Here is a 144,179-nt window from a genome sequence, read left to right as displayed (position 1 = left end):
TGTAGCACCAAGTTTCACACAAGGTGGTGATTCAGTCATCATCTGATCTCATATCATATCAGTTTACCACAAGCAGATGTTGATAGTCGTAGGTTCATTCTAATTATAGCCAGAAGACAATATTATATCTAATCTGCATTGCTACTTGAGCATTGCATGAAGAATTCATGATGCATACTTCCGTTTTTCAATGAGGATTCTATTTTTAGCTCAGGAGATAGTTGCCCAATTTGGAAGGATAATCAAAGCCATGATGATATTGGCTAGAAAACATGACATTTTCTTGGATATAAAGTCTTTGCCTTTGAATGGGAGAACCGGCGTTACATTTCATTTGTGCCGAATATATTGGAATGTTTAAAAAATATGCAAAATCAATGAAAGACTCGTATAGTTGGCTGTCTGGCCTGAAATGGTAGCAATTATGCCATAGTTTGCTCTGTTTGCTTCTTTCCAAATTGGTACTTTTTACATCTAACAGAATTTGATGTGTGTGTCTTGTTGAGGCAAATGCATGTCATTAGCACAATGCTGTGGATGGAAAGCTGCATGTCCACAGTACTCATACATTGGCATGGCGAGCTGTGACAGTGCTCTGTAATGACATTTTAATTAAAGCTGTAATGAATACTGATAGTCGGGGCTGACAGTGGATAACCGATACTGCTATCCAGAGACAGATCTTTGTCAAGATTACAGCACCCCCATTCCATTATATCTAATTTTGAGCAATCCGTCAGCCATTTCTAATCCAGACGCTATCTAATAAACTGTAGAAAAAAGATCTGCAGAGGAAAGAAAGAAAGTAATATAAGTGGAGTGAATAGAGGTATAAAATACAACTGGAATGTCATGTATTTCAACAGACGACAAAGTGAGTGTTATCTATGGGTTGACTGTGGTATTCTGTGCACACGTGATTTAGCCTACAGTTGGTCAAAACTTCAAACTCAGGCTAGAGATCTAGATGTTCATTTCCTCTTCAGTTTACTAAAAGGGCAACGCGCACGCTGCTACTATTTGATTTCTGCCAAGCAGACCAAGAAGTAATCTCTCTCCTCCAATTTCTGGAATGGATAGGCTCTGTATAATCACATTTATTGGAAGAAAAATTATAGTCTTGATTATAAGTTCCTGTTACCGGCGTCAACACAGCTGTGGATTAGGTCTGGCTCTGTTGAGTGTGCACACCGTCTGCTGTTCATCTCTCAATAATTGCTCAAGGGGAAACGTGCAGCCACAGACTGTGGTGTTACTGACAAGTTAAGAGGCAGAATGCTTGGTGCTTCATGACCCGTGGTTCTAAACATCTGCCGCCATTGCACCATTGAAATATACATTAAAGAGGCTTTTGTTAAATGCTCTAGTTATTCTACACAAGACTGACCCACCTAGGGATTTTCAGCTCTTAATAATGGATGGTTTCTTCTAATTATAATCTAAATTCAAGAGATATTCTATATCTAGGCCTACATGTTCTCACTTATCATCCTCTGGCAATATGAATCGTGACCATGTAGCTCTGATTGGTGGGTTTCACCTCAGCTTCCTTACTTCCTTCCTTCCTGAGCGAGTGACTGTAGGTTCTTCTGAGTGACTGGAGCTCTTCCAAAGTGAAGTTGCACACTGTACTGTTGGCATGGCAACTGCTAGGCTTGTCAGTGACATGACTAGAATTACCCCTGTGGTTTACTAACATGAGTTTTGGTTTTCCGTTCTAAAGATTATTAAAACCCAAATAGGATAGGATATCTTTGGATATACGATTGTATATCTGGGATATGTTTTGTGTGAGGAACTCACATCAACAAACAATCAACAAACAATCAACAAATACACACGCATATATCTATATAGGCCTACTGATTATGGTTTGCCTCAAAGAACTTGAGATAAATCTGATCATATTCACTAGAATATGAATTTTAAAGCACTGATCACTTTGAAGTGACCTGTCTCATCAGTCCCTAGTCTCAAACCCCATGAAGAACCAGAGTATGATATGGAGTTTGTTGGACCCCTGGCATCGGCAGGGAAATGGCCACTCGGCTAGGATCCTGTTTGGCTCTTCTCAGACAGCTGAGCATAGGCCATCTGGACTGGCGTGGGCTTCAGAGCTAGGCCCATATGGACAGACCATGCCATCCATGCAATATGCCAAGCCCAAAGGCATGTCAGCGATCATAGTCTCTTATGACATTGGTCTTTCAAATTTGACGAAGATCGGGCCATATTTACTTTTCCCTTTGTAAAGTTTTTTTTTATACATAAGCAGTCGCACAGTCCTTTAATATTGCATTATTGTGCTGGTCAAAATAAAATGTCTACCACAGTTATCAAACAACAGCAATACATCTAACTTTCAACAATAAGTGACTAAATGTGAATTATAACTATACCGTTTTGCACATGAAATGTGACCCATTTCAGTCTTGTCTTACAATTATTTCAGACATTGAGGGATGCATACAGAGCTTTATTTACCCTTATAGCGACCGCTATCACTATCTACTTGCATGATGACAACCAACTGCTTTGGTGTAGCAGACCTCAGTGGTCCTCTGCTCAGAACAACTATTTTATTATGGTCACTGGTCAGTGACACGGAACTATACTTGGCACAGGTTGCTTTGTTCTGTAATTATAAATGCATCATCTAACATCCATAGTGTAACATCTAAGTATGGGTCAGAGTATTCATTTTCTGCACTCTGCTGCTCCTCAAGGGCACATGTTGTACATTGTAAAGATTGCAGAGGGTATCATGATGTCGATGTCTTAAAAATGTCAGATGAATATGAGTGATAAGAGGGTCTTCGTTTTTGGTGAGACATGGTGCCACATGGTGGCTCTTTGTCTAGACAAGCTCTTCTTAATTGTTCATATTCTTAGCCCTTGTACCGTCATGGGAAGCTTAGCTGTTAAAAAAGGAACATTCCTTCTTTCTACGGTTACCAAGGAAACTGTTTACGGAGGCTATTTTCTCCTCAAACATTTTTCCATAGAAAAACACAGATTCAGAGTGCAGTAAATCAGCAAACAAAAACACACTGATTGATTAATATTCTTACAAATCCATTTAATCTTGCGACATTATTTTATAATAACAGTAAATTGAAACGTTGTATGATCTTATTTCCCCTCAACCATACACTGAGTTTAGAAAACATTAGGAACACCTGCTCTTTCCATGACATACCAGGTGAATCCAGGTGAAAGCTATTATCCCTTATTGATTTCACTTGACAAATCCACTTCAATCAGTGTAGATGAAGGAGAGGAGACAGGTTAAAAAACCTATTTTTAAGCCTTGAGACAATTGAGACATGGATTGTGTGTGTGCCATTCAGAGGGTGAATGGGCAAGACAAAATATTTTAGTGCCTTTTGAATGGGATATGGTAGTAGGTGCCAGGCGCACCGGTTTGAGTGTGACAAGAACTGTAACACTGCTGGGTTTTTCACGCTCATCAGTTTCCCGTGTGTATCAAGAATGGTCCACCACCCAAAGGACATCCAGCCAACTTGACACAACTGTGGGAAGCATTGGAGTCAACATGGGCCAGCATCCCTGTGGAACACTTTCGACACCATGTAGTCCATGCCCCGACGAATCGAGGCTGTTCTGAGGGCAAAAGGGGGTGCAACTCAATATTAGGAAGTTGTTCCTAATGTTCTGTACATTCAGTTTGTAGTATTATGAGGTTTATTTTTTGTCCCTTTTTGATAATGTTTATAAAAGGTGAACATCAGTGGAAGCAAGAAATACCTATCCATGTTTACCTTAGAAAATAAGACATTATGATATCCTTTTACAGAGTTGTGTATGGTTCTAGCTAGCATGTCACTGAAAAGTGTAGGTGTAACTATGTGTTATTATCGTGAGTTAATTCCTATGGAAGGGCACTACCCTAGGAATGTCACCCTGACAGTAAAGGGTCATATTTAAATGAGGAAATGCCACAGCACGACAGATGGGAAGGGTTTACATCGTCTATGATCAGCGTCCATGTCCAGATTAAAAGATTGAAAAAAATAAAGATTGTTGTTTCTCTGTAATACTACTAGCTACCTAGCAATTTTATGAAGTTGGCTTTTGCTAGCCCAGATAGGTTCCCAACTTCATAACTAACTACAAAGAAGCCATTTCAGGCTATCAATTAAGTTAGAGTAGCTAGCTTGTTTATCTTAGCTGGCATGCCTGCTGGCAAGGTTGGTAGACTTTAGAAAAGCAAGCAATATCTATATGTACTAAATAAGACTCACATTCCTTTAAATCTTTTACCCAGATTTTAGCAGAGATGCAGAAAGCATATTTAGTTTCTTTAAAAAAAGAAACACCATTCAGTAGGATACAGACAGGTCAGGAGGTATCCTTAGATATGCAGAACAATTGACATATTTTCTACATAGAATCAAGCATAATGACTATGGCTCTAAATTGCAGGAAAAAGCTGTTCCCCCTCCCCCAGCCATCCTCACGTACTTTGTGCCCTCTCAGATTTTTGGGATGCATGATAGCCTACTGTTTGGCATAGCACAGAGAATTTTCAATCAACCTTAATTTGGCGATGGATTTCAAAAAATGTATTTATTTTAATAATGGAGCATTTTCTAAATTCAAACGAACCACCTGCAACTGGACACAGACATTTTAGAATATACATGTATGGCCAAATTGAGAACAAAGATAGCACCGCTAACCTAAGTTAAGATTGTGTGGAGAGCGTTCTGCCTCAGAAATGGCATGGCTTTGTGGATATTGATCTGAAGTCAGGACATTCTTTGTGATAGGAAGTCAGGATGTTCTTTATGATTTCAGTCAAAGATACTACTACATCACGAAATAGGTGAAAATGTCACCTTAAAGTTGCATTGTCATAGCTTTTTTTTATCATTATCCAAACTTTGGTAAATCATTCCTCAATGATTTTAGAAATACAATTTCAAATTCCAAAGAGCAATCCTAGAAATTACATCTATTTGTAATGAATTTCAGGAAAATACAACGTTTCATGAACATTTTTGTAAAATGTTCACCCACATGGAGGACATCCAATGAACAAACCCAGACAAAGAGTGGTGATTTGCATGATGGGAAAAATTGGTACTTCTAGAGAATCCCATTGAGCAGCCATCAGGAGTCACTGAGGGTGGCAGCATGGGAGTATGACAATGAGAACCTGTCACTCATGATGAAGCTTGGAGGCTGTCACGTGCTAGGGGTCAGCTTCGTCTCACCAACGTCTCCTACCAAAGGGGAGAGCCAGATGGGTAGTCAGCCACTGAGTGACAGTGTGCATCGGTAATCATATTCATGTCAACACGAGCATCTTCTGAAAGCTGACGAGGAATCCACCAGGATTCTCAATGGAACACACATTAGTCACTGTGGTAAGCTTTATCCGGTTCGAAGGACAGGCTTTTTCAAAAGTCTTAAGGGTGCCACTATGCAGCATTTAATCGCCGAATTCAGGATGGCACTGGCATTAGTACACTTGATAGGGTCTTGTTGGGCTGAGTTTGAGTGCTTTCTATGTGTTGTTTGAAAGAGTCCCTCCCCTTTAAGGTGGTTAAGGGGTGCTATTGAGGAACTGCACCCAATGTCATTAGGCCAGATTGAGGTGGATAGTCAATCAATTTGTAACTCTTCTCTTGACATTGTAGATGTGTAAGTTCATTTTTAGCCTATTCTCTTTCTCCTCATGTACACACACAACGGCAAAACTGAACGCCCGAACAGGTTTACACAGAGTGATGTTTAATCTAGACGGCCAATATTTGAAAGAAATCAGCTAAAAGACTTGCAGTTCCAATCCAATCTTCAGCCCTGCCGTCTGTCTCGCTATCGTTTGCCATCACCAGTGTTGCAGAATCTTGTTGGTAGTTTAACTATACTGAACAAAAATATAAACCCAACATGAAAAGTGTTGGTCCCATGTTTCATGAGCTGAAATAAAAGATCCCAGAAATTGTCCATATTCACAAAAAGCTGTGTGCACACATTTGTTTACATCCCTGTTAGTGAGCATTTCTCCTTTGCCAAGATAATCCATCCACTTGACAGGTGTGGCATATCAAGAAGCTGATTAAACAGCATGATCATTGCACAGGTGCACCTTGTGCTGGGGACAATAAAAGGCCACTCCAAAAGGTGCAGTTTTGTCACACAACACAATGCCACATATGTGCAATTGGCATGCTGACTGCAGGAATGTCCACCACAGCTGTTGCCAGAGAATGTAATGTTAATTTCTCTACCATAAGCTGTCGCCTTTGAGAATTTGGCATTACGTCCAACTGGCCTCACAACCACAGACCACGTGTAACCACGCCAGCCCAGGACCTCCACATCCTGCTTCTTCACCTGCGGAATTGTCTGAGACCAGCCACCTAGACAGCTGATGAAGCTGTGGCTTTGCACAACCAAAGAATTTCTGCACAAACTGTCAGAAACCGTTTTAGGGAAGCTCATATGCATGCTCGTCGTCCTCACCAGGGTCTTGACCAGAAGCCATGGATTACAGGCAACATCCGCACTGAGCTAAAGGGTAGAGCTGCCGCTTTCAAGGAGCGGGACTCTAACCCGGACGCTTAGAAGAAATCCCGCTATGCCCTCTGACGAACCATCAAACAGGCAAAGAGTCAATACAGGACTAAGATTGAATCGTACTACACCGGCTCTGACGCTCGTCGGATGTGGCAGGGCTTGAAAACTAGTACAGACTACAAAGGCAAGCACAGCCGCGAGCTGCCCAGTGATGCAAGCCTACCAGACAAGCTAAACCACTTCTATGCTCGCTTCGAGGCAAGCAACACTGAAGCATGCATGAGAGCACCAGCTGTTCCGGATGACTATGTGATCACACTCTCCATAGCCAATGTGAGTAAGACTTTTAAGCAGGTCATCATTCACAAGGCCGCAGGGCCAGACGGATTACCAGGACGTGTACTCCGAGCATGTGCTGACCAACTGGCAAGTGTCTTCACTGACATTTTCAACATGTCCCTGACTGAGTCTGTAATACCAACATGTTTCAAGCAGACAACCATAGTCCCCGTACCCAAGGACACTAAGATAACCTGCCTTAATGACTACCGACCCGTAGCACTGACGTCTGTAGCCATGAAGTGCTTTGAAAGGCTGGTCATGGCTCACTCCAATTTGCATACCGCCCCAACAGATCCACAGATAATGCAATCTCTATTGCACTCCACACTGCCCTTTCCCACCTGGACAAGAGGAACAGCTACGTGAGAATGCTATTCATTGACTACAGCTCAGTGTTCAACAACATAGTGCCCTCAAAGCTCATCACTAAGCTAAGGATCCTGGGACTAAACACCTCCCTCTGCAACTGGATCCTGGACTTCCTGACGGGCCGCCCCCAGGTGGTAAGGGTAGGTAACGACACATCTGCCACGCTGATCCTCAACACGGGGGCCCCTCAGGGGTGCGTGCTCAGTCCCCTCCTGTACTCCCTGTTCACCCATGACTGCATGGCCAGGCACGACTCCAACACCATCATTAAGTTTGCCGACGACACAACAGTGGTAGGCCTGATCACCGACAATGATGAGACAGCCTATAGGGAGGAGGTCAGAGACCTGGCCGTGTGGTGCCAGGATAACAACCTCTCCCTCAACGTTACCAAGAAAAAGGAGATGATTGTGGACTACAGGGAAAAAAAAGAGGACTGAGCACGCCCCCATTCTCATCGACGGGGCTGTAATAGAACAGGTTGAGAGCTTCAAGTTCCTTGGTGTCCACATCACCAACGAATTATCATTATCCAAACACACCAAGACAGTTGTGAAGAGGGCACGACAAAGCCTATTCCCCCTCAGGAGACTGAAAATATTTGGCATGGGTCCTCAGATCCTCAAAGTTCTACAGCTGCACCATCGAGAGCATCCTGACTGGTTGCATCACCGCCTGGTATGGTAACTGCTCTGCCTCCGACCGCAAGGCACTACAGAGGGTAGTGCGTACGGCCCAGTACATCACTGGGGCCAAGTTTCCTGCCATCCAGGACCTCTATACCAGGCGGTGTCAGAGGAAGGCCCTCAAAATTGTCAAAGACTCCAGCCACCCTAGTCATAGACTGTTCTCTCTGCTACCGCACGGCAAGCGGTACCGGAGCGCCAAGTCTAGGTCCAAAAGGCTTCTCAACAGCTTCTACCCCCAAGCCATAAGACTCCTGAACAGCTAATCATGGCTACCCGGACTATTTGCACTGCCCCCCCCACCCCCACCCCATATTTTTACGCTGCTGCTACTCTGTTGATTATTTATGCATAGTAACTTTAACTCTACCCACATGTACATATTACCTCAACTACCTCAACTACCTCAACTAGCCGGTGCCCCCGCACATTGACTCTGCACTGGTACCCCCCTGTATACAGCCTCCCTACTGTTATTTTATCTTACTTCTGCTCTTTCTTTCTCAACACTTTTTTGTTGTTGTTGTTTTATTTTACTTTTTTATTAAAAAATAAATGCATTGTTTATTAAGGGCTGTAAGTAAGCATTTCACGGTAATGTTTGTATTCGGCGCATGTGGCAAATACAATTTTATTTTATTTTATTTTATTTGATCTGACTGCAGTTCGGTGTCGTAACCGACTTCAGTGGGCAAATGCTCACCTTCGATGGCCACTGGCACACTGGAGAAGTGTGCTCTTCACAGATGAATCCCGGTTTCAACTGTACCGGGCAGATGGCAGACAGCGTGAATGGCATTGTGTGGGCGAGTGGTTTGCGGTGGGGTTATGGTATGGGCAGGCATAAGCTATGGACAATGAACACAATTGCATTTTATTGATGGCATTTTGAATGCACAGAGATACCGTGACGAGATCCTGAGGCCCATTGTCGTGCCATTCATCTGCCTCCATCACCTCATGTTTCAGCATGATAATGCACGGCCCCATGTCGCAAGGATCTGTACAGTATTCCTGGAAACTGAAAATGTTCCAGTTCTTCCAAGGCCTGCATTCTCACCAGACATGTCAACCATTGAGCATGTTTGGGATGCTCTGGATCAACGTTTACGACAGCGTGTTTCAGTTCCCACCAATATCCAGCAACTTTGCACAGCTATTGAAGAGGAGTGGGACAACATTCCACAGGCCACAATCAACAACCTGATCAACTCTATGCAAAGGAGATGTGTCGTGCTGCATGATGCAAATGGTGGTCACATCAGATACTGACTGGTTTTCTGATCCAAGACCCTACCTATTTTTCAAGGTACACTACATGACCAAGAGTATGTGGACACATGCTCGTTGAACATCTCATTCCAAAATCATGGGTATTAATATAGAGTTGGTCCCCCCTTTGCTGCTATAACAGCCTCCACTCTTCTGGGAAGGCTCTCCACTAGATGTTGGAACATTGCTGCGGACACTTTCTTCCATTCAGCCACAAGAGCATTAGTGAGGTCAGGCACTGATGCTGGGCGATTAGGCCTGGCTCGCAGTCAGTTCCAATTCATCCCAAAGGTGTTCGATGGAGTTGAGGTCAGGGCTCTGTGCAGGCCAGTCAAGTTCTTCCACACTGATCTTGACAAACCATTTCTGTATGTACCTCGCTTTGTGCACGGGGGCATTGTCATGCTGAAACAGGAAAGGGCCTTGCCCAAACTGTTGCCACAAAGTTGGAAGCACAGAATCGTCTAGAATGTCATTGTATGCTGTAGCATTACGATTTCCCTTCACTGGAACTAAGGGGCCTAGCTCGAACCATGAAAAACAGCCCCAGTCCATTATTCCTCCTCCACCAAACATTACAGTTGGCACTATGCATTGGGGCAGGTAGTGTTCTCCTGGCATCCGCCAAACCCAGATTCATCCGTCGGACTGCTAGATGGTGAAGCGTGATTCATCACTCCAGAGAACGCGTTTCCACTGCTCCAGAGTCCAATGGTGGCGAGCTTTACACTACTCCAGCCGCCACTTGGCATTGCGCATGGTGATCTTAGGCTTGTGAGGCTCAAACCCATTTTAATGATGCTCCCGACGAACAGTTCTTGTGCTGTCGTTTCTTCCAGAGGCAGTTTGGAACTCGGTAGTGAGTGTTGCAACCGAGGACAGATGATTTTTACTTGCTATGCTTTCCAGCACTCAGCGGTACTGTTCTATGAGCTTGTGTGGCCAACCACTTCACGGCTGAGCCGTTGTTGCTCCTAGATGTTTCCACTTCACAATAACAGCACTTACAGTTGACCGGGGCAGCTCTAGCAGGGCCGAAATCTGACAAACTGACTTGTTGGAAAGGTGGCATCCTATGACGGTGCCACATTGAAAGTCACTGAGGTCTTCAGTAAGGCCATTCTACTGCCACTGTTTGTCTATGGAGATTGCATGGCTGTGAGCTCGATTTTATACCTGTCGGCAACGGGTGAGGCTGAAATATCCGAATCCACTACTTTGGGGGGTTTCCACATACCTTTGTATATATAGTGTATTTGTGACCAACAGATGCATATCTGTATTCCCAGTTATGTCAAATCCATAGTTTAGGGCATAATGAATTAATTTCAATTGACTGATTTCCTTATATGAACTGTAAATGTAATCGTTGAAATTATTGCATGTTGCGTTTATATTTTTGTTCAGTGTAAATTCAAATATTTTTAGTGTTTTCAGTAGTTAACTTTATTTTGTTGACTTATTGCTTTATAGGCAACTACTGGAATTACACACACTTTTTGTGTGAAAAAATTCATATAAAATATGGGTGTAGTAGGCAATACACATTCTGTTAACATATGACACCAAAGTGATCTGTCTTGCAATTTGTAGTCTGACATTTCAGATTTACATATGATAATTTTTCACAAAGTATCGTTGTTTGGGTGTAGTGAACAATTTTTTCAAAGTAACTTTAGTTAAGTAAACTATATTTTTCTTAAGGGTGGCTTTAGTGTAGTTTAACTTCTTCCAGTGTAATTGGTAGCTTGGTAAACTATTTCAGAGTAGCGTCGCCAACACTGCTAATCACCACCATGTAAACTCTAACTAACATCCCCAACAGACCAGGGATAAGGGCCGTATCACATCTTGAACACATTGTTCATGTTTCTGTGTACAGTATATCAATGCATTTAAGTTCATCACAAGGAATGCTTCCATTTGAATATGTCTGCTTGTGTAGCGGTATTGATTTATGTTGCCCAAGACCAAGAAAGTGACCTAAAACTACTAGCAGCAGACAAAGTACCACCTACTTTCTGTTAATTGGTCTGGTCTTACATGACTTGTCCTCAGTCATGCTGTTTGAAAAGACTACTCATAAGTTGCATATTTTCATTTACATATTTTCGCAAACTTCTCAGATGAGAAATAGTGCAATTATCATCAGCAACTGAAGCTTGTCAGCTTAGGAAAATTTGTGGAACCACAATGTATTGGGCTTGTGAAATTGTTAATCACATTTTCATTTGAAAACCTTGGCATTGAAAAGCAAGTATAATATGATGCATTAATTTGTTTGCTTTTTTAATTATCATGCTTGATGGAGCAGGAGCCAGCTCCAAAGACTGTAGATTCCCTCTCTATAGTCTTCCTGATTTAAATTCAGCTAGGACTTCTAATTATGGTTGCAAAATTCTGGGAACTTTCAATGTTTTCCCAAAATCACTTTTGGAGGATTCCCACAATCAGGAGGGAATATGCAAGAAATCCAGAATCCTCCAACCAGGATTTCTTGAAAACCAAGGAATTTATTGAAAGTTCCTGGAATTTTGCAACCCTACCTGTAAAATCTTTGAGTTTGGTATCTTGGCTCAAGTTCACATTACAGCGAAACATATTAGGTTGTTTAATCCAGTACATAACAATTTTAACATGTCACAGGCAATATGTTGAAATATGAGGTTGAGCTGTTGGCTCTCACATTGGTTCCCTATTTATGAAACCGTTTAATAATAATTTCCTGTTCTTCCGAGGGTTATAAAAGCATATGGTACTGCCTACGGAGCCCTTGGGCCACATTGTCTGTCAGCCTATCAGCCCAGTACATAACGTTAGTAATAAATAACACAAAAACAGTCACAAATAACTGTGGGTTAAACACAAAAAAACACAATACATTTCTCGGCAGTCTCCAAAGTTACACTGAACACAAATATAAACGCAACGTGTAAAGTGTTGGTCCCATGTTTCATGAGCTGAAATAAAAGAAACCAGAAATGTTCCACACGCACAAAAAGTTTATTTCTCAAAATGTGTTTACATAATTTCTCCTTTGCCAAGATAATCCATCCACCTGACAGGTGTGGCATATCAAGAAGCTGATTAAACAGCATGATCATTACACAGGTGCACCTTGTTCTGGGGACAATAAAAGGCCACTCTAAAATGTGCAGTTTTGTCTCACAACACAATGCCACAGATGTATCATGTTTTGAAGGAGTGCGCAATTGTCATGCTGACTGCAGGAATTTCCACCAGAGCTGTTGCCAGAGAATTGAATGTTAATTTCTCTATAAGCAGACTCTAATGTCATTTTAGAGAATTTGGCAGTATATCCAACCGGCCTCACAACTGCAGACCAAGTGTATGGCGTTGTGTGGGCAAGCGGTTTACTGATGTCAACGTTGTGAACAGAGTGCCCCAAGGTGGCGGTGGGGTTATGGTATGAGCAGGCATAAGCTATGGACAATGAACACAATAGCATTTTATCGATGGAAATTTGAATGCACAGAAATACCGTGACGAGATCCTGAGGTCCATTATGAGGCCCATTTCTTATAAGGTATCTGTGACCAACAGATGCATATCTGTATTTCCAGTCATGTGAAATCAATAGATTAGGGCCTAATTTATTTATTTCAATTGAATGATTTCTTCATATGAACTGTTACTCAGTAAAATCTTAGAAATTGTTGCATGTTGCGTTTACATTTTGTTGAGTATAATTCATCCATGACATCACGATCAATGGAGAAGCAGTGGAGAGAAATCAAACGACCAAATGTATAATTAATTAATGGAATACTTTATTCAGATATTTTCTGTATTTTTAGTCTGCAGCTATGGAAATAATTACAATTAGAGCTTGTAGAAAATAGGCTGTTTGGGTAGGAATGTCAGGTGGATTTCCATGTGCACCTGCATACTGTATGTTACTAAACAATACCATCATATTAAAATATGTGAAAAAGATCATGGGGGTCAAAATTACTCAAAATTTCCGGACCATTTGAAAAGTATACGTCAATGTACTGTATAACAATAGTTTATGGACAGTTAAGTTGAATACTGAATACTGACAACCCCATTGCATCTTTCACATCACTTTTCAAGTCAAACAATCCAGAGACTGTAGAATGGCAGTTTCAAACTGACTATGGAGGTGAGCAGGGGCGGCCTGTTCAATAGGGCGATATGGGCGACGCACTGCCAAACGGGAAAAGGAAGGAATTTTTTTTCTAATCAATTATATCACGGCAACAGTAGTTATCAGTGTTGTAATCTATACGTCTGATCTGCCACAGTGCCACACTGCCACTAAATGTCGAATCAGGCTAAAGTCGTGCTTCAAATGGCTCCCCCCCCTTTTGGGGCGATTTCAGTCAGGTTGAAAATCGCCCAGAAGTCTGTAATAGACTCCCATGTAAAATCTATTTTTTTCAAATTTCAGAGCCTTCAATACAATCTCAATGGGTGTCTGTGGGCTTGCACTTACGCGCTTTCGTCATACGTTACGTAACCATGAACGTAACTGAGAAAAGAGTGGATTGTTTGAAAGAAGTTCCTTTTTGTCGGCGAACAAATGGAGATAAATTGGCAACGAAACAATTAGGACCTCCCAGACCAAATTTAATAATTCAACAGGTTTCTACTAAAGGCGGAAAGTCCTACACCCGAGGATTTTCCAAAAATTGGTACGAACGAAAAAAGACATTGCCACTCACTCAACTGGATGACGAGGGATACAGGCTAGCTGTCCGCCGCCACAACGATGAGGTTAGTGTTGATAATCACAAGTTTACTGGATGTGGATATGGTGTAATAAAGGCAGTTTATTCAGAGGTAAATATATCTGGAATCGCGTTCACGGACCCGTTCGTCAAACTCTTAGGGAGCTATAAATTAAGCCCCATTACTTACCATATCAGATAAGAGAAATTGCTGCAGCTACATATATTTTACATCCTGGCCCTACATAGTTCACTATTTGCATCACTTACCAAAATATTACATGTGGTCATATATGCTTGGAAAGTGGAGATGCCATAGAACGTCAAAAAAGTAAACATTGCTGGAGACACATTGCCGTTTTGGAGAAGACATCGCATTTGCTAGCGAAGAGATTTGTTGTGGCAAATGAACTTGGGCTGGGAATTGCCAGGAACCTCACGATAAGATATATGCATCAGCATTGCGAGTCTCATGATTCTATACGTATTGCGATTCGATACTGTGATTTTATTGCGCACCATATGTCTGTTGCAGAGGGATCAGAAAGCCATGAGAACGAGTTTTGATCAGTCATGGAAATAAAAGTGCTGAAAACAAATTTGCTCCCAATGTGAAAAGATTGAGAACAAGCTATGAAGGAACAATAATGGTGTTTTGGTGCAGGTACAGCCAACTAGCGCTAAAATATTGCGATATTGTCAATACAGTATATCGTAAAGTATCACTATGTAACTCGATTTCTTTCACCCCAATCCCTCAAATTAACGGTAAATAACTGAATTGTTTGCCCCACATTTAGCTAAGATGATTAGCTAGCCAGCTAAAATGTTTTATTTAGTTAGCAGTCGCATCTACAATAGTTTACTGTCAATAACATGTCTCCAAAAATGACGTGGTGTCTCCAATTGTGTTGACATTTTACAATTGCAATGCGCATCCATGAGTATCCACTTTCTGTAGCTCAGCTGGTAGAGCATGGTGCTTGTAACGCCAAGGTAGTGGGTTCGATCCCTGGGACCACCCATACACAAAAATGTATGCACGCATGACTGTAAGTCGCTTTGGATAAAAGCGTCTGCTAAATGGCATATTATTATTATTATTATTATTATTATTATCTGAAGAGAGCCCCGAAACATTGTGTGCAGACATTTTATGCAATAAATGAAGTAGGTTCAATCTAGTAGTTCTGATCTTCTGATTGGTCCTGATGAGTTGGGCGAGGTCCCCTGCAGGCTACTGTCACTGTTGCATTGGCTCTGAGTCGGGTTCTCTGTCTTCAAATGTTCAGCCTAAGAGAGGGGATTTTTGTGTGTGTGTGTGTGTGTGTGTGTTTAACAGTGATGATGTGTGTGTGTGTGTGTGTGTTTAACAGTGATGATGTGTGTGTGTGTGTGTTTGTGTGTGTGTGTGTCCTCAGAGCAAGAACTCGTGAGTTGGAAGAACTGAGAGGCCTATGGCGTGGGTGTTGTCCTTGGCCACCTGCTGACAAGGCTGACAAGATAGGACCCTTTTGTCCATTGTTATTGGATAGGAACAGAACTTATAACCAGCTCCTGACCTAAATAGATCTTAGCACAACATTTTACTCAACATATCATATTCCATATTCACTATAACAAATATATTTACTACGACATTAGCAAGAACCGCCACATCCTCAGCCGGCTAATCCAGTGTGTGAAGTTTTGCGGAGTGTTTGAGTTAGCTTTGCGAGGCAAAGATGAAACTGAGGGCTCCACCAACCCTGGTAAGCCAACACTTTTGAGATCAGTCAATAAATGCTTCTGGTATTGACTTATATGCTGCCCCTGTCTTCATGTTGTTGCTGGACATATCTTTTTTTAAATGTGTGTAGGTCACCTAAATCATCAGAAAAATTGCCCCTCCTGAGAATTTTTTCAGGAGCCGCCACTGGTGGTGAGAATACTCAAATGAATACATGACTATACAGTCTAAACTACTGTATAATCACATATAAATATGAATCAATTAATTAACATGTTGGTGCTTCTCAGCAGAGTATATTTGCGCCCCCCTGCTATACAACGTCAGACATGCGCATGCACCATCTTCCAAAGCGCAAATACATTCCATATGTACACAATGTTGTGACAATTTCATCAATCGTTTTTATTGCTTTGACATTTCCACAGATAAACCATGATGCGGTGTCCTTATAATAGCTAATATAATCTGAACAGCACATTACTCATTCTATCCCTATATCCAATGTGATGAGTAAGACATTTGGTAAACTGCAACGGTGCCAAGATCCATTATTTTGGCCCTGAAGTCATGTCGCCGTAGCAAACACTGAGCATCGATTCCACACACTCATAGCAGTATTTCTCAAGCAACATGAACTGGTACAGAGGCTCAACTGAGAAGTCTTCTTTTCACCTGTCTGCATGAATTACATTTAATTTGACAGATCACAACATGCAAACGAATAAAATATAATAACAGTAAACTTGGATTCCCATGAGATATCACAGTGGAACATCTGTAATTAGATCGATATGACTCAGACCAAGTTCTCAAATTATATGATATCAATCTTTTAGATTGATATTGGATTAGACTAGAGGTGATGACTGAGAGAGGAGTGCCACATTGTATCACATTTCACATAACACTCTTGCCGAATATCAAACTTTTGAAATAAATATTAACTGCAAGGTGAATAACAAACATACAGTGGGGAGAACAAGTATTTGATACACTGCTGATTTTGCAGGTTTTCCTACTTACAAAGCATGAAGAGGTCTGTAATTTTTATCATAGGTACACTTCAACTGTGAGAGACGGAATCTAAAAATCCAGAAAATCACATTGTATGATTTTTAAGTAATTAATTTGCATTTTATTGCATGACATAAGTATTTGATACATCAGAAAAGCAGAACATAATATTTGGTACAGAAACCTTTGTTTGCAATTACAGAGATCATACGTTTCCTGTAGGTCTTGACCAGGTTTGCACACACTGCAGCAGGGATTTTGGCCCACTCCTCCATACAGACCTTCTCCAGATCCTTCAGGTTTCGGGGCTGTCGCTGGGCAATACGGACTTTCAACTCCCTCCAAAGATTTTCTATTGGGTTCAGGTCTGGAGACTGGCTAGGCCACTCCAGGACTTGAGATGCTTCTTACGGAGCCACTCCTTAGTTGCCCTGGCTGTGTGTTTTGGGTCGTTGTCATGCTGGAAGACCCAGCCACGACCCATCTTCAATGCTCTTACTGAGGGAAGGAGGTTGTTGGCCAAGATCTCGCCATACATGGCCCCATCCATCCTCCCCTCAATACGGTGCAGTCGTCCTGTCCCCTTTGCAGAAAAGCATCCCCAAAGAATGATGTTTCCACCTCCATGCTTCACGGTTGGGATGGTGTTCTTGGGGTTGTACTCATCCTTCTTCTTCCTCCAAACACGGCGAGTGGAGTTTAGACCAAAAAGCTATATTTTTGTCTCATCAGACCACATGACCTTCTCCCATTCCTCCTCTGGATCATCCAGATGGTCATTGGCAAACATCAGACGGGCCAGGACATGCGCTGGCTTGAGCAGGGGGACCTTGCGTGCGCTGCCGGATTTTAATCCATGACAGCGTGGTGTGTACTAATGGTTTTCTTTGAGACTGTGGTCCCAGCTCTCTTCAGGCCATTGACCAGGTCCTGCCGTGTAGTTCTGGGCTGATCCCTCACCTTCCTCATGATCATTGATGCCCCACGAGGTGAGATCTTGCATGGAGCCCCAGACCGAGGGTGATTGACCGTCATCTTGAACTTCTTCAATTTTCTAATAATTGCGCCAACAGTTGTTGCCTTCTCACCAAGCTGCTTGCCTATTGTCCTGTAGCCCATCCCAGCCTTGTGCAGGTCTACAATTTTATCCCTGATGTCCTTACACAGCTCTCTGGTCTTGGCCATTGTGGAGAGGTTGGAGTCTGTTTGATTGAGTGTGTGGACAGGTGTCTTTTATACAGGTAACGAGTTCAAACAGGTGCAGTTAATACAGGTAATGAGTGGAGAACAGGAGGGCTTCTTAAAGAAAGACTAACAGGTCTGTGAGAGCCGGAATTCTTACTGGTTGGTAGGTGATCAAATACTTATGTCATGCAATAAAATGCAAATTAATTACTTAAAAATCATACAATGTGATTTTCTGGATTTTTAGATTCCGTCTCTCACAGTTGAAGTGTACCTATGATAAAAATTACAGACCTCTACATGCTTTGTAAGTAGGAAAACCTGCAAAATCGGCAGTGTATCAAATACTTGTTCTCCCCACTGTATGTAAACATGAAATGTTGCATGTTAACATCTGTAAAGATCTGATGAACACATTCATAGATAGTGCCCTAAGTTTTGCCTGACCATGTGACCATGAAAGACTCCGGGCCCTAAACAGTACATAACCATTGAGACAGATGATGAGCAGATTGGTAGAAATTGTACATTCTTTAACACATAAACTTATGAAACATATACAGTGGCTTGCGAAAGTATTCACCCCCCTTGGAATGTTTCCTATTTTGTTGCCTTACAACCTGGAATTAATATTGATTTTTGGGGAGTTTGTATCATTTGATTTACACAACATGCCTACCACTTTGAAGATGCAAAATATTTTTTCTTGTGAAACAAACAAGAAATAAGACAAAAAAACAGAACTTGAGCGTGCATAACTATTCACCCCCCCCCCAATGTCAATACTTTGTAGAGCCACCTTTTGCAGCAATTACAGCTGCAAGTCTCTTGGGGTATGTCTCTATAAGCTTGGCACATCTAGCCACTGGGATTTTTGCCCATTCTTCAAGGCAAAACTGATCCAGCTCCTTCAAGTTGGATGGGTTCCGCTGGTGTACAGCCATCTTTAAGTCATACGACAGATTCTCAATTGGATTGAGGTCTGGGCTTTGACTAGGCCATTCCAAGACATTTAAATGTTTCCCCTTAAACCACTCGAGTGTTGCTTTAGCAGTATGCTTAGGGTCATTGTCCTGCTGTAAGGTGAACCTCCGTCCCAGTCTCAAATCTCTGGAAGACTGAAACAGGTTTCCCTCAAGAATTTCCCTGTATTTAGCGCCATCCATCATTCCTTCAATTCTAACCAGTTTCCCAGTCCCTGCCGATGGAAAAACATCCCCACAGCATGATGCTGCCACCACTATGCTTCACTGTGGGGATGGTGTTCTCGGGGTGATGAGAGGTGTTGGGTTTTCGCCAGACATAGCGTTTTCCTTGATGGCCAAAAAGCTCAATTTTAGTCTCATCTGATCAGAGTACCTTCTTCCATATGTTTGGGGAGTCTCTTACATGGCTTTTTTCTTTAAGCAATGGCTTTTTTCTGGCCACTCTTCCGTAAAGCCCAGTTCTGTGGAGTGTACGGCTTAAAGCGGTCTTATGGACAGAAACTTCAATCTCCGCTGTGGAGCTTTGCAGCTCCTTCAGGGTTATCTTTGGTCTCTTTGTTGCCTCTGATTAATGCCCTCCTTGCCTGGTCCGTGAGTTTTGGTGGGCGGCCCTCTCTTGGCAGGTTTGTTGCGGTGCCATATTCTTTCAATTTTCTAATAATGGATTTAATGGTGCTCTGTGGGATGTTCAAAGTTTCAGATATTTTTTTATAACCCAACCCTGATCTGTACTCCTCCACAACTTTGTCCCTAACCTGTTTGGAGAGCTCCTTGGTCTTCATGGTGCCACTTGCTTGGTGGTGCCCCTTGCTTAGTGGTGTTGCAGACTCTGGGGCCTTTCAGAACAGGTGTATATATACTGAGATCATGTGACAGATCATGTGACAGTTAGATTGCACACAGGTGGACTTTATTTAACTAATTATGTGACTTCTGAAGGTAATTGGTTGCACCAGATCTTATTTAGGGGCTTCATAGCAAAGAGGGTGAATACGTATGAACGCACCACTTTTCCGTTATTTATTTTTTATACTTTTTTTAAACAAGTTCTTTTTTTTTCATTTCACTTCACCAATTTTGACTATTTTGTGTATGTCCATTACATGAAATCCAAATAAAAATCAATTTCAATTACAGGTTGTAATGCAACAAAATAGGAAAAACACCAAGGGGGATTACTTTAGCAAGGCAGTGCACATTATATAACTTCATATAAAGGTAAACAATTTTAATAATAAAGTGTAGATACTGGTGCAATTTATTTTGATGCACTTGTGGGTGTTTGGTCCATAGGGTCTGTGATCAACACCCAATCACCTGTGAAATATGGCTAAATTGATCTGAGGTTTTAGAACAGGCTAGCACCATTGTAGCAATCAAACAACGCATCCCATTGATGCCACTTCATGCAAAGCCTGTTCAGGTATATGATTTTCATGACAAAATAAGTTACATTCAGTTCTGGGTGCTCAATAATCTTGATCAACAAGGTCAGTGTGACAGTGTACATGACTAACATAGATGTTGAGCGACATTTCTCTCTCTCGCTTGTGAGAGGAAAATGTATATAACCATGATACTGAATGATGGTAGATAAAGTGAATGCTACTCTCATAACAAATAAAAAGAAACTGCAACAAAGGTGTGCCTAAACTATTACTATTCAAAAGATGTCATTTGTAGGGCCATGATTTTCTGCTTTTTTTTTGGCACTTTGCATTTAGCGGTATTTCCATCATTATTCACTAGGTTTCCTGCAGGTAGAACATTCTAGCAAATGTTCTTTAATTGACACAAGCTGTCTCCAATCAATCAATCAGTGTCTGTTTGTGCATGTGTGTTTGGTGGGGGGATCGCCTAAGCCGGGGGAGGCGTAGCTCTGCAAATCTTATCCGGACAAAGCCTATTATATAGAATACTATTTGTAGATCAGTGATTCTAAACCTCACTTTGCTCAAGCTGATCCTCTCCAACGGACTCAAAAGTTGTAGCTAAACATTTGTAAATTAGGGGCAGTTAAAGGGGAGAGTCAATGAAACCAGACATGGAAGTATATTGTAGCCCCGACCGGGACCCAAACCTGGATCCCCCCCCCCCAAACCTGGTAAAAGCACAGTGCCTCAAAAAAAAGCCTAAAAATAATAGCTAATTGTTTTGATAACTCTAGTTAGTGATTTCAATAGCATGTAAATGTGCAACACATTTTAATGCTCTGATACATAATATCCGCCTTCTGATATACATGTATATCGTAAAAGGTAGGTTACAAAATAAACCGCGCAGCAGAGTATCACGCTGCATTGTTTCATGTGGTCTTATTTTCAATAGTGTGCAATTGCAGCCCGCAATTCGGGGTGTTCCTACATGTCGGCATTCCCCCTCGAGCATCCCATTGCATGAACGCCCACCCTCGATCACCCCGTTGGTTCCTGCATGGATGTCCCTCCTCTGCTTGTAGTAACTTTTGAATGTGGGTCAAAAGGGAAATGAAAGTATTATCTGAGCCCCCGCCTACCGGAGTCCTCATTGCTAGCAAGTGGGAGCGACACCGGTAGACAGTGTCCTTCACTCTCGCCTGCTGAACACCTGCCGTCACCATTGTTAACAGAACTGCAGGAAAACAGTGCCAGACAGGCAGGGGCGATGGACAATGTCTACCGGTCGCCCCCACCTCCCGCTATCAAAGCAGCAGACGGGAGGCTAGGGCGAAACACTGTGTGCTAGCTAACAAGCTAGCTTGCTAGTTAGCGACAACATGTGCTATCTAGCACACTGTGTTACTCCCACCTGCTGTTTTCTGGAGAAAACCGTGCCCGACAGGCGGGGGCGAAGGACACTGTCTACTGGTCGTCCCCACCTCCCGCTAGCACAGCAGATGGGAGGCTAGAGTGACACCGTATACTAGCTAGCTTGATATTTAGTGAAACCTTGTGCTAGCTAGCTTGCTAGTTAGCTAGCACACGGTGTCGCCCCGCCTCCCGCCTGCTGTGTACCGGAGTCCTCCTTAGGACTAGCTGGCTAAGCTAGCACACAGTGTCCTTCGCTCCCGCCTGCCGAACACCTGCCCTCGCCGTCGTTAACAGAACTGCGGGAAAACAGTGCCCTTCTTCTGGGGTTTATCAGTGGCTGGCATCCAACGTTATTGTGCGTTAACGCCACCTAATGTAATGGAGCGCACCCACCTGTCCTAACTTAACTTATTGACGAATAGATGCAGATGCAGGAATTCCCTGAATTGCAGGACGCAATTGCACCCTAACATTTTTTTTTTGTTGCACAGTTCAGTGCTGTTTTGCGTGAGGAAAATGGCACCCGCCTTTAATGTAGAATGTACAATTGTCCAAATATGATTTGATCAACTTGAAACATCATTACACAGTGATGAGCAGAACAGAGAGAGGACTGCGATGGCTTGTGGAAGTGAAACAGCAACTACTTCATACAGAAGTGTGGTGAGCTTTCAGCGCCTGACGGCAGCAGTGGCATCACCCATGTGGGTGATGCACAGAAGTATGGAGGACAAGCTAGATACTTAGTCTGAGCCAAGTGGCTATACAGGACGTCTGAGACGGCGAGATGTGTGGCTGAGGCTCCGGACCTGTCCGTGTCTGACTGACTGTCTGACTTCCCTGGCTGCTACCGGGATTCTCCCTCCACTGAGATCATTGATGCTCCCACCCTCCCTCAAACACTTCAATCAACCCCTTCATCCATTCCATTTTAAGGCTTCACAATGGAAATAAGTCAGACCTTTTTGTGATATCCCTGTCATGTTTTTTTTAATGTATGTACTGTGGGTAAATTGTTTTTTTACTGGCAAAAAAATATATATTAATCAATCATTACACAGTATGGTAAAACGGCACACAAAAAAAACATTGTTTGTTTTGCTTATGTTGATATTTTGTTTAACAAAATAATATACTACATTGCAATAAAACAAAAGCATTGACATTTTTTAAAATCTTTTTTTGCATTGGTTTGTATAGCAAAAGATCATTTTATACATAATTGAGAAATCACTGGTCGATGAGAAATATTACATAGTTAGCCCACAAACAAAACACACAAAAGAAAGAATTTCAAAAACTTTTGGACTTAAATAAACTTCTCGAGGTTCTTTTCATAAACTTTTCAAACATGGAGCCATCAATGGTCAATAAAACAGAAGCACAAAAAATGTATGTATTGTTCACTGATTATATCACGAAACACACAAAAGTCATGATTATACATTTATATTTATAAAGGCCAGTTCTTTCCAAAAGCACTGCAGAAAGTGGTGTAGAAAAAACAGGAAAGAGAGGGACACAAAGCAATCCAGGGCTTGGCTGTCTTGTACCAACGAACCAAGAGTTAGCAGATACTAGTCGTATTTGCTAAGTCTTTTAGTCCCGTAATTCGGATATATTACAATGCAGGAGGGAGAGGCCTCTATGTTGAGGGCACCATATCCTTTATATAAGGTTCTCTGTTTAAGTATGTGGCCCAGTAGACTAAGTTGAAGCTGCTAAACAGGACCGGGAACATAATCCTCGAAATCCTATCGATTTTGCTCACACTGTTGAAAGTCTTCTTTGGGCCCACCTTGCCAACCGCCATGTTGGGGTCAGCGGCGCTGCCCTTGGCGATGGTGGACAAACCAGAGTCTTTGGTGATGTTGGGCTCATAGTTGGCCACCGCCACGGCGTACGCGTTGTTCTTCTTCATGGCGGAGGCCTTCTCTTTTTTCTGTGGAAAGAGACAAAGTTAGTAGCTAGCAGTCGTCAGGCGGACCTGTCACTTCCGGCTAGCATGTGCTCCAGACAGTCCTGGATGATGAATGCACCCAGGGGAGGATCTTAATAATAATTAATGGGATCTGGGATATGGTAATGCATCAATCTAAATGCAGAGAAGTGGCAGAATGAAGGCCAGCCGGGTCTCGGATGTGCTGTCATGCACCATACTGTCAACATTTTAGCAGTGAATTACTATGTGACTAGCCTGGTTGCCGTCTCTGTTCAGCTATTACATTCCACTCCTTGCCACTCCTGTAATTTGCCAATAAGACTGGCCTTTCTGCAATCGTAAGATATGAACATTCTATCATTATTGAGCTCGAGGAGATCAGAGGAGTTGATCCTGATTCGATAACCCTCACAGCTGTCATCCAATCACAATGTTTATGCAAATTAGACTGATAGGAAAACGTTCTAACTTAATTAATCAATTTGATTGGAAACCTTCTTACATTGGGCATTCTGATGTTATACATTTCATTGTAAACATAAACATTTGGCGTGGGGAGAACAGACGATTCGCGTTTATTGCATTATTACCACCAGCCAATGTGATCACATCATACCAGAGAAGCTCTCGCCATTCAAACTTCTCCGCCCGTTCATTGTGAACACTGTAGCCTATTTTATATCCAGCAAGCAAGCGCAAGGTGCTTCTTTCCTCTAATACAGTTGAAGTCGGAAGTTTGTATACACTTATGTTGGAGTCATTAAAACTCGTTTTTCAACCACTCCACAAATATCTTGTTAACAAACTACCATTTTGGCAAGTCGGTTAGGACATCTACTTTGTGCATGACACAAGTAATTTTTCCAACAATTGTTTACAGACAGATTATTTCACTTATATCACAATTCCAGTGGGTCAGAAGTTTACATACACTAAGTTGACTGTGCCTTTAAACAGCTTGGAAAATTCCAGAAAATGATGTCATGGCTTTAGAAGCTTCTGATAGGCTAATTGACATCATTTGAATCAATTGGAGGTGTACCTGTGGATGTTTCAAGGTCTACCTTCTTTGCTTGACATCATGGGAAAATCAAAAGAAATCAGCCAAGACCTCAGAAAAAAAATTGTGGAGCTCCACAAGTCTGCTTCATCCTTGGGAGCAATTTTCAAACGCCTGAAGGTACCACGTTCATCTGTACAAACAATAGTACGCAAGTATAAACACCATGGGAACACGCAGCTGTCATACCGCTCAGGAAGGAGACGCATTCTGTCTCCTAGAGATTAACGTACTTTGGTGCGAAAAGTGCAAATCAATCCCAGAACAACAGCAAAGGACCTTGTGAAGATGCTGGAGGAAACAGGTACAAAAGTATCTATATCCACAGTAAAACGAGTCCTATATCGACATAACCTGAAAGTATGCTCAGGAAGGAAGAAGCCACTACTCCAAAACCACCATAAAAAAGCCAGACTACGGTTTGCAACTGCACATGGGGACAAAAATCTTACTTTTTGGAGAAATGTCCTCTGGTTTGATGAAACAAAAATAGAACTGTTTGGCCATAATGACCATCGTTATGTTTGGAGGAAAAAGGGGATATCTTGCAAGCCGAAGAACACCATCGCAACCGTGAAGCACGGGGGAGGCAGCATCATGCTGTGGGGGTGCTTTGCTGCAGGAAGGACTGGTGCACTTCACAAAATAGATGGCATCATGAGGAAGGAAAATTATGTGGATATATTGAAGCAACATCTCAAGACATCAGTCAGGAAGTTAAAGCTTGGTCGCAAATTGGTCTTCCAAATGGACAATGACCCCAAGCATACTTCCAAAGTTGTGGCAAAATGGCTTAAGGACAACAAAGTCAAGGTATTGGAGTGGCCATCACAAACCCCTGACCTCAATCCTATAGAAAATTTGTGGGCAGAACTGAAAAAGCGTGTGCGAGCAAGGAGGCCTACAAACCTGACTCAGTTACACCAGCTCTGTCAGGAGGAATGGGCCAAAATTCTCCCAACTTATTGTGGAAGCTTGTGGAAGGCTACCCAAAACGTTTGACCCAAGTTAAACAATTTAAAGGCAATGCTACCAAATACTAATTGAGTGTATGTAAACTTCTGACCCACTGGGAATGTGATGAAATAAATACAATCTGAAATAAATCATTCTTTCTACTATTATTCCGACATTTCACATTCTTAAAATAAAGTGGTGATCCTAACTGACCTAAGACAGGGAATTTGTACTAGGATTAAATGTCAGGAATTGTGAAAAACTGAGTTTAAATGTATTTGGCATATAAGGTGAATGTAAACTTCCGACTACAACTGTATATGCATCTGTTGGTCACAGATACCTTTAAAAAAAAGGTAGGGGCATGTATCAGAAAACCAGTCAGTATCTGGTGTGTCCACCATTTGACTCATGCAGTGCAACACATCTCCTTCGCATAGAGTTGATCAGGCTGTTGATTGTGGCCTGTGGAATGTTGTCCCACTCCTCTTCAATGGCTGTGGGAAGTTGCTGGATAATGGCGGGAACTGGAACACGCTGTCGTATATCTCGATGCAGAGCATCCCAAACATGCTCAATGGGTGACATGTCTGGTGAGTATGCAGGCCATGGAAGAACTGGGACAGGTTCAGCTTCCAGGAATTGTGTACAGATCCTTGCAACATGGGGCCATGCATTATCATGCTGAAACATGAGGTGATGGTGGCGGATGAATGGCACGACAATGGGCCTCAGGATCACGTCACGGTATCTCTGTGCATTCAAATTGTCATCGATAAAACACAATTGTGTTCGTTGTCAGTAGCTTATGCCTGCCCATAGCATAACGCCACCATGGGGCACTCTGTTCACAACTTTGACATCAGCAAACCGCTCGCCCACACATCGCTGTCTGCCATCTGCCTGGTACAGTTGAAACCAGGATTCATCCATGAAGAGCACACTTCTCCAGCGTGCCAGTGGCCATCACAGGTGAGCATTTGCCCACTGAAGTCGGTTACGACGCCAAACTGCAGTCAGGTCAAGACCCAGGTGAGGACGACGAGCACGCAGATGAGCTTCCCTGAGATGGTTTCTGACAGTTTGTGCAGACATTTTTGGGTTGGCAAACCCACAGTTTCATCAGCTGTCCGGATGGCTGGTCTCAGACGATCCCGCAGGTGAAGAAGCCGAATGTGGAGGTCCTGGGCTGGCGTGGTTACACGTGGTCTGCGGTTGTGAGGCTTCAAATTCTCTAAAACAGCGTTGGACGCGGCTTATGTTAGTGATATTAACATTCAATTCTCTGGCAACAGCTCTGGTGGACATTCCTGCAGTCAGCATGCCAATTGCACGCTCCATCAAAACTTGAGACATCTGTGACATTGTGTTGTGTGACAAAACTGCACATTTTAGAGTGGCCTTGTATTGTCCCCAGCACAAGGTGCACCTGTGCAATGATCATGCTTTTTAATCAGATTCTTGATATGCCACACCTGTCAGGTGGATGGATTATCTTGGCAAATGAGAAATGCTCACTAACAGGGATGTAAACAAATTTGTACACAACATTTGAGAGAAATAAGCTTTTTGTGCATATGTTTCAGGGCTGTCTCCAACAACAACAAAATATTGGTCGACCAAGAGTAGTCCTGTTCTTTCGACCAATGGATTGATGAAAATGTTTAAACTTGTTTCTCCATATATAGACAGACACACACCCTATGTGTTTGAATAAAACCAACTGCATTTGCACTGAGCTTGTCTGATGCTCAAGAAAGAGCCACTCTGTGTTAAAAAAATGACAACAAGTGCCTGTGTGACTGGCACACGTTGTCTCGCTCTCCTCCATACTGCAGCGAAACCGCACCACAGCACAACAAGTGTTTATTGGGCTGTCCGTGCTGGAGCTGCAACATCATTTCAGCCATTTAGTTTCTTACTTGTTTCTGACCAAAAAGTTATGTTACCGAAATCCCTAATTTGTTTAGGAAAAACATTCCCTATTCCCTCAACCCTTGCTCTCTACGTGAAACATGTAAGCGTCACACGCATGTGACCAATAGAGCCTGACCTACAGCCTATCATAATCATATCAATAAATTGGAGGGAAAGTGGAAGTCAGATATGTGGAAGACATTTGACTTAGTTTTGGAAACTACTGGAGATCAAGAAAAATGAGGGTATAGGAGCAAGCGTTGCGCAAGTATTATGTGTGCCAAACAGTTGCTTATAGATTACACTATTATTATTTTTTCTGACCATTTGGACCATTTCACTAAATAATGAAGTGTACTAGACAGTCTGTTCTAACGAAGAAAAAAATGATATATAAAGCCTTTATTACAGCAGACAAAAACAGTTGCATGCATTTGTGAATTGTGTTTTATTTATTGTTTAGGCTAATTATACAAAGCTCCATTTGTTATTTAATTTTAAAACGAAAATGCTTGATGGCATTTCAAAGCATGAATGTCTCGTATGCTGTGTGATGGCATGTACGATTGAATGATTGATTGATACAGTAGCTTATATATTGAAATATAGGCCTAAGTAAGTTACGGTATTAAGTGTAAACAGGACGCGCTCTTAGGCCTACAGCTCGATGGTGGTTATACAAGGCTGCTATACTAAGCCTACTAATGATAACGACATTAGTTATTATTATAATGATAATCATAATAATAATAGTAATAATAACAATAAGAAGGAGATCAAGGAAAATGAGGGTATAGGAGCGAGAGCTGTGTGCATATTATGTGTGACAAACAGGTACTGTTAGATTACAATGTTATTTTTTTGGCTGTTTGGAACAGTGTAAACAACACTAAATAAATAATAAATAATGCTAGTCTGTTCTAATGAAAAAAAGTTCTGAAGCCTTTATTACAGCATAGCAAATCTGTGAAATTGCTTTATCTGACATTTTTCCGTTGCATGAGGTTCGGTGCTCACGGAATCAGTAGGCTATTAAACAAACACTCAAACAGGCAACATAAGCAGGATCTCTCTTCTTTCTGTAGATATACAGTACATGGATGATTTATAAAGCCAGGCCCATTTAACAGTTAGGCTATTGATTATAGACCTAATTATGTTGGGGTTTGCGCTCTCCTCAATTTTCTTAGACAATTAGGCTAAACCCTATTTGCACGGGACTAGTAATACTATAGAACGTTGGTTATGTAATTATTACCCAAGAATGTCTGTTATTCCAGAGGACGATTCGGAAGGGATAATTTTTTTCCAAACTGCCCCCTGTAATTCTTTATTTTTTTTCTCCAATAAATTGACAGTTATGACGGAATCCTGAAGGTTGTTTTCTAGCCGTGAAAATATTTTAAGTCCAGGCGATAACAGGGCTACACTGATAACTAGAGCTTGGTTCCCAAGTTTCTAAACCATACCAAACCATTTTTGGTATAATGTCGCCATAATATTTGAATTGAGGAAGTGTGATCATAATCATTAGGATATTTTAGCGATCCGCAGTAGACTTCCTAAATGTCTCCCAGCCTTCATATGTGAGCTAAACAGTGCACTTGCACTTGAGATGCGTTTTAAGGCTATCGATGCGAAAGGGAAGTTATAATTTCCAAACGTTTAGGTCAGTTGTTTGCTGCTTTGCGATCTATTAACAGCAAGGGTTACATTAAATAGGCGCAATATGTTTTACTGATGCATTTGGCAATATTCAATTCATACCCACAAAACATATGAACACAAACATTCACTGTGGAAGTTAATACATGTGGGCCGCTCATATATAGGCTATGCGCAGCACTTCGTTTAATTTATCGAATCAGTTATTGTTTTCTTGCTCAAACCGTTAGCATCACCTGTCAAACTCAGACATTTCCCTCAAAACGCAGGGATGCCGATTCGCACCGGGACTATATATTATCAGAGGACCTTGGAGTTCGCCAAACAGTAGGTTATTCTGGCTGGAATTGTTAGTCTCCTGCCATGTACAAATTACTGACATGGCAGATTCGGACGGGACTAAAATTACAGATGTGGTGTTTTGTGCTTGTGCACAGAATTACATTACCCGACCACCCCGAGTAAAACTAATCCCGTCCGAATAGGGTTTAAGGCTAGGGCTGTTTCCTCGTCTCTGCTGCTGTTGCCTCAGCCACATTGTGCTCAATCCCAATATGCTGGTTAATTGAGCTATTATGCACATACAGTAGCAACAGAGGGAAAGGCGCCCATTCTACGGCGCCCTGAAGATTATGTTTCAGAACAGCGGACAGCAACCATATCCAACGCGAGATAAAGCGCATTTGTTATAAACTAATATTAGATTTATCAGTGTTGCACCATTATTTTTATGTTTTAGAGTGATGGACTGTGCCATCCCTGTGGCCTCAGCAATGGATTAGTCCACTGAGACAGGCACGAATCAGACAGGTGTCTTGTGCACCATAAAAAACATTTGCGACTGCTCGACGAAAGAAATCTCGGTCAACCAACAGCCTATCAACCAAACAATCGACCAGTGGACTAAATGGGGTCAGCCCTAATTTGTTTCCATCCCTGTTAGTGTGCATTTCTCCTTAGCCAAGATAACCCATCGACCTGACAGGTGTGGCATATCAATAATCTGATTAAACAGCATTATCATTACACAGGTGCACCTTGTGCTGGGAACAATAAAGGCCACTCTAAAATGTGCAGTTTTGTCACACAACACAATGCCACATATGTCTCAAGTTTTGAGGGAGCGCGCAATTGGCATGCTGACTGCAGGAATGTCCACCAGAGCTGTTGCCAGAGAATTTCATGTTCTCTGGCAACAGCGAACAGTGAAAATGTCATGTTCACCCCCATTTTTCCAGTTTTTGTTGAAATTTAAGCTGTTCAAGTCCAGTGAATAACCTGAAATGGTACAGAGGTAAGCGGTAAACTGCCAGAGGTAAAAAAATAAGTTTAGGTTACCAAAAACTGAAAAATAATGTACATTTCAGAGTTATAAAAAAATGCTTTTTTCAGGGAACAAGTAATGGGTTAACAACTTACAGCTGTTCTGCAGCAATGGAAGTAAATTAAGCCTTGAAAGTTGATGCTAACAATTCCTACAGGTGTCCCAACTTTTGTTGATTACTTCCAAACCCTCTGTCTGTATAAAAGCAGTGTTGGAACACACTGTGTTACTACACCCTCTTAAGCATTATTTGGACAGTATTGTACTGCAGGTAGTAGTATATTGCTATCATAATGGTGAGGAAAAGGCAATTAACAAAGGAAGACAGACAGACCATTATAACCCTTAAAAGTGTAGGTCTTTCCTTTAGAGAAATTGCAAAGAAAGCCAAGGTGTCAGTAAGTACAGTTTCCTACACCATCAAAAAGGCACTTGGAAACTCTGACAGGAAGAGGTCTGGCAGACCCAAAGCCACAACAGAATCAGAAGACAAGTTTATGAGCGTCAACAGCTTGCTAGATAGACGGTTCACAGGACAACAGCTTCAAGCACAGCTTAACACTGGTCGAAGTAAGCAAGTCTCAGTTTCAACTGTGAAGAGAAGACTTCGAGCTGCAGTTTTGACAGGTCGAGAGGCAGTAAGAAAGCCATTGCTAAGATGGCAAAATAAGAAAAAGAGGCTTGCCTGGGCCATGAAGCACCGCCAGTGAATACTGGAAGAAGGTCTTATGGGCCGATTAATCAAAATGTGAAATCTTCGGTTCATCACGCAGGGTTTGTGTACGACGTTGAGTAGGTGAAAGGATTGTGCCTCAGTGTTTGACACCAACTGTCAAACATGGAGGAGGAAGTGTGATGGTCTGGGGCTCTTTTTCTGGATTCGGCGACTTGCACAGAGTGAGTGGCACCCTGAACCAAAATGGCACCGCAGCATTTTGGCAGTGCCATGCAATACCATCTAGTGTACGCCTAGTTGGTCAGGGGTTCCTACAGCTGTTATGTCTGCAAAAGGTGGCTACTTTGATGAGTCAAACATGTAGATTACATTTTGTTAAACAAAACGATTCCATGATAAATTTTTTGTCTCCAATTGTTTATTTGTTCTATGCTTTAATTTCAGAGTACATTAAGACAATGTGCATATGAAAACCATAACTGGCAAGCAGATCGGTAGTTCAGTGGAGTAATGGCAGAATCTGCGAAAGCCAGCAGAAGCGGGAGGAGAATAGTTGGGTCAGGTTACGTTTTTTTTCTTCTGGTTATCTAGATCTCTGGCACCCTCTTGAGGCATCAAACTGTACGCTTAAAGCATCAGACAAGCTCAATGCATATAGTTGATTTTATTAAAACACATAGGGTGTGTCTATATATGGAAAAATACACGTTTAAACATTTGCCAAAATAACATTTTTATATTTTTATATTTTCAATATTCATGTTTATCTTCTTCAATATTTGTAAATGAATATAAAACAAAAGTTATTGAAATCAAAATACTACTCATAATTCAGAGCAAGCGGTAAAGCTTAATATGCTTTGTAGCACCTACAGATGAAACACTATGGAGTCTTAAAGCAGGCCTGGGTAAGGCCAAAATGTTATAAATATTCCAAGTTTGATAAATAATTGTTCAATTATGCTTTTAGATACAAATGTCCAATATATGTCAACAATCCGTCCTCTGAAGGACTCTTCTATTGATTACATTTCGTGAAAATCTCAAAATCATGGTCTTTTTTTGTTGTCTAGGTTTTGTGAGGACACACTGGGCACACACTGGTTGAATCAACGTTGTTTTTTCTCAATCAATTCAGCTGTCATACTGTAGGTCAGCGGTAAATGGTTAGTGATTCTCTGATCAAAAGTACTATATTACAGTGGGGAGAACAAGTATTTGATACACTGACGATTTTGCAGGTTTTCCTACTTACAAAGCATGTAGAGGTCTGTAATTTTTATCATAGGTACACTTCAACTGTGAGAGACTGAATCTAAAACAAAAATCCAGAAAATCACATTGTATGATTTTTAAGTAATTAATTTGCATTTTATTGCATGACATAAGTATTTGATCACCTACCGACCAGTAAGAATTCTGGCTCTCACAGACCTGTTAGTTTTTCTTTAAGAAGCCCTCCTGTTCTCCACTCATTACCTGTATAAACTGCACCTGTTTGAACTCGTTACCTGTATAAAAGACACCTGTCCACACACTCAATCAAACAGACTCCAACCTCTCCACAATGGCCAACACCAGAGAGCTGTGTAAGGACATCAGTGATAAAATTGTATGACATAAGTATTTGACCTCACACCTTGAGATGCTTCTTACGGAGCCACTCCTTAGTTGCCCTGGCTGTGTGTTTCGGGTTGTTGTCATGCTGGAAGACCCAGCCACGACCCATCTTCAATGCTCTTACTGAGGGAAGGAGGTTGTTGGCCAAGATCTCGCGATACATGGCCCCATCCATCCTCCCCTCAATACGGTGCAGTTGTCCTGTCCCCTTTGCAGAAAAGCATCCCCAAAGAATGATGTTTCCACCTCCATGCTTCACAGTTGGGATGGTGTTCTTGGGGTTGTACTCATCCTTCTTCTTCCTCCAAACACGGCGAGTGGAGTTTAGACCAAAAAGCTCTATTTTTGTCTCATCAGACCACATGACCTTCTCCCATTCCTCCTCTGGATCATCCAGATTGTCATTGGCAAACTTCAGACGGGCCTGGACATGCGCTGGCTTGAGCAGGGGGACGTTGCGTGCGCTGCAGGATTTTAATCCATGACGGCATAGTGTGTTACTAATGGTTTTCTTTGAGACTGTGGTCCCAGCTCTCTTCAGGTCATTGACCAGGTCCTGCCGTGTAGTTCTGGGCTGATCCCTCACCTTCCTCATGATCATTGATGCCCGACGAGGTGAGATCTTGCATGGAGCCCCAGACCGAGGGTGATTGACCGTCATCTTGAACTTCCATTTTCTAATAATTGCGCCAACAGTTGTTGCCTTCTCACCAAGCTGCTTGCCTATTGTCCTGTAGCCCATCCCAGCCTTGTGCAGGTCTACAATTTTATCCCTGATGTCCTTACACAGCTCTCTGGTCTTGGCCATTGTGGAGAGGTTGGAGTCTGTTTGATTGAGTGTGTGGACAGGTGTCTTTTATACAGGTAACGAGTTCAAGCAGGTGCAGTTAATACAGGTAATGAGTGGAGAACAGGAGGGCTTCTTAAAGAAAAACTAACAGGTCTGTGAGAGCTGGAATTCTTACTGGTTGGTAGGTGATCAAATACTTATGTCATGCAATAAAATGCAAATTAATTACTTAAAAATCATACAATGTGATTTTCTGGATTTTTGTTTTAGATTCAGTCTCTCACAGTTGAAGTGTACCCATGATAAAAATTACAGACCTCTACATGCTTTGTAAGTAGGAAAACCTGCAAAATCGTCAGTGTATCAAATACTTGTTCTCCCCACTGTATATTTATTTTCATTTACTTGTATTACTTTGAATGAGCCCTGAAGTATCCACTATATTTAAATATATATGCTTTTGTAAAGATGAATACGTACATTCTGAGGGATTGATTCAAACTAAGCCCCAACCGTTCCACTTCAGCTTTTATAGTTTTTCTGGGGTGTCTAACTAATGAACTGACGCAAAGTGTGTCACAGCAAATGTTTATTCCCCCCCACAAAGTCTGATTCACTTCAAACTGATCTTCCCACACATATAGTATTTTTCACTGTATGGCTTTTTCACAGTTTCCCTCTCCATATGTTACTTTCTGTAATCTCAACCCATTTATCCTGGCTATGCTTCATGGGGTACCAATTTACTCTCCCTCCCTGAACATATAGTAAAAAATGCTGACCTTTTGTGTTTGTATCGCCACATTGTTTACTCTGATCTGTATGGTTGTAGGCAACTATATGTGTGTTTATACATTCATTACATTTAAATCTATACATATGCACATGGTCTTCCAGCTCCAGTATTGCCTGTGGCAGTCGCACAGGGAACGACCTGAATGCTGATGCAAACACAACACATTCTGATGCCCTCTGGTTGGAAATCATATGGAAATAATGGCCCCATCAAAACAAAAAGATCACTATGGACTCTCTCTGAAAATGCTGCATGTCAGGCAATCGGAGGGGGATATGCTTCCATTACCTTGTCATTCACAATGCTCTTCCCATCCCAGGCCCAGCCGCGCTTGGTGAAGTAGTTGACGGTGGCAAACTCAATGAGGGCGGAGAAGACGAAGGCGTAGCAGACAGCGATGAACCAGTCCATGGCCGTGGCGTAGGCCACCTTGGGGAGGGAGTTACGAGCACTTATACTCAGGGTGGTCATTGTCAGCACAGTGGTTACACCTAGGGGGAACAGAAAACTGTTTCAGTTTCAGCTTGGTCAGTTTCCTTTGATTATAATTCAATCATTTTAAGTACCTTATCTACAGATACCATGTACAGCCAAGTAATTACAGTCTGGTTAGCAAAGAAGCGTAGGTGTATAGTAATAACATGGTATAACGGCGACTTAATATACAGTGTTTCTATTTTATGGAACATAGTTGTACGAAAGGCTATGGAGAAATAGCAGTTATCATAGTACTGTAGAATAGATAGAAGTTCATCATATCAGAGCTGAAGCTCTGCCCACCTGTGAAGTGGGGGATCTCCAGCTCCTGTGTTTTCCTCACTAGTTAGCATTCACTAGTTAGCCAGTGTGCGTCCTGGCTGATATGTAAGTACATATTCTAGGACATATTCAAGTCGCAACAAAATGGAATATAATGTTGCGGATAAAGTTCAGAATGACACAATTTCACATGTACAACATCTAAAGACCTGCATCACTATACTGAGAGCTTTTCCGTTTCTAAAAGGACATACAGTTGAAGTTGTAAGTTTACATACACTTAGGTTGGAGTCAGTAAAACTCGTTTTTCAACCACTCCACAAATGTCTTGTTAACAAACTATAGTTTTGGAAAGTCGGTTAGGACATCTACTTTGTGCATGACACAAGTAATTTTTCCAACAATTGTTTACAGACAGATTATTTCACTTAGAATTCACTGTATCACAATTCCAGTGGGTCAGAAGTTTACATACACTAAGTTGACTGTGCCTTTAAACAGCTTGGAACATTCCAGAAACTGATGTCATGGCTTTAGAAGCTTCTGATAGGCTAATTGACATCATTTGAGTCAATTGGAGGTGTACCTGTGGATGTATTTCAAGGTCTACCTCCTTTGCTTGACATCATGGGAAAATCAAAAGAAATCAGCCAAGACCTCAGAAAAAAAATTGTACACCTCCACAAGTCTGGTTCATCCTTGGGAGCATTTTCCAAATGCCTGAAGGTACCACGTTCATCTGTACAAACAATAGTACGCAAGTATAAACACCATGGGACCACGCAGCCGTCATACCGCTCAGGAAGGAGACACGTTCTGTCTCCTAGAGATGAATGTACTTTGGTGCGAAAAGTGCAAATCAATCCCAGAACAACAGCAAAGGACCTTGTGAAGATGCTGGAGGAAACAGGTACAAAAGCCACTGCTCCAAAACCGCTATAAAAAAGCCAGACTACGGTTTGCAACTGCACATAGGGACAACGATCGTAGTTTTTGCAGAAATGTCCTCTGGTCTGATGAAACAAAAATGGAACTGTTTGGCCATAATGACCATCATTATGTTTGGAGGAAAAAGGGGGTGCTTGCAAGCCGAAGAACACCATCCCAACCATGAAGCACGGGGGTGGCAGCATCATGCTGTGGGGGGTGCTTTGCTGCAGGAGGGACTTGTGCACTTCACAAAATAGATGGCATCATGAGGAAGGAAAATTATGTGGATATATTGAAGCAACATCTCAAGACATCAGTCAGGAAGTTAAAGCTTGGTCGCAAAAGGGTCTTCCAAATGGACAATGCATACTTCCAAAGTTGTGGCAAAATGGCATAAGGACATCAAAGTCAAGGTATTGTAGTGGCCATCACAAAGCCCTGACCTCAATCCTATAGAAAATGTGTGGGCAGAACTGAAAAAGCGTGTGCGAGCAAGGAGTCCTACAAACCTGACTCAGTTACACCTGCTCTGTCAGGAGGAATGGGCCAAAATCCACCCAACTTATTGTGGGAAGCTTTTGGAAGGCTACCTGAAACGTTTGACCCAAGTTAAACAATTTAAAGGCAATGCTACCAAATACTAATTGAGTGTATGTAAACTTCTGACTCACTGGGAATGTGATGAAAGATATATAACCTGAAATAAATTATTCTCTCTACTAATATTCTGACATTTCACATTCTTAAAATAAAGTGGTGATCCTAACTGACCTAAGACAGGGAATCTTTACTAGGATTAAATGTCAGGAATTGTGAAAAACTGAGTTTAAATGTGTTTGGCTAAGGTGTATGTAAACTTCTGACTTCAACTGTATTTGGGCATTTAATGTTCATGCTTTTTCAGAGCCCCAGTACTGCACAATGAGGATGAGGAAGTGAATCGCTGGTTGGGGTAAGTTTCTCAAAAACAAGTGAAAATGTAAAAAAAGTGTCTGGATCCTTCTATAACATGCCATTTACATCAAACAATTTTATTTGGTTGTAAACAAGCAAAATTCTAATTGAACATGTCCCAACGTATGCTTTACTGTAACAAAAAAAGCAAGATGACATTTAGGATACTTCAGATGCGCAACTTGAAGACTCCGTTCAGAACATGGCTTGGTCAAGGAGCTGAACTTTCTCTTTACCATATCCTGCACTTTCCTCAGGCAGTCTTCTTTTAGGTCAAACTCTGTAGTTAGTTTTGGTTGCCCTTTAAAGGTATGTGTTGCAGGAAGTAAACAGGAAAGTCGTAAATAACAAGAATACTAATATCTCCGGGACAGAACCCTGGGGAACACAATATTTAAACTTGGAAGTAATTAGAGGGTTCATCCAGTTGCACAAGCTGGTATCTAACTCAACTGTAAAATTATTGCCTCTAGATCATCAATAATTGACATTGCAACATATGATGCATAGTTTTTTTGTGCGCATAAGTGAAATACCATGTCTGCTACTTGAACTGTACCCTTGTATATCAATGGGGACATTGATTGATGACAGCATATATATCAAAATAAAAAAGCAGACCTTTTTCCCCAAAAATAATTTCATGCCACATTTGCACCTGATGTTTTGATTTGAGGGCTGTGTGAAAACATTGTGACTTCAAGCTCCACTGAAATTCCACTTTTCTCAGATTTCCTGGGAAGTGGGAATTAAAAACATTGTCTGCAAATAAGAGACGAGACTGTATTTACTCAAATTGTTAATTTAGAACTAAGGTAGAGAATTTTACATTTTTAAATTTTTAATCATTTAGCAGACGCTCTTATCCAGAGCGACTTACAGGAGCAATTAGGGTTAAGTGCCTTGCTCAAGGGCACATCGACAGAAAAATAAATGCTTGAATTTCTTTAACCTAGTTTTTTCTTATCTGAAGAAAAAACATTAATTCGCTGCCCACTTCGCCGAGGGTATACTATCTGTGGCACTGAAATATGAGGAGACTTAAAGGGACACAGAGAATTATAAACCAACTAACTCCCTCTTTTCAGATCAAACCCAATCAGATCTAGAAATGTGCTGATCCTTTAAAGCTGGTTACACAACTATGGCCCATTCTACCGTGAACATGTCAGGATGGTTGTTGGCGGTGCTGCATACACACTAACATACACTTTTGAGGGTGTTAGTACTGTATGCCAGGCTAGCACAGCGTCCCTTCTGTATTACCAAACCAATCTACCAGTAAAGCCTGGAACAGAAATTTCACCATAAACTGGATTTAAAAAAGGTAACTTGTGAAAGGTAGTTATTACAAAACCTAAATTATTTGTATGTTTGTATTAAGCAGAAAACATTATTATCATACAGTAACTGCTAAACGGAACCTATTTTTTCACTAGATGGAGTTATGTGGCCTTTAGAGTCATACAGCTCCAGGGTAGATTTTTAACTGCCATCTTAAGTCAAAAGTTGCTTGCTCTGTTTACATGATTCATTCAGAAAGGTTATTCACACCAATAAGAAAAAATAAGTTGCTGACTTTATTGTGTAATGTGCTTATCCTTTATATAATATATTGTGTTTATCATGTGTGAATGGTAATCATCTCTTCAGTGATATGACTGTGCTGTACATGTGTTTTCAAATGACCAAATCAAATCAGTCAATCAATGTCTGCCCATGTGTATGGAGCATATTTTTGCAGTCTATGCAGTCCATGGGGGAATATTAACCCAATGACTCCCACCGTCACGCCGGCGTGATTTAGGACTTCTAACCCCTTTTAAACTTTGTGTTTGAGCTACAGACTTCTGGGTTGCACCATTTGATTTGTCTATTTCTTTTGATTAGCATGGGGCTGAGCTTGAGCAATGTTTGTGAAATGAGGGCGGATCCCAAAGGGGCCAGGTCTTTTTTACAAAATGTCTGTAGAGTCAGAATGGTTTGAGCCACAAACTATTATAAGCTGAGACTCGCACGAACACGCACGTGTAACATGTTTTGCTCTATGATGCTCACAAGCTACACAAGAGTCATTAGAAGGTCAGGGGTTCGTCTACATAGAAGATCATAGGAAATTCCAGGACATGGTGTCTATAATACTGTAATAAGCTCACATAGTTGCTGTCACAAACTCCAAACCACATAGTTGTCACTGACTTGTTGGATATTAATTCCCCACTGAGTAAACAATTTCTGTACTTACAGCATTCATATGCATTCATTTTGATCCGTTTTTGTCTTTGGCTGACCTTATTTTCAATAAAGCTCATAAATGCAACTGTTTATGTCAAATTGTTTTGTGTTCTACTTGCTGCCCTGGTTTCCCTGAAAAGAAACTGGTAAAATACTTCAATTGTGAAGCTAAATATAAGGGGTGGACATGCAGATAAATGAAAGTCACATAAATGAAAACGCCTATTTTTGCTGGGGTCTCGGGACTGGCACTGGCTAACAAATAACCCCCTGCTTTTCGTAAACAGTCCTGATCACACTATTAAGCTCGCCCTCCTCTCTGCCACTAGCGCTAGATTCAATTACCTTGCTATGGCAGAACAAAAACGAACTTGGCTTTTCAGGCAGTCGCACAGGATCACATTGGAACAAGTGTTGCTCATTCATTACACAGTAATACAAACAGCTATACTGCAGAGTGGGTAGGAAAACAGGCAAACGGACACACAGGGCACATCCCCAAGGCTCCTGGCACCACAGAGCAAAACTGAACTGCAGTTAGGCAGTCTGCATGACATGATAACTGGCCACTACTACAGTTGAAGTCGGAAGTTTACATACACTTAGGTTGGAGTCATTACAACTCGTTTTTCAACCACTCCACTAATTTCTTGTTAACAAACTATAACTTTGGCAAGTCAGTTTGACACAAGTAATTTTTCCAACAATTGTTTACAGACAGATTATTTCACTTATAATTCACTGTATCACAATTCCAGTGGGTCAGAAGTTTACATACACTAAGTTGACTGTGCCTTTCAACAGCTTGGAAAATTCCAGAAAATGATGTCATGGCTTTAGAAGCTTCTGATAGGCTAATTGACATCATTTGAGTCAATTGGAGGTGTACCTGTGGATGTATTTCAAGGCCTACCTTCAAACTCAGTGCCTCTTTGCTTGACATCATGGGAAAATCAAAAGAAATCAGCCAAGACCTCAGAAAATAAATGGTAGACCTCCACAAGTCTGGTTCATCCTTGGGAGCAATTTCCAAACGCCTGAAGGTACCACGTTCATCTGTACAAACAATAGTACGCAAGTATAAACACCATGGGACCACGCAGCTGTCATACCGCTCAGGAAGGAGACATGTTCTGTCTCCTAGAGCTGAACGTACTTTGGTGCAAAAAGTGCAAATCAATCCCAGAACAACAGCAAAGGACCTTGTGAAGATGCTGGAGGAAAAGTATCTATATCCACAGTAAAACGAGTCCTATATCGACATTACCTGAAAGGCCGCTCAGGAAGGAAGAAGCCACTGCTCCAAAACCGCCATAAAAAAGCCAGACTACGGTTTGCAACTGCACATGGGGAAAAATATCGTACTTTTTGGAGAAATGTCCTCTGGTCTGATTAAACAAAAATAGAACTTTTTGGCCATAATGACCATCGTTATGTTTGGAGGAAAAAGGGGAGAGCTTGCAAGGTGAAGAATACCATCCCAACCGTGAATCACGGAGTAGGCAGCATCATGCTGTGGGGGTGCTTTGCTGCAGGAGGGACTGGTGCACTTCACAAAATAGATGGCATCATGAGGAAGGAAAATTATGTGGATATATTGAAGCAACATCTCAAGACATCAGTCAGGAAGTTAAAGCTTGGTCGCAAATTGGTCTTCCAAATGGACAATGACCCCAAACATACTTCCAAAGTTGTGGCAAAATGGCTTAAGGACAACAAAGTCAAGGTATTGTAGTGGCCATCACAAAGCCCTGACCTCAATCCTATAGAAAATTTGTGGGCAGAACTGAAAAAGTGTGTGCGAGCAAGCAGGCCTACAAACCTGACTCAGTTACACCAGCTCTGTCAGGAGGAATGGGCCAAAATTCACCCAATTTATTATGGGAAGCTTGTGGAAGGCTACCCGAAACGTTTGACACAAGTTAAACAATTTAAAGAAAATGCTACCAAATACTAATTGAGTGTATGTAAACTTCTGACCCACTGGGAATGTGATGAAAGAAATAAAAGCTGAAATAAATCATTCTCTCTACTATTATTCTGACATTTCACATTCTTAAAATAAAGTGGTGATCCTAACTGACCTAAAACAGGGAATGGGTATTAGGATTAAATGTCAGGAATTGTGAAAACCTGAGTTTAAATGTATTTGACTAAGGTGTATGTAAACTTCCGACTTCAACTGTATGTCACCAATGCAGGACCAAGCCAAAATAAGAAGGGAGGGAGAGAGAAAGAGATATAGTGAGACAGGGTAAGAAGAGGACCAATGCTTGGGTAAGTAAAAACAAAATGGTGGGAGAAAGAAAGTGATACGGATAGAGCAAAAGGGTTACACACAAATAAACTCCAACTTTTGTGCATATCTCCCTTTGACATTAAAGCAGGATAGGTGGCCCCATACTCACCAAACACAGTCCTAGCTGGCACCGACTCTCTGTTCAGCCAGAAGGACACTTGGGAGAGGATGACGGTCATGATGCATGGTAGATAGGTCTGGATCACAAAGTAGCCAATCTTCCGCTTCAAATGGAAATGTGCCGTCATGACAGTGTATTCGCCTGTAGAAATGAAGAGTGCTTTATTAACTTATATTGTCCCAACTACAGTACCACTCTGAATTATAGCCATATTTTTTCAAGTACAATTCTATTAGTTTTTTCAACCAGTTCACATTTATCACTATGCGAATTCATAATAATATGGATGTGGATAGTTTCGGTTTAATATACAATGTAAAAAAAAAGATGCACTTTTCAGAGTTCAAACAAGGCCAATTGAATAAAGCATTGCACATTGTAACTGTATAACTGCGACTCAAAACTAAAGCGCTACCGAGGACATGAAATGATGCCAATGGCGCAACAGCATGCACGACTTGTAATGGGAGAATATCTAAAAAAGAACCCAAGATTAGAGATGAGTAGAGAAAGATGTGTGTTACCCATGGCAACAGAAGAGAGAAATACACTGCTCAAAAAAATTAAGGGAACACTTAAACAACACAATGTAACTCCAAGTCAATCACACTTCTGTGAAATCAAACTGTCCACTTAGGAAGCAACACTGATTGACAATACATTTCACATGCTGTTGTGCAAATGGAATAGACAACAGGTGGAAATTATAGGCAATTAGCAAGACAACCCCAATAAAGGACTGGTTTTGCAGGTGGTGACCACAGACCACTTCTCAGTTCCTATGCTTCCTGGCTGATGTTTTGGTCACTTTTGAATGCTGGCGGTGCTTTCACTCTAGTGGTAGCATGAGACGGAGTCTACAACCCACACAAGTGGCTCAGGTAGTGCAGCTCATCCAGGATGGCACATCAATGCGAGCTGTAGCAAAAAGGTTTGCTGTGTCTGTCAGCGAAGTGTCCAGAGCATGGAGGCGCTACCAGGAGACAGGCCAGTACATCAGGAGACGTGGAGGAGGCTGTAGGAGGGCAACAACCCAGCAGCAGGACTGCTACCTCCGCCTTTGTGCAAGGAGGAGCAGGATGAGCACTGCCAGAGCCCTGCAAAATGACCTCCAGCAGGCCACAAATGTGCATGTGTCTGCTCAAACGGTCAGAAACAGACTCCATGAGGGTGGTATGAGGGCCCGACGTCCACAGGTGGGGGTTGTGCTTACAGCCCAACACCGTGCAGGACGTTTGGCATTTGCCAGAGAACACCAAGATTGGCAAATTCGCCACTGGCACCCTGTGCTCTTCACAGATGAAAGCAGGTTCACACTGAGCATGTGACAGACGTGACAGAGTCTGGAGACGCCGTGGAGAACGTTCTGCTGCCTGCAACATCCTCCAGCATGACCGGTTTGGCGGTGGGTCAGTCATGGTGTGGGGTGGCATTTCTTTGGGGGGCCGCACAGCCCTCCATGTGCTCGCCAGAGGTAGCCTGACTGCCATTAGGTACCGAGATGAGATCCTCAGACCCCTTGTGAGACCATATGCTGGTGCGGTTGGCCCTGGGTTTCTCCTAATGCAAGACAATGCTAGACCTCATGTGGCTGGAGTGTGTCAGCAGTTCCTGCAAGAGGAAGGCATTGATGCTATGGACTGGCCCGCCCGTTCACCAGACCTGAATCCAATTGAGCACATCTGGGACATCATGTCTCGCTCCATCCACCAACGCCACGTTGCACCACAGACTGTCCAGGAGTTGGCGGATGCTTTAGTCCAGGTCTGGGAGGAGATCCCTCAGGAAACCATCCGCCACCTCATCAGGAGCATGCCCAGGTGTTGTAGGCAGGTCATACAGGCACGTGAAGGCCACACACACTACTGAGCCTCATTTTGACTTGTTTTAAGGACATTACATCAAAGTTGGATCAGCCTGTAGTGTGGTTTTCCACTTTAATTTTGAGTGTGACTCCAAATCCAGACCTCCATGGGTTGATAAATTTGATTTCCATTGATCATTTATGTGTGATTTTGTTGTCAGCACATTCAACTATGTAAAGAAAAAAGTATTTAATAAGATTATTGAATTCATTCAGATCTAGGATGTGTTATTTTAGTGTTCCCTTTTTGAGCAGTGTATATCTCATTTGTTTGCGATTCTGAAATGAAGATACTGCCACTTGGCAGAAGGAAACTCCTTTTCAGTAGACTGTAGAGCGGGATTCTTTTCTGGCTAATCCCAAAATATTTTGTATCCCTGTTATTCAAGAGCACTTGCAGTAATGCCTGCTTTCCACCCATTTAGAGGGAGTCTTAATGCTTTCCACAACAGGTGGAAAACGTGGGATCATATGGACACTGAGTGCTTGAGGATCTGGACTATGCAGATTATCTCGCTTTTCTTGCAGGTCGACATCAGGACGTGCAGGCAAAAACTCAGAGGTTGGTAGACCGCACAAATGGCAGGACTCAATATCAACATTCAAAAGACAAAAACCATGAGGATGAACACCGAAACCAACACACCAATCAACATCAACAACACTGCTTTGGAAGAGATGGACGGATGGCAATTCCATGAGCGATGTGACCACCATGTTAAGACCAGTATGGAGAGCTAAGAACATCAGCCTATCACTCAACATCTGCATCTTCAAAAGCAATGTCCTCAAGAGGTAGATGGAGGTATGGACATAACCCTCCTGACTCGGCCAGGGTTGGGAGTGCCAGAGACATGGATCTCACCCTTCACCCCTGGCTGAAGATGAAGACCACAGATTGGGCTGTTGCTCTTGTGTCCAATGGGGGTGGGTGGAGGTGTGTGGACCTAACTACCTGGCCTCAGCTTGGGGAGGCTATACAGAAGCACAGCCGAATGCTAAGATCCTGGGCCACTAAGGATGGGAAATACTGAAGATACTAATCTCTCCCTCCAATCCCGGTGGCGGCCTGGAGATGGTGGTGGTGAGGGACTCGCACTGTTCTAAAGCGGCAGATGGGAGGTGGCTAGCCTGCCCTCCCCTATAGCTTGTTAAGTCAGCCACATTTGATGGTGAATGGAGTAGACCAGGGATGCCTTCCCAGCAGATGAGCAATGCACTCTCATTACAGAATGAGGCAGGAGACATAGGGCAGTGCTGACGTACCCCTCTGTTGGTGTAAATGAAGATGGAGAGCCTGGTTCTAGATAGCTTCAGCCTCCTGTCGGGACTGATGACGCCAGCACACCCTCCCTCATTAATTCATTGAAATTTACAAGTATTAACTTGTAGTTATTTTGTCATTTCCTGCCCTCTCATTTGCTTTGGAAAACACCCCCCTGTCCTATCTGTGAGTCAATGTAAAAATACAACAAAATGAAGTGATTTGCTAAAAGTATTTTGCTGTTATGTTCGTGGCCCGATGCAAGATTTCCCTCGCACTCGAGTACAGCCAGTTTTGCCAAACGACCTAGTTTACTGCACCGGTAGACTACACACTGACACAGTACTAATGAATGATTAATTTAAACACAATCAGCAAATATGTAGGGGATAGTCAAACGAAGGGATTCAGCGAAGGGGGCTCCTCCGTATTTCACTTGGACAACGCTCCTATAATAATATAATATAATATGCCATTTAGCAGACGCTTTTATCCAAAGCGACTTACAGTCATGCGTGCATACATTTTTTTTTTTTGTGTATGGGTGGTCCCGGGGTTAGAACCCACTACCTTAGCGTTACAAGCGCCGTGCTCTACCAGCTGAGCTACAGAGGACCACCTCCTAGTGGCACTTAGTCCCAGGAATTCAATCTTTTAAGCACTGAACTTTCAGACCAGTGGCATATGACTGGATCATTTAGTTGAGATCGGAGGGCTTTCTCCTCAATGAAAACAGATTAGGAATTCCCATTGGATGTTGAAACGCCCAACAGTAATATTCTCTACATCGTTGGAATGTATACTTATGTGTAATAATGGATAGTGGCACTAAACCTGGGAGTGTGTGATGTCTAAGTGAAGGGGAAGAAGAAGGGGAAGGAAGGAGGAGGGGAAAGGAGGGATGACAGAGCAGGACAAGAGTTCAATCAACGCTGCATAGAACCACTGACCTGGTCATGAAGATCCTAAAGAGCGTTTCAAACATGTTATGACATGTGCGACGAGAGTGCTCCCCAGAAACACATGCGGAGACATGCAGAGGGGGCAGATACTAATCATTTACTACATTGGCCACCGTATTGATCCACTTGTCTGCCACAGTCATGGTGACAAGAAAATCCATGCCATGCAACATAGCTGGAGCACATCCCATATTCTCTGAGGTTTCTCTGATTTTCTCTGGGTTTCTCTGAGGTTTCTCTGGGTTTCTCTGGGTTTCACTGGGTTTCTCTGAGGTTTCTCTGAGGTTTCCCTGAGGTTTCTCTGGGTTTCTCTGTGTTTCTCTGGGTTTCTCTGAGGTTTCTCTGAGGTTTCCCTGAGGTTTCTCTGGGTTTCTCTGTGTTTCTCTGGGTTTCTCTGAGGTTTCTCTGAGGTTTCTCTGAGGTTTCTCTGGGTTTCTCTGTGTTTCTCTGGGTTTCTCTGAGGTTTCTCTGAGGTTTCTCTGAGGTTTCTCTGAGGTTTCTCTGAGGTTTCTATGTGGCTATAAATACTGTAACTATTATTCTCTATTTTCCTAGGAGCTTTTCACATTATTCAAAGCAGCCAACATCTCCCTAGTATACTTTGCTTTTATTCCAATGGTGGAGCTCAGTCAAGAAATGTAATGTAATAAAAAAAAGAATATAATTAAACGGTGCCTTCTGCTTTCCCTCAGTATTATACATACCCTACCTGTCAAAACACCTACTCATTCAAGGGTTTTGCTTTATTTTTTACTATCTTCTACATTGTAGAATAATAGTGAAGATATCAAAACTATGAAATAACAAATATGGAATCATGTAGTAACCAAGAAAGTGTTAACAAATCAAAATATATTTTATATTTGAGATTCTTCAAATAGCCACCCTTTGCCTTGATGACAGCTTTGCACACTCTTGACATTCTCTCAACCAGCTTCATGAGGTAGCCACCTGGAATCCATTTCAATTAACAGGTGTGCCTTCTTAAAAGTTAATTCGTGGAATTTCTTTCCTTCTTAATTCATTTGTGCCAATCAGTTGTGTTGTGACAAGGTAGGGGGGGTATACAGAAGATAGCCCTATTTGGTAAAAGACCAAGTCCATATTATGGCAAGAACAGCTCAAATAAGCAAAGAGAAACGACAGTCCATCATTACTTGAAGACATGAAGGTCAGTCAATACGGAACATTTCAATAACTTTGAACGTTTCTTCAAGTACAGTCGCAAAAACCATCAACCGCTATGATGAAACTGGCTCTCATGAGGACCGCGAAAGGAATGGAAGACCCAGAGTTACCTCTGCTGCAGAGGATAAGTTAATTAGAGTTACCAGCCTCAGAAATTGCAGCCCAAATAAATGCTTCACAGAGTTTGAGTTTGAGTTTGAGTTTATTTTTACAGGGACAGTGCACATTAATCAACGTTTCAGTAAAAGTGCCGGTTTTAGCCAGCCGGCTAATTTTCAACCGCAGTCCCTGGGCAGGTTATTAAAAACAATTACAATATAGACAATAACAACATAGAACAAGACATAGCATACAGACATAGCACCATAGGACAAACAAGACGTAGCATACAGACCGAGCAACATAGAACAAAAAGCAGCAAGACAAAATTCATAAAAGCAACAAAGTGTTTCCACACCTCACAAGTTACAGACAACAGACATGGAAAGCCGCAACACACAGCTAGGGACCATGTTCACAAATCTGATTGACCTTTAGCCATGTCTTCAAGCATTTTGTGAAAGTGTGATATGTGTTCAAGTAACAGACACATTTCAACATCAACTGTTCAGAGGAGACTGTGTGAATTAGGCCTTCATGGTTGAATTGCTGCAAAGAAACCACTACTAAATGACACCAATAAGAAGAAGAGACTTGCTTGGGCCAAGAAACACGAGCAATGGACATTAGACCGGTGGAAATGTGTCCTTTGGTCTGGAGTCCAAATTGGAGATTTATGGTTCCAACCGCCGTGTCTTTGTGAGACGCGGTGTGGGTGAACGGATGATCTCCGCATGTGTATTTCCCACCGTAAAGCATGGAGAACGAGGTGTTAGGGTGTGGGGGTGCTTTGCTGGTGTCTGTGATTTATTTAGAATTCAAGGCACACTTAACCAGCATGGCTACCACAGCATTCTGCAGCAATACGCCATCCCATCTGGTTTGGGCTTAATGGGACTATCATTTGTTTTTCAACAGGACAATGACACAACACACCTCCAGGCTGTATTTTACCAAGAAAGGGAGTGATGGAGTGCTGCTTCAGATGACCTGGCCTCCACAAACCCCCGACCTCAACCAAATTGAGATGGTTTGGATGAGTCTTACTGCAGAGTGAAGGAAAAGCAGCCAACAAGTGCTCAGCATATGTGGGAACTCCTTCAAGACTGTTGGAAAAGCATTCCAGGTGAAGCTGGTTGAGAGAATGCCAAGAGTGTGCAAAGCTGTCATCAAGGCAAAGGGTGGCTATTTGAACAATCTCAAATATAAAATATATTTTGATTTGTTTAACACTTTTTTGGTTACTACATGAGTCCATATGTGTTATTTCATACTTTTGATGTCTTCACTATTATTCTACAATGTAGTGTATTTTGTAACACAACTTAAATCAGATGAATAATTGCATTTCGAAAGGTCACAATGCTCAATGTTGACAAAGAACCTGTTCGCCATACAGCTAAACCGAGCTTGTCTGTCTTCTCGGTGGAGTGTATGTGTCACTGTCGGATGCCTCTCCTTACGCTAATGACTCCCCTCCAACCCCTTTGTTGAAACCTTTTCCCATCTGTTCCTATACACATACTTTTCCCTCCCTTTTTTACTGTGTGTATCCGAGGCCCAGAACACAGCATTTCATCCCCATTTATCGCTCTGGTGCACTTTTGTGAGACAAGGCTCCTCTTGTGTCTTACGACAGCTCCAAAATAAGACCAGCAGTACAGCTCAGGAATAAGAAGGCGGCCCTCCTTTCAGAACGAAGCTCCCCTGTGTGTCTGAGTGAATGGCAGCTCCTAGAGCTGTGCTTCTGCTTCCAACTGAATGTTGCAATTGGGCACAAAGCGCTCGCTTACTCTCCCTCACTCTCCCTCACTCTCCTCTCCAACCGACTGAGCAGAACAGGAGTTTTCCCCTCTTGCCTCCTGTAGGAGGCTGCGCACCTGTGTCAATGAAGCCTTTGTAGTCCGATTGGTCTAAAGTGGAGAGTCTCTTGTTTCAACAGTCAAAGCAGAATCGGTTGTTGTTTTGTCCAGTTGATTCCCTAGTCAGACTAAAATGTATTTTGGAGAGATTCTAGTCGAATAAGCTTATCAGACATGCAGTGCAGTTACTGTCTCTCCAGCTGAGAGGACTGTTTTAGTATGATAGACCTCGTAACAAGGACACGGACTAAACATTCTTTCAGCCTCTGTTATCCACTGGCTGGGTCAACAAATAGTGTTTCGCAACCTGGATTTCTAGTACTCTTGGTGAGACTTGGCCTATCCACAGTGGGCTCTTTGGAGGATTTCATAAGGATCGCCATCCCCATGAGCGTGCCACCCTCTTTCTGGCCATAGATGAGGCATGTGACGACATCATTGCAGACCAATGTCAAGCTTGGATTCGTCATGACAAAAGGTTTTTCCCACGGTGCATGAACAATGAGGACATTCACTGTGATGTGGATGATAATTTATGGCCAAATGATAAACATTGTTTGATTTTCATTTAATCTTTCATTTAATTTCTTACATTTGATTACAGACAGTACCCCTATGTTGCAATTATATCTTATTTTTTTTGCCTGAATGATTGTAGAGGATGTCTTCATTGATCACACCTTTGATTACACATTGGATAGATATTATGGAAATGATAGATTTTCTATACATTTTGTTGGGTAATGTAAGTGTATTGCCTAATGTGAAAACGGTGTAATTTACAGTACTGTAGCATATTATTTTAAGCACTTCTAAGGGTGATTTCAAACACGTACTATCTTGCATTGTTTGCTATTGGATTAACTTGTAGTTAAAACGACTAAATTGAAAAGATATCATTATGTTGTGTTTTGGTGATTAAACCAATGTTCTTATTACATTTCACAATAAGCTTATATTTTGAATCAATGGTTGTGTGGTGAGAGATGTTTACAATCCAAATGAATGCACAATGACAGGTTTTGAATGAAAGACTGGCTGCGTTACAAGTGTGACCAGTTTGGGGTTTTGTACTAAGGGTATGTACCACATATTTGTGAAAATAGTACCAAAGCAATAATAAAAAAAGGTAATATCCTGAGTATACCTGTGCTGGACTTGATGGTTTCTTGGCCCACTGTTTGGCCGAGCAGGTCGTACTGGTTCAAACGGGAGCTCTCTCCTTCCACCACCACCGAGTCGGCAGGCTTACTGGTCCAGACGTAAGTCACCTCTGACATTGTATAGGCATCTAAGATCACAAAGAGAGTGAGGGTAGCACCATCAGCGTGGCATGTGAAAATAGGGTAGTGATTCAATCTTATTCCTGATAATTCAAGAGAAGGGTGTCTATTAAGTCACCGAACTGTTTAAGGGTTGTATAATTTCCAACAAAAAATCTACTCCAGATGCTTATCTCAATGACTATGTTGTATATTTGGTTGTCATTACATTTTGTTTGGCAACTGAAAGAAAATGACAATTGCCTTAAGAAATAAACACCTAGTATAAATTAGATAGGATCCAAATCACACCATATTATATATATATATATATATATATATATATATATATATATATATATATATATATATATATATATATACAGTACCAGTCAAAAGTTTGGACACACCTACTCATTCAAGGGTTTTTCTTTATTTTTACAATTTTTTACATTGTAGAATAATAGTGAAGGCATCAAAACTATGAAATAACACATATGGAATCATTTAGTAACCAAAAAAGTGTTAAACAAATCAAAATATATTTTATATTTGAGATTCTTCAAATAGCCACCCTTTGCCTTGATGACAGCTTCGCACACTCTTGGCATTCTCTCAACAAGCTTCACCTGGAATGCTTTTCCAACAATCTTGAAGGAGTTCCCACATATGCTGAGCACTTGTTGGCTGATTTTCCTTCACTCTGCGGTCCGACTCATCCCAAACCATCTCAATTGGGTTGAGGTCGGGGGATTGTGGAGGCCTATGTCGGCCTTCCACATCTGCAGTGGAAAGTGGCAGAGCTACAGTGCTGTTTGGCAGACCAAGAGACATCCCAAAAATCGGTCTTCTCACAAAAACGTCTGCAGCGTCTGAAGTCGGTACCGCCGATTTGCCAACTTCTGTCTATAGCATCCATTATGGAAAGGGGAGACACTCACGAACACAATGGTGTTCTCTGTTTTGTTCTACGACCCCCACAAGTGTCACGGGACTCGTCTCAATGTAACCCAGTACTGGTTTCTAAAATGAATGGAAATATGGACATACACTTAAAAACCTTCCTTATGATTTATTTTGTGACTGTCTGTTTTGCCATTTATTAATGTGTTATTCAATGTGTTTCTATGGGCTACAGCAGTAAAAGCCTTATTCAATATTGTATCAAATATTTATTTTGATATTTTGTTATACCTGCAGTGTGCCTAAAATAAAAAATCTAATAGCTAAATGATCCATGGTATGACCATCTTAAAACAATTGCATCTGTTAGCTTAGTAGGGGATAATAGCCAAAAGTTTTATAGCCAGGGGATGGCTTGCAGTGTACTTCACAACATGCAATGTCACATATTGACTCACAGAGCATTTTATCGCTTTTAGGAGCTGAAGCATTTGGCCCCATTTGTTTTGTTTTGTTTATCGAAACAATTCAACACCCTCAGTGGTTATGGAATGGTTATTGCTGTAACTGGCAGAAGTTTGTAGCAGCAGAAACCGAGTCTATTCTTATCCTTGTGCCATTTCTGGTCTTGTATCCCCTATTTGTTTTGTTATGGTGTGGGATTGTATGCAGGGTTAAGGCTCACATCAAATGAAGTAAAGAAATTATATTCTGCCTCTTGGAAATTACAAAATGTGATGGTGTTGTTGACATGGAGGAGAGTGAGGATCAGCACTGAATGACACTGAATGACACCAAAAACAAAGTTCACATTCAAAGCTGGTGGCCGCAACTACATTTATTCTATTGATTAGACATTTTGCAGGATCAAATCTCTTGAGTGTCCAAATGAAAAACACTAAACAGAAAAAACAATACTTAGTAACAAGAATAATATGGCAAGTACTGTCTAATAATTATACAAATGAAATAATCATAATAAAAATTAAAATAAAGTTGTTATACAACTACAAATAGGCCTACAACTAATAACAATACTGCTACAACTACTTATACAACTAATAAAACGAAGTACTTATATACATATACTGTATACATACATACATACATAAATACATACATACAGTACCAGTCAAACGTTTGGACACACCTACTCATTCTTCTTTATTTTTTAAAACTATTTTCTACATTGTAGAATAATAGTGAAGACATCAAAAATATGAAATAATGCATATGGAATCATGTAGTAACCAAAACAGTGTTAAACAAATCAAAATACATTTTATATTTTAGATTCTTCAAAGTAGCCAACCTTTGCCTTGATGACAGCTTTGCACACTCTTGGCATTCTCTCAACCAGCTTCACCTGGAATGCTTTTCCAACAGTCTTGAAGGAGTTCCCACATATGCTGAGCACTTGTTGGCTGCCTTTCCTTCACTCTGCAGTCGAACTCATCCCAAACCATCTCAACTGGGTTGAGGTCGGGTGATTGTGGAGGCCAGGTCATCTGATGCAGCACTCCAGCACTCTCCTTCTTGGTCAAATAGCCCTTACACAGCCTGGAGGTGTGTTGTGTCATTGTCCTGTTGAAAAACAAATGATAGTCCCACTAAGCCCAAACCAGATGGGAATCGCTGCAGAATGCTGTGGTAGCCATGCTGGTTAAGTGTGCCTTGAATTCTAAATAAATCACTGACAGTGTCACCAGCAAAGCACCCCAACACCATCACCTCCTCCTCCATGCTTCACGGTGGGAACCACACATACAGAGATTATCTGTTCACCTACTCTGCGTCTCACAAAGACACGGCGGTTGGAACCAAAAATCTCACATTTGGACTCATCAGACCAAAGGACAGATTTCCACCGGTCTGATGTCCATTGCTCGTGTTTCTTGGCCCAATCAAGTCTCTTCTTCTTATTGGTGTCCTTTAGTAGTGGTTTCTTTGCAGCAATTCGACCATGAAGGCCTGATTCACGCAGTCTCCTCTGAACAGTTGATGTTGAGATGTGTCTGTTACTTGAACTCTTTGAAGTATTTATTTGGGCTGCAATCTGAGGTGCAGTTAACTCTAATGAATTTATCCTCTGCAACAGAGGTAACTCTGGGTCTTCCTTTCCTGTGGCGGTCCTCATGAGAGCCAGTTTCATCATAGCGCTTAATGGTTTTTGCAACTGCACTTGAAGAAACTTTCAAAGTTCTTGAAATGTTCCGTATTGACTGACCTTCATGTCTTAAAGTAATGATGGACTGTCGTTTCTCTTTGCTTATTAGAGCTGTTCTTGCGATAATATGGACTAGGCCTTTTACCAAATCTTCTGTATACCAACCCTACCTTGTCACAACACAACTGATTGGCTCAAACGCATTAAGAAGGAAATAAATTCCACAAATTAACTCATGAAGCTGGTTGAGAGAATGCCAAGAGTGTGCAAAGCTGTCATCAAGGCAAAGGGTGGCTACTTTGAAGAATCTCAAATTTAAATATATGTTGATTTGCTTAACACTTTTTTGGTTACTACATAATTCCATATGTGTTATTTCATAGTTTTGATGACTTCACTATTATTCTACAATGTAGAAAATAGTAAAAATAAAGAAAAACCCTGGAATGAGTAGGTGTGTCCAAACTTTTGACTGGTACTGTACATGCATACATACATACATACATACATGCCTTCAGAAAGTATTCATGCCCCTTGACTTACTCCACATTTTGTTGTGTTACAGCCTGGATTCAAAATTGATTAAATAGTTTTAAAAAATCCCACCCATCTACACACAATACCCCATAATGACAAAGTGAACATTTATTCAAAATGAAATCTCATTTACATAAGTATTCACAACCCTGAGTCACCACAAGTTCGAATCACCTTTGGCAGCGATTACAGCTGTGAGTCTTTCTGGGTAAGTCTCTAAGAGCTTTGCACACCTGGATTGTACAATATTTGCACATTATTATTTTTTTAATTCTTCAAGCTCTATCAAGTTGGTTGTTGATCATTGCTAGTCAGCCATTTTTAAGTCTTGCCATAGATTCAAGCCGATTTAAGTCAAAACTGTAACTAGGCCACTCAGGAACACTCAATGTTGTCTTGGTAAGCTACTCCATTGTATATTTGGCCATGTGTTTTAGGCTATTGCCCTGCTGAAAGGTGAATTTTTCTCCCAGTGTCTGTTGGAAAGCAGACTGAACCAGGTTTTCCTTTAGGATTGTGCCTGTGCTTAGCTCTATTTCATTTCATTTTATCCTAAAAAATGAATTAGTCTTTGCCGATGACAAGCATATCCATAACATGATGCAGCAACCACCATCATTGAAAATATGAAGAGTGATACTCAGTGATGTGTTGTGTTGGATTTGTCCCAAACATAACCTTTGTATTCAGGACATAAAGTTCATTTCTTTGCCACGTTTTTTGCAGTTTTACTTTAGTGCCTTATTGCAAACAGGATTCATGTTTTGGAATATTTATATTATGTACAGGCTTCCTTCTTTTCACTCGGTCATTTAGGTTAGTATTGTGAAGTAACTACAATGTCGTTGATCCATCCTCAGTTTTCTCCTATTACAGCCATTACACTCTGTAACTGTTTTAATGCCACCATCGGCCTCATGGTGAAATCCCTGAGTGGTTTCCTTTCTCTCCGGCAACTGAGTTAGGAAGGACGCCTGTATCTTTGTAGTGACTGGGTGTATTGATACACCATCCAAAGTGTAATTCATAACTTCACCATGCTCAAAAAGTTATTCAATGTCTGCTTCTTTTTATTTTGTTTTTCACATCTACCAATAGGTCACCCTTTTTTGCGAAGCATTGAAATTGTTTGTAATTCACTGCTCGACTGAGGGACCGTACAGATAATTGATTGTGTGGAGTACAGAGATAGTCATTCAAACACTATTATTGAAGACAGAATGAGTCCAAGCAACTTATTATTTGACTTGTTAAGCTATTTTTTACTCCTGAACTTATTTAGGTTTTCCATAACAAAGGGGTTGAATACTTATTGACTCAAGACATTTCAGCTTTTAATTTTTAATTAATTTGTAAAAATTTCTAAAAACACAATTCCACTTTGACATTATTGGGGTATTGTGTGTAGGCCAGTGACACAAAATCTAAATATAATCCATTTTAAATTCAGGCTGTTACACAACAAAGTGTGGAAAAAGTCAAGGGGTGTGAATACATTTAAGTCATTTAGCAGACGCTCTTATCCAGAGCGACATACAAATTGGTGCATTCAATTTAGGATAGCCAGTGGGACAACCACCCCCTTTATACTATTCCAGGTATTCCTTAAATTTATTTATTTATTTTATTTATTTTTTGTCATTTAGCAGACGCTCTTATCCAGAGCGACTTACAGGAGCAATTAGGGTTAAGTGCCTTGCTCAAGGGCACAACGACAGATTTTTCACCTAGTCGGCTCGGGGATTAGAACCAGTGACCTTTCGGTTACTGGCACTATGCTCTTAACCACTAAGCTACCTGCCGCCCTTAAAGAGGTAGGGTTTCAAGTGTCTCCGGAAGGTGGTCAGTGACTCCGCTGTCCTGGTGTCGTGAGGGAGCTTGTTCCACCATTGGGGTGCCAGAGCAGTGAATAGCTTTGACTGGGCGGGAACTGTGCTTCAGTAGAGGTAGGGGGGCTAGCAGGCCAGCGGTGGATGAACGTAGTTTCTGAAGGCTCTGTTTTATCCATAGAAGGAGGCTTTTGGATTTCTAGTTTTAGTTTTACTAGTGTTTCTTAATTTTCTGTAGGACTCCCAATCAATTGGATCTTTAGTTCTACGGTACTTAGCCCAGGCTTTATCCCTTTCTCTGAACAGGTGACAGCCCTTAACTTTTACTGTTCTCCAAGGTGCATGTTTATCACATACCTTTGTGAATTCAGTGAGAAAGCAATCCCATGCATTTTGGGCTGATGGGATAAGTTGGAATCCAGTTGATTGATATTAAGTCATGAATGACATAATCAATATTATAAATAATTTATGAATAATCAATCAATATTTATATTTTTACATTGTCTTAAATTAATCAATTTAAGTGGTGCTTTAAGTATCTTAATTTCCCAAACACAGTAGACGATGGAATCAAATAATCACTGAAATAGTCTGGAAGAACCCCTGAATTTATAATCCTGATATAAAATCTATCAATTTATAAATCAATGTGTCCCGGCAACATATAACACACTACCTATTGAGCAATTCCATCTAGACAAACTAGACACATTTGATTCCTGCATGCATTTCAAATCACACTTTCTTTTCATGAGAGTCATGCCCTGGTGCCCTTAGTGACCCCATGTGTCTCTGCACTTGTCAATCATGCATTACTCACAGCTGCCAAACTTCAGGGGACATGAGTGGAAGTCCATGGGGAAATCTTCCAGATGCATAGGACACTCCGCGTGAACTGTCAACCTAGATACAACACACATGGGGCACTATGCGTCAATGTAACATCCAAAAACACACCCTTTTCACACGATTGTGCCGACCAAACTGTGCAGGCATATATCCTTTTCACTTAGTTAATTTCTGCACTGTTCCATCAACTATGGTGGATGCGAACCAGTATGCAATAGTTACGACTATTAAATACTGTAGCTATATGTCATGTTTAGTAGTGTCAGAATGAACAACCAATGGATTTGTACCAAACAAGCATGAGAGCCTCTTTTAATCTAAACTAAGGTGCAATCAGTAATAAACCAGAGTTGATGGAAACCAAAGCTATAGAGATAGAAAATGCTTATAGGGCACACAAACTATGAGCATCCCCCAGATTTATATGGGCTATTTCTGAAATATATTGCACTGTGTGCAGTGGAGATGCTCTCTATCTATATCAATTCCTGCCTAAAGAACCTGACAATGCTTTTTTCATAAGTGATTCCATTCAAATGGCCTCTGACTGGGCAATGCTTTCTTCTGCATTCTAAAGGGACTCACTTGTCAAAATGAATATCCCCTGTCATTGGCACTGAGTGAGTCAAATATCGCAATCAGTAACATAATTATTGATTTAGGGGGTTACTGCGGAAAAGGGAGGCGTACACCGAGACTGGTTAGATGAGGAGAAACAAGGGGATATGTGCTATATGCGATGTGTGTCATGAATTCAAATGAAATGTGTTTGGGTTGAGGTGACATTGGGGAGACTGGGTATGGTCGTCATAATTTTGACTGTATTTTTCTGTTCCACATTAATTGAAAGAACACAAGCTAAACCTGCTACAGTAATAATATTTCATTAAACTTCATTAATAATTTATAACACTAATTAAAATAGTTGGTTTGAGCTGTATTTGCCTCATGGTGTAAAGCAGGGTGCCATCGTCTTGAATCCTCAGTAGTTTATTGGGCATGGTCATGTTGTGAGCCACCGACTTCTTCCCGTTATGGAAGAATGTGTCCGGAGTCCATATTTTACTGGCCATCAAGTTGTTCAGCCGCAGTATGTTCATGGGCCCATCGAATTTCAACCTCTCGTCTTTCCAGCTTTGCCGGAAGAACACATCTATCGTGTATTCCTGTGGGCAGAAGTAACATTGTTATTGTCAACAATCGACAATCATCCGCAGGTGAAGATTACTGACAAATAAACAGACACAGACAATAAAACCTTTAACCATAAGTTTACTTAAAAATATATATAAAAATGTTTTATTACAAATTATTGCTGCACTGTGAATATGGAACCTGCGCCTTCACCTAAGAGTCCAAGATCTTCTGTTGTAGCACCTGCCTTTCTGCACCTTCCTTAGCCGTCTATCCTTACTATATAACAATTGCTCTGAAAGTTTGCCTAGCCGTTAAGATTGTTAGGCTAGTAACCTTAATATCGCTGGTTCGAATCCCCGAGCCGACTAGGTGAAAAATCTGCCGATGTGCCCTTGAGCTCAAATGTAAACAGAGAAATCACAAGCAGCACCTAGTGAGAGGCTGTGAAAACAGCCTGTGATAAAGCTTAGGATGGATGGCACCCTTTCTCTCTGTCTTATCCCCTCCAGACAATGCAGCCCTTATAACATCCATTACTGACTCACTGCACCTCCTGCATACACTTGGGCCTGCCATTAATCCACACCGAATGGGGGTTTTATGGTTTTTCTTTAGAGCGGAGCAGCCTATACAAGGTGAGGTCCCCGGTGTTAGTGTGCCATGTACCTATCCTGCCTATGCAACCCCACTGTTTGATTTAGAAGCCTAGTAGCAGTGGAGCCATGAGATGCAGTGCAGAGGCTGAGGTAAAACAATCTCTCTCTCTCTCTCTCTCTCTCTCTCGCTCTCGCTCTCGCTCTCTCTCTCTCTCTCTCTCTCTCTCTCTCTCTCTCTCTCTCTCTCTCTCTCTCTCTCTCTCTCTCTCTCTCTCTCTCTCTCTCTCTCTCTCTCTCTCTCTCTCTCTCTCTCTCTCTCCCTCCCTCTCCCTCCCTCCCTCCCTCCCTCCCTTCATTCTCCAAAGGATACCTGGCTTGTTACAGCCTCCAGGCTGTGCTTACTAGGTGTGTTCAAAATCATATGAGCTGGAATGAAAAACTGCCCTTAGGTGTGAGGTTCAGCACATCACAGCTTATGAGACCACATGGGCAATGAAAACAGCAATTCATAATTTTACCTTCAGCCACTAGCGATTTGATGGCAACAACAGATAACATGTATTGTGTGCTTTATCAAAGTAGATTTGCACCTCATGTAGTCCACTTGACCCAGCAATCTTTGGCATTTCCCTACTATGTGGCATTATCAATCATGTCTACAAGCTGCCATCAACCATGCACACATTAATAAATAATAATATTGATAGTCTCCCTAGGCATTTAGGGCATGGCTTTGCATCAAGATGATCGTACACATCTTAAGTTAACGCTCCTTACCACGACATGGGACACACTCGCCTAGTGAATACTTCATAGGAACTTATGCCTAATGTATATGTTGATTTTAGGGGTGATAGCATTTGAATTCTGCATTGCTCTTCAAATATCATAAATGTTTCATGGATAGCAGCTGATTCATCATTGTTGGAGCCAATTTAGGTGTATCTTTGTCACGCCCTGGCTCTGGGGACTCTGTTATGTTGAGCCAGGGTTTGTAGAGTCTATGTTATGTGTTTCTATGTTGGCCGGGGTGGTTCTCAATCAGAGGCAACGTGAATCAGCTGTTGCTTGTTGTCTCTGATTGGGAACCATACTTAGGTAGTCGTTTGGCATTTGTGTGGTGTTGTATCTTGTTTTTCCGTGTTGGTTTGTGTATGTACCCAAGGACTTCACGTATCGTTTTGTTGTTTTGTTCGTGTGGTGAATATAAATAAAGTATGTTCGCATTCCACGCTGCGCATTGGCCCGTTTCTTCAAATGACGATCGTGACAATCTTATATTATGGTAACATTCGGGCAATTACACACGCAGACAACATATACAGAACACACATACAGTGTCACGCCCTGGCTCTGGGGACTCTTATATGTTGAGCCAGGGTGTTAGTTTCTATGTTTAGTGTTCTATGTTCAGGTTCTAGATCATGTATTTCTATGTTGGCCGGGGTGGTTCCCAATCAGAGGCAGCTGTGGCTTGTTGTCTCTGATTGGGAACCATACTTAGGCAGCCTGTTTTGCACTTGTCATTTGTGGGATCTTGTTCCGGAGAGGTTTGTGTTTTGTTAACCTTAGGACTTCACGTATCGCTTTGTTGTTTGTTGTATTGTGTAGTACTCATTAAAAGATGTACGCATATCACGCTGTGCCTTGGTCCGGTTCTTACGACGAGCGTGACAGAAGATCCCACCAAATAAGGACCAAGCAGCGTGTCCAGGAGCAAACGCCGGAGGTAACGCTAGTGGATGTCCTCCTCGGTTGGGGGAAGATCACTGAGGAGGAGGCCGTCCGTTACCGGAGGGCGATGAATGGGGAGACCCAGGCAGGAGAGGAGAAGCGGCGCCAACCGGGCCGTCGTCGGACAGGCGAGAGGCAACCCCAATAAATGTTTTGGGGGGGGACACGGCATGGACGACGGGGCTGCTGGAGGCAGCTACAGGGCGAGTTTGTGGACAAGGAGAGGAGGCCAACAGGTTACGGGGGCCATTGGTCAGGAGGGAGAAGGAGAGTGTGGAGGCACGGCGAGAGGAACTGAGTAGGCAGCAGAGGGAGTGGAGGTTTATGAGGAAACCCAGTCCCGCTCCTCGTACCAAGCAAGTGGTGTGTGTCACCAGTCCGGTCCGGCCCGTTCCTGCTTCCCGCACAAGGCCAGTGGTGTGTGTTCCCAGTACGGTCCGGCCCGTTACTGCTCCCCGCACTAAGTTAGTGGTGCGTGTTCCCAGTACGGCCCAACCCGTTCCTGCTCCCCGCACTAAGTTAGTGGTGCGTGTTCCCAGTACGGCCCAACCCGTTCCTGCTCCCCGCACTAAGTTAGTGGTGCGTGTTCCCAGTACGGCCCAACCCGTTCCTGCTCCCCGCACTAAGTTAGTGGTGCGTGTTCCCAGTACGGCCCAACCCGTTCCTGCTCCCCGCACTAAGTTAGTGGTGCGTGTTCCCAGTACGGCCCGACCCGTTCCTGCTCCCCGCACCAAGCCAATGGTGCGCGTCGCCAGCCCGGTCCGGCCTGTTCCTGCTCCCCGCACCAAGTCAGTGGTGCGCGTCGCCAGCCCGGTCCGGCCCGTTCCTGCTCCCCACACCAAGCCAGTGGTGCGCGTCGCCAGCCCGGTCCGGCCTGTTCCTGCTCCCCGCACCAAGCCAGTGGTGCGCGTCGCCAGCCCGGTCTGTTCCTGCTCCCCGCACCAAGCCAGTGGTGCGCGTCGCCAGCCCGGTCCGGCCTGTTCCTGCTCCCCGCACCAAGCCAGTGGTGCGCGTCGCCAGCCCGGTCCGGCCTGTTCCTGCTCCCCGCACCAAGCCAGTGGTGCGCATCGTCAGTCCGGCACGGTCCGTACCTGTTCCAGGCACCGGTCAGCTGCTCCACACCGGAGCCAAAGCAATCCGCTCCACCGATGTCCAGTCCAGCTCCAGCCAGCGGGACCAGACCAGGGGCGCTACGGGGGGGTAGCTAGAGAGTGGTGGTCACGCCCGGAGCCGGATCCGCCTCCGAGGCGGAATGCCCACCCGGCCCCTCCCCTGTTGGGTTTAGTTGGCGCGGTCGCTGTCCGCGCCTTTGGGGGGGGGGGGGGGGGGGTACTGTCACGCCCTGGCTCTGGGGACTCTTATATGTTGAGCCAGGGTGTTAGTTTCTATGTTTAGTGTTCTATGTTCAGGTTCTAGATCATGTATTTCTATGTTGGCCGGGGTGGTTCCCAATCAGAGGCAGCTGTGGCTTGTTGTCTCTGATTGGGAACCATACTTAGGCAGCCTGTTTTGCACTTGTCATTTGTGGGATCTTGTTCCGGAGAGGTTTGTGTTTTGTTAACCTTAGGACTTCATGTATCGTTTTGTTGTTTTGTTGTTTTGTTGTATTGTGTAGTACTCATTAAAAGATGTACGTATATCACGCTGCGCCTTGGTCCGGTTCTTACGACGAGCGTGACATACAGGCCAAAACGGCTCCTACAATAATGTTAATTTAAAGAATGGCTCATGCTGGATATTGCCATTTTAAAACGGGACTGTGAGTGTGGAATGAAAAATGTGTGTGTGTATTTTCTCGAAAACAAGCCCAAGATAATTGAAGAAGTGACTTGAATAACAAGTTGATTTTTAATAATTCATAATACAAAACTGTGGAAGTAATAGGCATGGCTCAGAGTGGAGAGAGAGAGGAGGAGAGCAGTTGTACTATAGAGAGCGAGAAAGCGAGAGAGATGTGTTAAAGGTGTTGCCGTGAGGAGAAAACGATATATAGGGATGAGCTCCAGGGAAGAAGAAAGAAGGGACAATTCTGCCTTTGAAAATAAACTAAGAAAACATCAAAAGAGGAGAATGAAAGGAGAACCTGAGCGAGAGAGAGATAGATTGCGGTACCAAACGGAGTCCAGACAGTGAAATAGCACTCAGGATGAAGAAGGGTAGAAGAATGTAGCAAAAGTAGCAACACAATGGGAATAAATCACATGGGCGCCTTATCGCTGCTTTTCTCTCTCCCTCATTCTTCCAGAGCCTGATTTAAACATGTCCCTTGAATAGTGAAATTGAATAGGGGACGCAAGCTGGAGCATTGGCTACAGAGATCTTAAGTCTGCTGTGGAGGGGAAAGATTTTGAGGTTTTGAAAGGTAACAAGGTGTGATGCCTGGCCAGAGAAGAGAAAGAGAGGAGCGGATGGATTGTCCGGGGGAAGAGAGAGAGGGAGAGAGAGGTCTCTTGGCTACGTTTGAAGCCAGGGCCCTGTGAAGACGATCAGGGGAGCCCTAATCTTAAGGTGTCAGTGTTAGGGGGGCTTTGGTGCTCCACTAGAGCCAGGCAAAGCTGCTTGGAACAAACACAAACTCCTGTTCATTTGGCCCCAACTGAAGAAAACGGGTGGAAACAGGAAGGGGCAAACGGAATCCGTCCAATGAGAAACACTTGTTTTCATTTTCAGTTGTAAAATGTTTTGCCATTTGGAATGGCAAAATCGGAATTTGGTTTTTCTACGTTCTTGTGTAGTAATTGTGTAATCGTGTAGTATTTCAACTAAGGGCTCTGTTGTGTGGTACCATATTATACTGTTGTAAGAATGGTTTGGGGTAAACACTTACGTTTTTTATTGTAAAACACTACAGAAACCATTTATAAGAACCAATTTGGTCCTTTCCCCTCATATATTGTTTATCATAATTGAGTTGTCATGGTAATACGTTGCAGTGATTTCTGCATAGTGGTACATTGATGTGGTCAGGTTAAACTAATTTCCCTAAATGCTTGCTTCACACTATAGGGTAGACCAAAACTGTACTGTGCTGCTGCATAATTTCCATTCACATTGCCCATTCCAGCACGGTTATAGCAACTATGGTGAATGTGTAACCAGGCCAGCCCAGTACAGCTTGGCTTGGTTCAGCCCAGTTTGGCTCAGTGTGGGAACAGGGTACTTGTAAGATTAGAATGTGGTCTCACCATGTCTGTATCTGAAACTGGGCCAAAGCTGGTGACGTAGACATCGGTATTCACCTCTGTTACACGATCTGAAAAACACAATACAAAGGAGGATTAAAATAGAACAAACGAAGGCGGATCATGAGACCATTTCTTCCTCACTGAACATGAATAAACAGATCTATTACTAGACACTTCAGTAAGAATTACTGAAGCTCATATTTTGAGTGGCACTTCCCTGTGCTGCAATAAAACAACACTTCAATCTTTACTCCTAACAACACAATCCTATCAAGCATACCTCTATTCAGAGCTAGAGAAAACAACAGCACACACATTTTGGTTTCTCTCCTGGGCACCTCTTTCATTAAGTTAATCTCTTACACGCTTGGGTAATTTCTTTAAAAAGCTTTCAGGCTTTACTACTATCATCTGCTGCACACACACAGTAACTCACACACAGCAACTCACACACAGCAACTCACACACAGCAACTCACACACAGCAACTCACACACAGCAACTCACACACAGCAACTCACACACAGCAACTCACACACAGCAACTCACACACAGCAACTCACACACAGCAACTCACACACAGCAACTCACACACAGCAACTCACACACAGCAACTCACACACAGCAACTCACACACAGTAACTCACACAGACAGTAACTCATGTGTATTCTAAAGAGCTTCTCATTAGCCTAAAATAAAGTGCTCTCATGCAAGGCGACTTGGCGAGACAGAGCAGGCCCAGTGCACTCACCGCGCTCTGTTCACTGTGTTTGCTGACAAACGACACCCAGACATGTAATGGATATGCTTAGTTATTTATGAACTAGTACATATCGAGAGGAACAGACTCGGTGGGTAATGTGTGCAATACATTTAGTAATACATACACTGGATTGCATTATAAAGTAGGTGTTTAAAGGTCCAATGCAGCCATTTTGATCTCAATATCAAATGATTTCTGGGTAACAGTTAAGTACCTTACTGTGATAGTTTTCAATGAAAATGGTCAAAAAGAAACAAAAATGTCTTAGCAAAGAGCAATTTCTCCAGGAATAATTTAGTTAGGACTGTCTGTGAGCGGGGAGGAGAAAATGTGAAATTAGCTATTATTGGCAGAGAGGTTTGGAACTCTCTTTCTTACTGGTCTATTAACAAATTTACCCCAAGGTGATGTCACCATGGAAGGCCAAAACTCCATTCCAACAAAACAGGCTGAAATTTCAGACTATCTTTTCTAGGGTTGACCCCATTTAGTCGACTGGTCGATTGTTTGGTCGATAGGCTGTTGGTCGACCAAGATTTCTTTAGTCGAGCAGTAGCAAAAAAATACATAAAAATCATGGTGTACAAGACACCTGTCTGATTGGCTCCTGTCTGAGTGGACTGATCCATTGTGGAGGCTGTGGGGATGGCACAGTCCATCACTCGAAGACATGTGCTACTGAAATTGTATATGGCTATATTATGTAAGAACAATGGTGCAACACAAATACAAATAATATTATTTTATAACAAATGCGCTTTCTCCCGCGTTGGATAGTGGTCGCAGTCCGCGGTTCTGAAACACATCAGTGCACTGTTGAATTGGTGCCTTTTCCTAGACCATGTTGCTATGTGCATAATAGTAAAGTGAACCAGCTTATTGGTGTTGAGAACAATGCGGCTGAGGCAGCTGCGGAGTTAGGAAACGAGAAAACAGCCCTTGCCTTAATTGTCTAAGAAAAGTGAGGAGAGAGGAAACCCCAACATAATTAGGTCTATTATCAATCGCCTAACTGTTAAATGTGCCTGGCTTTATAAATCATCCATGTACTGTATATCTACAGAAAGAAGAGAGATCCTGCTTCTGTTGCCTGTTTGAGTGTTTGTTTAATAGCCTACTGATTCCGTAAGCACCAAGCCTCATGCAACCACATCGGATAAACAAATTCACAAATTCGGCTGTTTACAATCTTTGCTATGCTGTAATAACGGCTTCACATTTTTTTTTGTTAGACCAGCCTTGCTGGTATTATTTATAATTTATTTAGTGTTGTTTACACTGTTCCAAACGGACAGAAAAATAATATTGTAATCTAACAGTACCTGTTTGTTACACATAATATGCACACAGCTCTCGCTCCTATACCCTCCTTTTCCTTGATCTCATTCTTATTGTTATTATTACTATTATTATTATGATCGTCAATATGTAATGTAATGTCATTATCATTAGTAGGCTTGGTATAGCAGCCTTGTATAACCACCATCGAAGTGTAGGCCTAAGAGCGCATCCCGTTTAGTCTTAATACCGTAACTTACTATATTTCAATACTTATATAGGCTACTGTATCAATCAATCATTTATTTGTTCATGTCATCACACAGTATACAAGTTATTCATGATATTAAATGCAATCAAGCATTTTAGTTTTAATATAAAATAACAAAGCGACCATTGAATAATTCGCGTAAACAATAAATAGGCCTAAACCGTTCCATTTCGGAAATTGCATTCGCGAATGAATGCGACTGTTTTTAGTCTTTGCTGTAATAAAGGCTTTACAAAAAAACATTACAACAGACTCTCTGGTACGCTTATAATTTATTTATTGTTGTTTACATTGTTCCAAACGGTCAGAGAAATTATATTGTAATCTAACAGCACCTGTTTGGCACACATAATGTGCACATGGCACTTGCTCCTTACCTTCTTTGTCTTGATCTCCAGTATTTTCCCCAACTACATTTACATTTACGTCATTTAGCAGACGCTCTTATCCAGAGCGACTTAAAGTAGTGAGTGCATACATTTTCATATTTGTTCGTACTAGTCACATTTATTCCTTTACCTCCTGAGCAACCAGTAAACATTCCCCCGTTTTGAGTATATTTGTCACGTCATTTTGCTGTCACATGTGTTACAGTGTTCAGAGTTTGTTATAACCAATTGATTGATGTGATTATGATATGCTATAGGTCAGGCCCTATTGGTCACGTGCATGCAATGCATACATGTGTCACGTAAAGAGAGCAGAGGTTGAGGGAATAGGGAATGTTTTTTCTAAACAATTGAGGGATTTCGGTAACATAACTTTTCAGTCAGAAATGGCTGTAATTATGTTGCAGCTTCAGCAACACGGACAGCGCGATACACGATGTTCTGTGGTGGTCTCTGAAGCAGGCAGGAGAGAGAGACAACGGGTGCTAGTCACACAGTCACTCACTGTCTTTTTTTAAAACACAGAGCAGCAAGTCTGAGCCAGGCCTGGCACAATCAAATCAATTGTTGTCGGACTCCCTCTAGTCATTTGTGTGTCTTAATTATTTCATCAAACAGTTTGCTTAAAGCATCAGACAAGCTCAGTGCATATACTGTAGTTGATTTGATTAAAACACATAGGATTTGTCTATATATGGAAAAATACACGTTTAAAAATGTAGATCGAAAGAACAGACACCTTTTTTGTTGGGGACAGCCCTAGTCTTTTCAAACAGCTCGTACACTAAAAAGGCATTATCATCATGTTCACAATTTCACAGTATTATTCCAACCTCATAGTGTGGAAATATATACAGTATCTCACAAAAGTGAGTACACCCCTCACATTTGTGTAAATATTTGAGTATATCTTTTAATGTGACAACACTGAAGAAATGACACTTTGCTACAATGTAAAGTAGTGAGTGTACAGCTTGTATAACAGTGTAACTTTGCTGTCCCCTCAAAATAACTCAACACACAGCCATTAATGTCTAAACCGCTGGCAACAAAAGTGAGTACACCCCTAAGTGAATGGGGAGCAGGTGTGTTAAATTTGGTGTCATCGCTCACTCCCTCATACTGGTCACTAGAAGTTCAACATGGCACCTCATGGCAAAGAACTCTCTGGGATCTGAAAAAAAAGAATTGTTGCTCTACATAAAGATGGCCTGGGCTATAAGAAGATTGCCAAGACCCTGAAACTGAGCTGCAGCACGGTGGCCAAGACAATACGGTTTAACAGGACAGGTTCCACTCAGAACAGGCCTCGCCATGGTCGACCAAAGAAGTTGAGTGCACGTGCTCAGCGTCATATCCAGAGGTTGTCTTTGGGAAATAGACGTATGAGTGCTGCCAGCATTGCTGCAGAGGTTGAAGGGGTGGGGGGTCAGCCTGTCAGTGCTCAGACCATACGCCACACACTGCATCAAATTGGTCTGCATGGCTGTCGTCCCAGAAGGAAGATGATGATAAAGATGATGCACAAGAAAGCCCGCAAACAGATTGCTGAAGACAAGCAGACTAAGGACATGGATTACTGGAACCATGTCCTGTGGTCTGATGAGACCAAGATAAATGTATTTGGTTCAGATGGTGTCAAGCGTGTGTGGCGGCAACCAGGTGAGGAGTACAAAGACAAGTGTGTCTTGCCTACAGTCAAGCATGGTGGTGGGAGTGTCATGGTCTGGGGCTGCATGAGTGCTGCTGGCACTGGGGAACTACAGTTCATTGAGGGAACCATGAATGCCAACATGTACTGTGACATACTGAAGCAGAGCATGATCCCCTCCCTTCGGCGACTGGGCTGCAGGGCAGTATTCCAACATGATAACGACCCCAAACACACTTCCAAGACGACCACTGCCTTGCTAAAGAAGCTGAGGGTAAAGGTGATGGACTGGCCAAGCATGTCTCCAGACCTAAACCCTATTGAGCATCTGTGGGGCATCCTCAAACGGAAGGTGGAGGAGTGCAAGGTCTCTAACATCCACCAGCTCCGTGATGTCGTCATGGAGGAGTGGAAGAGGACTCCAGTGGCAACCCGTGAAGCTCTGGTGAACTCCATGCCCAAGAGGGTTAAGGCAGTGCTGGAAAATTATGCTGGCCACACAAAATATTGACAATTTGGGCCCAATTTGGATATTTTCACTTAGGGGTGTACTCACTTTTGTTGCCAGCGGTTTAGACATTAATGGCTGTGTGTTGAGTTATTTTGAGGGGACAGCAAATTTACGCTGTTTTACAAGCTGTACACTCACTACTTTACATTGTAGCAAAGTGCCATTTCTTCAGTGTTGTCACATGAAAAGATATACTCAAATATTTACAAAAATGTGAGGGGTGTACTCACTTTTGTGAGATACTGTATATAAAACACAGGAAAATCACATTTTTGACTGCACTGGGCCTTTAAGCGTGTAGATCACACATGATTATTTTCCCCTTTCTCATGGCGTGGATGGTTATCCACTGTATTTAAGACCACAGGCAGGACTGGGTATCTAAAATGGGGCTTCCATGTCTTGTGATGGTTAGGTTGGGGTGGAGATATGTCCATGTTATGTGTGGATGAAGACACCATGTAAATGTGATATTTCATTTTCTTATTTTATATAAATTTGCAAACATTTCTAAAAACCTGTTTTTGCTTTGTCATTATAGGGTATTGTGTGTAGATTGATGAGGGGGGAGGGGAAACAATTTAATCCATTTTAGAATAAGGCTGTAACGTAACAAAATGTGGAAAAAGTCAAGGGGTCTAAATACTTTCCAAATGCACTGTATGTACATGTTATGTGTGGATGAAGACACCTTGCTGTGCGCAGACTCACACTAGATGAGTAAATACACTAGAGATGTACAAATATGAAATATGACACCACTGACAGTGACCCTGATGTACCCCATTCTAATGCACTGTTTTATTGTGAGACCTTTACAATACAATAGTACCATGTTTTATCCTGTGGATAGAGATCCTATAATACACTGCTCTATGATTCTATGGTCATACCTACAGTCAATCATTCCATAGAACTAAATAATCACCAATAATAGCAGCAGACGTGTTGCTTGTTCATATTCAATGGAAAATTATACACAATCATGAACACATTTTTTTACTGAGTTACGTACAAATGATGCATACTTCATACAAAGGAGCGGCGGCCCTTGAGGACAAATTCCTTATTTATTATTTAGAAAATAATCCACAAAAAAAATTACTGAGTTACATACAAATGATTCATACTTAGTACAAAGAAGTGGCTCTTGGGGTTAAATCGCTTGTTTATTATTTAGAAAAGAAACCAGAGTGCATTTGAAGCCTGAGGATGTGAGGCCACTTTATTTATAGTATCAAGTAATGTAGGTTCACTTCTTCAGCTCAGACGGACCAAAGCGTGTGGTTTAGTGAAGCTTCCTTATAGCTTGTCATTTATATACAGTACGTTTAGATTTCCGACCGAGCTTTCTAACTAAACTATAGTAAACAACCAAACTGAATATTTGAGTGCACTATTTATAGTTCAATACAAAAACAGTATATATAAAGTGAGATATTGTTCCTTCAATTAATGTGGAACAGGGCTGTATGAGACATAGAGAGGTTAAGAAATACAGTACAGATAAAAGGGGAGACAATCACACCTGGTCTCCCCTTACTCTATATGAAGCACAACAACGTTTACAAGGAAGCATGTCTATCACCTGCCTGCAAGGCAAACGTACATATCCTCCAATCCCTATTATACTGTAGCTGCTCTAAATGACATGAATAGTCTCACAATACTGTATAGAAAAGGAGGAAAACGTATTAGTTAGGAGTGTCAGGAAATCAAGAGATTCCCTAGGTGCACATGTGAGGTGTTGGGGTTGTGTTAGTTTCTGACCCTCGTATGGACCAGTCAGCAGCTAGGCCTGGTTAAATAATCAGACTGGAAACCCAGAGGATTAAAGCTGCAGGTTTGCAGGTTATTCTGCTGCTGGGTTGTGTAGTTCTCAAATAAAGACAACAACAGAACACACATGCAGTTTCTGTTTTAGCGATTGGTAATGAAGTTGTTTTGGCTAGGGGGTACGGTACATTTAAAGAAAACCTGGACACAAAGTAAAGAGAACTCTTGGGGAAACTCTAAGGGGAAAATGCAATGCACTTTCTAAAAAATGAAAAGTGAAGACAGACACCGTTAATCTGCATCACAAAAATATTCTGTTATTCATCGGAAGTGAAATGCGTCTCTGGCATCCAACATTTGTCGAACAGATGGCAAAACAAATGCAGCATAGGCATCAAATAATACTTTCTTCATAAGCCACTCAATTTTGGGTTGCAGAAGTCTGTGGATGATTCAGTACCTCTAGGCATGGATAATAGTTTTTTCCATAGAGAAAGTATGTCAGTGCTTCTATACCATACTGCCATCCAGGCAACCCTTCCCAGCCTTTCCCCAAGCCAAAAACAAAGACTATCACCCATATGGCAGATGCTAGTTTTGGGCTGATGGCCCCCTGAATCTCAATTTAAATGTAAAATGGCACCAGATTCTGTGGGAGACCCAGGCTATGGGGCAACCTGGAAATGAGATACAGGATGGATGCATAGAGGATGGAGCGATGGAGGGAGAGGCATCTTCTCACGATGGAAGGAGATTATTTTATAGCCATACAATGAAGACTCTTAGACAAATCATTTGATGAATTGTAGTTGTAGTAGTAGTAAGACACTACACTTCAAGCAAGGACTATTCGGCACTATCATACCACTTCTTCTCAGTGCTTCTAAATATCACATTTGATCGTTAAGAAAAAATGATTTTCTTTCTCCAGGTCAGTTGCTTCTAATCCATCCCATCATCCCTCATCATTGATTCATAATGTGCTGTGCTGTTTATCATCCTCACACCATTATGTCAGTAATACCTTCTGTTGCTGGACCTAGACTAGCCAATTAAACTAAACTCCAGGAATTTACGATGGAGTTGAGCGGTGACTAGTGAGGGAGAACTGGAGACTCCGATGTCACATAAAATGAACATCAGTACCCACAGAATAGCCCACAATTACACATAAAAAAATTCGATGTAATTGCGGGCTATTGTCGGGTGCTGAAATCAGTAGTTTTTGATAAAAACATCATTTTATGAGACGTCGGTGCTCAGGTCCGCCCACACCAGTCACCACTCAACTCCATTGTAAATCGTGGAGTTTAGTTTAGTTGGCTAGACCTAGGCACACATTCTTCTTCAGCTCAATCAATACTTTCCTCTAGAGGGCAACATAATCATTAGACGAAGGTTTATGCTGACCAAGTGTTTATCCTTTATGAGCTTGTTAAAGGCTAGAACACACACGCACATACTCAGACACGTGCACGCGCACGCACACTCACCCACACGTACGCACGCACACACACACAATGTAAAGTGTCAAGGTGGTGAAAGATAACCCCATACAGAGTTCATTACCGGTACATGGAAATAACCGGTGGTGGTCAGCAATGAGACGTCTGATACTGTACATCAAACAATATCCATGATGATGCCTCAGGCCGGTGTTCCATCACATAATGCCTCCCCGTCAGAACGTGTTCCCCCTACTGATCTCAGATCGGCAGAGTGAGATTTTGGAGCTAAACTCTGAAAATACACCTCAATTGGTTTCAAAAACTGAAGGAGCAGCATGTTCAACCAGTTAGTTACTGTGGTTAGATAGCTTGCTAGCTATGAAACATTAACCCTTTGTGATTTCATGCACAAATTACACAAAACATGGATGTAGTAGTACCAGAGTCTTTGAAAAAAAAATACCATCACAAGTATTCAGGAGCATGGTAGTAGGTTCCTGGTATCTCAGTTGACATTAGCAGTGTCGAAATGTGGACATTACATGTAGTACCTCTAAAGGCGCAGGTAGCTTAGTGGTTAAGAGCGTTGTGCCAGTAACCGAAAGGTCGCTGGTTCTAATCCCCGCGCCGACTAGGTGATAAATCTGTCGATGTGCCCTTGAGCAAGGCACTTAACCCTAATTGCTCATGTAAGTCGCTCTGGATAAGAGCGTCTGCTAAATGACGTAAATGTAAATGTAAAGAGATTGCCACAGATGCACTGCAATGTACTGGCACAGATATGTCAAAACTACATAGAGTGTATGTGGTAATTTAAATGTGGCACAACACGGTATTCCCTGCCTCACATAAACTTGGGGAGCCCCTATAGACAGCCAACTACGGGCTCTCTCAGTCACAACAACTTAGAGGGAAAGGAAAGTCATCAAAAAGGGATGAGGCGTCCGGTCGCCTCCCTGCCCTACTTTCAGTAATCAAATCCCCATCTCAACCCAACCCTCAACAGGAAAATCTACAGACAGAGAGTGGAACATTTTTAAGTGTGACACGCTGCTAAGGGACATAAGAGCCTTCAAACATCTGGTGAGTCTGAGTGTCCTAAATCCATTACTAAAACCACCTCAGTCAAACAAGTATGTCATAAATGTTTGTTGAAATTCATGTACATCTGAGTTGGTGTTTTGTGTCTTTATTCATTCATTTATGTTGAAGGTTGGGCATCAAGTCCCAGCCAACATCATGTCTAGTTTAGTGGATCCATGTCTGTGAAATGTTAAGTTGTCTATGTCTAGTTTCTATTGTCTATTGCCTAAAGAAACTACAGTCACCATTCAGATATCATTGGTCAAATTGCAGTGAAAGCTAACAAGACAGGGAGAATAATGACGTTCACACATCCCCAGTCCAGGCCAGAGCAGATGACGTCTGATATTGATGATGGATGTGTGCTGGGTCAGGGTCCAATGTCAAAGTGCACAGGTCAAAGTTTACTGAGGAGGAGGACCGAAAGCAACCAAGGTTATTCCAACAGATACAACTATAAATCAAGGGTTAAGACATAATGGGCAAAAACGATGGGCAGGTGATTTGCCATGTTTGCGCAGGAGAACAGAATTGACAAAGAAATAATGAGAATGATATACTGTACAGACTGTATGCCCACCTCAGGCAGACAGAAATGTATCTGTTAAGGACCCAAGGGCAGATTATATATCATAAATCAAAATACTCTCTTCAATTCTCATCAGATTTTAATTGTTATTACAGCTAATGGTCAAACAAAGTATATTTGATGATAGCACATTCTGTATAGGTTTACTGTACCACCCATTTATACAACTGGCTAGCTACACCAATGCACAACTACTTGTCATTCTGTACAATACCATTTCCTCACCATTTTAAAATGCCCCAGTGCTTCCCATTTAGTTTATTGGATAATATCATTGATCTACACCTAGTACTAAAATATAGTTTATGATCTGTTGTCACATTTATGGAATCTGGTTGATGGTTGCTGGGTGTGTAGATAAATATAGAATGTCTCAATGGGTTTGAGCATGGTGCTGACGCCAAGGATTGAGGGTTTGATTCTGAATTCAGGAGCATTGGATGCCTAACAATACAAGTTTGGAGGATAAGGAACATATCTTAAACCATCATTAAATCAATGCCCATTGTTAGATTAATTTGTATTTTAAGAATAATGACTAAAGGATTTCACCCCAAATACAGTATAAATGTTAGAATTATCATGTAGTGTCAACCCACTAACAGAGGGGGCGGTACTAAACATTCAAGGGTGAAGGGCGAAGGGCGAAGGCGGAAACTGTTTAGAAAAGCCACCTAAAGGTGGGAGGAGTCAAGTTCAGGAGGTATAAAACAGAGTGTATGTGTTTTTGGCGCAAGAGCTCTCCATGAATAAAAATACAGATAATTATTGTGGGTTGTGGACCTTGAATCATTGATGATTAAAACCAGAGCCTTACAACCTCTGGTAATGATTCAAGCTTAGGTTGAATTAGAGATAGAAATTCTCGTGACACCATTCATTTCTTATTGGATATATTCTCCTATTTCCAGGCATAAGGGTAATCACAGATTGATGGAGTGGACTGCACTGATCTCTCCTTTTTAAAGCGTGTCTTTGTGTCTACTGAAGAGTCCTAAATAGACCATAATGCCACACCACAGAACGTCACTTGTTTTCCAAGGTGGACAATGTGCTAGTGCAGCAAATAGCCCACTTGATAAGGCGCCAGCCAATATCTTGACACTGTGGATTGAAAACAGCTGTAACATAACAGGGCAGTTTCCTAATAAAGTGTTAAGGGAACCTTTTCTCTGTATGGGGGTGGTAGTGGTCTGTAGCTGAACGACGATGTACTAGTGCTATTGTATACTGCAACAATTACAGTATTCACAGCTGAGTTGACATGCTGTTGCCTCAGGGGGAAAGCTGTTGAAATGTTGTCTCCTGCTGACTAGACAACACTACCTTTACCAAACAGGCAGGAGGGTTGCGTCCCAAATGGCACCCTATTCAATTTATTGTGCACTACTTTTGAACAGGGCCTATCGGGCTCTGGTCAAAAGTAGTGCACTGTGTAGAGGATAGGATGCCATTTGGGATGCAGCCTTATACTGAGGATTTGGGATAACAAGCTCACTGATGACCGATATGTTCATGTGGTTTCATGTGCAGCACCATTAAATGTCATGAGAAAATATTGCCTGAACTGCGTTTCGCTGCTCCACACAAATTTAAGCTACACTCTACATAATTTATGGTCACACTACAAGACAAAAGTAGAAGCATTGCTGGCAGTATTTGTTCTGAATGCTGCCAGAAATACTGTGAGGAATACTGCCACTAAGGTTCACTAAACCTGACAGGAAAATGAATCAAATGAAGCCAACAAAGTTAAAGTCATCACAATCTGTGATGTGAATTTATACCATGTGTTTCTAAAATGTTTGTCCACAAACTGGAAACGTATTCATAAAGTGTTTCAGAGGAGGAGTGCTGATCTAGGATCAGGTCACGCCTGTCCATATAATGTTGTTCATTATTATGTAAAAGACAGAAATGATCCTAGATCAGCACTCATACTCTGAGACCCTTTATGAATACAGGCCTAAGCTTGTTTTGTCATAGAAAATGAAGCCAAGAGAGATTCCTCACCCCCAAGGCCGGGTCGAAGGCGATTATCATAGCCATCTAGAAGTCTGTCAAGGATCCGTGTGAAGAGAGTGATGTTGTTCTTGAAGGCATCTGTTGTAGGATCAGCAATGACCGGCCTGGGAGACAGACAAGAGTGTCAGATTGACAAGGCCTTTCCACAGTTATTCCAGAGGGAATGAAAGAGAGAAGATCAATAAAAAAAGGTAATAGAACATGCACTGACACACACACACACACACACACACTCACACACAGACACACACACACACAAATCTCCCCCTTTCCCAAGCATTCTCCCAGATGATCCAGTTCAATGCTGAACATTTGTGTGCAATCTGATCTTGGAGCAAAAACACAATTGAATATACAAATGTGACCCGTTTCAGGAAGTCAGGCGTATGACGCACATCAGTACTTTACATGAGAGGCTTTTGTATGTAATACTTTTTTTTTTTTTATCGAAATGCGTTTTGGGGCAAAAATGCCTTCTGGAACATGTGATCTTTCACATACGTTAATAACAAACGTGTATGCCATCTGTAAATATGAATACAATTGTTAAATTACAAGCCTAGTTGGTTTAGCCATGTAAAAAGACAGGAACCTTACCACTAGCCATGATTGGCTGAGATAATGGATGGGCTGGACATGTCAAGAGATGAGTTCGGATTGGTCTGCCATGTAGTATGTTTCTGTTTATAACATGAGCTGCTCAGTGTGTGTAGATAATCCTTGCTACCGAGGCTTTTTTGAAATATATAATGTTAGCTATGGAGAGCTGCAAAAGTGTTGCTACTGCTCTCAACATCATTACTGCCCTAGATTTTGCAGGCGCTATTGACAAAGATCAGTGGGAAAAAGTTGTGATGGACTACTTTCTGCACACGGTGTGAACCGGAGTGAATTGACACAATGGGCCAAACAAGCGTTCATCTATGTATACAGGTAAGAGTCTAGCTACATTTTCAGATATTATACGTTTCTAATTTTGTCAGAAAGTTGTTTTTATTGCAAGTTAAAGCGTACTGTTAGCTAGCGAGCGGACGTTAGCTTGCTGGCTCGCTAGCTAACGTTACGTGTATGATCTGTGTAGTAATATTATTAATATCTCAGAAATCTATTTGCATTTCTAGTTATAGCCTAATGTTAGCTAGCTAGCTAACATTGAACCTAGTTGGTTAGCTTTAGCTACCTACAGATTCATACTACAGCATTTCATGCATGGTGGCTAGCTATTGCAATCTGTTTGTACTGTAGCTATGGGTTGGGATTATGGTTAATTGATTAGCTAGCTAGCTACATGTCTAAACAAAATACTCCACTTCGCCAGATGATTACAAGACCCATCAAGTTAGCCAGGTGTGATTACATTTACATTTTACATTTTAGTCATTTAGCAGACGCTCTTATCCAGAGCGACTTACAGTTAGTGAATACATATTTTTATACTGGCCCCCCGTGGGAATCGAACCCACAACCCTGGCGTTGCAAACGCCATGCTCTATCAACTGAGCTACATCCCTGCCGGCCATTCCCTCCCCTACCCTGGACGACGCTGGGCCAATTGTGCGCCACCCATGAGTCTCCCGGTCGCGGCCGGCTGCGACAGAGCCTGGATTCGAACCAGGATCTCTAGTGGCACAGTTAGCACTGCGATGCAGTGCCTTAGACCACTGCGCCACTCAGGAGTAGGTGGTGATTACAGCCATCTATTGCATTTCATGAACATGTGTACATATCTAGACAATAGTGATCCATCCACTTAGCTAGATGTGGCTGGGGGGTGGTTATAGCATTTATTTCACATGACCCATCAATTTAGACAAGTGTGTCTGGGTAAGCATCATCTAATAATTATACAATATTTATATTATATTAATATGCCATTTAGCAGACGCTTTTATCCAAAGCGACTTACAGTCACATGTGCGTAAATGTTTACGTATGGGTGGTCCCGGGGATCGAACCCACTACCCTGGTGTTACAAGCACCATTCTCTACCAATTAAGCTACAGAGGACCACTATCTGCACACATTCTATTTTTTGTATATTTTACTATGTAAATATGCACGTAACCATTTCACTGTACTGTTTACACCTTCTGTATCCTGTGCATGTGACAAATAAATGTTGATTTTATTCGATATAGTGTGTGTTTACCAGAGATGGTAATGTGAAAAACAACAAGACCTGCACCAAAGTCAGATTAGGATATAGGCCAAGGACTAGATAAAGAGTATTTTTACTACTACTTTTTGCTCCTACTTTCACCACTTTTAGTCTTAATCTTTGGTTGTTTATTACACTACCTTACTCACTCTGTTTAGCACATGGCCTCACATGTAAATCCTTAAAGAAATGGGTGGGGCTAAGGCTTAAGAGGGTGTGAACGATGTTGAATAGGTGTAAAGAAAGAAGAGCTCTCCAGTAGATGTACCAAAACATTCAAGGGACATTTTCTCAAAAGTGGGGTTATAAGTGTATTAACTTTCAAAGCAAAATTACTTTCCCATTGTTCCTCAACTGCAGTGTATGATATACAATTTTGTAGTTCTGAGTCTCTACTTTAATCTAATGTAAAAACCACCATTTAAAATGTTGCTACATAAGACCGAATTGAGATGGTGGGTCACAAATGTCATCAGAGCTGTATGTATATTCATGAATCCAATAATCGGAAGATGCGTAATTAAATTAAATGCACGTGTTTGATGTGGATAATTTATTGGTTAATCAATTGACTGACATATTGGTTTCTTGATTGATTGTATGCTAATATCAGTCTACAATCTATATTCATGAACACTGTTGACACAGTGAGTCAAGTGCAAAATGCCATAAATGTTGCAACCATGAGACTTCCTAGTCAATTTGAGAATTACACTAAGTTACTACGATATGCTGTGTCACAAAATGAAAAGAGCATGCCCCGATATGTGTAGATTACAATGGCCATACAGTACAATGTCTCACTTTACAAAGTGTCCCAATATGTATTTCCATGGTAGTTAAATAGGTACAATTGAGATAACTGAGTGATCTCATGGAATGTCATTCCTTGAGCATTGAAATTAAGTGCTATTTGCATATTAGTGACCCATGCTCTGATGATAAACATATCTTACAGAGTGTGGCTTTAGTGATGAGCACTTCTCCATGGCATCATGATGTGAGCACAGTTTTTTCTGATTGAGAACAGTGGCTGTACTTAATCGCCACCCATAGGAACCTAATCCGATAATTACCGCACTTCATTGATTTCAAAAAGCCCCCCACGTCGACAAAGCCTGATGTTCACCATACTAAATACATAGGCTATACCTATAAGGTAGGCTACTAAAGCACGTAATATGCCAACATTGTATTATTGTAGTCTACAAAACTAAAGGAATACGATTAGGAGAAAATGTGATTTCCAAACCCTAGATGTAGTGGTACTCTATACGTTCAGTTTTACTTTGTAATGTGACAAAACATAATTGATTCATTTTTGTATTATTCAAGGTAACGACTTACCTCGTTTGCCAGAGGACCGTCAAGGAGAGGCAGATGAACAGACATTGAAAAATGTAGTCTCTATTCCTCATAGCTGCATGTAGCCTACACCTACACAGCAGGGAAGACAAGAATGAATGGAACCATAATGGATCAAGCTGGCGATTTTACTTTGCTTTTTCTAGGTCTATTTGTACGGGAATATATTCAAATAGCCTACACAGAATAAACTCAGAGAATAAATACCCAGATAGGCCTACAGTATTACTGGAAATACATCATTTGTATCCGCAGAGGAAAAACGTACATTCATTTAATATTTACAGAATGTTTTCTAGGGAGACTGCAATTAGTATTAATTAATTTCCACTGCCTAACGGAACATGTAGCGTCTAGTGATGAACGAGCTCAAAAGCGCAGTGAACGAGTTCAACCACAGTTCCGAAATCCCTTGCTTCTGTGCAGAAATGTGTGACTTCTGTGCAGAAATGTGTGAGGGATATCCCCACTGAGATAAACTCTACATGATATCTAGGCTAGGCTACTACTGGCTACTATCGGCGGAAACAGACAGGAACTGTATCAAATCATTCTCATCACTAAACGACTTTTCATCAGCGAGGAGACTCACCTGGAATGCAGGGAGTTGCCTAATTGAAGCAATTATCAGCACAGAAATTGAGCCAGATGTGAAAGTTGAACCCAATGGAACCACTACCGTGTGCTGTCAAGATGGAATAAGCGCGCGCGCATATATAACAAGAGCGAGCCTTATACATTCAAAACACCAATAATTACAGTTGTGGCCAGTCATGCACTTAATGTCTTTCTATTTTATTAGCTGATGAATTCGTAGTCCTTGAAATCACTGACGTTCAGCGTCTAACATTTTCACATTCTGTTTCCAATTCAGTTCGCGACTCTCTCTCTCTCTCTCTCTCTCTCTCTCTCTCACTCACACACACACACACGTTAAACTACAGAGAAAAATACAGAAATAACGGGTCCTAAAGATAGTTGTTTTGTATCCACTCAAAGGTTTTAAACAGATGTAACAATTTTGCAATGAACAAATGTAATTAGTAGGCGAAGGTTGAGCAATATTTGCTTATACATTTAAAATGAACATTTCCGTAATCTTCATCTAATGGCATAATACTGTGGTATCTGTAATAAAACAGTTATTGTATACACTGCATGGCATTTTATTAATTCTTTAGAGCTCTAAGAAAAAATACAGCAAAGTTGTAACCGCTGTAACTGCTCCAAGAGCAAAAGGCATAGGAGGAGGAATATGACACTCTCTAGTGAAAGCAAGGAGTTGCAATTTTGATTTTACGCTAATTGCATTTTCCACATAGCAGATCTATATTTCAAAGTAGAGATGAATGTTGATACTTCCAAGAAGAAGAAGAAAAATACACGTTTTTTGGAGATCACTTCCATCTGTAGGCTTACTCTACATATTTGCACTTTTGAATGATGGAAATGCATAAACTGCCTCATTCCGTCTATGTAGGCCTAGTCTACAGTAAAATACTATTTTTTAGCATATCATAACTATCAGATACATTGATTATGTCTCCAGTTTCTTATATAAAACTACATTTAGAGCAAAGGCCATGTGTGGCACAGTGACATGTAGGTGGCTTGTGAGTGGGTGGGTGAAATAATTTGAATGGTGAGGAGGTTAATACTGTATGAATGAAGACCAACATTAAAACGGTTACATTGACAAGATGAGAACAAGATTCAACTGTTCATAACTCCTTAGCTGAGAGACATCCCCAAAAATTACTTATTGTTTAAACAGGGAAAAGAATGGTTGTCTAAACGTGTAAGGAATAAACACACCACCTATCAATCAATTAATCAATACATCTCACAATTCAATATAACCTTTGGGGGCAAAATAACCTAGAGCACTGTCACTACATTTACAGTACCTGTCAAAAGTTTGGACACACCTACTCATTCAAGGGTTTTTCTTTATTTTTACTATTTTCTACATTGTACAATAGCAGTGAAGACATCAAAACTATGAAATAACACATATGGAATAATGTAGTAACCAAAAAAGTGTTAAACAAATCAAACTACATTTTATATTTGAGTTTCTTCAACGTCGCCACCCTTTGCCTTGATGACAGCTTTGCACACTCTTGGCATTCTCTCAACCAGCTTCATGAGGTTGTCACCTGGAATGCATTTCAATTAACAGGTGTGCCTTCTTAAAAGTTAATTTGTGGAATTTATTTCCTTCTTAATGTGTTTGAGACAATCAGTTGTGTTGTGACAAGGTAGAGGGATATACAGAAGATAGCCATATTTGGTAAAAGATCAAGTCCATATTATGGCAAGAACAACTCAAATGACATTTTAAATGTTAGTCATTTAGCAGCCGCTCTTATCCAGAGCGACTTAGTGAGTGCATTCATTTTTTCATACCATATTTAGAATTCAAGGCACACTTAACCAGCATGCCTACCACAGTATTCTGCAGCGATACGCCATCTATCATTTGTTTTTAAACAGGACAATGACCCAACACACCTCCAGGCTGTGTAAGGGCTATTTTACCAAGAAGGAGAGTGATGGAGTGCTGCATCAGATGACCTGGCCTCCACAATCCCCCCGACCTCAACACAATTGAGATGGTTTGGGATGAGTCGGACTGCAGGGTGAAGGAAAAGCAATCAACAAGTTTTCAGCATATGTGGGAACTCCTTCAAGACTGATGGAAAAGCATTCCAGGTGAAGCTGGTTGAGAGAATGACAAGAGTGTGCAAAGCGGTCATCAAGGCAAAGGGTGGCTATTTGAAGAATCTCAAATATAAAATATATTTTGATTTGTTTAACACTTTTTTGGTTACTACATGATTCCATTTGTGTTATTTCATAGTTTTGATGTCTTCACTATTATTCTACAATGTAGAAAATAGTACAAATAAAGAAAAACCCTTGAATGAGTAGGTGTGTCCAAACTTTTGACTGGTACTGTATGTTAATATCAACCAGCACATGCAATGACTTTAGATTTTGCCTGTTCAAATGTGTCCGTTTGTGTGACCATACTGCTACCCGGATGTCACCATCCAACGCTATCTGTGCACACTCTCCTACCTTTCTCCTCCTCTGTCGTTTCTCCCCTCCCATCTGCTGAATCTTTCTCCCACCCTTTTCCTTGATGCCGCTACTTCCACCCTTCTCTTTGCCCTCTCCTCATTCTCTGTGTCCTCTCACTTCCAGGCCAATATGGTGTCAGACACCTTGGTAGCTGACAGACCAAGGTTGCGGGCAGCTGAGGAAAAAATGGAGGGAAACAAACCAGCTGTCAAGTGGACCGTCCTTCAGACTTAATATTGATTATTTGGAGAAATATATTAAACAATACTAAAAGCTGTAGATTGGTTCCATCTAGTTTGATGGACCATTAAATGGCCAGCGAGCATGTGAGATTTGGTTCTTAGTTCCAATACTAGGTTAAAACACATGTACATTCTTGTAGTACTAGTACGGTATAAGACTATGATATTACAATAACTGATTTATAACCTTTAACCTTAGAAGTCCAACCCACCCTTTCATCACAACACAATTTCCCCCCAGCAGTGAGCTATTACTGCAGCTAATCTCCTGAGAAGGCTGTCATTCCAGGCCAGGGGGCTGTTTCATTGATCCCATTACTGGACATACCTGGGAGTCTGTGACCGGTCATCAATGGCACTTTCATTCTCATTACCGTGTCCTTTAAGGGCCCTATACCCACTGTCAAGTCAAGCCTGGAATGAACCGGGTACACTAACTCCATGGATGAAAGGAAGACCAGTCTGGAAGGAAGAATACAGTTCAATGAGGTCAAGCAAATCTTAGAATCCACGGGACTCCCTTGGTAAAGAACACTTTATACTAACCAGAAAAAGATCATGAGCAAACCACAAGTTTTTATGGCACATCATTTGTATTGCTAAGTGTGGCATCACATTAAGCTTACTGGACTCATGGGTTCATCTCTGGAAAAGATGTCTGAGTGACACGACAAGATTAATAATGTAGCAGAAGGAATCTGGATAGGAATTGAAGGTGTGATTTGCAGGTTTGAGGAATACTTGCCGAAATGTGCCCTCCCTCCCCTGAATGATGTTTCACTTGCCGCCAGTGATGTTGATGGAGATGACAGCATCCTCTGTTGGAGAAAAATATTACTGTAACTCTCAACCTATCACTTCCCATGTTTAAAAAAAAATCTTTATAAAGAAATATACTCACCTCATTTTACCATCTAAAACTCATAAAATGAACTTTACTCAGAATGTTTATCATCTAAATTGTTCCTCACAGTATAGCTATATCATCTGTGAGGGGAAGATTGCAATATTAACAGTTGAACTTGAGCCAGCCAAGACATTTACACTATTTCAACGTGTATCAAAAATAGACACATTATTACATATTCTAATTTGCTTGCTGAGGTGATATAGGGCATTCATGTGTTTACGTTATTATAAAATGGCAAGATAAGATGCTACAGTAATTGTGTATCTAAACTAGACATGCTGGAATTATTTGAGCAAAACGTATAACAAGGGTAATCAACATTAAGCAGGGATTTATGAGAACACACAAATCACACACTTAAATCAGCCGCACATTATCATCATTTTGGTCAGCTGATCCCACACATGTTGCTGGAACTGCCAGACCAGTCTCTCGCATGTTGCCTCGGCAACAAGCTGTGCAGAAGACAGATGAAGAGGCTGTCGAGGGTCTGTGACACTGATAAAGATCCCACTGCTTCATGAGAAAAGATAAGCCGTGTTATATCTTCACAGGTAGCAAGGACTCAGGAGGCGAAGTATGTGGTCTTTGTGTGTGTGGTGGTGGGATGGGTGTGTGTATGTGTGTGTGTGAGACAGAGAGAGAGTGTGTGCAATGTGTGTGTGTGTGTGTGTGTGTGTGTGTGTGTGTGTGTGTGTGTCAAAGAGAGAGTGTTTGTGTGTGTGTGTGTGTGTGTGTGTGTTTGTGTGTGTGAGACAGAGAGAGAGAGAGTGTGTGTGCGTGTGTGTGTGTGAGAGAGAGTGAGTGAGTGAGAGAGCGAGAGAGAGCGAGAAATAGAACAAAAACAAGAGATAGAGATGTGAAGAGGTTGCAAGTCTAATGGGTTCAATGGAGTATGTATAATTATTTAATTTGTAACACAATTGGCTTATTAATTCAATGTACTTTGTATATTATTATGATAATGTTACAGGATGTTCTCTAATGTAATACATTCATTTCTCGCCCTTTCTTTTCTCCTTGTCAGACTGTACACTAGTCTTAAAATATCTAAAAAGAAGAGAAAAAGTACTTGCTGTTGACCACTGGCCCATCCTTTGGCAGGTGTAATAGCATCACTGTAAAGTAATTGGAACAGCCGCTCATAATCATCTCTCTTGGGTTCTGGAGGGTCTTATTGTCATAATGGTGGAAATGATCACAAGTGCACCTTCCATCCCACTCACTGCTGCCTGTTTTACAGCAGTACGTCTCATAAGAATCCACTGTCCTCAATTTGTCCAGTGTAAATCGAAGAGAACCAAATTAAGTAATTCTCTAATGAGGGTTGTCTGAGAACTCAGAAATGCCCATTAGATAAATATCGCTGTCAAGGTAATTAAGAACATTTTGGCCATTTTTATGCCATTAGTTAGACCTATAATTCCTGTGCCTGTCTGTCACAAGGATTTGCTCTACACTCTTAGTTCTGAAAGGTTTCTTCGGCTGTCCCCATAGGAGAACCCTTTTTGGTTCCATGTAGAGCCCTTTTTGATTCCATATAGAACCCTTTTTGGTTCCATATAGAACCCTTTTTGGTTCCAGATATAACCCTTTTGGGTTCTTCATAGGCTATGATATATAGGCTAATGCTACTGCACCTTATGCACGACAGGAAAACATAAAAGCCCATAGATGTAGCTATGCTCTCTTGGGTAAGTAAATAAAACAAGCTCCAGGGGGCTACATCATTCGTGGGGGATGACATGTTTACTGTTGCCTTGTTTTTAAATATAATAGGGTCTATTTTAAATTTTTATAATTAGTAGGCTGACACACATATAGCCTTATATACACTGAGTGTACAACACTTTAGGAACACCTGCTTTTTCCATGACAGACTGACCAGGTGAATCCAGGTGAAAACTATGATCCCTTATTGATGTCACTTGTTAAATCCACTTCAATCAGTGTAGATGAAGGGGAGGAGACAGGTTAAAGAAGGATTTTTAAGCCTTGAGACAATTGAGACATGGACTGTGTATGTGTACCATTCAGAGAGTGAACAGGCAAGACAAAATATTTAAGTACCTTTGAATGGGGTATGGTAGTAGGTTCCAGGTGCACCGGTTTGAGTGTGTCAAGAACTGCAACGCTGCAGGGTTTATCACGCTCAACAGTTTCCAGTGTGTATCAAGAATAGTCCACCACCCAAAGGATATCCAGCCAACTGTGGGAAGCATTGGACTCAACATGGGCCAGCATCCCTGTGGAACGCTTTCAACACCTTGTAGTCCATGCCCCGACAAATTGAACCTGTTCTAAGGGGGATGCAACTCCGTATTCGGAAGGTGTTTCTAATGTTTTGTACACTCAGTGTATACAGTGCCTTCAGAAAGTATTCATACCCCTTGACTTAATCCACATTTTGTGTAACAGCCTGAATTCAAAATGGATGAAATAGTTGTAACACAACAAAATGTGGAATAAGTCAAGGGTTATGAATGCCTTCTGAAGCTTTCTAAAGCTTACCTTTCATAATTGTTCCTCGAATGTTTTGCAAGGTGCGCATTAGCCTACCTCTTTCTCTCTCTATTGTTGCTTCATTCCTTCCTTGCTTTCAACAGCTAAATGAAATGTTTCGTTGTGCTGATCTTCATCATTATAATGACATGCTGAATAATATAGGACTAGAATAAGATGCAGATGGCTTTACTTCTCTTCACCAAGAATGAATGTTTATGGGTCTGAATAAATAACTGCTGTAGCCTACCGCCATCGCGCGTTCTGCCTTCTTTAAAACTCTGCCTGAGTTTTATTCGCTGCTGTATTTAATATTCAGCAAACAACAGCTTGCAGCCCTCTTCGAAGAGTATATTAGTATAAGAAACACTTATAAAATATGTCCAGCAACCTATTCTAGTCTAGCTTTTCCTGAGTTTCCAAGAGCTAAGGAGCATTTTTTAAGGAGAGAGGCCAGCGGAGCACAGGTAGACGCTTATCTACCTACCTACCTACCTACCTACCTACCTACCTACCTACCTACCTACCTACCTACCTACCTACCTACCTACCTACCTACCTACCTACCTACCTACCTACCTACCTACCTACCTACCTACCTACCTACCTACCTACCTACCTACCTACCTACCTACCTACCTACCTACCTACCTACCTACCTACCTACCTACCCACCCACCCACCCACCCACCCACCCACCCACCCACCTACCCACCCACCCACCCACCTACCTACCTACCTACCTACCTACCTACCTACCGTCTAGAATATAATTGTGTGCTGTAGTGTTACGATTTCCCTTCACTGGAACTAAGGGGCCTAGCCCTAGACCATTATTGCTCCTCCACTAAACTTTACAGTTAGCACTATGCACTGGGGCAGGTAGCGTTCTCCTGGCATCCGCCAAACCCAGATTCATCCATCAGACTGCCAGATGGTGAAGCATGATTCATCACTCCAGAGAATGCGTTTCCAATGCTCCAAAGTCCAATGGCGGCAAGTTTTACACCACTCCAGCCGCTGCTTGGCATTGCGCATGGTGATCTTAGGCTTGTGTGCGGCAGCTCGGCCATGGAAACCCGAACAGTTCTTGTGCTGACGTTGCTTTCAGAAGCAGTTTGGAACTTGGTAGTGAGTGTCGCAACCGAGGACAGGCGATTTTTATGCGCTTCAGCACTCGGCGGTCCCGTTCTGTAAGTTTGTGTGGCCTACCACTTCGTGGCTGAGCCGTTGTTGCTCCTACACGTTTCCACTTCACAATAACAGCACTTACAGTTGACCAGGGCAGCTCTAGCATGGCAGAAATTTGACGAACTGACTTGTTGGAAAGGTGGCTTCCTATGACGGTGCCACGTTGAAAGTCACAGAGCTCTTCAGTGAGGCCATTCTACTGCCAATGTTTGTCTATGGAGATTGCATGGCGGTGTGCTTGATTTTATACACCTGTCAGCAACGGGTGTGGCTGAAATAACCGAATCCACTAACTTGAAGGGTGTCCACATACTTTGTATACATACTTTTGTATACATAGTGTATATATACAATATATATGGTATTGACGGAGAGAGAAAGACTGTGAGAGAGAGCTCGTGTGCACTGATTTAAAGCAATGATATTCAAGTGATACATTTTCAAACTCTGCAGCTGCAATTAAAAAAAGATCTTTACAATAAAAAAATGATTTGACCCCAGATGGAGATGTGTAAATTAGACAGTCCTTATATATTACTTTAGCATATTATGCTGCAGCAAATGTAGGCCTATCTGTCACAAGAAAAAAAGTTGCCATGATGAGATGATACATGCATTGTGAACTGCGCTACATACTGAGACGCGCTGTCTAGACCCCACCCTAAGCACTGATGATTGATCATGCAGATAGAAGAGAGAAGGCCATAGAGAAGTCAGATTTAGGCATCGCATATCATTTAACAGTTCCATTTCACATTCATATAAATAGTTTATTATAATTTACCGGTTACTTGCAGTTATTTATCCAGGGAAAAGGTTTGGACTGGAAATGTTGGTAAATCTCGGTTTCCGCTATTCAACCCTAATGTAGAACCCTTGTCTCTGTAGAATGCAACGTGACAAAAAGGTTAAATAAAATGATGACATTTGACATACCTTGTTATTCTGGTGTTGTTCATGAATCTGTAAAACATTTGTACAATATTTTGAAATGCATATGATTACCGTTCTCTGACAGAGATGGCAACATGAACTCAGTCATGCTTCACAAATACATAGCTTTTCCTCAGTTACAAGTGTTGCTTATTGGACTCCAATTAAGTATGCACACTAGGAGGAATAAATGCATGAATTAATACATGAATTAATTAAATAGGTTACACACCTACATGGATGGGTCTTGCTGAAATTATTAAGTTTAAATGGTGAAACATGTCATGCACATAATTGAAAAAAATGGAGATGTAGCTTTTGTGTTGCTTTGCTTTTCCTTTACACAAATGGAATGGCAACCCGAAATGCTTCCCCTGTTATGAAACAATAGAAACAGCTGAATTATGAGGTAGGTACAAAATAAAGAACATGTATGTCTTTTCATTTCTAGATGCAATTAGGGAACATGGGCAACTGAAAATGGCACTCCCAAACTTTCAGATTTAACCCCACTTTTATTTGGAATAAATACACCAAACTGAAGAAGTAAACAGACTAAACAGTGAAAAAATCATTAAAGATGAAATTATGAATGTAATGATAAAGTCCATACATAACAATTTTTTCTACCATGTTTAGCTCTTCTCTCCTCCACTAATTCCACAGATGAATCATACACACATGCATGTGAATTAAGATGCCAACCTTGTGACCTTGGCAATGTAATTCCCAGGAGTTAATCTCTCTGCAGCCAGTTGCTAATTTACTTCAGGTTACCAAGGAAACAAACCAAGTGGAATTCTACCACATCTCTTTTTTTGCAGTTCATTGTGTCCTGTTCTCTTCAGTGCTTTTCTCTGAGAATAACATTAATGAGACAAACATGAATTTGCACAAGGGAAAGAACATCAAGCGATGGAGGGGAATTCTTAATATGGGAGATACTGAGTGTTTTTATTTCAGGACATGAAACAGGAAATGCATTAGGCTGTAGGCCTATTTTAAAGTACTACTTAAACAGTTTTTGGGGGGGTATCTGTACTTTACTTTACTATTTATACTTTTACTTCACTACATTCCTAATGAAAATAATGTACTTTTTACTCCATACATTTTCCCTGACACCCAAAAGTACTTGTCACAATTTGAATGCTTAGCAGGACAGGAAAATGGTCCAATTCACACACTTATCAAGAGAACATCCCTGGTCATCTCTACTGCCTCTGATCTGGCTGACTAAACACACATGTGTTGTTTGTAAATGATGTATTGGAGTGTTGGAGTGTGCCCCTGGCTATCAGTAAATAAATAAAAAACAAGAAAATGGTGCCGTCTGGTTTGCTTAATATATGGAATTTGAAATGATTTATACTCTTACTTTTGATACTTAAGTATATTTTAGCATTTGCTTTTACATTTTATACTTTATATTTTATTATATTTAAAACCAAATACTTTTAGACTTTTACTCAAGTAGGATTATACTAGGTGACTTTTACTAGAGTCATTTTTTATTAAGCTATCTTTACTGTTACTCAAGTATGACAATTGGGTACTTTTTCCAAAACTGAGTATAGGTCTATGTGTGTACATTTGTGTGTGAATGCATTTCTGAACTTGTTAGGTGTCCAAGCACCACAGATACTGGAGCCCTCTTGTTCTTGGTAGGGTACAAGATATTAGGCAAACAAAATATTATGTAAGAAAATGTAATACATCCACCCACAACTTTCATTATTCATCACTACCAAAAGATCACAATCAAAATATCTCTGGGTTGATAGTCTATTTCAGTAAAAGGTTGGTAGCATAGACGTTTACATTTTTATAATTCTGTCCCCTTAGGTTAGGCTGCAAGACTCAATATCAATAGGCAAATTCTGACAAAAAACACATACTAAAAACCAGTAAGACTTTATAGTGATTGTTGCTAGATTATTTTCTGTTTATTATGTAATATCATTAAATGTCAGCAGGGGGCATTATAGTAAACATATTAAAGCAGGACAGACCAACTTGTTAACCTGAAGCCCTAAACGGTATACCTTTTATGGAAGTGGAGGAGGAGTGAAGAGGATGTGAGTTGATTTTGGCAGTGGTAGGAAACAAGGTAGAATTCCAATCATTTTAAATAATGAAATATAACCCTTGCTTATGAAAATGAGATGATTACAACTGTCTTTCTTTATTATAATCAAAGAAGCAAATGACTACATGAACAGTCAAAACTGTTGTGGGTCAAGAGAGAAAAAACCCACACAGTACATGCATTTATTATGTCACCCCCAAGACTGTACTCTTGACACAATACTCTGCAAATTGAGACATTTCCTCCTTATTTCACTCCAGTTTGGGGTTGTTGTCGAGTTGCTCACACATAAATATGCCATTTAGCAGACACTTTTATCCAAAGCGACTTACAGTCATGTGTGCATACATTTTTACGTATGGGTGGTCCCGGGGATCGAACCCACTACCCTGGTGTTACAAGCGCCATGCTCTACCAATTGAGCTACAGAGGACCACATTGAGCTACAGCGGTCATCACTGACCGCTGTGACTAACCAGATGCTAACCAGTGAGATGTGTCTGTGTAAAATTGGAATAGCAGCAGCAGGACATAACAAGCGTGAGTCACAGCCCTCAGCCCATTGCCTAGCAGTTGTCAGTGACAAGCGCTCAGCCAACCATCTATGAAGTAATATTTCTTAATTATGTTTTAATTGCTTTGTGAAATTGCAGAGTCAAGCACTGACAAACTGTCAATGTTAATGTTATTTACAGGCAAGATATTATTATTATATTCACACCGTGCTGTCCCTGCAGTTACTTTGCGCTCTGCAGTTTGTAACACTTTAGCCATGAGGGTTAGGAAGTCCAAAAAAGAGAGAACTGGACAGAACTGGAGGGTTGATGTTTGACCTGTGTAAGGGGTTTGAGGAGGATGACTGATGTCCTAATATGGATGTCATTAAACATTTTGTTATACAAACAGATTCACAGATTTCTTTTGTTAAATGCACCACAATACAAGCCTTTTACCAGATAGGGTGCTGAAGAAGAAACATGGCTGGAACATTGACTATATAGCTTAATGGCTGACCACATAACATATAGTAACACAATAAAACCTGCTGAATTCTTTAGGAAGAGAAGATGGAGAAAACAGAACCATCAAATGTTGTAACATATGCACTCTGTTTATTTGGCTGATAGTGATGTCACTTCCTCACCAAGGAACCCAGCATGGGCAACTATGTCGCAATTCTAAAGTGTTAGTCTTGCATAGAGCAATGATAAATATGATCTTGACTACAAAACACAAAACGTCAGTATTTTGTACAAAGACATTCAGTTATTGTTGTATGTACAGTCAGGAGGAGTTCACCATTTTTTGTAAGGGTTGACCTCTTGGAAAGAAGTCATAATGTATTTTTCATTTTATTCCGCCCACGTGTATGCCATCCCAATCCTTATTGCAGTTATATTTCTCTCCTGGGCTTGGTTCTGGTCTCTGGAGGCAGTCCAAAGACGATTATGGATATTTGCTCACATAACTGATTGCACAATAAATCATTTTCAATCTCCAGTGTTTCTCCGAGACAAAACTTCCATTGCTAAGTCATTTACCAAATCTGATTCTCTTCCAATGGCAGTAGATCGAGGAATAGGCTTTATCCCTAAAACAGAAAACAAAGACAAAGCTCTGTACCTGAGTCCAGTATAACAGTAATCGTTAAAGCCATACAAACGGGTGGAGGAAAGCTTAACGTGATCTCCAAGCTGAAATTATAGTTACCGCATAAGAACACAAACCTCACAAGACTTTTGTGTAAGACACAATTACACTGAAAAGTAACCCCACATATTATTGAACTAAAAATACATATGATAAAAAAATACCTTTGAAAGAGTTATGTGTTTCTGATGACTATGCAACAATGGACAGGGCATTATGAAAACCAACGTATGTCCCATAAATTGAACTATTGACCTTCAGGACCATGTCTCTGAGAACATCTTTAGTGACCAATTTTTTTTAAACTTAAACACTTGGGCGTAACAGTGGTGGACAGTTTATGCCCAGGTTTGCGGTGCGTTAACACATAATATCCACAGGACTGCTTCTTCTAAGCAGTCTCATTTAAATATTCAAGACATAGAACAAACAACACACCGAGGGCCTGTAAAAAAAAATGTAAGAGAGAAAAGAAACAGTGATGTTGATGTGTTTCTTCCTTGAGTCTGGGAAATGCCTCCCTACCTCCCTCCGCTCCCGCTCCAGTGTTGCTAAACACCCAGGGAGATGCTTAAGTATCAGACGTAACCAGTCAACCACGTCTTTATCCTCTTTAAGAGCACTCTGGCTATTTACACTATACTCACTACACTTCCCCTCTGTTCTCCTCTGTTCTCCTCTGTTCTGTCGCTCCCAAACAGCATCCAGGAGCTCTTTACGTAAGACCTAACTTTCATTAGCCGGCCGCCGTCTAGCCTGAGATTGTTTAACAAGCAAGGCGACCCACCGGTGACACCCACATCAATCCCTAGGCAAGGTGTGTTATTGAGACAGAGAAAACAATGGGGACAGCTGGGAAATAGAACACATAGAAATACATCAAAACACCATCTTGCCTGCTGCTAACAAGGTCCTTAAAGAGTGTGTGCTGTTGTACGTGGATGTGTGTTTTGTTAAGGGGACGATGAGTGTGTGTGTGTGTGTGTGTGTGTGTGTGTGTGTGTGTGTGTGTGGTTGGGGGGGCAGAATCAGTTTCACACATGAGTGCATTGAGGAGACATGAAACTGAGGCAAACATCTTCATCTGTCCATCAGCCTCTCTGTTTTGAGCCCCACCTGCAGGAAATGCACTATTACGTCAACAGTGACTGAGGGGCCAACTATGTGTGACCTGTCTGGGTGATAATAGCCACTAGCATTGCAGGAAACCAAGCATCAGGATGATCACCGACCATGCCTCTGCAGGTGACATGACCTCAGCTGGCAACATGAGAGGATAGTTGCCCTCAGGGATAGATTAGACAAAAGGACACTTTTACCGTAAGAGGGGGTCACATGGCTGCTATGGACATGGCACAAGTGTAAAAACTGACCATGTAGAATCCTGTGACTTATCAGTGGAAAGCTGTCCAAAGTTGGCATAGAGACCCTATAAAGACCCTCGACGTTCAAGGCTAACACACTATGAAATGATACCTAACGACCAGAGAGAATTACACACTTTCCCACTTCCTTGCCATCTCAAGTCCCTACCCACTGTGCAAAAACTGGTTGAATCAACATTGTTTCAATTTAATTTGTCAATGTATGGTGATGTGGAATCTACATGGAAAATTCAATGGATTTGAAAAAAGTCCTCAACGTAAACAGTTTTTTTTGGGGTGATATTTAAACCACAGGATTATGTCATAATGGAAACCAATTTTCAACATAGACAAACCTTGTATAAAATATGTTGAATTTGTACCTTTGAAACAATGTCAGATCTTCAACTATAGGCTGGGCAGCACCTCCGACTGGAGAATTGATTTATCTACAGCTACACTTTGGTCTCCCATCCAGGGTTTTAACCAAGATCTGCTCAGCTTTGATATTTGTCACTGACTACTACCAATGTGCTAATGTGAGAATGACTATTGCGAGATCTCTTAATAACTAATTAGATTCACTGTTGCTATAGAAGTCATTCCAAGGGGTAGGTTTAACAGAGCAAATGAAATGCAATCATACTTTATAAGTCATATATCATCAATTATACTATTTAGGCCTATATTGCATGTGCTATCAACAGCTATTGTTTTAAATTCAACCCAGGGTTCAACTAAATATAGACAATACATTTCAAGCTTTGGCTGATTTAAAATGTAATCTTCAAGTTAATAATTAATATGTTGGATTCACATCTCCATCTCAACCAAAAATCTAAGTTAAAGAATAGGACTTAATCAAATCAAACTTCATTCAAAAGTGCATTTACATTTTGTTTAACTTAGATTTTTGGTTGAGATGAAGACGTGAATCCAACATATCAATTATTCATTTGTAGACAAGCTGGATATTGAACTGTGTTTGGTTGTCAATGCAACCAAATATCAACATTTGAAAGAGATGTATTTTCTGCTTGGATAGTTCCATCTCTGCCACTGACTTAGACTGGCTTTAATTCCAATTGGTCTACAAATTAATAAGTCTCCATCTCAACCAAAACTCAACGTTAAAGAATAGGATTAAGCCAGTGGCTCAGATGAAACTATCCAATCATTACATACAGTACATCTCCTTTAAATGTTGATATTTAGTTGCGTTGTCAACCAAACACAATTCAATGTTACTTTTGTAATACAGTAAATAGCATAAAGTTAAGGCTATCTTACAAACTAATGTAACAGTATTTATCCAACCTTAAAATGAGTAACACACCCATGGCCACATTAAGGTTACTGTTACTAAATGTCTTCTTATTTAATCATAGAAAGCGTGCATGTTCAAGATAGCATGCAAAGGTCACAGGTCTGTGGAGATCTTCACAATTGCTATAATAATCTGCACTGAATCTCGAACAGCATTGATCACTTGCACTATGTACTTTTAATGTAATCTCAACTGCAGTCCAGGTCAATTGGTTGTGCTATTCGATGAAGCACAGTGATAACACATTAAGTTGTTGTATAAATACAAAATATCTGACATTGTATTCCCATTTGAACTTGGTTGTGCTTTTAAAATGGCTGAAAGCGCAGTAATAACACATTTAGATGACAACTAAACCAAAAATCAGACATTGTTTTTCCATTGGAATTTGGTTGTGCTTTTAGATGGTTGAAAGCATAGTGATAACACATTGGGAATTTAACAAAATGATTCCTTTCTTTTTGAGTGGGTGAATAAAGGTTGAAATCTTATTGATCAACGTCTCAACCAAATATTACCAACATTTCCACGTTGAAATGACGTGGTGCACTCAGTGGGTAACCAACAGAACTTCTGGGCGTGTCTCTGATGGACTCATGGTAGTGCATGTCATTCTACATTAATGGTAGGAATTTGGATATGGGGAATGACCCTTCCACTGCCCTCTGCACACATGATTCACAATAACAATAACAGGTACCGCACATGAAAGGCCCATGAAAACCGTATGAATCAAGCCCCACATTTGCTAAAAAATAAACACCCCCAAACTCAGAGGAAATGTTCCCAAACCAAAGGGTTTCACCAGGTTCCTACAATATATTCCTTTGTAAGTTAATATTGATTAATGAATACATTAGTACACAACGTTCCAGAAACGGACAATGTTAAAGAAAAATAATCTTCGCTTAATAGTTGAACATTCAAACAAAGACTTCCTAGAACGTTTTTGGAGGGAACTAATGGGGCTTAGAGGAACATTACCCCCAGGAAATGTTGTTTGTAGGGTACTGTGTGAAGTAAATAGGCCAGCACGTATGGTAATTGGTATCCTCATTCTACGCTAGTTAACAAAGCTTGGTCAAAGTTCGCTCTACAGGCTTGGGAGTGCAAATTAGATTTGAGTGGACAAAAATGTATCTACTTTTGATACCAGAACAAATGACAACATACCCAGTCATTTACTTGTGGTCATCAGTAAGGGAGAAAATACACCCAAAGTCTTCTTGTTCATATGCATCTCTGTTCTTCTGCTCGACACCTTGCGACTTGTAGTGTGTCCAGCTCATCTTCAGTGATATTGTCCTTATCCTTTGTCATTGGAGCAATGCCTGCTAAGACTAGAGGGACCTATTAGCCATTTTCGCTAAGATCAGGTGACACTGTATTGTAATTCAGCGAGGGTACTTACTAACATTAAAACAACTAACCAATCCATCAAACCGTTACTGTATTGCATATTGGATATGGCCACCCAGGGGATAGTTGTGATATTTGTTAGATTCAGACATATTTGGAATGGTTTTATGGTTTTGTTACCATGCTCATTCGCAGAAGACCTCTCGAAAATGAAACAAACAGATGTGCTGAGATTAGTATTCCTGGGTGTAATTTTTTGAGGCTCTTGTCCAGCATATTTGGTTTCCTTGTTAGTTGAAAAATGATTTAATCTCCCATGTCTCCAAAGCTCTTTTTCTCCTGTCATTTTACATTTTGTAGAAAATTATTCCCAAAATGACCCCAAGAGGAGCTAGAAACTAGATTTGGCCTCTAAATTTGGCCTCCATGGTGTCTTTCGACAAGTAAACCACCCAGTACACCATGTTGAATGCTCCAAAGGACACTGGGAACAGGATGCGGGCGTACTTGTCAATTTTACTGGTCCCGCCCATACTGGTGTTGGTTGGCTGGGAGCATGGCGACTGCTTGGGCTCATTTTTGCCCATCAGCTGAATGTGCTCCAGTCTGGGTCCTAGAAGGTCCTGGAGCGAGGAGTCAGCGAAGGGCTGGGTCTGGTTGGCTGGTATTGTCGGGGTGGTGGGTGGAGCCGGGGGCGTGTTCATGGCGGACAGGGTCGAGGAGGAAGCGTTGGGTTGGCTGGCAAGGCCGGGGCTGGAGTGTGGTAGGATGATGGCGCCGCCAGTCGCACCCTTGGATGAAGATGATTGGCAAGACTGGGGTTGTTCCCTGGTTACCCCTCTTGCCACTGCTGTGCTGTTGGACTCAGCATTCTGGCCATCTTGCTGGGACATGTAGTTCATCCGTTTCCGCAGGTTACCATTGGTGTCAGGGTTGTGCTGTGGAGAGGGAAAAAGAACCATCAACCCAAAACTGCAGTGATGTGAATGAATCGTGCACATAGTTCACTCATGTGCAACAACAAGCAAATCCCTTGAAGTGGAGCAATTTGAATTAAATGTTACTATTTTACTTGATTCTTTGTGGTAAGGCACAATATGACAATTGTATTAAGCTGATAAATATGAACTATGTAGAGCTATATCAGGTTAAAACAGTCAGGAACCTCTGATTATAAACCTTGCCTATGTGCCCGAATATGACTACTTTATACCGCCGACAGTCTTTAGTCTGCATACATACTGCACTGCGTGGTAGAATAGCCCAGCTCACAGACGTTATTTGTGTAGGTTTTCACAACAGTGCTGTTCCATGGGGCGGCATGAAAGTATAGTAGAACATCAAACGAGCTTATCTCCTGAGAGCTAGCATAGCACTTCAGCCCCAGTAGAGGGAGGTGCTGCACTCTAACCACAGCACCATAGCCTCACCAGTGATAATTCCCCCACTGACTCCCTACTGGAATGTGCTAACTGGCTAAGCGTATTGCTTCCTGTCTGAGAGATGTGAGGCGCAGAGCTGTGGACACTAGGCTAGGTTTGACATCACTATGGCTGGGAGGTAAAAGGTTTAGATACATCTGAGCCACATCAATACACACCGCGGGCCCTAATGCCGAGCAGATTTCCCCACTGTTAGCCGTGTGGGGCTGGTTCTGCAGCTCTGTAGGACAAGAGTTAATCTTCTGGCGCCGGGGCTTCTGGAACCTATACAGATGTGCCCCAGCAGTGTTGCTGTGGCAACCTGCTAATCCATTGATGTGCCGTTGTCACTAAACTGCATTCAGGTGCGATTACTCCACACAAAGATTTGAGATCCATAGGACAACTTTAAGTAGTCATCGGGCTGTACAGGGGGAACGTATGGCTGTTTTCTGGTCGGTATCAGCCATCAAACAGTTGGACTGTGACATGAGACAGTTAGCACCACATGTAATTTGCCCTTAAATGAAGGATTGTGTTCTAACTACAGTAGAATGCAAATGCATGGAGTAATGAATTCAATATAAACATGTTTGGTCAACCCCCATTACACGAATACCCTTTCATGAGAACATACTGTAAATGCTGAATGTAAACATTGTGTAGTTCTGTTCATGCAGTATGACGTGCAAAACCAACAACTTTGTAGGAGACGTTCGTTTTTTGTATTACCAAAATGGCTCTTACAAACATGTTCGCATCTTCTTGTAACTATGGGTAAAGAATGAAAATGGTAATAATATTCTATAACACAGGTCTTCAAAACACGCTTATCTTAATGCTGAAGAGTTATTTTTTTATTATGAGAAAGCAAGCAAATGTAGGACATTCAGAGCATACTTCGAATTTTCTGGGATAATATTGCTAAGCCTCTGTGCTGGATTACAAATGGTGTGCATTGATCTAAGCAGACAGCTGTGCAGCTGTACTCTAAATGGGACAAACTTAACATGTATTCACCATTTACTATACCTATTTGGCCTTCAGGAAGCTAATGTTTCTAGCTCATGATATCATGGAGAAGGAGGGAGAAAAGGCCGGCAGAAAGAGAGGTACAAAGAGAAAGCGAGAGAGGTACAGAAAGAAAGAGGGGAGAGGGAGAGAGACAGGCAGGCAGGAAAACAGAGAGTGAGGTACAGAGAGAAAGAGAGGGGAGAGGGAGAGAAACAGGCAGGAAGAGAGAGAGAGAGAGAGAGAGAGAGAGAGAGAGAGAGAGAGAGAGAGAGAGAGAGAGAGAGAGAGAGAGAGAGAGAGAGAGAGAGAGAGAGAGAGAGAGAGAGAGAGAGAGAGAGAGAGAGAGAGAGAGAGAGAGAGGGAGAGAGGGAGAGGCAGGAAAAGAGAGAGAGAAAGCCTCCAAACTTACTTAACCTATTATCAATGCTAAAGTAACCTTCGGTTACTGTATTGTCTAACAAAAAACAGGATGTTTTAGTATGTATTTTTCTCGATGTTTTAGACTTGCAATGAATCTCCATTTGATGATCAGCATACAAATTAACGAAGGGGAGTGAACAAGTGCACACTTCAGTCTCTGAAGTGGAGAAGGGTATAGGGATTGAGGATAGGTCTTAACACACCTGCAGAACTTCCTGCATATCCTTCACTTTCACTGGGGTTGTTTGGGGCGCCGGCGGGCATTTTAGCGGCTTCCTTTTCAGTCTCTCCATCTCTGCGTTGGTGAAGTAGTTGACGGCAGCGAACTCGATGAGAGCGGAGAAGACGAAGGCGAAACACACGGCAATGAACCAGTCCATGGCCGTGGCGTAGGAGACTTTGGGGAGGGAGTGACGCGCGCTGATGCTTAACGTGGTCATGGTCAGGACCGTGGTGATGCCTGAAATTAGAAAACATTTGTAACCTTGGCTGTAAGTTGTAACCAAAATAATAGTTATGTCAACACACCCAAATAATACATACTAAAACAGTAGGTATAAGCCTAACCGTCCCTCTATATCAGCATTACTCAAACCTTTCCTGGGGGACCCCCAGCTGTTCAATGTATTTGATTTATTCCAGGGCTAGCACACCTGATTCAATTTCTCAACTAATCATCAAGCCCTTGACTAATTGAATCAGGTGTGCTAGTTCAGGGATACAACTACTTAGAAAAATCTATGAAAATAGTTTGTGAAAATCCATCACACAAATCAATGAATGCCAGCCTTAATACTTAATATGAAAAATAGGAAACTGAACGTTTCTGACACTAGAATGACCTGTAAACATCCAGTTGATGACTTATTGACCTTTGCTTCCTGTGTTTTCCATCCTAATGACGTTGCCCTAGCGACCACCCCACATAGCCCACTTTCCCTCGCCTCCATTTCCTTTTAAAACAATAACCAAATCGGATCCACGCCAAGGATTATACCTTTACAATAACTGGGGAGTTATAGTAAGCTTGCAGGTCACTTGTCCTTGGGATTATTAGCAAATAGCTGTAATGTGATTCAGAGAAAATCCCCTTTATGTTAGAGATATAGAACAATCTGTACCGCCAGGCGGAGAGAAACATGATATCATCCTCCATCTCCAAAACTCTGCCTACCACAGGATGAATATGTAAGTGTATGAGGCAAAGGACTTCCAGAGGTCGATATTAGCTTTAATATTAGGATATAGCACACATTTGTGTATTTCATTGGATTAATTGGCAAGATCAGACGCACAATCGTTCTTGGTACAGATGAATGAGGTGTGACTGATTTAATCAGATGAGCTATAATAATCAAATTAATGAGTAATAGCAATGACTGTTTCTGTTGGAATACAGTTTTCATTCCTCATCTTGTGACACGTTGTTTAGATTAGAATGCATTGCTTTGGAGTTGCTTGGATTAGGACAAAATGGGGCTTGCTTACATTATACAAATGGTGTTGTTCTATTCTACACTTGTTGTGCATTGATATTCTAGTTTGTCCCTTTAGGGCACCTGTGGCACCTGTTATATATAAAACAATAGGGTATGCATAATGTTTATGTGGACCCTGAGCCACTCTGGGGACATTCATTGTGACTCACAATCCTCACAGTAGCCCACTGGATGTTATACGTTTCTGCTATGTTGGTACATGTTCCCATGGGGAGGCCCTTGCATGGCTGTGTTGGTCTTTCTGACTTCATGATATATAGGTGTTCAAACATTGCATCTACTTACAACATCCAGTAGGCTACTGTGAGGATTGTGAGTGACAATGAATGTCCTCAGAGTTGTTCAGGGCCCACATGTTAGTGCTTTCAGTGTTTCCTCTCTGTCTCTGCTGTCTCCATGAGCGCGTATGGGATACAACAGAGATTGAGAAATATTCCAGTAAGCACTCAGGTGGTAGAGAATTATTTATATTAAAAAACAATGGATCATTGAGAATTGATACTGAGAAAAAAAGTGAATGGTTGACATGACACTCTCCCAACACATGCACTCACACGCATGCAGGCATGCGCCACACACGAACACATCCCACACAGAGCTCAGACCATATTCAGTCAAATTGAGGATGGACACAGACTTGCCATCGGTCAGTGTATAGATTAAAAGGTTAGATAGAGATGAAAGAATCTACAAAAGCAAGCTGCTATGCCACCTATGAAATGCTGGATGCATATCAATCCCTCAACTGAACTATGTGTAAAAACATGACCAGTGCATGTTCAAGAGGCGGAGCCAGTTTCACATTATCCTGGTCCCAGATCTGTTTGTGCTGTCTTGCCAACCCCTATGGCCTTTATCATGCCAAACATTGATTGGACAAACAGATCTGAGACCAGGCTAGCTTTGGGCTATATGCCATACATTTCACCAGATAATAACATCTTGAGCCACCAGGGGGAGCTTCTTAATCATCCCTCAAGTCAATTCCTTTCTTTCCCTCCTTTCTCTCACACACACACACACACACACACACACACACACACACACACACACACAAGTACTGTAATAGCCCCACAGCCTGGGGGTTTGGCCAATGCGACAATATTTATGTTCCCACGACACCCTCCTGTCACATATTGGACAGTTTCATTAGCTCTCCGCTGAGACAGGAGGTGGGAGGGGACGCACTGGGGCGTTGTGTGAATCAGTGTGGCTGTGAAATAACACGCACTTGCCTCTACAGCTGCTAGGAAATGAGTAGAACCCATGGACTCTGCGATCATATGTTTGTCCCAGTAAGAAAGTCAGCGGGCAAAACAAATAGGCTCACAGATGCAACAGATGCAGATACTCACATCTGGGGTAGCATGCAAAACAGTGCCAAAAGTGGGTGCTCATTTATCTTTTCATCAACACATGAAATGGCAAAAAGCATTGGAAAACAGTGAATGCACTGAAGAGTACCAATTCCTCTTCTTCCCTGGCTAAACAAATTCTTTCTGACTCTGGCATCATAACTGAGAAGAATGGAATAAGTGCTTATTTTAATCATCATTTTATCTCGGCAGGGTTTTTATTTGAGAGAAACAGTGGTTTAAATTGACCCTGGTCAGTCAATCGACTGCTCTTCCCTCTGCCAGCCTCTAGCTGACTCATTGTTTTCATTTTACTACCTGTGATGTACTAGATGCCTTGCTTAAGATTGATGAAAAAAAATCCCCCAGGGCTGATATGCTTGATCCATTTTTGCTGCAGCTCTCTGTCCCCCTTATTCCTCTGGCCAGGTTTCATTGAATCCTTCACTTAGATCTAGATTAATTCTAATCGTCCTTCTGAAAATCAGACTTTTTCAATCTAGACTTGGGCAAGTCTGAGACTATTTTAAACCATGTCTGAGAAATGCCATTTCAGTTAGTCTAGTGTAAAAGTGCAATTTAGTCTAGGATTAGGCATAATCTGTGTCAGCAAAACTGCCCCAATGTGTATCTACTGATGGTGTTAAATCAGGTTTTCTGGACATAACGATTTCCCGCAGGGGTCAGTTCTGGGTCCTGTAGTTTTTACTGTTTACATTAACAAAATGTTAACCTGCCGATGATACTGTTGTGTATGCTATTGCTCCCACGTTTGACCAGGCTCTATCTGAACTACAGTCTGCCTCCATTGTATTACAGAAAAACTTTATTGACCTGAAATTAGTACTGAATGCAGGTAAAACTAAGTATATGTTGTTCTCTAGAGCGCATAAAAATAACTCTGATGATTTAAACATATGTACTTTGGATGGTGTCCATATTGATTGTGTCCGTGCTTACATATATCTGGGCATCTGGATAGATTAAAAGCTCTCTTTTAAAAAGCATATTGATGAGTTAGTTAAGAAGCTGAGAATAGAAATGGGGTTCTTCTATAGAAATAGGTCCTGCCTCTCGCTAAACAGTAGAAAGCAGATTCTTCAGTCGACGTTCCTATCGGTCCTAGACTATCGCGACGTCATCTATAAACGGTAAACTCAGCTGCCACTTCATTAAAGCCGTTAGATGCAGTTTATCATAGCACACTGCGCTTTATTACGGGCGACAGTTTTAGTACTCATCACTGCATTCTCTACCAGAAAGTTGGTTGGCCCTCTGATGACGCGTAGGTTGATACATTGCTATGTTTTCATGTATAAAGCCCTTTTACAAAAACTCCCACTGTACCTAACATCCTTACTAAACTTTAGACTTATGAGTTACCACACCCAGTCTCAGGGATGGCTAACTCTAGAAATTCCTTTGGTCTCAGTTAGGTAAATCAGAATCAGTTAGGGCAATTCAGAAAGCTGATTGAGCACCTTATTACTGTTTGTTTTTTATGACCATGTTTTTCTTTCTGCTTGCATTTTGTATTTATATTTTGATGTGTGTAATTTCTGTAATTTTTGTAATTCAGGGCTCATCTGTAAAAGGGACCATTGTCTCAGTATGACTGATAAAATAAAGGTTAAATAAATAATTTAAAAAAAATGATTTACTCATCATACTAAACCTACTTATCAACTACCTACCCAACTGGATCAGCCAAAACACAACTTTTCAGGAACAAAATAGCCTCCTATTATTTTACAGTGGTGCTCGTGAAAGGCACACCTCAGACACCCACATAAACAACACCCCAGCAATCAATAGTGAAAGAACAGATGAAGCTAGCAGGAACGCAACAGTACTCCTCAGAAACCACTGACCAGTAGTTGATAACCTTACATTACTCAATCACATACACTACACTCCTATCCTAATATGACCCTATCCTACACAGCTAATCCTCTACAACTCACTCAAAGAAATGCCAAGAGAGATGAACTAAGTTCAGTTTAGTAAAACTAAATGGGTATAAAATAGAATAAAGATCATGAAGACTATAATATAATAAATGGATTCTCAATTGACCCTTCGCTAACTACTGAAAGACTGAAAAACAGCTTCTATCTCCAGGCCATCAGACAGTTAAATAGTCACCACTAGACGGCCTCCACCCAGTAACCTACCCTGAACTTTAGTCACAGTTACTAGCCGGCTACAACCCGGTACTCAACCCTGCGCCTTAGAGACTGCTACCCTATGTACATAGTCATTGAACACTGGTCACTTTAATAATGTTTACATACTGTTTCACCCACTTTATATGTACATAATGTATTCTAGTCATGGCTCATCCTGTATATCTACTGCTGTACACACCTTTTCTATTCATTTACTGTCCATAATGTCTATTCACACCATCATATACAGTGGGGAGAACAAGTATTTGATACACTGCCGATTTTGCAGGTTTTCCTACTTACAAAGCATGTAGAGGTCTATAATTTTTATCATACGTACACTTCAACAAAAATCCAGAAAATCACATTGTATGATTTTTAAGTAATTAATTTGCATTTTATTGCATGACATAAGTATTTGATCACCTACCAACCAGTAAGAATTCCGGCTCTCACAGACCTGTTAGTTTTTCTTTAAGAAGCCCTCCTATTCTCCACTCATTACCTGTATTAACTGCACCTGTTTGAACTCGTTACCTGTATAAAAGACACCTGTCCACACACTCAATCAAACAGACTCCAACCTCTCCACAATGGCCAAGACCAGAGAGCTGTGTAAGGACATCAGGGATAAAATTGTAGACCTGCACAAGGCTGGGATGGGCTACAGGACAATAGGCAAGCAGCTTGGTGAGAAGGCAACAACTGTTGGCGCAATTATTAGAAAATGGAAGAAGTTCAAGATGACGGTCAATCACCCTCGGTCTGGGGCTCCATGCAAGATCTCAGCTCGTGGGGCATCAATGATCATGAGGAAGGTGAGGGATCAGCCCAGAACTACACGGCAGGACCTGGTCAATGACCTGAAGAGAGCTGGGACTACAGTCTCAAAGAAAACCATTAGTAACACACTACGCCGTCATGGATTAAAATCCTGCAGCGCACGCAAGGTCCCCCTGCTCAAGCCAGCGCATGTCCAGGCCCGTCTGAAGTTTGCCAATGACCATCTGGATGATCCAGAGGAGGAATGGGAGAAGGTCATGTGGTCTGATGAGACAAAAATATAGCTTTTTGGTCTAAACTCCACTCGCCGTATTTGGAGGAAGAAGAAGGATGAGTGCAACCCCAAGAACACCATCCCAACCGTGAAGCATGGAGGTGGAAACATCATTCTTTGGGGATGCTTTTCTGCAAAGGGGACAGGACGACTGCACCGTATTGAGGGGAAGATGGATGGGGCCATGTATCGCGAGATCTTGGCCAACAACCTCCTTCCCTCAGTAAGAGTATTGAAGATGGGTCGTGGCTGGGTCTTCCAGCATGACAACGACCCGAAACACACACCCAGGGCAACTAAGGAGTGGCTCCGTAAGAAGCATCTCAAGGTCCTGGAGTGGCCTAGCCAGTCTCCAGACCTGAACCCAATAGAACATCTTTGGAGGGAGCTGAAAGTCCGTATTGCCCAGCGACAGCCCCGAAACCTGAAGGATCTGGAGAAGTTCTGTATGGAGGAGTGGGCCAAAATCCCTGCTGCAGTGTGTGCAAACCTGGTCAAGACCTACAGGAAACGTATGATCTCTGTAATTGCAAACAAAGGTTTCTGTACCAAATATTAAGTTCTGCTTTTCTGATGTATCAAATACTTATGTCATGCAATAAAATGCAAGTTAATTACTTAAAAATCATACAATGTGATTTTCTGGATTTTTGTTTTAGATTCCGTCTCTCACAGTTGAAGTGTACCTATGATAAAAATTACAGACCTCTACATGCTTTGTAAGTAGGAAAACCTGCAAAATCGGCAGTGTATCAAATACTTGTTCTCCCCACTGTACGTATATTTAAATTCCGGACTCTGACATTGCTCGTTCTAATATTTATATATTTCTTCATTACTTAATTTTTATTTTTGGGATTTGCGTGCATTGTTTTGTATTGTTAGGTATTACTGCACTGTTGGTGCTAGGAACATAAGCATTTCTCTACATCCGCAATAACATCTGCAAAATATGTGTACGCGACCAATACAATTTGATTTGTTATATCAACTGGCTAGCTAGCTAGCGTTAGCAACGTTAGGTAGTCAATAAGATTGAGAGCTATCTAACCAGCTGAGCTATCAAACAATATAACAAAAGTATAATTTCGGAGGGGGAAAAATACTCCTTCAACTGGCTCTGCATTTCAGGAATCACAGTAGCAAGTACCCATGGTGCACTGTTAAATTATTTAGCCATTTAAAAAATGTGTTATATGATGAAAACTCTCAGTTTTTGTAATGCCCTCAATGGCTTTCATGTGTTTCAAACGTGAGCTTGTCAGAGGTGTTGGACTCAACAACAGTAAAAAAAAAAAAAGGAAAGGGGGATACCTAGTCAGAACAACTGAATGCTTTCCGAAATGTTTCTTCTGAATTAAACCCAACACAATCAGTTGCTATACATTGGAGCGATTGGTTGCCCAAAATTCTGGGGCGGGGCTTGGCAAAGGGTCAATTATGTAATACAGTGTGAGTTGTCCCAAGCTCATGGGGTAACACATAAGAAATGCTGATTGACATGGAATACTTGTAAAACCCAGATTTAGCAAGAAATGGAAATGGAAAGTGGAATTGATTAGTGCTAGAGCAGGGGTTCCCAAAGCTTTTCACTCAGGCCCTCCTTCCAGCTACGGGCGCACATGCACCACGTCTTGTCTATGGACACAAGCACTGTTCATGACACAAACTTTTCACACCCCTCTTATTGGCGGAGAGAAGATTTTGCAGGTGTTAAAGCTAATTTCCATGCAATTCTATACATTTTGACATGTCTAATGTGTATTAATGTGATATTTGAGTGACTCAAATATTACAACAAAATCTATGGGCTAAAAAACCTAGCTAAAAACGTTAGCTGACATGGGCTAGTTGATCTGGACATTTCTGACAAGTTATAAATAGCTCTCTAAGGTATGCAATGACTGACATGACAAGAGGAAAACTGATGATGCACTACCCAATTTCGAAATTGCACCTTGTACATTCTGCTATTACAACTTTCAAGAGTAAGATGAAAGCCCATTTGTTAACAAACAGAAGTGGGTGGAGTCAGATATTAAGGAGTGCACCTTTAAGCCGGGAACCTTGCACCTTCAAGGCTACCTTACCCGATGTTAAGTAAATATCCTCTATTTGCTTGGTCTCCTACGAACTTGTAATATACACTCTAGCACAGTGGTTCCCAAACTGTGGGGTGCGCCCCCAGGGCCCCACAGTTTGGGAACCACTGTGCTAGAGTATATAGTTCCTGGCTTTAAGGTGCACTCCTTAATCTCTGACTCCACCCATAGTGGGGCCCTACCACTTATGTTAGTAAACAAATGGGCAGGTATTAGCAAATGCAACTGCCACTTGATGGATAACAACAATGGAAGTGTAACACCCATTTAATGAATCGTAGCCGTTAATGGTTACGTAAGAGGCTAAAGACAGCAAAGTCGATTGCTCAGCAGCACATAGTCACAATATGAAAATGGAGACTAAGAGACACACAGATGAGGCACTTCACTCTTCACACACTTCACATTTGCATTTTCTCTGCCTCTCAACAGAAGTATTTTACAGAATGGCGGGATTTGTGTACGTACCGAAGACTGTTCGAGCCGGGACCGATTCTTTATTTATCCAGAAGGACACTTGGGAGAGGATTACTGTCATGATGCAGGGGATATACGTCTGAATCATGAAGTAGCCCATTTTCCTCTTCAAGTGGAAGTGCACTGTCATCACCACGTATTCACCTGGAAGATAGCCATACATATCACGGTTGATTAGTTCCATAAAAAACAGACTGACATGAGACAATGAGCAAGAGCACAGAATATGATGGACTCCCGCTAGTTTTTATTGTGTCTTCACTGTTCTCTGAGGTGTACAGCGTCAAACAAAATCATGAATGTTTGCTGACACCATAGCGAGTGCCTTTGGAGACAGTAGCATGAAAGTGAATCATGATAAAATAAACATTTAACTAGTTATTTTGGACAAAGCTACTGTTGTACAGAAAACATTCCAAACTGAATTAAGAACTGAAAAATGGCATCACCATCAGAGCTGGGGATATCTACTGTATCTAACCAATGGCCCACCATACCTGTGATTGACTTGACCTCCTCACTGCTGACAGTGTGGCCAATGAGATCGTACTGCACTAGGCTGGAGGATTCTGGGGGAACCTCCACTGAATACTGTGGTCCTTTGGTCCAGGTATAAATCATCTCTGTTTTAGGGTATGCATCTGTGGAGAGAGAAGGAAAATATATGGATTAAACCCTCAAGTGGGGGGTTGAGGCAAATTCAAAGTTGTAGCGCAAATAATAATATTGTATAATGGAGGTATTGAGCAGAGAGAGAGAGAGTGAGAGAGAGAGAGAGAGAGAGAGAGAGAGAGAGAGAGAGAGAGAGAGAGAGAGAGAGAGAGAGAGAGAGAGAGAGAGAGAGAGAGAGAGAGAGAGAGAGAGAGAGAGAGAGAGAGAGAGAGAGAGAGAGAGAGAGAGAGAGAGAGAGAGAGAGTGATAGTGCCTTATTGTGAGATAGAGAGAACGTCAATAAGTGGAAATGTTAAAATTGAAGTGTATGAGGTTTGACTACTGTATGCAAGTGATATCCTCTTCATAACTCTAAGCTTTGTGAACATGAGAAACATTTCTATCTCCCTCATCTAGTCAGTTGATCACAATGCATTTGAAAGACACAATGATGTGTGATGTGATGGTGTGCAGTCCAGTCACACATGGTTTCCCCACTTGATCTGCACATCCCTCACTGGCTTAATACATGCAAACATAATTTGATTGAGAATGAGTAGTACAATAGCATGGTAATAAACGGTCTGGGTGTCTTCTGTGTGCTAAATGAGTCTGCTTTTAAACACACTGCCAGGTCTCACAAGCTCTCTGTTACATGTCAAAGTTTTTGCATATCCAACATTGCAAAAATGGTGCAAAAACTTTGAAATGTGACATGAGAGTTCATATAAGAGGGCTGAAAGAAAAACAACAACACATGCTTGGGTTTATGTCGGGGTCTGTTGTTCCCATTTGCCGTTTCCCACGGGGGACTCGAAGTTGGCATGACACCAACTGCGTAGAGAAAATGGGCCGGCTGGGGCGGGTTGTGGAGTGGAACGCTGCCGGGGCGCCGACTCACACCAGCTCTGGAGAGATCCAGAATAGGTCTGAGCTAACCTGCGGCGGGAAGAGGGATTCTGACCTTTCCCGAGCTACAGGCCCCATCGGATCCTATGTCTGCTTCCATGACTTCGGGCCAGGATTGGAGGATGTGATGGGAGGATGGGATGTGGGGAAGGTGGGGGGAGGTACTATGTTAAACCAAGAATAATGTAGCTGAATGATAACTGAGGAATCTATTTTGTCCTCTACCTCTACAATGTCACAATTGCTGATAATAGATTGGGGGAGGGTTGGGAAGTGCGGGGGAACCATCCTCCGATCCTCCTCCTTTCTTTTGTTTTTCCCTCAGCAGATGCTATCTTTAAACCTCTACTGTTTTCTGATAAGACAGAACGCTCATTTGAGAGATTCTTCCATTGGAGATAAGTCACTGTTTTGCTGACCGTTACGCTCATTATGATCAATAGTGCTGAATTTGGGTTTCTTTGTTCTGTTTTTGGTACAAAATGAATGTAATTTATTATTAGCATCAATGTCAGAAAAAACGAATTACTTCTTATTTGGGGAATATGTATGAAATCCCAAAATATGACAAAATGGGAAGAATACCACAAGCCACGAGTTTGGCACTGCATATGGTAACGGTAATGGTAGTATTTTTCTAAAAACAAAATTGGGGACAAACTGGGATATATTGACCACATCTACCCATTCCAGACAGAAGATGTGGTATATTATCTGTAAACAAATATAAGGCAATTTTTAGATGACCCCCTTTCAAACAGACCCTTATTTACCACATTCTTGCAGGTATAGCCCTTTTATACATATCAGTGGGTAACTGGCAAATTTGGGGGTTGGGGGGTGTTGCTAAACCATGGGGGCTGTTTGCATTTAACATTATGGAGGTGTTAAGCAATATATAAAGAAAAGTATCCAAAACGTTGGCTGAAACATTAACGGTGTGAAAGGTGTATATGTGGGTTTAAATTTGTCATGTTTTTTAACCAAAAAGCAGGGAAAAAGTAGCATGCATGGTAAATTAGTGTGATCTGTGTATGAAAGGGGTATAAGTACAAATATGTATTCTTAAAACATTGCATACTAAATCAATCAGGACAGAGTCCAAGGAAAGCCCATGCTTTTTTTTATCCACTTTCTCTTTCCTACCCTCACGCTGCTTTGTTAGGGAGCAGGTATAAGGTCTTACATTGAGAGTATCTTCATCATGATACCACAGCAAAAGCATGTGAGTCACGTGTTCATATTTCACCACCTCCGCGGGCTTTTGGAGTTGCCTTTACGCGATTGAGCAAAATAATAGGCCTACACTTGATTTAGGCTACATTATTGCATGCTAAATGTTTCTGATCAGTGAAAGATGAGCAAACAAATAGATGACCTATACCACCTCCACTTATTTGCCCAGCCAGAAACCAATTAACCAAATATACAGACAGAGATTGATTGATTGATTAAGTCACAGGCTTTAGGTCGGGAGTAGGCCTAAGCGACTGAGAGTGAAGTTCAAAATAATCCACTTGTTAAGCTAAATAACATGCTGGCAAAATGTTCTTATCAGTGCTACTAAATGAGCCAACCAGACAAGATGATCATGAGCTGCCCTCACCTCAACTTAGCTAAAATTTCTCCAGCCTAATTGTAGCCTAACCAATATCCAAAAGGAGATTCAATGAAAAGGAAAATCGGACATTGATTGATTTATCAAGACGATCCGCCACGCTTGTCTCCCGAGTGGCGCAGTGGTCTAAGGCACTGCATCACAGTGCTAGCTGTGCCACTAGAGATCCTGGTTTGAATCCAGGCTCTGTCGTAGCCGGCCGCGATCGGGAGACCCATGGGGCGGCGCACAATTCGTCCAGGGTAGGGGAGGGAATGGCCGGCAGGAATGTAGCTCAGTTGGTAGAGCATGGCGTTTGCAACGCCAGGGTTGTGGGTTCGATTCCCAAAATAAAATAATTATGTATGCACTCACTAACTGTAAGTCGCTCTGGATAAGAGCGTCTGCTAAATGACTAAAATGTAAATGTAATGTCTCAAAGCAGCATGAAACAGTGCTGAAATACTTGAACACACGCAGCTAGGCTATTGTGTCAAATGTATTATAACAATTGGATGACTTTGGGAGTTTCAGTAAGTAACAATTTGATGCCTTCAATTGCATTAGCCTACTTTCTGCCCATATATTTGTCATTCATTGATATATATTCCCACAGTAATTCTTTATGGCTCCATCCAGCTGTTGTTAAGAAAACAGTGCATGTGGTGAGCTATGCGAAGAGATGGGTGAAGTGACCTGCCTCACAAAGTTTAGAACTGGCAGGAGGATAGTGGTAACGGGCGCTGCCTAGCAACCATCAAGAGCTTAAGAGAGTAGTGTGTGCCAACGCCGCCTCAGAATTACAGCAACATTTCATACTAAGCCGTAGGCAGAACTCATGACTAGGTCGGTTGACGAAAATAAAAGTAGAGGCTTACCTTTCATATATAAAGAAAAGTTTGCAAAAAGTTGGTGGGATGCTAAAGTTGGCAGAAAAATGTCTTGGTTTGAAAGGTGTATAGGTGGGTTTTAATTTGCCATGTATTTTTTAACCCCTACCCCTTTCAGATATACCAAAAAGCAGGGAAAAATAAGCAGGCATGGTAAATTAGTGTGATCTGTGTATGAAAATATGTATTTTTTAAACATTGCATACTAAATCAGTCAGGACAGAGAACCAATTAGTTTACTGTTAAAGCATGTAAGCACATCAACAGTGTCAGGTTTAATATCTGCTAAGAAACGGTATAGTCGGATTTGCTTTGGGGTGTATGTCAATACATACAGTGTTCCGAAGTATGCATGTCATACAATTTATTACAGTCTCAAGAGAAGAATGAAGAACCACTTTTTTAAGTCACTTCTCAAGTCACTTCTATTAGAATAGACTTAAAGTATATGATATCATACTTACAGCTTCCAAACTTGAGAGGGCATGCATGTCCATCCATGGGGAAGTCCACAAGCTTCATGGGACACTCCGCACTGATAGTCAACCTATGCAGACACATACATCTAAACTTATTAAAACCAATGGGAGTTGGAGAGAGTAGGGACCCCTCCAAACAGAAGACAAACATGTATCATATCCATACCGTGGAGCACTACCTTTAGGATGGATACTGTAGGTAGGCTGAGTAGCACATGCTGACCAAACCGGCTCCATCCTGCACATGTTGATTTTGTCTATCCCAACCAGACGCGTTCATGACACGCAGGTTAAAATACAAAAACCAACTGTGAACCAACTATATTAATTTGGGGACAGGTCGAAACACATGAAACATTCATGGACATTTAGCTAGCTTGCTGTTCCTAGCTAATTTGTCCTGGAAGATAAACATCAGGTTGTTATTTTTACCTGAAATGCATATATGACCTGTTTCAAGAACGTTAGCCTTTGTCGCACGTCACTACTTCACAGGAACTTTAATGTGCCTTAATAACAAACTTGTATGCCATCTGTAAATACGAATACAATTGTTAAATTACGAGCCTAGTTGGTTTAGCCACGGAAAAAGACAGGAACCTTCAGCCATTATTGGCTGAGATAATGGATGGGCTGGACATGCCGAGAGATGAGTTCGGATTGATCTGCCATGTAGCATGCTAATAGATAATCATGCTACTGCAGCTTTAAAAAATAAATATTACATTAGTGTTGCTACTGCTCCCAACAACATTGCTGCACAGAATTTAGCAGGCGCTATCGACAAAGATCAGTGGGAAAAAGTTTTGATAGACTACTTTTCTGCACAAGGTCAGTGTGAACCGGAGTGACTTGACACAACAATGGGCCAAACAAGCTGTAGCTAGCTACAAACCAAACAGAAAAGACATGCTGCTGTGAAGCGTTCATCCATGTATACGGGTAAGAGTCTAGCTACATTTTCAGATATTATACTTTTCTAATTTTGTCAGAAAGTCATTTTAATTGCAAGTTAAAGTGTACTAGCTAGCTAGCGAACGTTAGATTGCTGGCTCACTAGCTAATGATACCATTATGATCTGTGTAGTAATATTATTTGCATCTCAGAAAGCCATTATAAAAGCTAGTTATAGCCTAATTTTAGCTTGGTAGCTAACATTGAACCTAGTTGGTTAGCTTTAGCTACCTGCAGATTCATACTCCAGCATTTTATGCATAGTGGCTAGCTATGACAATCCATTTGTACTGTAGCTATGGGTTCGGATTATGGTTTATTTTTTAGATAGCTAGCAAGCTAGCTACATGTCTAAACAAAAGACTCCACATTACATTTACATTTTAGTCATTTAGCAGACACTCTTATCCAGAGCGACTTACAGTTAGTGAGTGCATACATTTTCATACCGGCCCCCCGTGGGAATCGAACCCACAACCCTGGCATGCAAGCGCCATGCTCTACCAACTGAGCTACACGGGGCCACATGACCCATTAAGTTAGCCAGGTGTGTCTGGGGGTGATTATTTCATGAACATGTGTACATGTCTAGACAATAGTGATCCATCCACTTAGCTAGATGTGGCTGGGGGGTGGTTATAGCATTTATTTCACATGACCCATCAATTTAGACAAGTGTCTGGGTAAGCATCATCTAATAATTATAAAATATTTATACAATATATTTATCTAGATACTTTCAAAGTCAGATTAGGATATAGGCCAAGGTCTAGATAAAGTGTATTTTTACCTGAAGTTTTTCCTCATTGTAAAGAGATGGGTGTGGCTAAGGCTTAAGAGGGTGTGAACGATGCTGAATAGGTGTAAAGAAAGAAGAGCTCTCCAGTAGATGTACCAAAACATTCAAGGGCCATTTTCTCAAAAGTGGGGTTATAAATTTATCAACTTTCAAAGCAGAATTACTTTCCCATTATTCCTCAACTGCAGTGTATGATATACAATTTTGTAGCCCTGCATCTCTACTTTTATCCAATGTAAAAAACACAATTTCAAAATGTTGCTACGTAAGACTGAATCGAGGCGGTGGGTCACATACAGTGGGGAAAAAAAGTATTTAGTCAGCCACCAATTGTGCAAGTTCTCCCACTTAAAAAGATGAGAGAGGCCTGTAATTTTCATCATAAGTCCACGTCAACTATGACAGACAAATTGAGAGAAAAAAATCCAGAAAATCACATTGTAGGATTTTTAATGAATTTATTTGCAAATTATGGTGGAAAATAAGTATTTGGTCACCTACAAACAAACAAGATTTCTGGCTCTCACAGACCTGTAACTTCTTCTTTAAGTGGCTCCTCTGTCCACCACTCATTACCTGTATTAATGGCACCTGTTTGAACTTGTTATCAGTATAAAAGACACCTGTCCACAACCTCAAACAGTCACACTCCAAACTCCACTATGGCCAAGACCAAAGAGCTGTCAAAGGACACCAGAAACAAAATTGTAGACCTGCACCAGGCTGGGAAGACTGAATCTGCAATAGGTAAGCAGCTTGGTTTGAAGAAATCAACTGTGGGAGCAATTATTAGGAAATGGAAGACATACAAGACCACTGATAATCTCCCTCGATCTGGGGCTCCACGCAAGATCTCACCCTGTGGGGTCAAAATGATCACAAGAACGGTGAGCAAAAATCCCAGAACCACACGGGGGGACCTAGTGAATGACCTGCAGAGAGCTGGGACTTAAGTAACAAAGCATACCATCAGTAACACACTACGCCGCCAGGGACTCAAATCCTGCAGTGCAAGACATGTCCCCCTGCTTAAGCCAGTACATGTCCAGGCCCGTCTGAAGTTTGCTAGAGTGCATTTGGATGATCCAGAAGAGGATTGGGAGAATGTCGTATGGTCAGATGAAACCAAAATATAACTTTCTGGTAAAAACTCAACTCGTCGTGTTTGGAGGACAAAGAATGCTGAGTTGCATCCAAAGAACACCATACCTACTGTGAAGCATGGGGGTGGAAACATCATGCTTTGGGGCTGTTTTTCTGCAAAGGGACCAGGACGACTGATCCGTGTAAAGGAAATAATGAATGGGGCCATGTATCGTGATATTTTGAGTGAAAACCTCCTTCCATCAGCAAGGGCATTGAAGATTAAACATGGCTGGGTCTTTCAGCATGACAATGATCCCAAACACACCGCCCGGGCAACGAAGGAGTGGCTTCGTAAGAAGCATTTCAAGGTCCTGGAGTGGCCTAGCCAGTCTCCAGATCTCAACCCCATAGAAAATCTTTGGAGGGAGTTGAAAGTCTGTGTTGCCCAGCGACAACCCCAAAACATCACTGCTCTAGAGGAGATCTGCATGGAGGAATGGGCCAAAATACCAGCAACAGTGTGTGAAAATCTTGTGAAGACTTACAGAAAACGTTTGACCTGTGTCATTGCCAACAAAGGGTATATAACAAAGTATTGAGAAACTTTTGTTACTGACCAAATACTTATTTTCCACCATAATTTGCAAATAAATTCATTACAAATCCTACAATGTGAAATTCTGGATTTTTTTTCTCATTTTGTCTGTCATAGTTGACGTGTACCTATGATGAAAATTACAGGCCTCTCACATCTTTTTAAATGGGAGAACTTGCACAATTGGTGGCTGACTAAATACTTTTTTTCCCCACTGTATGTTCATTTGTTTTGCTGGATCTTTTTATACTTTTTTTTGTCACACAAAATCATATGTCCTCTACTCTGACAATTGATCCACAGATAAAAGGGGAAACTTAGTTTTTAGTTAGTTTTCTTTGATTAATTTCTCCTCGTTCATTCTTCATCTTCTTCTGTGGATATTATACAGTGGTTGGCAACCAACTTTAAGGTGCATTTCCACCACCAACTGGACTGGAGTGTGGATTCATCTCTCAATCACCCAGGTGGGTTAGTATGCGTCTAAAAACCAATGAGTAGATGGGAGAGGCAGGACTTGCAGTGCGTCAAGCGTCTAAAATAGAACCAAGTTCTAGAACCAAGTTCTATTTTAGCGCCTGGCTACGCAGACGGCCGCGAGCAGTTTGGATGTATGTGTACATTTATTTTGCAACACTTGCGCTCCCAGCGCAGACTGTTTGGACAGCATGTTAGCATGGTGAAAAACTGGCATGCTGGGTAATGTGTGCATCATGGTGTAAAGCATGTTGGTATATGTAGTACCTCATGGTGTAAAGAATCGTGCCATTCTTCATGATGCGGAACAGCCTGTTGGGGGCGGTCATGTTGTGTGCCACAGACTTCTTGCCATTCCTGAAGAAGGTGTCAGGAGTCCACACATTGGTGACCATCATGTTGTTGAGTCGGAGGATCTCGATAGGCCCCTCATACCTCAGCCTCCTGTCCACCCATGTCTGTCTGAAGAACACGTCCATGGTGTACTCCTGAGGAAGCAGAAACCAAAATCTAAACAATTAAGGTTGTGACTTTTTTCTTATATGAAACGTTAAGTGCATTGTCTACATCAATCAAACGTTTTTTAGGCTATTCATCTTTTTCAAGTTGTTAATTCGGTACATACCATTTCAACATCAGAGACAGGCCCAAAACTTGTCACATAAATGTCTGTTTTCACCTCTGTCACCGGACCTATTGAGAGAACAATTCAATCAGTTTCACAATACCTAGAATATCCTAAGCATATCACATCATAGCCCCAAGCCACTCTGCTTCTGCATCTGCATTGCTTGCTCTTTGGGGTTTTAGGCTGGGTCTCTGAAAAGCACTTTGTGACAACTACTGATGTAAGGACTTTATAAAATAAATGTTATTTTTGTATTGTATTTATTAAGGATCCCCATTAGCTGCTGCCAAGGCAGCAGCTACTCTTCCTGGGGTCCTGCAACATTAAGGCAGTTATATACAATTTAAAATATGACATGACATTATATTTCATAACACTTTACCCAATACATTTAGTGTGTTCCCTCAGGCCACTACTCCACTATCACATATTTACAATACGGCGTCCATGTGTACGTTTGTATAGAGTGAGTGTCTATATGTATGTACCTGTGTGTGTGTCTCTTCACAGTCCCCGCTGTTCCACAAGGTGTATTTTTACTTGTTTTTTTTTTATCGGATTCTACTGCTTGCATCAGTTACCTGATGTGGAATAGAGTGCCATGTAGTCATGGCTCTATGTAGTACTGTGCACCTCCCATAGTCCGTTCTGGACTTGGGGACTGTGAAGAGACTTCTGGTGGCATGTCTTGTGGGGTATGCATGGGTGTCCGAGCTGTGTGCCAGTATTCCAAACAGACAGCTCGGTACATTCAGCTCGTCGACACCTCTCACAAAAACAAGCAGTGATGAAGTCAATCTCTCTTCTACTCTGAGCCAGGAGAGACTGACATGCATGTCATCATGTTAGCTATCCGTGTACGTTTAAGGGCCAGCTGTGATGCCCTGTTCTGAGCCAACTGCAATTTTCCCAAGTCCCTCTTTGTGGCACCTGACCACACTACTGAACAGTAGTCTAAGTGCGACAAAACTAGAGCCTGTAGGACCTGCCTTGTTGATAGTGTTGTTAAGAAGGCAGAGCAGCGCTTAATTATGGACATACTTCTCCCCATCTTAGCTACTGTTGTATCAATATGCTTTGACCATGACAGTCTACAATCCAGGGTTACTCCAAGCAGTTTAGTCACCTCAACTTGCTCAATTTCCACATTAATTGATTGATTTGAAGAGACCTTAGACAAGTACAGTGCCTATAGAGAGTCTACCCCCCTGTCACGGTTTCGGCCGAGGCGGCCCCTCCTCCTTGTTCGGGCAGGTTTCGGCGGTCGTCGTCTCCGGAGTACTAGCTGCCACCGTTCTATGTTTCTTGTTTGATTGGTTTTGTCTGTTTGTCACACCTGTTTTGTGTTAGGTCTCATTAAGCACCCTATTTAGTTCCTTGTTGTTAGTTTAGGTGTTGTGTGTAATTGTTCCTTGTCGTGTTGCTGCGCTACCTGTTTTGGTGCGCTATTTTGTAGCTTACCTCCTTGTTTGTTTTAAGGAGTAGATTACGCACATGTTTAGTGCGCCTGTTTGTTTACGCCTGTGCGCGCTTTTCTCGGGCTGTTTTTGGATTATATTTTGTGTGATCTACTAAAGTCTTTGTTGGACTTAACTTCTGCGTCCTGCGCCTGATTCCACACCACACCTACCTACAGCAACTCTTGACAGAATTACACACCATCGAATGGAATCAGCAGGAGCACCCACCGACATCATGGAGGAGCGTCTCCGAGGTCAAGATGATCGGATTAATCAGATCGGGCACGCTTTGGACCGGGTGATGAACATTCTCCATCGTTGGGAGACCAGCGATGTACCCACACCTCCACCTACCGCACCATCACCTTCGGTCAACCCGCCCGTCCAACAACCGGAACCCAGTGGGATTCGGCTCTCGCTCCCGAGGGCGTACGACGGCACCGCTGCCGGGTGTCAGGGGTTCCTGTTACAGGTGGAGCTCTACCTTGCCACCATACACCCGGCGCCCTCGGGATACGAGAGCGTTTCCGCCCTCATCTCCTGTCTCACCGGCAAGGCGTTGGAGTGGGCCAACGCCGAATGGAGGGGAATAGACGCCGCCACAGTCACCTATGCGGAGTTCTCCCGCCGCTTCCGTGCGGTCTTCGACCATCCACCAGAAGGGAAGGCGGCGGGGGAGCGTCTATTCTACCTCCGACAGGGGATGAGGAGCGCTCAAGAGTTTGCGCTGGAGTTCCGGACTCTAGCGGCAGATGCAGGGTGGAATGAGCGGGCCCTCATAGACCACTTTAGATGCAGCCTTCGGGAGGACGTCCGCAGAGAGTTAGCGTGCAGGGATACTACACTAACATTTGACCAGTTGGTGGACATGGCCATTCGGCTGGACACCCTGCTCGCGACCCGCGGACGTCCCAGGTGGGGGCCGCCCATTCCACCCTCCAGCGCCTCCGAGCCGAGCCCGATGGAGCTCGGAGGTGCTGGCGCTAGAGGGAGGAGTAGAAGGAGCCCGAGGGGGGCAGTCTCCTGCACCAACTGTGGCCGCGGAGGGCACACCGCGGCTAGGTGCTGGGGAGGGTCCCCTGGTGAGGGAGATGGCAGGTCACACATTGGGGAGTCCTCCCAGGTGAGTAGGCGCCCTACTTACCCAGAGCTTTCTGTCGTACACCTAACATTACCTGTTTGTTTCCCACAGGTTGCACCTCGTTCCCAGCATAAGGCGCTAGTCGATTCAGGCGCAGCTGGGAATTTTGTAGATCGTAAATTCTGTGTTGAGTTAGGGATTCCCCTCCTTCCGGTCGATAAGCCTTTCCCTGTACATGCCCTAGATAGTCGTCCGTTAGGATCTGGGTTGATTAGGGAGGTCACGGCGCCACTTAGGATGATGACGCAGGAGGGTCATGAGGAGACGATTCAACTCTATCTGATCGACTCTCCTGCGTATCCGGTGGTACTGGGGCTTCCCTGGTTGATTACCCATGATCCTACGATTTCGTGGCGAGAGAAGGCTCTTAAAGGGTGGTCTGCTCAGTGTGAGGGGCTATGTCTGGGTGTTTCCGTAGGGGCGACCTCGGTGGAGAGTCCGAACCAGATGCCAGCACTGCACATTCCACCTGAGTATGAGGATTTGGCACTCGTGTTTAGTAAAACAAGAGCGGCACGGTTGCCGCCTCATAGACAGGGGGATTGTGCGATAGACCTCCAGGCAGGAGCTGCGCTCCCGCGGAGCCATGTGTATCCTTTGTCACAGGAGGAGAAAAGGGCAATGGAGACATACATTGCCGAGTCTCTGAGACAGGGATACATACGGTCCTCCACTTCTCCCGCGTCCTCGAGCTTCTTTTTTGTGAAGAAAAAGGATGGAGGTTTGCGTCCGTGTATTGATTACCGCGGTCTCAATCAGGTGACTGTGAAATATAGTTATCCACTCCCGCTGATTGCGACCATGACGGAGTCCTTACACGGGGCACGGTTCTTCACAAAATTGGACCTCAGGAGCGCATATAACTTGGTGCGCATTAGGGAGGGCGATGAGTGGAAGACAGCATTAAGTACTACCTCCGGCCATTACGAGTATCTCGTCATGCCATATGGTTTAATGAATGCTCCATCAGTCTTCCAATCTTTTGTAGATTAGATTTTCCGGGACATGCAGGCGCAGGGAGTAGTGGTGTACATAGATGATATTCTTGTGTACAGTTCTACTCGGGCCGAGCATGTAGCCCTGGTGCGCAGGGTATTGAGGAGACTGTTGGAGCATGACCTGTATGTCAAAGCCGAGAAATGTCTGTTCTTCCAGGAGTCAGTCTCCTTTTTGGGTTACCAGTTGTCTGCGTCAGGGGTGAGAATGGAGGTTGACCGAGTGTCTGCCGTGCGTAATTGGCAAACCCCAACTACGGTTAAAGAGGTGCAGCGGTTCTTGGGTTTTGCGAATTACTACCGGAGGTTTATCCGGGGTTTTGGACAGGTGGCAGCTCCCATAACGTCTCTTCTGAAGGGGGGTCCGGTGCGCTTGCGGTGGTCGGCTGAGGCGGACAGGGCTTTTGGGAGACTGAAGGACCTGTTTACCTCGGCTCCAGTGCTGGCGCACGCGGATCCCACTTTACCCTTCCAAGTAGAGGTAGACGCGTCTGAGGCCGGTATCGGGGCAGTTCTTTCACAACGGTCCGGCACACCACCTAAGCTCCGCCCCTGTGCTTTTTATTCTAAAAAGCTCAGTCCGGCGGAGCGGAATTATGACGTAGGGGACAGGGAGCTGTTAGCCGTAGTACAGGCCCTAAAGGTGTGGAGGCATTGGCTTGAGGGGGCTCAACACCCTTTCCTCATTCTGACCGACCACCGTAACCTGGAATACATTCGGGCAGCTAGGAGACTGAATCCTCGCCAGGCTCGATGGACTATGTTTCTCGCCCGGTTTGTGTTCAAGATCACTTACATCCCTGGGTCCCAGAACGGGAAGGCAGATGCCCTGTCTCGGCGGTATGACACGGAGGAGAGGTGCGTGGAGCCCATTCCCATACTACCGGAGTCTTGTCTGGTGGCACCGGTGGTGTGGGAGGTCGATGCGGAGATCGAGCGGGCATTACGCACCGACCCTAGCCCTCCACAGTGACCGGTGGGTCGGACGTACGTCCCGTTCGAGGTCCGGGATCGGCTGATTTATTGGGCTCACACGTCACCCTCCTCTGGACATCCAGGTATTGGCCGGACAGTGCACTGCCTTAGTACAAAATACTGGTGGCCAACGTTAGCCAGGGATGTGAGGGTTTATGTCTCCTCCTGCTCAGTGTGTGCCCAGTGTAAGGCGCCCAGACACTTGCCCAGGGGTAAATTACAACCCCTGCCCGTTCCACAACGACCCTGGTGTCACCTCTCGGTGGATTTTGTTACCGACCTTCCCTCCTCACAAGGGAATACCACCATCCTGGTCGTTGTGGATCGGTTCTCGAAGGCCTGTCGTCTCCTTCCCATGCCGGGTCTTCCTACTGCCCTACAGACCGCTGAGGCTCTATTTACTCACGTCTTCCGGCATTACGGGGTACCCGAGGATATAGTGTCCGATCGAGGCCCCCAGTTTACCTCCAGAGTCTGGAGAGCCTTTATGGAACGGTTGGGGGTCTCGGTGAGCCTTACCTCGGGTTACCACCCGGAGAGTAATGGGCAGGTCGAACGAGTCAACCAGGATGTGGGTAGGTTTCTGAGGTCATATTGTCAGGGCCGGCCGGAGGAGTGGGCGAGATATGTGCCCTGGGCCGAGATGGCACAGAACTCTCTCCGCCACTCCTCCACTAGACTAACCCCTTTCCAGTGTGTGTTAGGGTACCAGCCGGTTCTGGCACCTTGGCATGAGAGCCAGATCGAGGCCCCTGCTGTGGATGAGTGGGTGCGGCGCTCGGAGGAGACGTGGAACGCTGCACACGTCCATCTGCAGCGAGCCATCCGTCGACAGAAGACGAGCGCCGACCTACACCGCAGTGAGGGGCCAGTGTACGCACCTGGAGATCGAGTCTGGCTCTCAACCAGAAACCTGCCCCTCCGTCTGCCCTGCCGGAAGCTGGGTCGGCGGTTTGTGGGGCCTTTTAAAGTCCTGAGGAGATTGAACGAGGTGTGTTACAGGTTACAACTGCCCATTGATTACAAGAATATTAACCCCTCGTTCCATGTGTCTCTCCTCAGGCCGGTGGTAGCTGGTCCACTCCAGGATTTTGAGATAGAGGAGACTCCTCCGCCCCCGTTGGACATCGAGGGGGCTCCGGCGTACACTGTTCGGACCATCCTGGATTCGAGACGCCGGATGGGGGGTCTCCAATATCTCGTGGAGTGGGAGGGGTACGGTCCGGAGGAGCGGTGCTGGGTGCCGAGGAGGGACATTCTGGATCTGTCCCTGCTGACCGAATTCCATCGTGGTCATCCTACGCGCCCTGCTCCGCGTCCTCCTGGTCGTCCCCGAGGCCGGGGGCGGCGCACGGCTGGAGCCGCGCGTCAAGGGGGGGGTACTGTCACGGTTTCGGCCGAGGCGGCCCCTCCTCCTTGTTCGGGCAGGTTTCGGCGGTCGTCGTCTCCGGAGTACTAGCTGCCACCGTTCTATGTTTCTTGTTTGATTGGTTTTGTCTGTTTGTCACACCTGTTTTGTGTTAGGTCTCATTAAGCACCCTATTTAGTTCCTTGTTGTTAGTTTAGGTGTTGTGTGTAATTGTTCCTTGTCGTGTTGCTGCGCTACCTGTTTTGGTGCGCTATTTTGTAGCTTACCTCCTTGTTTGTTTTAAGGAGTAGATTACGCACATGTTTAGTGCGCCCGTTTGTTTACGCCTATGCGCGCTTTTCTCGCCTCCGGGCTGTTTTTGGATTATATTTTGTGTGATCTACTAAAGTCTTTGTTGGACTTAACTTCTGCGTCCTGCGCCTGATTCCACACCACACCTACCTACAGCAACTCTTGACACCCCCCTTGGACCTTTTTCACATTTCGTTGCGTTACAAAGTGGGATTAAAATAGATGTCATTGTATTTTTTGTCATTGATTTACACAAAATACTCCATAATGTCAAAGTGAAAAGAAAATTCTTCCCCCATTTTTATGAATTAATACAAATTCAATAACAAAAATTTAATCATTGCATAAGTATTCAACCCCTTTGTTTAGGCAAGCCTAAATTAGTTCAGAAGTAAAATATGGCTTAACAAATCACATAAGTTATATGGACTCACTGTGTGAAATAATAGGGGTTGACATTATTTTTTTACCCCTTCCTCTGTCCCCCATACATACAACATCTATAAGGTCCCTAAGTCAAGTATTGAATTTCAAGCACAGATTCAACTACAAAGGCCAGGGAGCTTTTCGAAAGCCTCATAAGGAAGGGCAGTGATTGGTAGATGGGTAACAATAACAAATCAGACATTGAATATATCTTTAAGCATGGTCAAGCTAATAATTATGCTGTGGATGATGTATTAGACCACCCAGACACATGAAAGATGCAGTCGTCCTTCTGAACTGATCTGCAAGACAAGCAGGAAACTGTTTAGGGATGTCCCCATTAGGCTATTGGTGATTTTAAAACAGCTACATCGTTCAATGGCTGTGATGGGAGAAAACTGAGGATGGATCAACAACATTGTAGTGATTTCACAATAATGACCTACAGTGCCTTGCAAAAGTATTCATCCCACTTGGCGTTTTTGCTATTTTGTTGCATTACAACCTGCAATTTAAATGGATTTTTATTAGAATTTCATGTAATGGACATAAACAAAATAGTCCAAATTGGTGAAGTGAAATGAAAAATATAACTTGTTTAAAAAAAATCTAAAAGATAAATAACGGAAAAGTGGTACGTGCATGTGTATGAAGTCCCTAAATAAGATCTGGTGCAACCAATTACCTTCAGAAGTCACATAATTAGTTAAATAAAGTCCACCTGTGTGCAATCTAAGTGTCACATGATCTCAGTATATATACACCTGTTCTGAAGAGTCTGCAACACCACTAAGCAAGCAGCACCATGAAGACCAAGGAGCTCTCCAAACAGGTCAGGGACAAAGTTGTGGAGAAGTACAGATCAGGTTTGGGTTATAAAAAAACATCAGAAACTTTGAACATCCCACCGAGCACCATTAAATCCATTATTAAAAAATTGAAAGAATATGGCACCACAACAAACCTGCCAAGAGAGGGCCGCCCACCAAAACTCACGGACCAGGCAAGGAGGGCATTAATCAGAGTGGCAACAAAGAGACCAACGATAACCTTGAAGGAGCTGCAAAGCTCCACAGCGGAGTTTGGAGTATCTGTCCATAGGACCACTTTAAGCCGTACACTCCACAGAGCTGGGCCTTTAAAAAAAATAATATATATTTCACCTTTATTTAACCAGGTAAGCCAGTTGAGAACAAGTTCTCATTTACAACTGCGACCTGGCTAAGATAAAGCAAAGCAGTGCGATAAAAACAACAACAACACAGAGTTACATATGGGATAAACAAACCGTACAGTCAATAACACAATAGAAAATCTATATACAGTGTGTGCAAATGTAGTATGTTATGGAGGTAAGGCAATAAATAGGCCATAGTGCAAAATAATTAAAAATTAGTATTAACACTGGATTGATAGATGTGCAGAAGATGATGTGCAAATAGAGATACTGGGTTGCAAATGAGCAAAATAAATAACAATATGGGGATGAGGTAGTTGGGTGGGCTAATTACAGATGGGCTGTGTACAGGTGCAGTGATCGGTAAGCTGCTCTGACAACTGATGCTTAAAGTTAGTGAGGGAGATAAGAGTCTCCAGCTTCAGAGATTTTTGCAGTTCGTTCCAGTCATTGGCAGCAGAGAACTGGAAGGAATGGCGGCCAAAGGAGGTGTTGGCTTTGGGGATGACCAGTGAGATATACCTGCTGGAGCGCATACTACGGGTGGGTGTTGCTATGGTGACCAATGAGCTAAGATAAGGCAGGGATTTGCCTAGCAGTGATTTATAGATGACCTGGAGCCAGTGGGTTTGGCGACGAATATGTAGTGAGGGCCAGCCAACGAAAGCATACAGGTCACAATGGTGGGTAGTATATGGGGCTTTGGTGACAAAACGGATGGCACTGTGATAGACTACATCCAATTTGCTGAGTAGAGTGTTGGAGGCTATTCTGTAAATTACATTGCGAAGTCAAGGATCGGAAGGATAGTCAGTTTTATGAGGGCATGTTTAGCAGCATGAGTAAAGGAGGCTTTGTTGCGAAATAGGAAGCCGATTCTAGATTTAACTTTGGATTGGAGATGCTTGATGTGAGTCTGGAAGGAGAGTTTACGGTCTAACCAGACACCTAGGTATTTGTAGTTGTCCACATATTCTAAGTCAGACCCGCCGAGAGTAGTGATTCTAGTCGGGCGGGCGGGTGCAAGCAGCATTCGATTGAAGAGCATGCATTTAGTTTTACTAGCGTTTAAGAGCAGTTGGAGGCTACGGAAGGAGTGCTGTATGGCATTGAAGCTCGTTTGGAGGTTTGTTAACACAGTGTCCAATGAAGGGCCAGATGTATACAAAATGGTGTCATCTGCGTAGAGGTGGATCTGAGAGTCACCAGCAGCAAGAGCGACATCATTGATATACACAGAGAATAGAGTCGGCCCGAGAATTGAACTCTGTGGCACCCCCATAGAGACTGCCAGAGGTCCAGACAACAGGCCCTCCGATTTGACACATTGAACTCTATCTGAGAAGTAGTTGGTGAACCAGGCGAGGCAGTCATTTGAGAAACCAAGGCTATTTAGTCTGCCAATAAGAATGCGGTGATTGACGGAGTCGAAAGCCTTGACCAGGTCGATGAAGACGGCTGCACAGTACTGTCTTTTATTGATCGCTGTTATAAAATCGTTATGGAAGAGTGGCCAGAAAAAAGCCATTGCTTGAAGAAAAAAATAAGCAAACATGTTTGGTCTTCATCAAAAGCCATGTGGGAGACTCCCCAAACATATGGAAGAAGGTACTCTGGTCAGATGAGACTAAAATTGAGCTTTTTGGCCTTCAGGGAAAACGCTATGTCTGGCGCAAACCCGACACCTCTCATCACCCCGAGAACACCATCCCCACAGTGAAGCATGGTGGTGGCAGCATCATGCTGTGGGGATGTTTTTCATCGGCAGGGACTGGGAAACTGGTCAGAATTAAAGGAATGATGGATGGCGCTAAATACAGGGACATTCTTGAGGGAAACCTGTTTCAGTCTTCCAGAGATTTGAGACTGGGACGGAGGTTCACCTTCCAGCAGGACAATGACCCTAAGCATACTACTAAAGCAACACTCGAGTGGTTTAAGGGGAAACATTTTAAATGTCTTGGAATGGCCTAGTCGAAGCCCAGACCTCAATCCAATTGAGGATCTGTGGCATGACTTAAAGATTGCTGTACACCAGCGGAACCCATCGAACTTGAAGGAGCTGGAACAGTTTTGCCTTGAAGAATGGGCAAAAATCCCACTGGCTAGATGTGCCAAGCTTATAGAGACATACCCCAAGATACTTGCAGCTGTAATTGCTGCAAAAGGTGGCTCTACAAATTATTGACTTTGGGGGGGGGGGGTGAAGAGTTATGCTCGCTCCAGTTCTCTGTTTTTTTTGTCTTATTTCTTTTTTGTTTCACAATAAAACATATTTTGCATCTTCAAAGTCGTAGGCATGTTGTGTAAATCAAATGATACAAACCCCCCAAAAATCGATTTTAATTCCAGGGTGTAAGGCAACAAAATAGGAAAAATGCCAAGGGGGGTGAATACTTTCGCAAGCCACTGTAAATGACAGAGTAAAAAGAAGAATACAAATATACAGAACATTGCATATTTATGCAAAATAATAATAATAATAATAATAACAGCAAAGGAATAGCCTTTTTGGCCTAAATGCAAAGCCTTATGTTTGGAGGACATCCAACACAACACATCACTGCCTCCTTATTTTCAAGCATGGTTGTGGCTGCATCATGGTATGCTTCAGTCTGCTTTAAACCAGAAACTGGGAGAGGAATTCACCTTTCAGCAGGACAATAACCTACAACACAAAGCCAAATACATTGGAGTTGCTTACCAAGAAGACAGTGAATGTTCCTGAGTGGCCAGTTTTTACTTGAATCTGTTTGAAAATCTATGGCAAGACTTGAAAATTGCTGTCTAGCCATGATCCCCAACACCTTGACAGAGAGTGACACATTTTGAAAATAATAATGGGCAAATATTGCACAATTCAGGTGTGCAAAACTCTTATGAGACTTACCCAAGAAGTCTCACAGTTGTAATCTCTGCCAAATATGTTTCTAACATGTATTGACTTGGTGAATACTTATCTAATCAAGGTATATTAGGGTTTTATTTTCCACAAATCTTTCAAAAATGTTAGAATTGTTCTTGCACTTTGATATTACAGAATATTTTGGGAAGATCATTGACAAAACATTTTAGTCCCACTTCGTAACAATAAAATGTGAAGAAATCCAATGGGTCTGTAGACTTTCTATCGGCACTCTAGTTCTGATTGATTAGGCTACCCTTTACACACCAATCCTCAATTGAATTTAAGTAGACCTAGTTATATTCACCTGTAGGCCTGTTATGGAAGAATATGTCAAACATAAAACCTCAGTAACAGCCTAAAATTGGCCAAAGGTTGGGTTGATAATGCTGTGGAGATGTGTGCCAAAACCCAAATAGCCTATAACTTATGCATACCTAATAACCTGCACCAGGTTCTAAGCTTTTATATATTGGAATGAACCATAGCTAAATAGGTTTAAAACATAAACTTCTGGGAGTAAGCCGATCAGTATCTAACCTATGCACACTTGGTGAGTTCTGAAGTTTACGCGCCCTAAGGTAGAATTTTGCTGAGGGTGGAGTTGAAGGACGTATCCTAAGGTAGGGTATTTTTAAACACACCGATATGCATGTCACATGTCAAGGCTGTAATTAACGAAAAATAGTTTACTTTTTCGTTATTCATTCTCATTAAATGCATACAGTCTTTAAACGTGTGTTTGGTACTTGGCGCTCGTGGAGGATTTGACACACGAGAAAAAAACACTGCACTCTTTTCTACTTAAATTGTGCATTAAGTGGCTTTTCCCACAGCGATTAGGCTACATAACTAAACTCGCTTAAACATTTGAAGGTAGCCTATCGTTTTCAGTCGCACACAAGAGTCAAAACAGTGATTATAAGAAAGTGTTAATTCAGGTCATGACGACCAGCTTTTGAAACAAGGAATGTCGTTTCACATCTGTGGGAGGCAGTGGTAGTAGCTCAGTGGAGCAACATGTTTCATTTGAAACAGTAGGCTATGGAAAAGCTCATGCCCTCTGGTGGAAAAATACTATGTAATTTTGATCTGTCAACCTCATAGCCCATTTAAACAACTCAATGAATCAAATTGATTAATAAAGCCCTTTTTACATCAGCAGATGTCACAAAGTGCTATACAGAAACCCAGCCTAACACCCCAAACAGCAAGTAATGCAGATGTAGAAGCACGGTGGCTAGGAAAAACTCCCTAGAAAGGCAGGAACCTAGGAAGAACCCTAGAGAGGAACCATGCTCTGAGGCATTGGCACAATAGTGGAAATCATTGTCGCCCATCTCTTTGAGCCACTGTAGCATACAAACTAATTGGACAGCCGAAAACTGTCACTGTTTCAGGTAGGTACCTACCCCCAAATCCAGGTCGCAGTCTGTTGTCATACCCGTCCAGTAGTCTGTCTAAAATGCGTGTGAAATTCTCGGGATATATTCTCTCATCCTTTTTTATCGTTCCAGAGATTCTATTTACACTGAAAAACGACACAAATAATCAAAATGATTTGTTATCGTGAAATACAGCAGCCTCTCCGATACCCAAGCTATGGATGACAAAATTAACATTTGGAGTCACAATCATATCACTCAATTACAGCACTTTCGGATTTCAGCACCTAGGGTCTTCAGGACCATGGACAGTAGCACCAGCGCAACGCCAATCTAACAGGAAAAAATAAGCCCCCCAGATGATGTAGCCTCGGAACTCACCAAGCAGTCAGGCAGAAAAAGTAGAAGAGAGTCGAAATGTAACTGGGGTACATCGCAGTTACCATCTCCTTCTTGGCAGAAACCATCTTTGCATGCCATACTTTAAGCCTCTTCACATCTCCCTTCGCCAAATGTATTGTCCCAACATGGAAAGATTAAAACCAGAGAGACAGAGAGAGCGGAACGGCGCAAAAGCAACTCCAGCAGCATCTCCCGCTATCGCTTTCTTGCCAGGGAAAAAACACCCTGCCAGCTGAGCATTCGAACACGCGCACCTTTCCTGCTGTCGCCCAATGACTAAACCAAAAACAGTCTTCTCTCAGTTGTTGGCATCCACCCCACGTCCAGTAGGTGTCCTCTGTCTCACACCACCGTTTGAGTTGAGAATAGACGAGTACTGTGCTGCGTTGAAACGCGAATTTCTATGGAAAAATTGGGTTTTGCGTCTGCCGCGCAATAAATCCAGTGGTGAGACCAACAGCGAGAGAATGAGGAGGAAGCAACAACCAGCTTTCGATTCAGGATCTGACCGCTTGTAGTTAGTTACTTGCCCACCCACCCCCCAGAGCTCAATGCAACACATCTGATGTTGTCAAAGCCATGATCACAATAGTGCTGTTACACTTTTTCATTTAGTGGACCATATACTCAGCCATATTTGGCAAAAAACATTTTTTTGGGGGGGCGAGAAAATGCCAAATATTCTGTTTTCGATTGTAAGTGCGCAAAAACTACATTTGTGTCAGTCCATCACTTCACCTCACCTAAAGCAATTGATGAAAAGTAAGGAGTCCTGTTGGTTGTAGAATTCTGTATAAGACTGAATGTATTAATCTACAGCCTAAATTCAAATGGGTCAGTCTTGTCGCAATACGCAAATCAGGCCCACACACAGTAATGTAGAGGAACTGGGACAAGCCACATGCTGCTTCACAGATTTCTCTGCACCGAGATAGGAACTACAGAGTACGTGTGTCATATCTTTACAGGTAAGGAGGGCTTAGACAGAAAGTGTTTGTGCCTTTAACAGTTTAACTCCACACAACACAGGATTTAAAGGTATCCAGCACACAACCCCAACACAGAAGACCAGGACAGGTAAGTATGCTCTAAGGCAAGTTTTATTCCAAATTCATAGGTTAACATACTGGACCCCCTTTTCCCACCTCCCACAGCAGACTGTACTATTCCCCAGACTGCGTCAGCACAATTGAGCCTCTCCCCAGGTAGGTTACTTCCAGGATAAGTAGTATGACCCACAAAAGTGACATACTGCAAGACACTACACACTGAATTATTATGATAGGGCATTTCAAACAATATCTTTATTATAATGGAAGGGATTGAAAACAATATGGTGAAAGGCACTGCAAATCTCACTCTGGTGCTGCTCTACTCTGCCCACCCCTCTGAAAGGACCCTCAATTGCTATGGGACAAATGGGGAGAGGGAAAGAGACAGGACAACATGTAGTATAGAGGGTGGGGATAAATTCTCGATTTCTAGGGCCTGATGAAAACCTGATCCCCACAAAAATCTAAAATAAATGTCTCTCTGGCGATCTGCAGAAGGCCGCACAGCTCCTGGTCTGGAACACATCCGGTCTGGGACTCTGCCTGGCGAAGTCACTGATAGCGCTGCCTCCGGCACTGGGAACGAGAAAGAGATTCCGCAGGGCAACCTGCTGCAATGGTGGCTTTCAGTGGTTTTACAAAATGGTTCAGAGGGAAACCTAGTGTAAGGGAAACACACAGGAAGAATTACGTCCCTCACTGGGTGGCCCTAAAAACACCCAGATGCGCATTGTACCAATACCTCTCTTGGTCCACTGCTCGCCTTTCGGATTACAGTTTCACAGCCCCAACTAGATGTCAGCACAGCTGCTAACTTCCTCTACCGAATTTAAGGTTAAGAGTTCTTGTCCCGCAGACACTGGTCCAATGCAATCACAGAAAAAAAAAGAACACAGACAAGACCGTGGAACTTACGTAAGGGAACGTTCCCCTCCCAACAAATATTTTAGCAAACGGTTAGGCAAGCTGCCTAAGAGGCATTCTCCGCTCAGTTCCCCGACAGGAACAACGAATAACACAAGGTTTTAAAGGGAAACAACAACCAATCCCCAGCAACCTGTCTGATAAGCGAACTCACTGCAGGTGCGTCTGATCACACCAGCCCCGCCTCCCACTTATTCTATAAATCTGCCGGGTCTGTGTGTGTGCCCCTCTGAGTCTATGCCCCTGAAGGTTGGGTGCGGGTAAAATGTTACGGGACAGACAATATGTCTGGTTTCCACGAACCTGGTTATCCCACTTGGCTTTTAAAGTGCAGCTGCTCTGCAACCAGACATAACTTAACTGTCTGGCCTCTTATACAGTACTGGCTTTAACAGAGGAGACGCTAATTAGGACTCTGATGGTTGGGAGGCTGAACAATATGCTGGCAACACAGGAGGTTGTTTTGGAGCTAGAACTGTGCATAGAGTGAACAGTCAGAGTGAACCTGGTATGATTCCCTGTTCCCTAGTGTATTACTTTTGGTCGGTGCCCATAGGACTCTGATCAAAAGTAGTGCACTATATAGGGAATAGGATGCCATTTGGGATGCAGACCTGGAATCATGTGGTAACAGAGCAGTTCCCTAACTTCTACACACAACCCTGCCCCACCCACCATATTCCACCCACCATGGTCCACCCACAATACACTGAAGCGTCACTTCTTTCATTGTGGGGGATGAGTAATGCGCATGCTCTTTGTGCGGCGGGCTTTGTTCCAACTACAACTCTTTATATAGCTATGTTATTCCATTTGGCAGGTAGCCTAGCGGTTGGGCCAATAACCGAAAGGTCACTGGTTCTAATCCCAGAGCTGACTTGGTGAAACATTTGTCAACGTGTCCTTGAGCAAGGCACTTAACCTTAATAACTCCTGTAAGTCACACTGGATAAGAGCGTCTACTAAAATATACAAATATTAAAATGTGTATGTTTCACTTGAGGACTCTGGGCATGAACGGAATTGATCATATATGTATAAATATTCATAAATGTGTGCAATGGAATGTCGTAAAATGTCATATTGTGACAGAAGTGTTTTAGTAAAAGGTTTTTATGCTATCTTGACCTTTCAAAGTATGCCCTGACCTGTCTTAGAGAGAACAAAATGTATTGTACTGTGCATTTTCTAGCCAAAAAACAAGGGAGGTTGTTTTAGCCTTGACACAATAACTTGTGTCTTCACAATGAGGTTAGGATGGTGATGACAGAAATCAACATATTTTAGTCTCTGTATATTGTGTGTGTGTGTGTGTTTGGTAGTCCACGTCCCAGGACTCCTTGAAACATGTTCTCTTGCTCTGTAAGCTATATACGCTGCAGCAATAATGGCTGCTATGATAACCTAGTTTCTCACCAATGTGTGTGTTCCTTCCATCCTGTGTATGCGTGTGCATGAGTGTATGGGTGATGTGCGTGCGAATACATGTGTGGTGTGTGGTTGTGTTTGAGCATGTGTACAGTACGGGCAGGCGTGCGTGTAGGTGTGTGTGGCTATAAGCCTGTGTTTGTTTGCATATCCAAGCTAAAAATATGCTTGCTTAAAACCTAAATGCCAGAGAGAAAATACTTATTTTTTCCTTTGGTCCATACGGTAACCAAGACAGGGTTTTGTGTGCAAAGTGTAAACCCCAGACATTTTCCACCGAATATAGATTAACGGTAAATCTTCATATTTTTGCTATTTTAACAGAAAACGAAGCAATACAAATGCCATTGTAGCTGTGTATTTTCTATGTCATTGTGTGTCATTGTTTTAGATAATTGCATTGAGCACACAGAACGTAATGGGCAGGTAAGAAAGAAAAGCAGCCACTTTGCACTGGGGGTGCGATTGATGAGGCTACATGGCGGCGTTGGCACATGAAGCTAATGAATCAGAACTGTGAATCAAGCTGTCTAGTAATCACACCCCTGCCAAAGACTGACATGCTAGCTAAACAGAGGCACAACAAGTATAGGCAAAGAGAGAAAGTGAAAATATACTATGTTTCAGCGCTAAAACCCTCTACTGGAAGAATGCCTATGCTATTGACTGGGTGAACAATGAGTGATCGTCGTGATCATCTTCCTCACCATCGTCATCATTAAAAGACATCTCCACCAGTTAAAACCTTTCTATTTATATATCTTGCTATTTATGAAGCTTTCTATTCATTTCATAATGTGCCGACATTTTAAACCAAGTGTCAAAGATAAATCACCAAACCTAGATGAGCTCTGAAAACAGCTGGCTGATATCTCACTAGAGCCACATAATGTAATGTTATTACATTTGAGAATTTCTCTGAATTGTGGGGCATCTTGTAGACCAGCGTTTCTCAATTTCGGTCCTGCCCCACCTCCCCTCCCCAATCAGCTGTGATGTGCTATGGCAAAAACCAAAGCGTGCTCCCGGGGGGGCTCCAGGACTGAGTTTGGAAAACCCTGTTGTGGACTAGTGTATTTGAATTAATTGACAATCTTTTGAATAGATTTACAATGGCAGGAAATTACAGTCTTGGATGATCATGTGGCTAACCTTAATGTGCACATTAGATCTGATGACGAGCAAAACAAGGCTCCATATGGTCGTGGTGCTTCAGGAACCAAAACGATGACACAGTTATTGTAACACGCAGAGTTTGGTGTGGTGTGTCAATTTTCTATCTAACTCAAGTTTATGGTGATGTCACTTGGTTTCCATCCCATTTGCTGTGGCTCAGCAAAAAGCCCCAGCACAAGTGTTGTGCATACATCTGCTGTTACTGGTGGGGGGCGGGTGCTGCCGTGGAGACGGACGAGGAAGTGATGCAGGATGCACACTGTGACCATGTTTCCATGATACCATCATGAGGAGGCAAGAAGATGAACACAAAGAGGAGAAAGAGAAAAGAGCAGCTTTCAGCGCCACAAAGCAGTCTGATAAAACTACTCAAAGTGTTATGTAGTTGTTGTTGGGCTGCCAGACTTTTACTTTACCTGTAAGATGCAACGCAAAGTGACTTCAAACAAAGCATAGATAGAGATATATGTATTTTTTATTGTGCCCTGGGAAGGTCACACCTCTCAAGACAATTGATAAAGGAAAGACCATGTCCATACTGGGCACCAAACGCCCTGTCTTAAAAAGAGGGAAGAAAGAGAGGATGGAGGTTAAAGACCAACATTCGTATACATTCCCTGCTGGTGACTGTAAGCACCATCTCACAGCCCCCTTCTTCTTAATGTTATTATTGCTCTGGGGCTATTGTAGGTACTGTGTATTCATTACCCTTGCTTTCTGTCCATTACAGAACCACTACCACTCCCATTTCCATTCCATGTCTGTTGTATGTCAATCAAGTGTCCCTGTGTGTTACTCTGTGAGGTTGCCTCGTCCCCCCTGACCGGGCGAGGTGCTAGCGGGTCACAGATCAGCCTAAACGGAGAGTCGCTCTGTATCAAAAATATTTCCTACATTGAGCCCAAACTGAAATAGTTAGTGCTGTGCGTAGTGTTTGGAGCGCAGAGCAATGCCCTCAAAGAGGAAGTCTTTCTGGAAACACTTCCATAGACACCCACACAGGACAAGTATACTGCCAATGTCAAAGTCATAAAATGAGAAATTTGGCAAACCCATGCGACCCAAATCCTTTTGTCTCTGTAAGAGGCTTTTTTGAATCTGGGGTGGTTTCTTATTCCAAATAAAGCATTTGGGAATAAAGATATTTGGGAATAAACATGGGGATTGTCTGAACCAGATATAGAAATGTAGGTAATATGAATTCATCCAGAAATGACTATAAAATGTGCACTAGGAATGTACGTGTTTAGAGTTACTCTCACACATAAGTATTTACATGTATCGTAGAAGGAGACAATTCTTCGTGGCAAGTTTGAGACCATTGGTCTGCAGGTAGCTGAATCTCTAAAGTCTATCTAGAGCAATCTCCTCTGAAGGTCGTTGAGATGGTGTAGTTTTAATCACTGAAGGTGGTCATGCTTCTCATGAAGAAGTCAGGAGCATTGCAGAAGCCATGAGGTAGTCTGTCAAACTCAGGCCAAACAGTTCTTCAAGCAGTGCATTTCTTGTCAACTTCATGGAGAAAGGTGCTGGGGAATGCATCTTGAAAGCAAGATGCAGTAAGAAGCAGTAATATACTCTTCATCATTAATTGTTATAGATGAACAGTAGCCGCCAGGGTATTTGTGAATTGCTGGGGAAAGGAGGAAGCTGAAATCTAATCAGACCGTTTTGCTTTTGTCTTTCACATTGTCTTTCATTCTAAAAGGTAACTATTCAATGTACAGAATATGATGACAAGGATCAAGTAATTAAGCAAGTGTCACGGTTTCGGCCGAGGCTGCTCCTCCTCCTGGTTCGGGCAGGCTTCGGCGTTCGTCGTCCCCGGAATACTAGCTGCCACCGTTGTATGTTTCGTGTATTGATTGCTTTAGTCTGTCTGGTACACCTGTGTCTGTTTGTGTCCTAATTACGTGTCCTATAAGTTCCCTGTTTTGTGTTAGTTAGATTGTGTGTTGTTGTTCGCCTGTCGTTGTGCTGCGTGTTTTGTTTCTTGTTTGCTGTTTTAGTGTTTTACGCATTGTGCGTAAATGCTCGCCTCTGATTGTTTCGAGGTAGTTTGTTTACCGTTTCCTTGTTGGATTTTTGAGTAAACTCTGTTGGACTGAGCCTCGGTGTCCTGCGCCTGACTTCCACACCACATACACCTCACCACATGACAGAACAACACACCTAAAATGGAGTCAGCAGGAACAGCGGCGGCACCCGATTCCCTGGAATACCGGATTAATTCCCAGGACGCCATGATCCGGCAACTCGGGGCCGCTATGGACGAGGTGTCCAACAGACTGCGCCGTTTGATGAATCGGGAGGTGCCCACGCCTTCTCACACCATCCCAGCACCAACGGCCAGTCCTCCTCTCTCAGCACCGGAACCCAGTGGCATTCGGCTCTCGCTCCCGAGGGCATATGACGGTTCTGCAGCCGGGTGTCAGGGCTTTCTCCTACAGGTAGAACTTTACCTTGCCACTATACACCCGGCGCCCTCGGGATACGAGAGCGTCTCCGCCCTCATCTCCTGTCTCTCCGGAAAGGCGTTGGAGTGGGCCAACGCCGAATGGAGGGGAATAGACGCCACCACCATCACCTACGCAGAGTTTTCCCGCCGCTTCAGGACTGTCTTCGATCATCCACCTGAGGGGAAAGCGGCGGGAGAGCGTCTATTCCACCTCCGACAGGGGAAGAGGAGCGCACAGGAGTTCGCACTGGAGTTCCGGACATTAGCAGCGGATGCGGGATGGAATGAGCGGGCCCTCATTGACCACTATCGGTGTAGCCTACGAGAGGACGTTCGTCGTGAGATGGCCTGCAGGGATACCAACCTGTCGTTCGACCAGCTGGTGGACATCTCCATCAGTCTAGACACCCTGCTGGCTACCCGCGGACGTCCCGAGTGGGGGCCGTCCATTCCATCCTCCAGCACCTCCGAGCCTATTCCTATGGAGCTCGGGGGTGCTGGCGCTAGAGAGAGGAGGAGGGAGAACCCGAGGAGGGCCACCCCCTGCACCAACTGTGGCCGTGGAGGACACACCGCGGCCAGGTGCTGGGGAGGGTCTTCTGAGAGAGGGGACAACAGGTCACGCACTGGGGAGTCATTTCAGGTGAGTAGGCGCCCCACTTACCCAGAGCTCTCTGTTGGCCACATGAGCATTCCTGTGCGTTTTCCACAGGTGGCACCTCATTCCCAGCATAAGGCGCTAGTAGATTCAGGCGCAGCTGGGAACTTTATTGATCGGGCATTTTGTGCTAGGTTAGGAATTCCCCTTCGGCCGGTAGAAGTTCCATTCCCTGTCCATGCATTAGACAGCCGGCCGTTGGGGTCGGGTCTGATCAGGGATGTCACAGCACCGCTGACGATGACTACGCAGGGGGGTCATGAGGAAATCATTCAGTTCTATCTGATTGACTCTCCTGCGTACCCAGTGGTGTTGGGGCTTCCCTGGTTAAGCACCCACGATCCTACCATAGCGTGGCAACAGAGGGCTCTTATGGAGTGGTCTGCCCAGTGTGTAGGGAGATGTCTAGGTGTTTCCATAGGGGCGACCTCGGTAGAGAGTCCGAACCAAGTGCCCGCACTGCGCATTCCCCCCGAGTATGAGGATTTAGCACTAGTGTTTAGTAAATCGAGGGCAGCACGGCTACCTCCTCATAGACAGGGGGACTGTGCGATAAATATCCAGACTGAAGCAGCTCTTCCCAGGAGTCGTGTGTATCCCCTGTCTCAAGAGGAGACTGCGGCTATGGAGACTTACATAGCCGAGTCCTTGGCACAGGGATACATACGGCCCTCTACTTCTCCGGTCTCCTCGAGTTTCTTCTTTGTGAAGAAGAAGGACGGGGGATTGCGCCCGTGTATTGATTACCGTAGTCTCAATCAGATCACAGTAAAATACAGTTACCCACTTCCACTGATTGCGACGATGACGGAGTCATTACGCGGAGCGCGGTTCTTCACAAAGTTGGATCTCAGGAGCGCGTACAATTTGGTGCGCATTAGGGAGGGGGATGAATGGAAAACAGCATTTAGCACCACCTCGGGTCATTACGAGTATCTCGTCATGCCGTACGGGTTAATGAATGCTCCTTCAGTCTTCCAATCCTTTGTTGATGAGATTTTCCGGGACATGCATGGGCAGGGTGTAGTGGTGTACATTGACGACATTCTAGTGTACTCTTCTACACGAGCCGAGCATGTAGCCCAGGTGCGCCGAGTATTGAGACGACTGTTGGAGCATGACTTGTATGTCAAGGCAGAGAAATGCCTGTTCTTCCAGGAGTCCGTCTCCTTTTTGGGTTATCGGTTTTCCGCGTCTGGCGTGGAGATAGAGGTAGATCGGGTATCGGCTGTGCGTAATTGGCAAACTCCAACCACCGTAAAAGAGATGCAGCGGTTCTTGGGTTTTGCTAATTACTACCGGAGGTTTATCCGGGGCTTTGGACAGGTTGCAGCTCCCATTACGTCCCTGCTAAAGGGGGGTCCGGTGCGCTTGCAGTGGTCAGCTGAGGCGGACAGGGCATTTGTCAAGCTGAAGAACCTGTTCGCCTCGGCCCCGGTGCTGGCGCATCCGGATCCCTCTTTGCCTTTCCAAGTAGAGGTGGACGCGTCCGAGACCGGTATTGGGGCAGTCCTGTCACAACGGTCCGGCACGCCACCTAAGCTCCGCCCCTGTGCGTTCTACTCCAAGAAGCTCAGCTCGGCGGAGCGCAATTATGACGTTGGGGACAGGGAGCTGTTAGCTGTAGTCCAGGCCCTAAAGGTGTGGAGGCATTGGCTTGAGGGGGCTCAACACCCTTTCCTCATTCTGACTGATCACCGTAACCTGGAGTACATCCGGGCAGCTAGGAGATTGAACCCTCGTCAGGCTAGGTGGAACATGTTCCTGACCCGGTTTGTTTTTAAGATCACATACATCCCTGGGTCCCAGAACGGTAAGGCAGACGCCCTGTCCCGGCAGTATGACACAGAGGAGAGGTCCATTGAGCCTACTTCCATACTGCCGGAGTCTTGTCTGGTGGCTCCGGTAGTGTGGGAGGTCGATGCGGAAATCGAGCGGGCGCTGCGTACCGACCCTACTCCCCCCGAGTGTCCTGTGGGGCGGACGTACGTTCCGCTCGAGGTTCGTGATCGGCTTATTTCTTGGGCTCATACATCACCCTCCTCTGGACATCCTGGTATTGGTCGGACGGTGCACTGCCTTAGCGTGAAATACTGGTGGCCAACGTTAGCCAGGGATGTGAGGGTTTATGTCTCCTCCTGCTCGGTATGTGCCCAGTGTAAGGCACCTAGACATTTGCCCAGAGGTAAGTTACATCCTCTGCCCGTTCCACAACGACCATGGTCCCACCTCTCGGTAGATTTTGTGACCGATCTACCTCCTTCCCAGGGTAATACCACCATTTTGGTCGTTGTGGATCGGTTTTCTAAGGCCTGTCGTCTCCTCCCACTGCCGGGTCTCCCTACTGCCCTACAGACCGCCGAGGCCCTCTTTACCCACGTGTTCCGGCACTATGGGGTCCCCGAGGATATTGTGTCCGACCGAGGTCCCCAGTTCACCTCCAGAGTCTGGGGGGCTTTCATGGAACGCCTGGGGGTCTCGGTTAGCCTTACCTCGGGGTACCACCCAGAGAGCAATGGGCAGGTTGAACGTGTGAACCAGGATGTGGGTAGGTTTTTGAGGTCCTATTGCCGGGACCGGCCGGAGGAGTGGTCGAGGTATATCCCCTGGGCAGAGATGGCCCAGAACTCTCTCCGCCACTCCTCCACCGGATTAACACCTTTCCAGTGTATTTTAGGGTATCAGCCGGTCCTGGCACCGTGGCACGAGAGCCAGACCGAGGCCCCTGCGGTGGACGAGTGGATTCGGCGCTCGGAGGAGACGTGGGACGCTGCCCATGTCCATCTGCAGCGTGCCATCCGTCAACAAAAGGCGAGCGCCGATCGCCACCGCAGTGAGGGGCCGGTGTACGCACCGGGAGATCGAGTCTGGCTCTCGACTCGAAACCTGCCCCTCCGCCTGCCCTGCCGGAAGCTGGGTCGGCGGTTTGTGGGGCCCTTCAAAGTCCTGAGAAGATTGAACGAGGTGTGTTACAGATTACAACTACCTATTGAGTACAAAAATATTAACCCCTCGTTCCATGTGTCTCTTCTCAGGCCGGTGGTAGCTGGTCCACTCCAAGAGGAGGAGATAGGAGAGACCCCTCCACCCCCTTTGGACATCGAGGGGGCACCGGCGTACAGGGTCCGGACTATATTGGACTCGAGGCGCCGGAGGAGTGGTCTCCAGTATCTCGTGGAGTGGGAGGGGTACGGTCCGGAGGAACGGTGCTGGGTGCCTAGGAGGGACATTCTCGACCCATCCCTCCTGACAGAGTTCCACCGTGGGCATCCCACGCGCCCGGGTCCGCGTCCTCCTGGCCGTCCCCGAGACCGGGGTCGGCGCACGGCTGGAGCCGCGCGTCAAGGGGGGGGTACTGTCACGGTTTCGGCCGAGGCTGCTCCTCCTCCTGGTTCGGGCAGGCTTCGGCGTTCGTCGTCCCCGGAATACTAGCTGCCACCGTTGTATGTTTCGTGTATTGATTGCTTTAGTCTGTCTGGTACACCTGTGTCTGTTTGTGTCCTAATTACGTGTCCTATAAGTTCCCTGTTTTGTGTTAGTTAGATTGTGTGTTGTTGTTCGCCTGTCGTTGTGCTGCGTGTTTTGTTTCTTGTTTGCTGTTTTAGTGTTTTACGCATTGTGCGTAAATGCTCGCCTCTGATTGTTTCGAGGTAGTTTGTTTACCGTTTCCTTGTTGGATTTTTGAGTAAACTCTGTTGGACTGAGCCTCGGTGTCCTGCGCCTGACTTCCACACCACATACACCTCACCACATGACAGCAAGTAGCACCAGTGGGGCATCAGGCATCATCAATGTATCCATAGATTACATCCTACATTATTTGGTGGCAGAAATTCAAACATCTCTGGAAAAGGACACTTCTATATCATCCTATAGTCACAGGAGGAGAGAATTAGGGCTTGCATTATTTGACTGCGTTTGGATAGAGAAAGAGAGACTGCCTTGCAACAATCATCAGTTTCCAGTCTTACTAGGGTTATGTACACCAATCGATTGGAGAGGGGGTGCTTCATAAAGCGCACAGTTGATGCGCCAGAGGGGTAATGCATTCACGGAAAGTGGAGAGAGGGAACGAGAGAACATTACACCTACACACACCATTAGCTCCAGGGCGAACGTTTTCCCACTATTTCAATGCCTCTCCTTACATCTCCCACCGGTCACGTACCCCGGAGACGCATGCCAAATCGTCACCAGAAATTGTACATAAAGGACTTGGGAGTTCCTCATTTATGCCCTTGTTTAAGACATAAATACCTGTCGCCTACAAGTGCCAGTATAGCACAACACTGTAGATTAGCTTGTGTGTACAGTAAACAAAGAATGGAGCAACGATGCTCATCAATGTCCATTAGACCAGGTAATGAGAGAGAGGACAAGGGAGAAAGAGAGGTCACCAGCTGCTTAAATGCTTCCAATAACAAGCTCGATTGTGAAAGACTTTTAATGCATTTCATTGCATGTTTGGTACGTCTTAACTTTGGATGTCATGATACAGTCTAATGGTCCAAGAAAAAAGCCCATGTGACTTTAGGTTAAGTTTTCATTCTGAATGTGTGTTTTAGCGTCTTCAGTAATGCCTCTACATTAATGTTGTTTGTGAATTAGTGTGCACAACATTCCAGAACCTTGGAGGACTCCGCCTCATTAGCATCTGTGCCCTGAAGCTGCTGCAAACACATCCGGCACAGTTGGTGACTTCACACCAAAAAGGGCTACGCACACCACGCACACACAGACAAACAGCAAAAGGCTAATGAACTCAATCACTTCCTCCAGAAAAGGTGTTTAGTTATGATACACACCTCCTGTTGAGGTACACTCACCTCCTTTATTGAGGTGATCATGACCTCATAAGTCTGAGGATTGAAACTGACCTGAACACTAATAATACTCAAGCAAGGCCCTTAGTCGGTCAGATTACTGGCCTGATTGCTTGGAAGATCCGGCTCATTTTTGCCTCTCTATTGAGGCAAGCAGCACTATAAATAGCCTAGTACACTGGAAATAGCCCACGGTTCTCAAAGGAGGCTCTCAGGAGATGGCTGAACCCATGGCCAGATTCCCAACTAGTACCCTCAACATAGAGCTGTAGGCCTTACTGTAACTGTAAGACATTCAAAAGTGATGTTTCGTGGAACCCTTGAAAAAAAAGAAACAAATATGTTTTTATTGTCACGTATACCAGATAGGTGCAGTGAAATGTGTTGTTTTACAGGGTCAGCCATAGGAGTACATCGCACCTGGAGCAAATTATTGTTAAGTGCCTTGCTCAAGGGCACATCAACATATTTTCCATCTTGTTGGCTCGGGTAAGCACTAGGTTACCTGCCGCCCTTTTTATAGTTCATGAAGCTGTGTTATTTTGATTGCATATTTGAAGTGGGTGTTGATGTCTTTCAGGAATTAAGACACCCTCTTTTGAATCATGTGTACTCTTTATAGAAGATCTGGAATGAAGGGTAATTTATTCTAGACATGTTTAAGATGGTTACACAAATACCAAATTATGCATTGTTATGCATAACTGCAAACCAAAATGTTTGCCAACTGCAAACCAAAAGGTTAGCGACAAGTATGTCCGGGTGTGACATTTACTCTCATCCACTTTATGTTCAATGCAACTCTTCCAGCTAACCTTAGCGCTCAGAGCTAAAACCTGCAGGAAAAAAACTAGCAGACAAACTGATCTGATGCTGGAACCAAATATATTTATAAATAACCCAAGATAGTTTATCAGTATCGTTTTCAATGGGAGCAAATGAAGCATAGTGGTCAGAACAAGCAAGGAGGTGGGCAGAGCCAAGCACGAGCTAGTGAGATTCTAGCATGTATTTGCATATCCGTTAGGGAACACCTTCTCTGTAAAGTGCAATAAATCAATTCATAAATCGTAATAAAATACTTTATTGCAGTTGTACGGAATGATTGTCAAATAGATAAATCGCTCTTTGTCTGCTCAATAAGCAAGAATAAAATGTTTCAGGTGATAATACCCACCAGAGGGCGAAATTGTCTTGACAAATGTTGGTTGTGATCAGAACTAAAGATAACCCCGATATCCGTGTCATGGAACGGTAAATCGGTGATGGTTGCAATTGAGATCAGCTGTGCGGGTGATTTTTAGAGCGTATTGATGTTTTAACGAGAGATCAGATGGCGATAATCTGGTGGCCATCAGTGGTTGCAATTGGCCCAATCTTTGTGGAATGCAAGAACCCACTGACTGGGCACTGACGTCAGTTGTATGCCTAGTTTGGATCACTATTTCATTAAGCGGTCAACCAAAGTGAATTGAAATTGTTTGTTAAAGGTTGGCTGAAAAACATTAAGTTCTCTAAATGCATGTACGTTGATGACTTACAAATTCAATACGTTTTCCACATGGATACAACATTGTGTCATGGAAAATGGACAGCTTGTGCCCAGTGGGAGTAGTGTCAACAGTGGACAAGGGGGTTAAAGCTGAGTAGTCCAGCTCACCTCATGACATTAGCATGTAAAGCGCTACTGCAATAATTTACCTAAGCCAGCCAGACTCCTCAGGACCAACCGCTTCAATCCTCCACCCCAAAAACAGCCATCTTGAGTAGAGTACATTACCAGTATCTACAATAACTCCATTATATAAATAACACGCCCTGATGCTGTACTTACTTAATAGTGACTCATAGCTAACATTAGCACAATGGCTTTATGTGTGTGTGAATAAAAATCAAGAAATCCCAGCGGACTAAAATGGCTGCTGAGTAGATCCAACCTAAATCTCCCTCACTTTCGTCCCCTGGGTAGCACAACCGTTCAAGGGAGACTGATTTGCATGCAATTGTCCTCTGATGAAATACCAATCTATTTTTACCACATTGATGAAACAATCTTTATGAAGAGTCCTCTTTTAAATAGACCTGGAGGACTTTTCATCTCCACACCAATACATCCAGAACGACGACGACCGACGGTACAGTACAGCGCCAAAAGCTACACCGTGAACCTGTCACTGCTTCAAAGCAGGTGACGATAAAGTAAGTGTTAGGGTCAAACATATAGATTTCTCATTGATGGGGTGATCTTTGATGATTGCCCGGCTATTTGGTATTTGGTATTTTATTAGGATCCTCATTAGCTGTTGCAAAAGCAGCAGCTACTCTTCCTGGGGTCCACACAAAACATGAAACATGACATAATACAGAACATTAATAGACAAGAACAGCTCAAGGACAGAACTACATTATTTTTAAAGGCACACGTAGCCTACATATCACTACATACACACAAACTATCTAGGTCAAATAGGGGAGAGGTGTTGTGCCATGAGGTGTTGCTTTATCTGTTTTTTTAAACCATGTTTGCTGTTTATTTGAGCAATATGAGATGGAACAGAGTTCCATGCAATAATTGCTCTACATAATGCTGTACGCTTTCTTGAATTTGTTCTGGATTTGGGAACTGTGAAAAGACCCCTGGTGGCATGTCTGGTGGGGTAAATGTGTGTGTCAGAGCTGTTTGTAAGTTGACTATGCAAACAATTTGGGATTTTCAACACATTGTTTCTTATAAAAAGAAGAAGTGATGCAGTCAGTCTCTCCTCTGCTCATAGCCAAGAGAGACTGGCAAGCACAGTATTTATATCAGTCCTCTGATTACAATGAAGAGCAAGACGTGCCGCTCTGTTTTGGGCCAGCTGGACAATAATCAAGATTAGACAAAACTAGAGCCTGCAGAACTTGCTTTTTGGAGTGTGGTGTCAAAAAAGCAGAGCATATTTTTATTACGGATAGACCTCTCCCCATCTTTACAACCATTTAATCTATATGTTTTTTTCCATGATAGTATACATGGTCGGCAGGGAGCCTAGTGGTTAAAGCCTTGGGCCCGAAAGGACATTAGTTCGAATCCAAGAGCCGACCAGGTTAAGAATTGGCCGATGTGACCTTGAGCAAGGCACTTAACCCAAATTGATCCAGGGTCACCGTTGATAATGGCAGACCCTGGCCGTGACCCCACTCTCTGAGGGTATCTCAGGGAGATTTGGGATATGCAAGAAACACATTTCCAATTCACACATTCATATGAACACACTTGTACATGTGTGAAATAGGACAGATATAAGCACCCACCAAATTATTATCTATCATAAAGCATGATAAATGGTCAATATATTCCAAAAGTAACCTTTGTGACAACTTCAATGTAAAGAAATTGGCAATAACTGGCAGAGACCATTAAATTAAAATCAGGCACTGAGCTTTTCATAATTGGGAAAAATAATACTTGAGTTTGTCCTCTAATAAA

At 42.6% G+C, this 144,179-nt stretch overlaps 2 protein-coding genes across 2 annotated transcripts; both read right to left on the bottom strand.

The window, feature by feature from the left end:
• Nucleotides 1–23,284: 23,284 nt before the first annotated feature.
• Nucleotides 23,285–78,485, bottom strand: LOC311104793 (gamma-aminobutyric acid receptor subunit alpha-2-like; the record flags this gene model as incomplete). The annotated part of the gene is made up of 9 exons (XM_084146711.1): nt 23,285–23,581; nt 34,675–34,877; nt 41,673–41,825; nt 50,071–50,214; nt 56,445–56,527; nt 57,419–57,639; nt 63,126–63,193; nt 74,898–75,013; nt 78,415–78,485. The coding sequence occupies 9 exons, from the start codon at nt 78,483–78,485 to the stop codon at nt 23,285–23,287; spliced, it is 1,356 nt and encodes a 451-aa protein (XP_084002837.1).
• Nucleotides 78,486–95,484: 16,999 nt separating this feature from the next.
• LOC311105059 (gamma-aminobutyric acid receptor subunit alpha-6-like) lies at nt 95,485–128,256 on the bottom strand (the record flags this gene model as incomplete). Its single annotated transcript, XM_084147049.1, has 9 exons — nt 95,485–96,024; nt 98,145–98,401; nt 106,591–106,743; nt 107,097–107,240; nt 111,111–111,193; nt 115,305–115,525; nt 115,663–115,730; nt 127,817–127,935; nt 128,171–128,256. 9 exons carry the CDS (start codon nt 128,254–128,256, stop codon nt 95,485–95,487), a joined length of 1,671 nt encoding a protein of 556 aa, XP_084003175.1.
• Nucleotides 128,257–144,179: the final 15,923 nt, after the last annotated feature.

This window comes from Coregonus lavaretus (genome assembly GCF_964263955.1).
Source record: "Coregonus lavaretus genome assembly, chromosome: 29".
In the NCBI taxonomy this organism is placed as follows: domain Eukaryota; kingdom Metazoa; phylum Chordata; class Actinopteri; order Salmoniformes; family Salmonidae; genus Coregonus; species Coregonus lavaretus.
The sequence above is the reverse complement of the archived record's forward strand: the minus strand, read 5'-3'. Positions and strand labels throughout refer to the sequence as shown.